We start from the raw sequence: 117,670 nt of genomic DNA, 5'->3' as shown, positions 1-117,670 counted from the left end.
AGCGCAGCCCTGGCGGAGGCCAATCCTCACCGGAAATGGGTCCGACTTACTGCCAAGGACCCGGACACAGCTCTCGCTTTGGGAGTACAGAGATTGGATGGCCCTGAGTAGAGACCCCCTCAACCCATACTCCCGCAGCACCTCCCACAGTAACTCCCTGGGAACTCGGTCATACGCCTTCTCCAAGTCTACAAAACACATGAAGACCGGATAAGCGTACTCCCAGGCCCCCTCCAGGATCCTCGCGAGAGTAAAAAGCTGATCCGTCGTTCCACAACCAGGACGGAATCCGCATTGTTCCTCCTCAATCTGAGGTTCGACAATCGGCCTGACCCTCCTTTCGAGTACCTTAGAGTAAACTTTCCCGGGGAGGCTGAGTAGTGTGATGCCTCTGTAATTGGCACACACCCTCTGATCCCCCTTTTTAAAAAGGGGAACCACCACCCCGGTCTGCCACTCCTTCGGTACTGTTTCCGACTTCCACGCAACGTTGATGAGACGTGTCAACCATGACAGTCCCTCAACACTCAGAGCCTTCAGCATTTCTGCTAAGTATAAAGTATTATCATCAAAATATAGTGAAAGTAGCGACAGTAAAAGTAGTCGTTGTGCAGATTGGTCCATTCCAGAATAATATATATGATATGTTTTATAATGATTGATCATGAAAGTGTTCTCAAAGCTGGTGAAGGTGCAGCTGGTTTGAATGACTTTGTATACTGCAGGGTAGCTTGTGGATTTACTCCAGGTGGAACTAAAGTCTGATTTAACACTTGATTATATTTCACATCATTCATCCACATCTGTGAAGTAACTAAAGGTATTAAATACATGTAGTGGAGCAAAAGTACACCATTTACCTCTGACTTATGTTCACTGCCAACCTAAAAGTACCTCAAAAATAGTAATCAATAATGTATTGACAAGTTATTTGGCTGATTGTTTTATATTGGCTCAGACAGGTTATATGGGAAGCCTAGTCTACGTACAGATCACTAATTTTTAAATATTAAAATATTTAATATTTAATTTGTCATCCTCGTGTAGAATGCTTTCACGAAACACACATTTGGTTGTTTATAGCATAAAGAACATCTGATTTAATGTGAGGTAGGGAAATAATCATTTGAGTATGTGTATATAAATATGTAATTTACAACAGCTGTAAGATGCTTGAAAATGCTTGAAAAGTGCTTGAATTTGACTTTGGAAAAGGTGTAAGAACCCTGAAAGTAGTGACGAGAAGGCAACTCATAACGTGGCTCCAAGTGCTCCATGAGATGGCGAAACCCCACTTTCTCCACCACAGATAACGGCTGGTCATCCAACGCGATGAATTCAGCTATCTTGGCTGTTATTTTGTTGGCCTTTTCACTGTTCTGGGGCAGTTTCTCTTTCCTTTTAAACGTCTCTGAAAGTGTTGGTTGTTTCAGTGCCGTTACCTGAGTGGCCGCTTTGTACTCGTCGTGTTCTTGGTGGTGTTTGTTTCTCAGGTGGCGTATTATATTGGTCGTGTTGAACGTAGCTCTGTTCTTTCCACCATGCGGAACCTCCGCCTTGCAAACATTGCATCTGGCTGTTACACTGCCTTCGCTTTCAATTTTATAATACTTCCAAACTCCTGACATATTCTCTGTCCCGACACCGGAGTCACCAGCTGAACGTAGCCTCTCGTTAGCTTACTGCTACTATTAGACACTGCGCCATGCCCACTCTGTTGCCAGATTTGAGAGAAATAAGCAACCAGGTCTTGGTTGCTTATTCCTCTCAAATCTGGCAACAGAGTGCCCAAAAGAAGCAACACATACATGATGTAGTGTAATTATAAACCAAAACTAAGGCCTCAGGATGACTTTAAGATGTGAACATGGTCATTTTTGTTTTGTAACATTAAATAAAATAATTAAAATAATTAATTTAAAAAAAAAATCCCGATCCCCGATCTTTTTCTCCCGATTCCGATCTTTTGAAAATTACGTGATCGGATCGGGACATCTCTACTTGTAATTTAATCATTATTTAATATACAGGGATGCAAACTTGTTACCTTTTGGCAAAATTCGCCGTTTTGAATCCAAAATAGGTCGTTTGTGTGATTCATGTAGATATGCAATAAAAATATTTTTGGGGTATGGGGGGGGTCTGGGACCCGGAGTAATCTGCGGCCGCGAGCTGTTATGTGCCATCATGACACGCATGGTGTTCTTTTTTTATATATTATAATGAAGCGCGAGCTGTGTGCTCGAGTCTTCCTGCCTGTCGGCTCTGCTCATGGATGTATACTAAGGCTCTGCTGCTCCGCGATGAGGGTCTAGCTTCAGCAGCTACATTACCTACGAGTGCGTTCGTTAATATTAACTGTGTGGTCCGGAGTCACTGTGGCACAGACTGGACCGTTGGTGAACAGCTGTTAGAACGGGCCGTTCAGGTGTTCAGAGCAGAGCTCCCTGTCGGAGCGGCAGAGCGTGATGTGCACTGAAACGTTTTTCTGTCGCAATATTATTTAAGGAATCGTTGAGCTAGCTTTAGCCTTCGTTTTCTAATAGTTTTTTTCATAGGCTATAAACGGAGGTGGTATAAGTATAGATATTGTGCTAGAGTAAAAGTAGAAGTACTCAGGTCTTGTACTCGAGTAAAAGTAGAAGTACTCAGGTCTTGTACTCGAGTAAAAGTAGAAGTACTCAGGTCTTGTACTCGAGTAAAAGTAGAAGTACTCAGGTCTTGTACTCGAGTAAAAGTAGAAGTACTCAGGTCTTGTACTTGAGTAAAAGTACTCAGATCTTGTACTTAGTAAAAGTAGAAGTACTCAGGTCTTGTACTCGAGTAAAAGTAGAAGTACTCAGGTCTTGTACTTGAGTAAAAGTAGAAGCACTCAGATCTTGTACTCGAGTAAAAGTAGAAGTACTCAGGTCTTGTACTTGAGTAAAAGTAGAAGTACTCAGGTCTTGTACTTGAGTAAAAGTAGAAGTACTCAGATCTTGTACTTAGTAAAAGTAGAAGTACTCAGGTCTTGTACTCGAGTAAAAGTAGTAGTACTCAGGTCTTGTACTTGAGTAAAAGTAGAAGTACTCAGATCTTGTACTTAGTAAAAGTAGAAGTACCAGAGTGAAGGAATACTCTGTTACAGTAAAAGTCCTTAATTCAAAAATGTTCCTCAAGTAGAAAAGTATTCTCATCAAAATATAGTGAAAGTAGCGACAGTAAAAGTAGTCTTTGTGCAGATTGGTCCATTTCAGAATAATATATATGATATGTTTTATAATTATTGATCATGAAAGTGTTCTCAAAGCTGGTAAAGGTGCAGCTGGTTTGAATGACTGTATACTGCAGGGTAGCTTGTGGATTTACTCCAGGTGGAACTAAAGTCTGATTTAACACTTGATTATATTTTACATCATTCATCCACATCTGTAGTAACTAAAGGCATTAAATACATGTAGTGGAGTAGAAGTACACCATGTACCTCTGATCTGTAGAGGAGTAGAAGTACAAAGTAGCAAAACATTGAAATACTTAAATAAAGTACAAGTAGCTCAAAATTGTACCCAAGTATAGTACTTGAGTTTATGAACTTAGTTACTTTACACCAGTGGCTATAAAGATAGAAAGACTAAGCCTTGCACAGTGGCATGACAATAAATGTTTTTATATATTTATATTAGATTTCTGTTATTATTAACTGCTTTAGTTCTGACTGCTAAAATCTTGTTATTCCTCATTTTGAAGCCAATATTCCGTGGGGTCGGGGGGCTCGGATCCTTGTCACCTTTTTCATACCTGATGAGTTTGCATCCCTGATATATATTAACAGCTCATGTTTAGTTATTGTTCTTAGAAAGATGTTTATTTTGGAGGCTGCTGATTGTGATGCTGCTTTTCCTTTATATTTGCACAACCATCATTGTTACCACTCCAGACCACTAGATGGCAGTACCAGGAATGTCAGTTGCCCGCCACCAGCAGCAAACAAAGAAAGAGGAAGTTTTTGAAATGTGAGTTGAGGGGGTGGGGGTTGTAAATGTGGGACATGTGATTTTTGCATTTTCTCTAAATTATAAACGTGAATAGAACAACTTTTCAATACAGTATTATATATTCTCAATTTATCTAAACTTACCGGTTGATTGTTTCTCAATTGTTGGAGTAAAATTGGTACAACTAGTGATTTTTAGTTGTCTTTCAATGTTGAAATGCAGCATTGCATCATGGGATATACCCCTGTTATATCCAAGTTAAATGTAAAGATCTTTGTCATCTTACGCACAAAAGACAGTATTTTGTGTTAAATTACCCGTAGATAATCCTCCCCTTTTTTACATGTCTTTGTTTTTGGTAGTCTCTATAATTGCAGCACCTTTATTCAGTGTATCATGTGTGTGAATGAGCTGCCTGTCTCCGATGTGTACAACTCATACTTACCTGGCAAGGGAGATACCATGATCAAGAAGGTGGTTCACCCAGGGCGAGGCTTGGCCATTGCACACCGGTCGAGCTGACCTCTGCGAATTCCTCAAATGTGGGAATCTCGATTGCATAATTTGTGGTAGTGGGGGACTGCGTTCGCGCTCTCCCCTGATAACTTGTAAAATGAAAAAAATATTCTTAAAAGTCTGCAACCCATTTTGAGAATCAATGTAACTGTAAGAGGTTTGAAGTTGACGTGTCAGTGAAAGGCATTTTTTGGGAATCCAAATTTGAAAAAGTCTGCACTACTATTTAAAAGACTTAAGAGTGCAGTTATAGTGTTATTAATATTCACTCCCACATAGGCCTGTCACGATAATTTTTTTGGACGACAAATGTTCCCGGAAATGATTGCTATAAACAATAATATTGTCGGCACCGTTGTAAGACCATTTTAGACCACTGACATAATGATAATATATAATAATAATGGAAGTACATCCTTTCAAACAAAAGTTTTTTATTGAACATTCAACATTGCAAATGAAATGTGAAATAATATTCAATTATATAAATGATATACACTGAACAAAAATATAAATGCTTCACTTTTGTTTTTGCTCCCATTTTTCATGAGATGAACTCAAAGATCTAAAACATTTTCTATATACACAAAATAACCATTTATCTCAAATATTGTTCACAAATCTGAAAAAATCTGTGATAGTGAGCACTTCTCCTTTGCCGAGATAATCCATCCCTCCTCACAGGTGTGGCATATCAAGATGCTGATTAGACAGCATGATTATTGCACAGGTGTGCCTTAGGCTGGCCACAATAAAAGGCCACTCTAAAAATGTTCAGCTGACTCGCTGACAGGGCTTGAATCAGAGCTTGCACACTAAAAAATGCTGGGTTAAAAACAACCCCATTTGGGTCGTTTTTTTAACCCAACACCAGGATCAATATTGGACCAACCCAGCAGTAGTTAATTTGACCCAACGAAATGGGTTGTCAGGGTTTCCCACACATAGACTATACCTGGGCGGGCCGCCCAGGTATATTAACGGCCGCCCAAGTATATTTCGCGACCCATTTAGTTATTTATTTATAAAAAAAATTTTTAATGTTTTTTTTTTTTTTATTCCTCCGTGACCACGACGCCATCTGCGATCGATTAATTTGTAGACAATGATCCCTCGCTCCCTTGCTCTGATCTCGCCTCCTTCTGGCCTGTTAAGTGGCTGTCCACATGATGTGGCCTGCCGACATGGCCACTGTCATACAGATCATAAATCAAAGCCCTTGATTGGTCTCTGTGTGTCATTCAAGCTCGGGATAACCTCAGCTCAGGTGAGGTAAAGGACTCTCTGAGTGTTTAGATAGTTAACTTAGTCTAAGTTCTCAGTGGGTCTCAAACGGTGTGGTCACCATTTATGTAAACACATATTTCCATTTGAGAGGGTAGTGATTGGTCTAATGGAGTGAGGTGGGCTGAAGATCGGAAGGCTGTGAGTTCAAATCCCGCCAGGAACACCACCACTAGTGTGCCCTTGAGTAAGGCACTTAGCCCTTAGTTACTCCAGGGAGAATGTCCCTGTAATCGGTCATTATAAGTCGCTTTGGATAAAAGCGTCAGCTAAATGAAATGTAATGTGATTAGTAAAATATGCATGAATAAATAAATAAAAAGTTAACTAGGTGAAAAAAGGTAAGATACACTTTTAAAACTTGTTGAGAGAAAACTAGTCTTTGCTGCTGCCTCAAAGAGGAGGGGGGAGAGGAGGGAGACAGGAGAGGCTGATTCAGGAGCACAGACACACTCCCAACTATAAATTAATAAGTTTCAGTGTTTTTTTCATATTGGAAATGGGATGTTGTTGGTTATGGCCTTGATTTTATGATTATTGAAATGTATACAGTTCTGTTTAATATAGGTGTTTCCATAGATCTAGTCTCTTTATTTTCCCCTCAAAATGCACCAGATTGATGCATTTAACTCCAAAATAAAAAATAAAATCTTACCGGGGGGGCATGCCCCTGGACCCCCCTAGAGGATTTGAGGTCGACCCCCACTAAAAATCACATGGATAGGTTCCTAAATACATTAATAAATACATTAATTTTTTAAAATAGTAACCCATTTCCATATGTTCATGTGTGGGTAGTAGATTTAAACTATAGGGCTATCATTATGGACCCTGCCTGTACCTGTACCTGTTCGCTCTGCCATCGCGTGAAGGGTCTGCTAACAAGCGACCAACAGAAAGGTTAATGTTGTTGCACGTCACCTCAACCCCCCCCGCTACCACCACCCCCCAAAGTATATTTCAGATCTGTGGGAAACACTGGCAGTTAATGGACCAGCACCAGAGGCATTCCCATACACACAGGCGTTGGAGCTGTTCTTCATGAAATCCCAGAAGGATGAAGTGCTCTGACAAACAGTGCCATCTTTGCGCAAAATGATTATACCGGAATGAAAAGTCAATAAATAATGTTGTTAAAACTTCTTTTTTTTTCGCGCAACCCCCCGCCCCCCCCTCCTTGCCACCACCCGCCCAAGTATATTTCATATCTGTGGGGAACACTGGGTTGTGTATTTTAACCCAGGAGATGGGTTATACATTTAATCCAAATGCTGGGTCAAATTAATTACAGCCCTGGGTAAATTCATTAGAACAAACACATCCTAACAGCATCCTAGCAGATCTACAAGTTCATAGCACGTCACTTTGTGCCACGCTATGAACTTGTAGATCTGCCATTTCTAAATCTCAAAATCTTTGCTTCTGGTAGCAAGATGAGTTTTTTCAGAAAACTGTTAGATTTAAAAGACATTTGTAGAATCGGGTACTCCCAAAAAGGCTTGATATTCCCAATAAGGGTATCCCACCCACACCACAGATTCCCTTTGTTTCCTTACATCGGCAATTAATAAAAATGTGCATCTAGTACTCGCCCTAACCAAAGCAGCATCTAAAGGGCATGTTTGTGTCAGACAAATTTGTCACCAACCATGATGAAAAACAGCAAATATGCCAGCCAGCATAGCAAATTACTGGTTCATATACTGGCTATGTAAACGTTACAAAGAAAATCCTCCAACATGATCACAAAAATGTACTGCTCCTTTAGGTGATCCGAACTACAGGAAACTAAGATGTGCAAATAAACATTTTAACAATTTATGCTTCCACCATTTAGCTCTTTTAACTCAGCACACAACTTGGTTATAAAATACTTTGAGCATGAGGTAGTATTTTGAACATCACACACACACACTTCACAAATCCAACACCATTCGATTTGACCAGATATAATATAACTCTACTCTGAGCCAAAGAGCAGCAGAAGAAAGAGGAAAGAAAAGGATCAAGTCCACAATATAGTATTATGAACATGAACACACTTCAGAAATCCAGCAATATTTGATTTAACCAGATAGAACCCTACTCTGAGCCAAGCAGCAGAAGAGAGAGAATAGAACAGGAGGACCAGCAGCAGAAAAGAAAAGGATCAAGACCACAAGTCTACTTGCAAGAAAGTATTGCTGCATGCAAGGACGTAGCAGGTTTTGACTCCTCTCCTCCCTTGATTTCGTACACTGCATTTGAGGAATTTCCATACAGCTTCACACTGCTTTGTGTAGTCGATGTCAAATATATAGAATACCTTGAAACAGACATCTACTGCCTGAAGCAATGTGTTTTGTTCCAACGCCTCCCCATCAAGAATAACGAACGCCTGAGAGGTGTGCCAAATATCGTTTCCCAGGGACAGGACATATGGGTAAGGTCTTGACACCTTCGCCTCATGGAGTATCCACCAAGTTTGTTCCAACCTGAGAAAGAAATAAAGAACAAAAGATAAATCAAACAAAGTAAAAGATTGTGGAAAAGCAAAGAGTAAGCAAGATTTGTTAGTGGCTGATACAATGCATATTCAGAAACAATGTTCTGAATTATTCTTGAGCCCAGGAATAACAGGCAGTCAGGCACATTCTTAACCACTTAAACTGGACCTGGGTTGGCTCTGTACTTTAGACCACTGTTTTCCATCTTCGCCAAAAATAGCCAATCTAGCTGCCATTTTTGGCTAATGTCCCCGCCACACCCCCAAGAATATGGATGCTGGGTTCAAGTGATTAAAAGAATAACATTTCCCTTTAGATATGCAGAGGGACTTACAGGCTTATGATCGATGAAGGCCAACTTAGACTCCTCGATAGTGTACCGGAACACTTTTCGGCCAACCCTGTAGACAGTTGGTGGAAGCAGTGTTGGTAACTGGCTCAGAGCAAGTTCCCCCAAACAATCTGTAGGAAGACAATTTTATAGGTATCAATATGTGGCATGGCATATCTGTGAATTGGTCATTTAGTAGCAAAATAAAGTCTGCTGTACAATATAACAATGTATTACCGGGTGTTAATCCATCAAGCGACGAGATAAGTTTCCCTTCCCGTCTCGCCAGGTGCAGGATCTTGTCTTTAAACAAAGGTAGCCAGGTTTCGAAGAGCTTAGGCGCAGCCTCTCCATGTAGGATCTGAAAGTCCTGTGCAATCTAAATGAAAAAAAGAAAATTCAATGTGGCAGCTGACATACTGATAAAAGATTGTTATAAACAATGCATCCACATCATATGTAAACATATACTCCTTCCTAACTTACCATGCCTGGAGTGAATAGATGTGGGAACTCTTGGCGGATCCCCTGAATGTCCCACCCATTTTCCCTAAAAGACTTGGCCCTGTTTGATAGTTTGCAGAAAGTACAGCAGTACAAGAATGTTAAAAGGATAACACAAAAAGCCCTGAGGACAGTTGCAGACAGGTGCTCTTTTATGGCAGCAGTTGCAGACAGGTGCTCTTTTATGGCAGCAGTTGCAGACAGGTGCTCTTGTATGGCAGTTTTGGAGGGTAAGGAGTTGCACTTTCTTGATGGCTGGTGGTAGGGTGTTCCACATTTTGGTAGCATAATAGTCAAATGAGAGGTCTAGTAGTAGTTTGTTTTGAGAAGTCTGTAGTTCAGATTTGAATGACTTGATGTGCTACAGTACCATGAGGTGCATGCATAGGCAAAATGACATTGAATGAGTGCTGCAGCTAGTGTCCTCAGTGCATTCCTACTGACCTGTACACTGCTGTATCCTGCATGTATTGCTCCACCTGGTTTAGGGGCTGCGAATTGTGTTTCAGCCATTCTTTACACTGTATGGCTCTTTCTTCCGATATGGTACATTCTATAAAAGTACACATTAGGATATTAACAATCTCAAAATTATATGTCTGTATTGCTTAAACAAATTATTCAGTTCCAACGATTAACTGGTATGAATGTCCTACGAGTGCCAGCTTCACTACTTTGTGGTGGTGTCTGCTGCGTGCTCTATGACCTGGCCGGTTTTCTCATCCTCTTTCTGACGTTCCGAAGCCTCTCTTCGAGGAATCCAGTGGCTGGGCGGCGGTTCTGTCCTGGGGTGAACCAGTATCCCTGTCAAGAAATGAAAGTCTTTGGTGAATAGAGATGAGGCACATTTTGATAGCGTGGCGACAACATGTGGCTGAGCCATCTAGAACAGGGTTTGTCTGTATGTCTGTCTGACAACACCAGGCATCAAATAGCACAGAAGTCCAGTACTCTGGTGCTGGGAGATGAGTTGTATTGTGTTCAACTGACTGTTTTAGCATCAATTCCTCAATAAAATGTTAATTACTTACGAAGCCACTGCTTGAGTCCGACTCGTCCTTCAAGGAGGGAAACCCATGAATCAAAGCTGCAGCCAGGGCTCGAAATTAACTTTTTTCCTCAGTGTCCCACAACTGTCCCGAATTCTACTTTGTATTGTCCCGGATATAACCAGCAGTGTCCCAAATTTTTATTTGTATCGTCTAGGGGTGTAACGGTTCACAAACATTTCGGTTCGGTACGTACCTCGGTTTTTTGGTCACGGTTCGGTTCGGTACGTTTTCGGTACAGCAGAATTTTTTTTCACAAAACAAAACATATATATATATTTTTTTTTTATTATTATTAAACTGTGGATAATGTATTCACTCAAATAAATACAAAATATAATAAAATAAACATTAAGGTGCAGCATTTCGATTAACTGAAATCATCTGTATTTGAACTGTACTGTACTAGCACCTAAGCAGCCAGTTTGACATTATGACTTGCTTGTCATTGTATTTTCATGTTTTTTTTAAAGAAAGATGAACTTGTCCACCTTAGGCGCATTCACACCGCAGTACTTTTCCCACAAAGGTTCATGAGAACTTAGTTCATGAGAACTCTTTAGTTCTCATGAACTAAGTACAGATCGCGTTCACACCGGAATAAGTCCCTGGGGGAGGATTAGGCAAATTAAGGCGCTGACGTCACTTCTTCTTCTTCTGCTTTGGGTTTACTGGCAGGCCGCAAACCAGTTCACGGTGTATACTGCCGCCCAAAGTCCCCGGCCGGAAGTCCCCGGAGTTGGGGACTGGCTTCAGTAGAAGCTGCTGGGACTCCCAGCAGCTTCTACTGAAGCCTTCCGAGTAAATCGCCAGAACGCCGACACCTCCTCATCTCCACCACTCCCATGTTTTATTTTGTGTTGCCATAAATTAGTCTCTCTGCGTTTCTGCGCTGGGCTAATGCTAATAATGCTAATGCAAGGATAATAAAATGGCGGCTTCACAAAACTTTTTGGGAGTTTTACGGGGCGTGGTTTGTAATCTGCCCAGCCAATCAGAAATATAGCTCTTTTCTCACAAAAGAGCCACTCGAAAGTCCCTGCTCTCTAGCAGGGACTTTCGAGGGGGTAAAAAGGTTCTCATGAACTAAGATCGCATGAACCTTTGTGGGAAAAGTACCGCGGTGTGAATGCGCCTATTGCTTGCCGAAAGGGCAGATCTGCTGGCACTAACAATGTCTCCTGCTGTGGAGAACACCCTCTCTAGGGACAGAGGTAGCAGAAACAGCCAGGTAGCGCTTTGCTAACATGGCAACATAAGGATATTTGGCGTTTGTAATAGCTTTGGCTCGGTCTGAACTTTTTGCGATTGGTGGAGGCTTAAATGCTAGCGGGAGTTGGGTTTGCACTTCAGTCATTTTTCTTTTGGTACCGGTGATATTCACGTTCGGGTGATGCCTTTTCAAGAGTGCAAGTTTGATGTATTGCCAGCCACGTAACCAATTTTAGTTGAACAATGCCGACAAACAGCTTTGGTTCGGTCCACCTGTCTTTGTCCGTCATCCTTGAACGTAACTGCGAAACCAAAATGTTCCCAAACCGGAGACTTCAATGATGCTGGAGGATTTTCGAGCTCAACTTTATCTGCGTTCGCCATTAATTTTCGACAGTTCCTCAAATTACTGACTAAATTTGAACGCATCCCTCTGACCAGCTCTCATAGTATGCCTCTCGTCCAATGAAATGACTTGCTCGCTCTATGACGCGTTGAACCCAATGTGAGCAAATTACTCTGAATGCTGCGACGCAGCACCTGAGATTACTTCCAAGAAGTTGTTCACGTTCTCAATTTTTTTACGTTTAACGTTATATTCGTTCGGTACACTTCGGTACACACGTGTACCGAACCGAAGGGCCCGTACCGAATAATTTCGGTACGGGTACGTGTACCGTTACACCCCTAGTATCGTCGCCCCCCCAATTATGCAGAATACATATAATTTGATACTTTTTTGTCACTTAATCATCACACCATAGACTCTGGTCCACCATGTAAGTTTAAAATACTTATTCTTTTAAACATATGAATATTAGTCTGATCTGTTGCCTCTCCTAGAGTAGAAGGGAAGAGAGTTGTTTTAAGACATGTTTTTCTATTGTTTCTCAATATCCAGACTAATTTATCATTGTCATGTCAACATTGAAGAATTCTGATTTGTATTTTTCAATTCAATATGGTATGGCTGTATGGTCTCTGTGTTTTATGATCGGAACCCTCTATCTGGCAATAAAAGTAGTATGAATGATAATAAAAAAACAGAAGTTCCATAATACAGTTTAATAAATGTATCTGTTTTCAGTTCTAATTACAAGTTATCCTCACAAGTCAGTAGTACTATAGGAATATAAATTGATCTTCTATCTTCATTCATGAATGTCAATCATCTTGCTCTCACTCATTCAACCCCAAGGCACAAAAACAACTGGAACATTACTCTCTTAACATGACACATTATTCTCATACCAGAGTTGATTGACAAACTAAAATTACCTTGCGACCCCCTTTCTAATCGTCACCCAATCTGACTGACGTTCTTGACCAAAAAAAACTAAAACACTAAAAAAAGATGAAAAGCTAAATGATTAGCTAAATGCCTTACGTTTTTGCAGCTAAAGATTCTAGCCTGGTCACTGACTGGCTGACAAAGAAAATACAAAAATGATAGGCTACACCTCTTATTCTGATCAACTGTATTTCACATAATTTTCACAAACTTCAAAAGAACATGACACTGCATTTTAGGACATTTGTATGCATTGTAAGGCACACTTCAGTTGCTAGCGTTAGTTAGCGCTAGCTAACATTGACACTTAAGACAACTAACTTACCACAGTGGAAGACGATGCATCATGACCAGGACTTGGGATGTTTTCGTTTCGGGAGTCGGCAGAATTGGGGCTTGCATCAGGGGGCTGTTTATTCAACCACCTCAGCATTTCTTTCTTCTTTTTTTAACTGTCGTGACCGTTGCATTGGCGCGAGTCTAGCAGCAGTCAGCAGCAGAGTGGATGGCGTAGAATGCATTCTATGATTTGACAGCCCAATTACTTTGCAAATAACACTCATTTTGAAGTTTACTTTTAATTTTCTTTTCACTGTCCCGAAATAGTCCCAGACAAAATAGATTTTTGTCCCAGTAGGAATTTTTATGGTCCCCGGGACATCGTTAATTGCGATAATTTTGTCTCACTGGTAGGACTGCAAACACAGAAAAACTAAATTACCAGCAGAGTCAAATTTAGATCTTAAGTATTTATAAAACATGTGTTGCACCCCAGTATAATGGCTGTAGCATATTCTGCAGCTAATAGGGATCCTAATAAATTAAAAACACTACTGAACGTGTGTTTTGGTACATGTGTTGTGCATGTTTATGTTGGTGGTCTAGGTAAATGTCAGACTTGAAAGTAGTGTCCAAAGGGGCAATAATAAGAATACACTTTATTTAATAGCACCTCTCATGACATGAATGCAGCTCAAAGTGCTTAAGGTATTGGGTAAATAAATAATATACATGTTGGGTACAAAAATAACCCAATACCATATAAATAACCCAGAATGAGTTAACCTCTTAAACCCTGAGCCTGTTTTTAAGGTTTCAGGCTCGAAAATGCTATGCCCAAAACAAATGACTATAACTTAACTTCTGAAAGGGTTATATGCAGGGGTGCACATAACTTTTTTGCCCTGTTACTCAAAGGAGCACCTGGAGATGTTGCTTGGTGCTCATCCTTAAAATGAAATAAACCGTAACTTTTGAGGGGGTCTTGACTTTATTTGCCAGACACACGGCACTGAACACACATGCAGAGGTGAACACAGAACACACGTGCAGAGGTGAACACAGAACACACATGCAGAGGTGAACACAAGACAACATTAGCACGACCAGTAATCCTACAAGCTGTCATCACTACCCTCCTGACTGTTCTCCTCACTGTCTTGCTCTCTGTCAGACATGGTAGCTGATGATGTAGGCCTACTACTTTCTCTCTGGTTGAGTCTGCGATTAGCTGCTTGCATCCACAAGTCAACAGCTGGGTTTGGGTCGAAAGTCTCTGTTGTCATCTTAGACAAATGGATGTGCATCAGGGATGAGAGGCGCGAGTCTGACAGGCAGGATCTGAACTTGCTTTTTATTATATTAAGATGTGAAAATCCCCTCTCACATGAAGCACTGCTCAAGGGCAGTGTAAGGGACAACAGCAGGACTTTCTGAATGTTGGAGTATCTTTCTGGATTGCTTGTCTTCACTATGTTGACCAAGTCATACACAGAGAACGCTGCCAAACGTTTTCCTGCTTGCTTTAAAAGCATCCATTCTCTTACAGTGGAGTCTCTGTCGATAGACAGGATGGCCTCATATTTCTGAAGAATGTCAGTCAGTGTTGTGTTGCCAAAACTGTGGAGATCTTTTTTTTCTTTAGGCCAAGTTGAAGGATCAAACATTAAAAATGGATCACATGACTTGAGGGATTCATATCTGCTTTCAAACTCCTGAATTAGACCTCTCAATACATCAACCTTGTCCCTGTCAGAATCAGCATTTGAAACAGTCTCTTTCCTGTACTTGCCTTCACTGTCAAGCAGAAGTGTCAGCTGTCCGATAGCTGCCATGAGCTCATCCTTGCATTCACCAATAGTCAAATTCTCTTGCTGGAACTTGAGGGAGGTGAACTGTAAAATGTTTCCAGTGTCAAGCATGTTGGCTAAGAAACACTTAAAACGCTCTGTGCAGACATGTTTTAGGTCACTGTCATCACTTGTAGCCACTTGAGATTGAATGGCAGGTAATAGCCTCCATATTTTCAAAAGAGTCTCTTGTCTCCATGCACACCATCTAATGTTGTGAAACTTTCCTAGTTTTACAAAGGCAATGCCATTCTCATCACATATCATCTTAAGTTGTTCTGTTCTTTTGGCGCCCCCTTTCTGTAAATAAAAGCGTAGCAGCTTGACAACGGAGCTATTAAATGTCTCACAGTATGGAACCATGCGATCAGCTGACTTGGCGCAGTTCTCGAGGGTGTGGGCGGTACAAAGAATATGCACAAGGGAATCCCCAATCGCCACCAGTTTACGCAGTTTGGGGACTACCCCGTTGTAAACTCCGACATTCACTGCAGCTCCGTGTGTGCATACAGACACCAACTTCGTCTTCCACTCATCTCCTAAGCCACAAGCATGGAAGAGTTACTCCAGCCCGTCTGTTATGTCCTGTGCCGTTCGTTTCACACCCAAATTAATTAACCCAATGAAATCTGAGCTAAACTCTCCCTCGCTACCCACAGACACAATGTACACAATTTCCTGCTCCACTTTTGTTATATCTTCTGATCCATCAAAAAGCACACCCCAAAATTCAGCTGCCTTCAATTTTTCATACAACTCTGAACTGATTGCCTGTGCGATGGTCTCCATGATGCGGGATCCCCCTTCTCTCGAATGATAAGCAGTCCCAACATTAACGTCAAGCCTCTTGAGAAGCGCAATGTCCTCCTCATATGAACGCATAGGACGTGCATGTTTGGCTTTGTGAAAGGCCAACAGAAACATATTACTCAGAGCTTGGCGCTGTTCTTCATTGAGTGTATCCTGCCACCTGTCGAGGGGACGATTGGGGTTCTTATCCTGGTTGTCAGCTATCTTCACATGCTCTTTGCTCTTCTCATGCTTTTCAAAAGCTGGATGACTAAAATTCGTACAACCTATATAAAAGCACCTGCGCACCAGTTATGTGCGCAGGTGCGCACATACATCTGTGAGTTGGATGTAGAAGTGTCAGAATCAATAGATATTACAGTCAGAGTAAATTCAGATGGAACATAGTAAAAAAAGGTAAATTCTTACCCCCGCCTAAAAAAAAAACATTACTTATAGTGAAAACTACCCTTGAATGATGGGATAGTAGACTAAAAGCTTTAGGAATCCAAAGTATAACATATAAGTACCCTGTATCAAGATTGAGGCAAAACAAGTTACATTTGACCTTTTTAGAGAGGTTTAGCAAAAAGTGACCTTTGGGCACATTTTGGCACATTTGGATACCATCAGTGCCATTTGACCTTTTTCAGGTACCATACTGTAAAAATAATTTTATTATCACTATAGGTAATCATTCCATCCAAATAGAAGTGTTTTAAAAAAAATGTAAAAAAAAATTTTTTCAATTACATTTTTTTTAATATGTAAATGGTGTGTGTGGAGTTTGCCACAGTCCTTACATGTTTATCACCCGACTAACACTTCTAGGAAGGTTTACTTACACAATAACAATTAGGAAACATAGGATACATTTGTCTCCAACAGGAGCAGATTTATTTTAAAAATAACACACTAAAAAAACGACACTAAAACCGAAATAACACCACAAGCATATTTTTTGTAAACACTGGCAAAAAAGAAAAAATGTACACAACCTGAATGTGTTTAGTGTTTTTGAATTGAGGCACCAGGCACTTAGTGCAGTAGATAGGTCTTCACCGTTGTGTTGCCAGCATCAGAGCACCTCCTGAGCGCGGTGGCATCTTCCCCATAATACTTGGGAATGCATACGAGTGATGATGGGGGGGGGGGAGTGGTGGTGCTGCTGCAGGGACTTCACCCCTCATGTCTGCAGCAAGCTGCTCCCTGAAGGACTTCTGGGTGTGTGGCTTCGTCCTGCCGGGGTCACCCCTCATCTTGTGCAGCTCCTTGTGGAGAAGGAAGCTGTTCACCACTGCAATGTCCAGAAAATGGTAAAAAAAAGGTCTTGTACCATTTCATGGTTTTGTGGTGAACGCTGTAGTACCCAATCAAAGCATCGGACACATCCACGCAGCCCATGCTTCTGTTGTAGTCCACCACAGCGTCAGGAACGGTAACAATCTTAGTCTGCCACACACCAGCCCGTTTCACTTTCCTCCTGACAGTCTGTCCACTGAATCAGAAGATGCAGAGGGAGGCTGAGTTAGTACTGGTGGAGACGTCCGGCGGCGTAGCTTGGATGTTGATGGCTCTGGGGCAACTGTATGCTGATCTGATGCACGTCGTAGCTCGGATGAGGCAGATGTTGATGGCTGTGATCCAGAAGCCATTTGATACTTGTCTTCATCACTGTGAAAACAAATGTGGAAAAAACAATTACTTTGATTACTTCACTGGCTTATTCTTTCAAAAATGTAACTCAAATCAGAAATAATTCCTCCATTAAGTGTGTGTGAAATAAAAGTATACATATATATATATATGTGTATACTGTTATTTCACACACGCTATAGTATATATGTATACTGTTATTTCACACACGCTATAGTATATATATATATATATATATATATATGTATACTGTTATTTCACACACGCTATAGTATATATATATATATATATATATATATGTATACTGTTATTTCACACACCATCCATCCATCCATCCATCTTCTTCCGCTTATCCGTGGTCGGGTCGCGGGGGTAGCAGTTCCAGCAGAGAGCCCCAAACTTTCTTTTCCCTGGCGACATCAACCAGCTCTGACTGGGGGATCCCAAGGCGCTCCCAGGCCAGCGAAGAGATATAATCCCTCCACCTGGTCCTAGGTCTACCCCTTGGTCTCTTCCCAGCTGGACGTGCCTGGAACACCTCCCTAGGGAGGCGCCCAGGTGGCATCCTAACTAGGTGCCCGAACCACCTCAACTGGCTCCTTTCGACGCGAAGGAGGAGCGGCTCAACTCCGAGTCCCTCCCTGATGACCGAACTTCTCACCTTATCCCTAAGGGAGACACCAGCCACCCTGCGGAGAAAACCCATCTCGGCCGCTTGTATCCGCGATCTCGTTCTTTCGGTCATGACCCATCCTTCATGACCATAGGTGAGGGTAGGAACGAAAATGGCCCGGTAGACAGAGAGCTTTGCCTTCTGGCTCAGCTCCCTTTTCGTCACAACGGTGCGGTAAAGCGACTGCAGTACCGCTCCCGCTGCTCCGATTCTCCGGCCCATCTCACGCTCCATTGTTCCCTCACTCGAGAACAAGACCCCGAGATACTTGAACTCCTTCACTTGGGGTAAGGACTCATTCCCTACTTGAAGTGGACAGTCCATCGGTTTCCTGCTGAGAACCATGGCCTCAGATTTGGAGGTGCTGATCCTCATCCCAGCCGCTTCACACTCGGTTGCGAACCGATCCAGTGAGTGCTGAAGGTCGCAGACCGATGAAGCCATTAGAACCACATCATCTGCAAAAAGCAGTGGTGCAATCCTTAGTCCACCGAACTGCAGACCCCCTCCCCCATGACTACGCCTCGAAATCCGATCCATGTATATTACAAACAGGATTGGTGACAAAGCGCAGCCCTGGCGGAGGCCAACCCTCACCGGAAATGGGTCCGACTTACTGCCGAGGACCCGGACACAGCTCTCGCTTTGGGAGTACAGAGATTGGATGGCCCTGAGTAGAGACCCCCTCACCCCATACTCCCGCAGCACCTCCCACAGTAACTCCCTGGGAACTCGGTCATACGCCTTCTCCAAGTCTACAAAACACATGTAGACCGGATAAGCGTATTCCCAGGCCCCCTCCAGGATCCTTGCGAGAGTAAAAAGCTGATCCGTCGTTCCACGACCAGGACGGAATCCGCATTGTTCCTCCTCAATCTGAGGTTCGACAATCGGCCTGACCCTCCTTTCGAGTACCTTAGAGTAAACTTTCCCGGGGAGGCTGAGTAGTGTGATGCCTCTGTAATTGGCACACACCCTCTGATCCCCCTTTTTAAAAAGGGGGACCACCACCCCGGTCTGCCACTCCTTCGGCACTGTTTCCGACTTCCACGCAACGTTGATGAGACGTGTCAACCATGACAGTCCCTCAACACCCAGAGCCTTCAGCATTTCCGGGCGGATCTCATCCACCCCCGGGGCTTTGCCACTGTGGAGTTGTTTGACGACCTCAGTGACCTCCCCCCGGGAGATTGGTGTTGATCCCCCGTCATACTCCAGCTCTGCCTCTAACATAGAGGGCGGAGTTGTCGGGTTCAGGAGTTCCTCAAAGTGTTCCTTCCAACGCCCTAACACTCCATCAGTTGAGGTCAACAACGTCCCATCCTTACTGTACACAGCTTGGATGGTTCCCTGCTTCCCCCTCCTGAGGTGTCGGACAGTTTTCCAGAACAACTTTGGTGCCGCCCGAAAGTCCTTCTCCATGTCTTCTCCGAACTTCTCCCACACCCGCTGCTTTGCCTCGGCCACGGATGAGGCTGCTGCCCTTCGGGCTTGTCGGTACCTTGCAACTGCCTCGGGAGTCCCCCGGGATAACAAATCCCTGAAGGCCTCCTTCTTCAGTCGGACGGCTTCCCTGACCACCGGTGTCCACCAGGAGGTTCGAGGGTTACCGCCCCTTGAGGCACCTAGGACCTTGAGACCACAGCTCCCCGCCGCGGCTTCGGCAATAGAGGCTTTGAACACCGACCACTCTGGTTCAATGTCCCCAACCTCCACAGGAATGCCCGAAAAGCTCCGCCGGAGGTGTGAGTTGAAGGCCTCCTGAACTTGGGCCTCCTCCAGACGTTCCCAGTTCACCCGAACTACACGTTTGGGCTTACCAGGTCTATCCAGAGGCTTCCCCCGCCACTCGACCCAACTCACCACCAGATGGTGATCAGTTGACAACTCCGCCCCTCTCTTTACCCGAGTGTCCAAAACATACGGCCTCAGGTCCGATGATACGATAACGAAATCGATCATGGACCTTCTGCCTAGGGTGCTCTGGTACCACGTACACTTATGAGCATCCTTATGTTCGAACATGGTGTTTGTTATGGCCAATCCATGACTAGCACAGAAGTCCAGTAACAAACCACCACTCCGGTTCAGATCAGGGGGGCCGTTCCTCCCAATCACGCCCCTCCAAGTGTCTCCATCATTGCCCACATGTGCGTTGAAGTCTCCCAGCAAGATTAAAGAGTCCCCTTCAGGAGCCCCATACAGGACTCTTTCCAGGGTCTCCAAGAAGGCCGTATACTCTGAACTGCTGTTGGGTGCATAAGCACACACAACAGTCAGAGTTTTCCCCCCCATAACCCGCAGGCGTAGGGAGGCGACCCTCTCGTCCACTGGGGTAAACTCCAACAACGAAGCACCTAACCGGGGACTTGTGAGTATCCCCACACCCGCCCGGCGCCTCACACATTGAGCAACTCCGGAGAAGAATGGAGTCCAACCCCTATCCAGAAGTAAGGTTCCAGAGCCGACGCTGTGCGTAGAGGTGAGCCCAACCAGATCCAACTGGTAACGCTCCACCTCCCGCACAAGCTCCGGCTCCTTCCCCCCCAGAGAGGTGACGTTCCACGTCCCCAAAGCCAGCTTCTGTCGCCCGGGTCTGGTCCGTCGAGACCCTCCGCTTTCACTGCCACCCTTCTGGCAGCGCACCCGACCCCATTGATGTTTCCCGTAGGTGGTGGGCCCGCGGGACGGAGAAGCGGAGGTGTTGCCCACGTTGCCTTTTCGGGCTGGGCCCGGCCGGGCTCCGTGGCAAGCCCGGCCACCAGACGCTCGCCGACGAGTCCTCCTTCTGGGCCTGGCTCCAGAAGGGGACCCCGGGCTTCCTCCGGGCCGGGTATCCTCACTTCTTAGTTTTTCTTTCATGAGGTCTTTTGAACCAATCTTAGTCTGGCCCCTTGCCTGAGACCAATTTGCCATGGGAGACCCTACCAGGAACACAAGGTTCCAGACAACACAGCCCCCAGGTTCATCAGGGCACACAAACCTCTCTACCACGGTAAGGTGCTGGTTCTTCAGAGAGAAGAACACACGCTATAGTATATATATATAGACTGATATACAATACAGCTTTATTTATAAACTGCTAATAGTCAATGTCTGTAGAACTACAAAACAGCATCCATTTGGCGTGTGTGGAATAACAATATATATATATATATATATATATATATATATACACTGGGTTGATATACAATACAGCTTTATTTATATACTGCCGTGTTATAGTCACGAAATACAATTAATCTATTTATACGTTCACCAACATGATGCCATTGTTTTAGTTTCTCACGGACGATAACGCTACAACAACAAAGTGGCGTCCATTTTGTATTTTGCGAGTGTGGAATTACTATAGATTACACAAAATACACAACTAATAGATACAAACAGAGTACACTGTAAAAATATCCACCATGAATTCACAATAATTACCTGGCAACTTGTTGCATGACTTTCACAGTAAGGTTCACAGCAATTTACTGTGAATGTCTTCACAGCAATGTATTGTAATTTCACATCCATGATATTACAATGCATTGTTGTAAAGGTACAACTGTATACTGTAACTTCACAGCTTCAATTACTGTGATATTACAGTATGTTACTGGGGAATTACATCATTTTGTTGTACATTAATTACAACAAGGGCCTGTACTTTTACATTTCTATTGTGAAAGTACTGCAGGAGTAGCCAGTAATCTACTGTGAATTTACAATGTGTACTGTGAAAGTACTGCAGGAGTAGCCAGTAATTTACAATGATACACGTGCATAACTGTAATCCCCAGCTCCAGTACTTCCTGGAGGAAGCTCATACAATGGTTTCCTGTCCAAGTTTAACAGGAAACCAAAGTGTGAGCTTCCTCCTGGAAGTACTGGAGCTGCACTATAAAAATGCACGTAATGTTATTGTACAATTTTTAAAAACAACACACCAAACACACAAATGAGGTAAAATCAATGGAAGCCCACTGGCATATTTATTGACAAAATAAACAACAGAGTAAACAAACAGGAACATGAACTAGTTCACCTCAACTATCCATAAAAAAAACAGATGAACCCTTAACGGATCCTTTAAACAAATAATCCCTCGCAGGTGAACTGACCGTAATGCTTCCCACTAAACTTGTCCCCGCACACCATGCAGTCTATGCAGACCATTCCAAGTCTATCAGCTTCCGGTGAAGGGTGCTCACGTGAGGGTTAATGGAGCTTCGCTTCTTTGCCTTGGAGCCTTTCTCCGGGTTGATGCCCAAGAAGCATCTGTTAATAAGCAAAGATAAGTTTCAGTTTTAAATACACTCATGTATTGCAGGCAGCATTTATCAAGGTGTTCACCTGTGTCTTTTCCCACACCGACTGTTACTAGTACAAACCTGTTGGATCATCCTCTCACAATAACATTATTTGTAGCCTAGCAGAGTGCCTCAGGTACCTCTAACATAAGGTTTACTTACTTATCTGAATTTTGAAGCCATACTATATTGTGAATTAAACCATTATGTCAATTTTTTAACAAGCTAGCCCAGCAACATCAAGTGATGGTGTGGTCCCAATTTGCATATTTGGTTCCAGGCTTCATACTCAAAGCATTTAATCTACTTTATAGCCTCTGTAGAAAGGCATGGACTTAATAGCAAGATAGTGAAACACAAATTTGCATGACAAGTCTTACTGATGACATTGATCATGTGTTTGAGTGTTACAATACCTTTGGATGAACTCCAGTGTGCATGATCCAACGGGATATTTGAGGTTGAAGACATAGTAGCTGCTGAATAAAGCAGCTACCCCATGCAAAAAAAATGGGTGTGGGCCCATTACCACTTGTCCCTCGATGGATAGCATCCACCCAGAAGGCTTCATTGTGTCACCTGAAATGAACAGATACCCCGTCATGCGTTATTGTGGATAGGTACATTCCTAGAATCAATCAAAAATAATACTTGAGCTAGAGATGTCAATACCAGATCCGAGTAACATTCATGATTGGCCAAGGACCAAAAAGCAGGAAAATATACAGTGCAGAGCATGCAAGGACATGACACAGAACCCTCCAGGTGGACAGCACTTTTCTACTCCACCATCAGTGAGGTAGGCTACTTAACAGTCACTGTAAAAGCATCAAAGGTCCCTGTGCAGATAGGAGAATCTGGCTGAACGACAAAGCAACTCCCTAGCCCTCCTCCCTCTGCCTTTATGGATAGACGGTTTAACCTCATTCCTCTATGGGTAGATGGTTACGAGCCCAGCTAGAACGAGAACATGTCAACTCGTCAGACCCCTGAATCATTGAAACAGGCTATAGATTTTAACTAACGCGAATCGCTGAAACAAATGGCGTCAGAGTATCGTAAGTGTCGTTTCACAGACTGGACTTGAATGGAGTGCAGGAGAGATGGAAGGCCTTCAGTCAGATTCTCCCCTCGATGCAAAGGAACACTTAAGCTCTTTAGAGTAACCATTCAGTATCCTATACCTCATCGATGGTGGAGCAGAACAGGGATGTCCTAAGAGAAATTATATAACTAGAATAAAAGCAGCAGTGAAGTCTAGCCATTCAGGTCAGAAAAGCAGGAAATCCTGTATAAACAGGAAAAATCCCATCCCTGACCATTACATTACCTTGAATGATCAAGCAGGGGGTGCTTGGGAGTGCTGCAGTATTCACTACATCAGCAGCAGTGGCACAGGTCTGTAACAAAGTAACACACAATAGCATAGATTTAACATTATGCAAGGATGAAGATCGTTCATTGGTCAGAGGTAAATCAGAACATAATAAATGGTCTAATAATAATAATTACTTGCATTTATATAGCGCTTTTCAAGACACCCAAAGCGCTTACAAATGGACGTCCGCAAACCAATGTGTAGCCCCCGCCTGGGTGATGCTAAGGCAACAGCTAATCCGCGCACTACAGCTCAACACAGATCAGCTCGGCCCATTTGGAGCAACTTGGGGGTTAAGTGTCTTGCTCAAGGACACTTCCGACATGCGGACAGTCAGAGCCAGGATTCGAACCACCAACCCTACGGTCGATGAACGACCAGCTCTACCAACTGAGCTTCAGTTGCCCCTAATGTAATCACTCGTTTAGCATTTTAAATATTTAAATAAATTAAAAAAAACTTACATCAACTTCGAGCATCAGTTTCTCCGTAGGCTCCTTAAAGTAGACCATAAGGAGCTGGAGGATGCAGGCAACCTTCTCCGAACCCTCTGGATCATAGCTGGCCAGAAATTCCCTGATCTTCGGGTTGTCCAGTTTCTGACAGAAATGCAGGATGGTCTGTCCTCTCTGACCCAGGGCCTCTTGGAGCTTCTGAAGTATGTTGACGTCCGTCAGGATGCCAAAGTGGGAGAAAAGGCCTCTCTGAGAAAAGAGAAAAGGCCATTCCTCTTTGACCTCCAACATCGCTGGTGCAGGCATTCTGTTGAGGTACCTCCGCAGGATGATATAGGTCCTCACCATCAGAGGTTCTGCTCTCTCTGCCCCACCCATCCCTTCCTCTGTGTACAGACATACAAATACATGTTTGAGAGTACCCAAGTAACAACAATTAAATTCAATGTCCCCACCTCTGGGACATTTTGAGTGTCAAACCTTTAATTTCATGCTCTCATCATTACTCATTCTGAATATTAAGGTGGCCTTTTTGCTTAATGTGGGATGTTTATTCAGGTGTCAATTCACCAAAAATAAAGTAGATTGCATGCCTGATTAGATCTTCCGCAGATCCCTTTTCGAATCCTCCAACGTTGCCTCGGTCTCCCCCTCTGGTAACTCTGCTGGGCACCACCTCACACACCTAGGGATAGGAATCATAGGTTAAATCAATACTATTGGGGCCGATCATTTGGACTGGTTTTGGAGTGGGAACATTTCAATTATCATAACAGTTACACTGACGGCGATTATACAAAATCTACACATAATTTAAACATTCAATTCAAATAACCTAAGTTAGTCTAGCATGGCGGTGCCCCTTTAACCCCTGTGCCTTGCATGGTTGCTGATCGCCGTGAGTGTGAATGGAGAGGACACTGGCACTGTATGTTCGCCGCTTCTCAGTGTGTGAATGAGAAGACCATTGTAAAGCACTGGGTGTCCTGAAAAGAGCTATGTAAATGCAAGGAATTATTATTACTGTAATCTTCAAAACCTTCAACGTACAATAATTGCAATATCTATATTTTGTCCACCCCTACACATACCCGTATTGGTCGACAGGACCTCTCGTCAGTCTGGACTCTCCTGCCACTCCAGTGTTCCTTCTTCCCTCTCGGCTTCGTCGGCGTCGAGCCAGAGTGTTGTTCCTAGTTTTATATTCCACTCTAGTTTTAACTTGTTGGAGAAGAGAGGGGCATCCATCTCCAACAACTTCACCTTGCCTGCTAATGTCAGCAAAGCTTTTTGGGTGGCTCCTGACTATTAATCGGACGATGCTGTGGCACATGGCTCTGGTTGGGTTGCGCTCGTGCTGCATCATTTGATCCACCAACGCGTTTACAAAGGCCCTTTTCTCATCTGGCATTGGTCTCACTTCTTTTTCCACCGCTTGCTGAATGGCTGTTGGCATCTGGTTCCAGTTGACACGAAAGTCTACATGCCATGGCATGCCAGGCTGTGGAGACTGTGAGGAGCTTGAAGTGCTTGGGGGGCTGGACAACAGGTGATGTGGAGGCCGGAATGCTTGTGGAGAGGCCAGAGTGTTTGCGGAGCTTGAAGCAATTGGATGAGGAGAGAGCACCTCCATATTAATCGTTACAAATCCTAGAAGGGACAAAAACAATTCATAAATGAAGGCAGGGAAAGATGTAGGGCTAAGGGCCCAATTGTCTACCAGTTCTGACAATGTTCCAAGGGCCTAGTTCTAACCCCTAGTTTCCACCGGGTCCGTCTGCGCCGCGTCACGGCGGTTTTGGTCCGACTTCCTCCAGCGTCATAACCCACCGGGCGCGTTTCAGAAGCGGAGCGTCTTGCGTGCCAGCTCGCAGTTTTTGTTGATATGGGCATATTACGCAGCCGTAACTCGGCGCAGACGGACCCGGTGGAAACTAGGGGTAAGTGTCATGCGAGTCAAAATATAAATGTACCTTGCTTAATACCATTCAGCAGCTTCCGACACTGGATTGGTTTAAGGTATCTGACCAGATCCTTCTCCTCCATTAAGGCCAGGTCTTCGACACTCTCCACTCCAAGCTCATCAATTAGGGTAGTCAGCAAGTCATCAGGGAGGCCCGGTAAATATGACCAAACTGCTCCCTTTATAGCTTCCATTACCTAGTTTCATGGGCATTAACAGTCAACTGTGCTCGCTATACTATCAACAATAACAAATTAAACTATCTTCAAGGTTACAACTAAAAACTGAGCTTTAGTTTGCCATGACTAAATAGCCTGCTCCAGTACTTACGCCTGTCCTCACGCCTGTCATGTCCTCTCTTTCCTCCCCGTCTCTCATGTCCTCTCTTTCCTCCCTGTTTAAACTGCTTCCAGAAAAGAATGGTGGAGAGCAATAAGCATCTGATCATACACGTTGTATGCTGGAAGAGGATAGTAGTCCAGTAGATCTTCGTGCTTAATGCACACATAATGCTCTTGAGCCACTCCTAAGTCACAGTACACACCTATGTCACTTAACTTGACAGAAGTGTGTTTCTCTGAGACAAAGTGTACAGAGTTATGGGCAACAATGACCAGCATAATCTTCCCCATGTGAAGTCCTTCATCACTGTTCCCAAGCAAGATGAACATCCCCTTTCTGTAGTCTGTGCCTTTGACAGTAACATTGTTACAAGCCACTGCAGACTGAGACTCGAATTTACAACAGGCTACAGATGCCCTGATCTTGTCGTTGTAATCATCCACATAAAAATCAGTCCCCTTCTCTACCTGTATAAGTGGAGGGAACAAGTTTCCCGCACTCAGGTAGGCCTGGAGAAGTTGGTGTCTCTCTGATAAAGTTTTGCACAGATTTTTGAAATTGTGCAATTTTCTGGCACACTGTTTGAAAAAAGTATGTTTGCTTTCAAACCGCAGAGTCCACAGGCGAATAAGTGGGCCAAAGTGGATGATTAGATCTGGATAATGGCCAAGATAGTGATGCTTTGGCCTCAGGGCGTCATTGGGGAATAGCCTTTTCCTGTTGTATATGTACTCCTCTGTGATGACTTTCAGATATGCTACCTGACCTTCTGTAATGACTGGTGCACAGATAAGCTCAACTATCTCGCTCAGCTGCAAAATGAGCTGCCACACCTCATTGTCACAGGGATCTTTAATCCTGCCACCCACGAAGAGAGGGAGTAATCTAAGGAAACACCAATTTTGAACTGCATGCCCACTTAGTTTGACACTGCCGGGAGAGAGGTCTGCTGGTTTATCCCTACCATCATTCCCTTCATATCTGAACTGGTTCTTGCACCGATTTAACTGCAGGTACGTAAAATTATTCTCCTCAACTAAATGGCGAATATATAAAGGAAGGTCATAAGCCATGACTCCCTCAAATAAGTCATGGCCTAGACATGGTGGGAGGCCAGGCTGGCAAACATGGAAATGAGAAAGCTGGTTGAAAGGAGAGTCAAACTTGATACCGCATACAGAGTCTGTGGCACTAGTTTCCAGGTATTGCAAATTACTTGTGTATGATTGGGCCGTTCTTGTGGTAGCACACAACACTGGATTCTTCACGAAATCATCTCTATGCACCTCACAGTAGCGACAAAAATATTTAGACCGACTGAAGTTTTCTAAGAATCTCCCAATAGAATGGGATCCCAAGTTGTCTCCTGCAATGGCAACCAAAGAGCCCTTTAGTACAGTGCCATCAGATATGACTACACCTCTCTCCTCCAGGATTTTGAGGTCCTTAATTAGAGGTGCAAAAACCTTATTTACCCCAAAATACTTAAAGTCCTGCTCCCTACATAAGAGGACAAGTTGCATCTGCTCTATAGAAGATCTATTGTGAGGCAAGATGTCAGTCAGGGTTAGGTAAACAGCTAAAACCTTGTGCTTTTTTTTTCCTGAGCCCAGTGGGTTCACAACCTCAAAGGCATCTTGGTACAGTATCAAACCAAGTGAGGAAGGGTCAGCTTTCAACATTGGATTACTTTGAAATCCTTCTCCATCCTTGACATCCTGATAGACAGCATCAGTAGATGGCTGCAAACGTGTCATGGTATACTGTTCTTGTAGAGACTCATTTTTTAACAGTGTCACCAATGTCTCATGTATAGGTACATACTGAGCAAAGCATTCTTTGTCATTTTCATCATTGCCCAAGAGCAAAGGCATGGGTGAACATAGTTGAAACACTCTTTAAAAGTAGCCTTCCTCTTTGCATCTGTACTGAGTCTTCCCCTGTTATAGAGTGTGAGTAGATCCTCTCTGTTCAGTTCATCGATGATGCTGCTTATAGTGGCCTGAGGGATTCCAAGTTTCTTCAATTTCTCACTCAGAATGTTAAGTGAATGAGACAGACCAAGTTCGTGAGCACTTTGAAAGCCATCAATAATGGTTTGTATGGTGCTTGCCGGTAAGAGTAGCTTAGATTGCAATTTCAAATACAAAAGTGTAAGGTTATGTAAAAAAAGGGTTTCGTCCACAACTAATGGCACTTCTGGTTCATCATCATGTTCACCAGCAGCTTCTGAAGATGACTGAATGGGTTCTGGCAATGACTCTGTAGTAATAGACTTGTCTAGTACCAAGTCATCTAAAACTGAATCCTCTGCACGCCTATGTTTCCTGTTAATATGTGAAGCAAAAGTCATCACGTTTGTGAACCTGCAATCACAACCTCTAAATGGGCATTTAGTTTCCATTCCTCCCCTTACGTGTGTCTTCAAATGCTTAATAAGAGAGGCTAAAGTGTCACACTTAAATGCACAAGCCTCAAGCACACATTTCAAGGATGTGTCAGGTGGTAGAGCTGATATGTCAGGCGGTATAGGCCGAGCAGCTTGCAGGTAGCACTTATGCAGCCTATATATATGCGATTTCAGTGCTGTGTGTTTTCTGTACCTCCGTGAGCAGTCAGACACCCCACACTGATAGTGAAAATTGGGGGCATTACTGTGCAGCTTTGTGTGCTGAACAAAGTTATGCACCTTCTCAGACACATGCTGACATCCAATATATTTACAGTGGAACATTGTTGTGCGTGGTAGCTAGTTACCTACCCAAACATAATTCAATCTGCCTGACACTGAACAGGACGGTTAGCCTGGCTGCCTGACAATGAAGAGGATGGTTGGCCTCTCTGATGACCTAGAAAAAAGGAGACCAGAGAAAGGAGAAATTACAAAGGCAACCAACAAAAGGAATTTTTCAGTTTGCATGCAGATTATGAACATGAGCATGTTGTAAAGGTGTTCAAGGTCAGGTAGTCGAGCATCCCATTTAGACGAGACAGCAGTCACACAATCATATCGAAATGTTAACTACCTTAGCTGCAACAACACTCGAACAGTCACTAGCAATTTCCTCGAGGATGGCGCACGCACACCAGGATCACGAGGATGTCAAATCTGGAATAGAGGCAGTAAAAAACCACCACAGGGAAGCAAGAGAGGTAAGCTCACATAAATGTACTGTCAAACAGTATTGGATGAAGTGATTAATCTCAGGTGTGCTGCACAGGTAACAAATGTCTGAGCTTCAGTACTTCATGGAGGGAAGCACTGGAGCTGGGGACTGCAGTTATGCACAGTCTATAAACTACGGTCTGTGTTGCATACTAGGCCTACCTCCAACTAGGAAGCAATCCGTGGATTGGATTTAGGCAATACACCTCGTCGCGTCGGTCAACACCAGGCAGGCAATCAGTAGGCCTAGAGCAAGATACAAGATCTGTTTATTCGCTATGTAATTTTACAACATACTAGAAATGTGTTGCTGGTAGGTACTGACATAAAGACAACATTGGACAGGGTGCAGGGACAAGACAGGACAAGTGCAAAACAGGACAGTGTACAAAATGCAGGTAAAAGTAGAAGCTAATTTAGGCTAGAATAGTATAGAAGTAAAATAAGATTTAAAAAATTGTGTTTTCAGAGAAATAACATTACGCATTGCAATAACCTATAAACATTTCAAACCTATAAACATTGCGAATCTGTAAACATTGTGAAGAGGCAAGAGAGTTTGGTAATCCTTTATCATCCAGAGTAGTGTTGATGAAAGTATTGAGTGATTGAAACTTTGCTCGCCACAGGATGGCGTCTGTAACGCACATATTAACATAGATACGCTCCTCTGAAATGATTGTCCCCTGCAATTATTATTATCCCTCAATCGAGATCGCTATTCAGCTAACTAACGTTAGCTTAAACAAACGTAACATGCAACGTTAGCCTAATCTAAAATGCTTTACTACGGCGTACCTTTCATGTGGCTCGTCAGCGCAGACTCTCGCATCGTTATTTTTGCAAACTTTGCAGGAGGCTACTCGTGGGCTTGACCCTCGTCTTAGCCATGGCTTGTATTTGTCTTCTGCTAGCCAACGCTCGTTGAAACTGCAACCTCCTGGCACACAGTCATCTATCACTCTCATCAGAATGCCCAGGTCACACGTGACGTAAAACAAACACTTGCAGGTCGCGGGCATAGCGCGGGAAGTCCGCAGCAGAGCTGTTTTATGTAGAAGCGAAGCAATTCTTTTCTTTTAATCTAAAAAGCGAACTATTCAGTCAGACAGCAATTTATTGTAAAAGTAAAGCATTTACATTTTCAAGCACTTTATCTCAATTTCAAGCACCATTTCCAAAATTCAAGCACTTTCCCAACCTTGAAAACACCACGTCAAATGTCAAGCATTTTCAAGGATTTCAAGCACCCGTACGAACCCTGAGTAGTACAGTTAAAACCTTAACGATCCGAATAATCGATTAATCGTTTCATTAATCGATAGATTAATCGATTATCAAATTAGTCGTTTGTTGCAGCCCTAGTGATGACACGTGGTGACACCAATGTGCAATAGGGTCTGTGACGAATTCATTAAGAACATTGTAAGAGCAACTAACGTTACCAACTTTGACACCGATTTAGATTAGGTCTAATTTGATTAGACAATGTCATGAAACCACCAAGCACCTAGCACAAGAAACATTCATTAGCTAGCTAACATCAGCTAACCTACTAGTAAGTTAGTTAGACCATGGCGTCAGAATACAAACTTAGCAGCAATGCTAAGCTAACTAGCTTATACCAATGGCAATTATGCCAGTCTTACCGGTTAAAGTATTCATTGTTCGCTCTTTCATTCGAATACAGCATAAGCCTTCTGCCAACAAATGGAACAGTCAGCAACAGTTGGCTGGCTAGCACCAGAGCCATCTACCATAGCCATATACGGCGCTGGCTAGTACTAGCTAGGCTAACGTTAAGGCCACCTGCTTGAAGGTGGACATGGCTGCTATCAAGCTAATGTTACTAGCTAACGCTAGCTATCTATTCGCTACCATGTACAAACCAAAACGACACTACTCCACTGGCGTTCACAATCGAAAGCACATAATATCCACCACTAATCCACATTATGGGCAGTACTTACTTGCTGCTTAACCGTAACCGCTTTGGAGAAACTCACAGATGTTCACCTTGACTGTTGCCTCCGTGCGAATTTTCGAAAGGATTGAGGCATCTCTGTTAGGAGGCTTTGGGTTCCTCAAAGCGCGATATGATTGGCCGTTCGAGCGATGACGTTCCGTTTCGTCCCTTCAAACGTGACACCTACGGTTAACAGGCAAACCAGTGGACAAATACCCAGAAATGACGTTTTTTCTGGCGTGTATGTCACGTGATCTTCAACTTTCTCAGCCGAATAAAATAAATATAAATATATCAGCAATTAAACAACATATTCCATTTCTTTTCACACAATACGTCTCCTTTCAGTATCAACACTAATTCGGCTGACTTATATATTTGATCCAATTGGTAAATAGGGACACCTAGTGGTTAAAGCACGTTATTGAAATGTTTTGTTGAATAATCTTTCATCTTTAATAACCTGACTTTGGAAAGGGCTGGAAAGATACTTTTTTCACCAGGGGCCTCTAAATAGGGCCCAGATAAGAAATATGAAATATGGGAACCCTAACTCACCCAGAATTTTTTTTTCAATCTAATGTCAAACTCTCACAAAATCCTGTCTAGAGCTAAGGATTGGACACCCTTTGGTGAGGGAGGGAGAGAAAATTGAAAAAAGGTGCTTGGCACTTCGAGACTTTGAGAGTGTGTTGCTTCACTTGTGTGGAACCCGCTTGCAAACTAAGGTTAAAGGTCATGTTTTCATGGCTCTCAGTACTCTAGACGGCACAAAGGAAGGTCCGACAGCTTTGAGCTTGGTGTCGTTGGAATCGCCTCGAAGAGTACATGCAGATTCATCCCTCTGCTGCTCCGAATGTCAAACGTTACGGCTTAAAACGGGACAAAGCCTTCCATTATGCCGCTTTCACTCTCGCTCTTGTGGTGACAGAGCACGCCAATTTCCCCGCATGCTAGGCAGACAAGAGTATTCTAGTTAGCTTTGGTTTGATGTGGATATGTGATTTGATGTGTCGTTTGTCCCCCAACTCCTCTCCAAAGTTGAGATATGTAATAAAATACTCAGGGGAGTTTCCTGAATTTTCATGCCGAAAGCCAAGCACTAGGCCCTGGGTAAATTAAGACGCTGATTTGGGGCACTTTTTCCACTTTCCCTGGTGCTAGAAACTCAAGTCAGGCATCCCTGGAATCGTTGTAAAAATACATTTCTAGCTAAACGTAATTGAGAATGCAGTTTAGTTCTGTGGGAACGTAATTTTTAGGAGACAGGGTTGCCAGGACACACGCCGATTAGAATAGTCTATTCTGCACATGTGCAATAGTGCACAATTCAAATGTTACAGTAATGAGTTGTGCTCTTTATATACAGTCTATCATGGTTGTGCTAAGATGATTTTGAGTACAGTGCGTTACTGTGAAATAATAGTTAAATAATGTGAAATCCAATTCTACTGTTTTATAGATATTTTGTTGTGATATTACAGGGGCTTTTGATTACAATATTTCTCTGTAATATGATACTCTTAAATGCTGTGAAATCCTTGCAATTTTTACAATGTTGTTGTGATATTACAACATTTGATGTGATATTACAGAGAATTTTGATTGCAGTGTTTTATTGTGAAATAATAGTTAAATGCTGTGAAATCCAAGGATACAGTCCTTTTTACATGAATTTGTTGGGATATTACAGGGGGCCTTGATTACAATATGTCACTGTAAAATAATACTGTTAAATGTTGTGAAATGCTGGTAATTGTTTACAGTGTACATACCTTTCCTGAAGTTCCTAATCAGGGTTGCCTGCTGTTGTCTCTGTGTTCTCTGTTCGCTGTGTTCTCTGTTCGCTGTGTTCTCTGTTAGCTGTGTTCGTTGCTGCTGTGCTGGAGCGGTTGTGCCGGCTGCTTCTGCTACGTCTGTGCGTAAAACAGCCGCTGCTGGCATTATTCATACTACGCAGGATCCTATCTCTGGAACCCATTGGTCGATTTGGGTGATTGACACCTTTTTTGAAACTTTGGAGCCAATAGAATCGAGAGGGAGTTAGTAAATCCCGCTTTACACTTACGTCAAGGAGAGAGAGGCTTGCGTAAACAGCACGTGAGAAAGCCTAAGCCCCAGACTGCAAAACTTTATACCTACTCTGCGGCCATGAATGTAATGATGGATTATCAGGAACAATTCTAAAGTGACTAAGAGACATTGGATTAACCTTGAGAAGCGTTTTTATTCCCTTGAACACGACTTTTGATCACAAAACAGCAACGGTAAGACATAATTATTTTTATGGTTTAGAACACTGTTGTTGTTTTCTTGCACTGTTCTGGCTGCTAGCTCAGTGAGTTTGTGTCCTACAGTGATGATACTTATATCAAAATAATCTGTGGAGTATCATCTTTCAGTGTGCAGAACATATTAAGTTTTAAAGATCGTTTTTGCTAGTTAGCACCGGAAGTAGAATTAGCCTGTTTTCACTAAGGGCTAATGCTAACGCTTCTTGTGAGACTTGTGTTTTGTTTCGGTAAAAATGGCTCATATCGTCAGGTAGCGGAGTTTTTTTCCCGTTATTTGAGTATAAGACATTCATAGGTTTTTAAATATTAAGAAGCCCTCAGACGCTGTCTCCTGCAGTGACGTGTTTTTCCCCCGGTATCGGGGGGGCCGGGCTTAAGAGGTTAAACATTTCATAACCAAATGGTTGGGTAGACAAAAATATTTTTACCCAGCACTTGGGTTGAACAAAAATAACCCAATACCATATTAATAACTCAGAATGGGTTAAACATTTCATAACCCATGATTGGGTAGATGAAATAACCCACTGTTTTTTAGAGTGTGGGCTTTCGCTCACACTCATAAAATTGCTCATTTTTATTCTCACTGTCAGAACTGTACTCACTCTCTACATCACTGTCAATGGTTAATCCCTTGATAAAAAATAAATAATCACTAACTCATGGTGGGGGTGCACCTGGTCTACCCCTGGCTCCGCCTCTGCCAAGGTGTTCCAAATTCCACTCAGTCGTGGAGATATAAAGAGAAGCTGCAGGAGAAGGATGTCTCTCCTATCCTAATGCCGAGAGACACTCTCCTTAAGATATCTCTTTGCTATTTTGAGCAGTAGGCCATATTTTTGCTGATGTGTTTATGTTTAGCCTGGAGGACCTGGTAGTCCAGTTTTCGCGGCTTTATTTTGTTTCCCATAGGGTTTATATTTTATTTCTGGTTGGGGGGGGAGCTCTGGGTCCTACGGCCCGTGGTGTGGCTGGCTCGGGTTCCCTCCTTCTGTTTGTTCCTTTTGGCCAGTCCTCCAGACCTCTTTTTGTTTCCCGTTTCCAGACCCCCCTGAGCCTCACTCGGGGGGTCTGGATATTCCGGAGTTGGTGAGAAGGACCCCGAGTTATTCTCAGAGGGTGAGTGGAGGGGGGTCCTGACTCGCTGACAGGGCTGGAATCAGAGCTTGGGCTTTCGCTCACACTCATAAAATTGCTCATTTTCATTCTCACTGTCAGAACTGTACTCACTCTCTACATCACTGTCAATGGTTAATCCCTCACCTGACCGGGATGGAGAGTCCCTCCTTCCCTTCAACAACATATAGTCCCTGCCGTGCTGTGTGTTGTTGCATACTGCATCAGGGGGTAGTCTGGTGGAGGGAGGACTGCTGGCTGGTGTGGGGCTGGAGGCAAGTCAGCAGAGGAAACAGAAGTGGTCTTGGAGAGCATCACTGGCTGATTGGTTGCACGCAGGTTGAGGAGGCATTCTTGAGCACAGATGAAGTCACGCACCGTCTTAATTGTAATCTTTGGCAGAGGAAAGCGTGCTTTACACAGGACTGGATCGTCCACCAAAACCCGGTGCTGAATTTGCTCGTAAGCCTTTAAGATGGTTGTCTTCTCTGGGCTTGTGCGAGAACGCTGTGGTGACTTCAACCACAGCAGTTTCACCAGCGTGTACATTAGCCTGTTGTTCATTGCACTAATGTCTAAGCTCCTGTCTAAGCTCCTGTCGCAGTTCCAGCGTGCGATGCCACTTATCAGGTAAACCTGATATGGCCGTGCTGCACAATGGGGACCTGAGGAGGGTAGAGTAACGGAAAGCTTTAATTGTTGTGTAAATGTTAGTGTTTTATTGTTTATACCAAATCCATCATTAGATGCAACAAAAAAGAAAAGAGATGGGCAGGCAACCTGTGACATCTACAGATCAGTCGGTTTTCCAAATTGTTTAAAAAAAGAAGGATCTTCTCGCCCTTCACATTTCTTTGCTGCTCTCTTGTAATGAGGACCCTTTTTTAAAAAGCTTGGATATTTTTGTTATTACTGAGCTTGGGAAATGCTTATCTGCAACCTGGAATAACATGTAGAACAATTTTGAAGTGTTGAAAAATCGTTTGAAGTTTGGGCTCGTCCATCCCCTTTCGCTTTTATAGCGTGGACCTTGCCCAGGATGAGGGAATGCACTCTAGATTAGGGGGGGGACAGACACATCGACAGACGGTAATGGCATTGAGGAGGGGCCAGCAATGGCTGGGGTTGGCTGACTGGCAGGCAGGATGGGGCCAGGGAAAAGGAAGGGCACAGGTCTGGCAGCAGGCAGTATGGGACGTCCAGGCACGATGGGCAGTATGGGACGTCCAGCAATGGCCCGGGTTGCTGTTGATTTAGAGGGGAGGGAAAAGGTTTGGTGGCTGGTGTCGGTGGCAATGGCCGTGGCAGTGACAGGTGGCAGCAGCAGCGATGTCTGAGGGTGTGATAGAGGCGCGATCGTGTCCCTCCTTCCCTTCAACAATTTTGTCCCTGCCAGGCGGACAACGTCCTCTTCCGACACGGACCTGAACGTGTCCGGGTCCTTGGCTTTGACGGCCTTGATCAGCAGCTCCATATCGGTGCGGTTGTAGGCCAACACTGCCCCGGCCAGAGCAGACTTGAACACGGCGTACTTGCTGTGCGAGTCTGTTCGGATGGCTGCGTCAAAGCGGTGGATCCAGTGAAAAATGTCCAGACGCACAACCATACCACCGTCGAACCACTCCTGGAACATTGTCTCCACGGCGGTAGGGCCCTGAGCACGACAACACCCACGGTCAATGTACAAGATCTTGGGGACCGGTTGATTGGCCAGCCGGAACCTTTCCATGACTCCACGGCACATGGGTAGCAGCTTCTGTGTTCTCTGATGTCCTTGTAGGTCTGTACGGGGGTATCCAGCCCTCTCTTTGTGTCCTCTTTCAGCCAGGATATGTCGGCAGATGGGATGCCACCAGGGTTCTCCCACAAACGCACCCAGCCCTCTATATCGACCTGTAACACGCATAACATGGAATACATTAGAGACTTATAGTGTAAGAAGTTATGGTATAACATAATTTAATTAAGCAATTTTCCACTAGTACAACTATCTTTACTTCTGCGTCACTCGGATGAGATGCCATCGGAAGGTCACAAGCCGTGGATGTCGAAGGGGACATGTCTGGGTCAGCAGGGGCCGCAGACTGCACAGGAGTGACTTCCGGGGGTTTTGGCCAGCAGAAGTTTTGTGCCTCGATGTTGGCTTCTTTGCCTTCACAGCAATATTAGCAGGCTGGACAGCAGTAGCAGGCCGGACAGTAGGAGCAGGCTGGACAGCAGCAGTAGCAACATCTTCAGGCCGAGTGACCTCTGTTTCTTTGGGATGGCCAGCAGAAGTTTTATGCCCAGATGTATGCTTTTTTGCAGCATGCCGGGCGGCATAAGTTGTCACATATCAATTTCTGACTCTACAAACAATTGTATTAAACTTACAATGTTATGTAGCCCACGTCATTCTCCACTAGCCAGTGAAAGGGTGCGTGGATATATTGGCCAAAAGGCAAGACCAGCTTTCCCAGGCACTGCTGGCGTGAGGGCTTATGTGTCCCTTTGGCTCGAAGGAGCTTCTCCGCTTTGGCCATGGCAGTGACCTTGCTGAGCAGCTCCACCGGAGGTGTGGGAAAAGCCTTTCTCTTTTCCCGGTACAAACGGGCCTCTTTTGATGGCACCACAACAGCCTGTTGTCGATCCCCTGGAGCTTGGGGATTTACGATGCGGAGGACAACACGTGTCGCCATCTCTGCTTCTCACTGTAATCAAAATCAACATACATAACTTGTATACCAAAAAATGTTAGTTTACAAGAGGTAATAGATACCCTAACATTGCTTTATACCAGATAGATACTTTAACTATCCCAAATTGGGAAATTCTTATGTTAGCTGTCACAATCTTATGAAGGACCCAAATGCATTACTCGAGAAACCAAGGAGTATTGGTAATGGGTAATAATACCAGAGCAGAGGGATACCAGCAGAACAGTATCAGCCGGATGATGTGCAGGCCAACGAACCAGAGGACAGCGGGCAGAAGTTGAGTCAGGGCCGGTCAGGGAGCAGGCGAGGCGGTCAACGTAGGTACAGGCAGGGTCAGGGAGCAGGCAAGGCAGGATAGTCCAAGGACAGGCAGGACCAGGGATCAGGGATCAGGCAGGGTCGGAACCAGGTAGGCAATCTGGTAACAAACGCGTGAAAGACTAGCATGAAGGCAAAGTACGATCTGGCAACGGGTGTGTGTGTGTCTGGTGAGGGTTTAAATACTGGCAGTAAAGCAACGGTGGAATACAGTATTGACACAATTACATTTGAATAAAAGAAACGGCAAATAATATAGGCTATAAACGTGCAGTATAAAACAAATCAACAGTAGAGAAGACATGTCACAAATAATACACGTTTATACTTGTACTTTCTATTATTATGTAAAGTATAGGTATCAATGTGTAGTATATGTATCAATGTGTGGTATATGTATGTATTTATACACGATATTCTGTTTTTGAATGCAAAATAGAAGGTCGAGGGACATGAATAACGTCAAGTTAATATCATTAAAACGATCAAAGTGATAACGTGACAGAAAGTGTGCCTTAAACTGTAGTGGGTAACGTTATAGCATATCAAATTAGAGTTTGATAGATATTTCACTGAAGGACGCTGTCCCCAAACTAGCGGCCGTTAGCAGTAACATGGCCGTGGGCCGTCGGGTCATTGCCAAGTGTATATATACAGTAATGAAAAACACAAGATAACAGAAATGTTGCCAAAGTATGTGTCGTGGAAAGTATACTTTACAGAAAAATAAAAGTATGAAACGTACCTGTCAACCCAAGTCTTCGCTAGCAGCGATGCCCGCAGCAAACGAGCAAAGTGGTGGGGTGGAGACGTGATAACTCAGTGTCTAATACTAGACACTAAATATAATATATATATATATATATCTAATTTGTAATCGATCGATCGCTGTTTAAACTTTCTCGTAACTCGATGATGGGGATTTGAATATCATATCACGTGGGGAACCCGCCCACTCAAAACACTGGAGACCCATCTCCACCAGCAGCGAACAGAACCTCTCCAACTGCACGCTGGTAATTTGGGTCACTAGTGTGCGCAACCACTTGCTCACAGACCTGTATGCTTTCCCTATCCTTTCCCTCTGGACACCACTGCCTTTCTCAGGGCTGTTCTTTTGGGATTGGTACTGGCCATAGAGTTCCCACATCTCCTGAAAGGTGCTGTTCTCAAAGCCCTTTTGGCCGTAGATCCACCTGTCCACATTGGCCTCGAGGAGACAGGAGACTTGTGGGAAGCTCTCTCCGTATTCTGTGAGAAAGTCTTTAACCCACCGGTTCCCCACATCTCCCTTCCAGTGTGGGTCTTCCACTTCTCGCTTGTGCTTATCAAGCAGACTGCAATAATAAACATACATTTAGTGTCATCGTCGTGAAAGCACTGCAATTGTGATGAGGAGAAAAGGAACCTTGTAAAGATGAATACTACACTTTTATAATAACCATAAACACAACTTGTATAAACGCTTAGCAAACAATTGTATTAAATATAATATACTTACAACGTTATGTAGCCCACGTCATTTTCTACTAGCCAGTGAAACGGTGCATTGACATACTGGCCAAATAGAAAGACCAGCTTTCCCAGGCTCTGCTGGCGTGAGGGCTTATGGCTACCTTTGGCTCGAAGGAGCTTCTCTGCTTTGGCCATGGCAGTGGCCTTGCTCAGCAGCTCCACCGGAGGTGATGGAAAAGCCTTTGTTTTTTCCCGATACAAACGGGCCTGTTTTGATGGCACCGCAACCGCCTGTTGTCGATCCCCTGGAGCCTGGGGGATTCAGGATGCGGAGAACTGGTGTCGCCATCTCCATGCTTCTCACTGTAATGCCTGACAGCATAGACAAAAACAACATACATAACTTGAATACCAACCTTTTTTAGTTTACAAGAGGTAATTGATAACCTAACATTGCTTTATACCAGATAGATGGATACTTTAACTATCCCAAATGTGTTCAGGCATTCAAACGGTGGAATAAAGTATTGACACAATTACATTTGAATAAAATATACAGCAAATAATATAGGCTATAAGTATAAACGTGCAGTATAAAACACATCAACAGTAGAGAAGACATATATCACAAATAATACCTATTTTGTACTGTTGTGTTTATACTACACATTTATACTTGTACTTTATATTATTATGTAAAGTATAGGTATCAACGTGTATGTATTTATACATGAGTAATAGTCTGTTTTTGAATGCAAAATAGAAAGTCGAGGGACATGCATAACGTCAAGTTAATATCATTAAAATGATCAATGTTAAGGCATGAGCTGGTTAACACGAAATTAGATAGATAATGACAAAGTGTGGCTTAAACTGTACACTGATAAAAGTATTTCGTTCAACCAATTTAAAAAATGTAGGGTAATGGTTCACATCTATACTCTATAGCTTGAGCCAATGAAAAATAAATAACTTGCCTCAAACAATATTTCTTATGTCCATGGAAACTATTATATAAGACTTGGCACAAAGTATATTTTCTTGTTGAAGGAAGTCAATTAATTTAAATTCTATATTTAATCCAAACAAACAAATATAGATTTTATCAAACAGTTTTTTCTCCTTAAAATTAACTAAATATTATTTGTTTTATCCAATCAAAAATGTATACATTTTGTTAAACTATAATTTTCTCATTTAATCTAATCCAAAAATATATAGATTACATCAATAATTCTCATTACACATTGTGATATTTAATAACGGGTTTATTACTTATAAAACAAACATATTTACAGGGTATCTGCATTGTTCAAATAAAATGTAACAATTTAAAATACATAGAAAAACTGCACCGCAGTTGTATGCCTAAAGGCATACAAATGAAAACTAATTCTTGCCAGAAAACAGTCAAGTTTCTCAAGGGTCAGATTGGAACTTTGAAGAGCTGGCAGCCAAACATATTGACCTTTGAAACCAAATGCGTACGCAACTTGCTCTACCAGCCAGAGCAGAGCCCATCAGTGCCACAGGGTAATTGCTATGACAGTTTTTATATTTTCAAACAGTTGAACTTCAGAATGACGAACCATAACTAGTCACACAACAGGTGTGTAACCTTTTCATTCTCCAGGACAGTCACATACGTTTTCTGTGACTTGTTATTGTCTTTATCATTTTCCATTACTGGAAAACTTGGACGTGTAGGAAACCTGAACTAAGCTCTATTGTAGAGCTGGTCATAGAGCTTCTTGACCTTGGTGGCCATGCCTTTCGAGTCCAGCTCCATGAAGACTTTCTGGATATATTCAAATGTCAATTTTAATGTCTTGGGATATTCCAGATTGAGAGCATAAAGGAAGCCCAGGAGAATGGCGACAGCATTTGCAACAGATGCCAACTTATTCACAACCTCTTGTCCCTCAAGAATGATGCCAATGTCTTCGGTTGCGGCTTGTGCATCTCTGATGACGAAGATTGCGATGGTTTCCCGCTGAAGAATTTGTCCAGCCTCATCCTTCTCCGACACCTGGAAAATAATTTAGGAAAAAAGAATCTGAAATCAATATAGCTCGGGTTTCCCCCCAGATGAATAGCCTAACTGTTAAGACATATCGTGGACGTCCTGGAAGGCCATAATTGGCTGTAAGAAGGAATTGTATCGTGATGCATAGCTTTGGCTCTTGTCTGTAGCTATTGTCTGAGCCAACACATCCTCACTCCCAGGTCGGCCTATGTTGACGTTATGTCAAGTCCCCTGTCGGCTTTTTCCAACGCAAGGGGGGGGCCTTAGAGTCCATTTTCAACGCAAGGGTGGGGCCCTTAGCGTCCATTTTCAACTTTCCGGGATGTCCATATGCTTCTATGGACGCTCATGGAAGCACGGCATTCGTTTGTGTCGACTGCCCTTAAAGGCAATGAGAGCGTCCATTCTCATTGGATAACGGAGAATTGTACACCCGGAAGTAAGTATTCCCCTTACTGACGATTGATTTTACAGTGATATCTGCACTACTCGTCGACTAAAAAACACCAGATTATCCTTGTTAATTACACAACATTGATTGGTTTAAATTGTGTGCAATGCTTTTGTATTTTTCCCCTTTGATTCGGAGAAACAAATCTTTTTTCGGAGTAAAGGATGGCAGAAGACACTACACTACCCAGAATCCCCAGCTATCGTTTGGACCCACGCCATGTGCTCTGTTTGACAAACCCCGTGATAGTCCTCAAGCTCTGTGATTGGAGAGTGTGCTCCGAGGGTTACCGAGCCTCGAACAGCACTTGAAATGGGATGGAACCACGGCAGACTGTTCAAAACTGGATTTGAACGGGTCCACCGCGTCCCCCCCTCCCCCACCCCGTCCCCAGAACTACACATGCTGGCTATTCTGTTTCTCAACATGTTCTCTATATGGCACGTCTCTACTGGGAGTTGTAGTTTTAAAAGACGTTTTCGTATTTCCCATAATAAGAAGTTTCCACAAATGGCAGGAGCTTTGTCTTCTCCCGGATAGCTCCACCCTTCTTTCTGACGACTTGAATTAGTTCACTGCACTTCTCGTCAAGTTTCTGCATGAACCTTGCTTCAAGGGGTATTGTGGTTACTCTGATGAATTCTTCATTCACCTAGGGAATATAGGTAGTATAGGTATATATATCAAAAACAGACAAAGGATATGTGCCTCATGCAAAAGCATGTAATTTAGCTTTACGTACATTTGATTACACACACATATACATACATACTATGAGTAAAGTTAGTGTACCTCTTGAACTTCGAAGAGTGCTGGCCATCTCTCGATCATTTCGTGCAAAGATGTTTTCTTGTCGACAATTTCTTGCCTCCGAAATGCGAACGTCCGAGCCATCTTCTGTCTTATTGTTTGGACATTGTTCCTTTTCTTTACCTCAGACAAGAGGGCCACTCTCTCTTGCTCCATGGACTCTGGTGTCTCGTTGAAAGGCAGAGATGGGTAATGGTTAGACTCAGCTCGCCTAGGTTTCTTTATGTTCTTTTCTGGGTGGGCATCCGTCAGCAACTTTCTTTTCAGAGTATTCACAGTCAGCTCGTCAGATGATGAACTGTGTGATTTCAGGTATGTGCGATAGTTGTACATCTTCGTCTTGAGTCTCTGTTTCCATCCGTAACTGTGGTTGAAGGACCCAGGTTCTTTCAGACAGGGGTGTGTCTGTGTGAGTGCCTCTGCCACTTCATTGAAGTCTGCATCGCTAGGATAGGATTTGTATGAATAGACTTTGTCAGCAAGCGTTTCCAGTATGTTGGAAAGCATTTTAGAGCTGGGAGTGAGTATAACCTGGCTTCTCTGGTACTCTGCATTTCCATCCCTAAGTTGTGTTTCTGTTGAATGAGAGAAAGTAGGGATGAGGAACACCTTGGGCCACTGCTCCTTTCTGTAGGTGTTCCCGAAGAAGGGCTGCTTACGGGTAATGTGTCACCCGAGCATGCAGATGAAGACATACTGGAATCATCTTGGCGTTGAAAATTAGCCTTATCCACAGAGTATTCCACTGGCTCTAAGAATAAAGTCACACTGGGTACTACATTAATAACTTTCAAAGTGGCAAGATCCTTGAGTTCTGAAGTTGAAGTTAAGTTAACCCAAGTGCCGAAATCAGGGTCATTGTATTGAAGCCGTATTTCATTAGTTAGACCACAGGAATTCGTTATTTCTTGGATGACTTCGTCAACCGAGGAGGGGATGCCATTAGGACAGTGGTTCTCAAACTTTTTCTGTCGGGCCCCCCCTTTGGAGAAAACAAAATCCCGGGCCCCCCCAACACAAATAGTCACTTAATGGTCCAGGTTAACATTTATTAAAATACAACAATATGAACGTGAGCATTCCTTTCAAAACAATAAAAAAATCACTTTGCTAGAACAGTGATAATAAAACAATGCTCTGTGTTGTCAAAACAACATAATACAATTGTGAACAATAAATTATAATGGTTTGCCACTTTGCAATCTGTTCAAAACAATGAAAAGAAAAGAAAGACGGATATTTGGCAAAAAAGTGTGTCTTATCACCGCATTAGTGGCTGCAATGAGCCTGTTTTGCACTGCACATTTTTTGAAAACGTGGTTGCAGGCTTGATACTGCCACTCTCAAGTCATGCTCAATGTTGAGCTTTGATCTGTACTTCGTTTTCAGAGAAGCAACAGCTGAAAAGCCAATCTCACAGAGATAGGATGTAGCGAAGGGGAGAAGGATGCCCACAGCCCTCTGCCCTATGAGTGGATGCTCCTTCTCCACACCAAACCAGAATTCAGTCAGTGTCTGAGCTCTAAACCTCAGCCTTAGGGTGGAGTCAGATGTAATGTCGATGAGTTGGTCCTCTTCTGCAGAGCTGAAATCGGCAGGTGCTGCAGATAGATAATGTATTTGTAATTGCATATTAAATACAACACATTTCAGTTTTACAACAATCCATACCAGTTAGTAAGTAGCTTACAGACAACATAAATGAAATGAATGTACAGCACAAATAGTCAGTCATAATTGAAATTGAAAGTCAATAAAATAAAACACCAACCTGCTGCATTGAATGGATCCATCACCCAGTCATACTGAGCACTGTTGTTTGGGAAGTATTTTTTGAACAATACCATCAGGGAAGAGATGTGTTGCTTGAGACAGGGGATCACTGTGGTGGCTTCAGAATCACTGATTTCTGCAAATTCAGTCAGATTCTCAAAAGCATCAGTATTTCCTTGATCAAGGCGCCTGCCCCACATCTCCAGCTTTCGGGTGAATGCACTGATCTTGTCTGCCAGGTGAGGTATGTGCTTGTCTCTGCCTTGAAGTTGAATATTTAATTCATTCAGCTTTCCAAATACATCACTGAGATAGGCCAATTTCATCAGAAATTGTTCATCACTGAACTTGCTTGCAGCTTCATGCATCCTCTCCTCCTCCAAGAACACCCGAATCTCCTCTCTGAGCTCAAAGACTCGCGACAACACTTTCCCTCGCGACAGCCACCTGGCCTCGCTGTGAAACAGAACAGCGGTATGTTCAGCTCCCATCTCATCACAAAGTGCAGAGAACAGGCGCGCTTTCAGGGGTCGGGTTTTTATAAAATTGACCACGCTAACAACTTCAGTCAAAACCTCGTTTAGCTCGGGGCTAAGCTGCCTTGATGCTAGAGCCTCTCTGTGAATGACACAGTGCGTCCATTGTGCGTTGGGAGAGACCCTCTTGATAAGTGCCTGCAGTCCCTTTCTGTTCCCTGACATGGTCTGTGCGCCATCCGAGCAAAAGCCCACACAGTTCTCCCATTTCAGTCCGTGTTCTGTCAGGTAACTGTCAAGAATCCCGAAGAGCTCATCAGCTGTTGCTCTGCGTTTGACATACTTGCAAAACAGCAAATCTTCACTCAGTGACTCGGAATTGAGAAAGCGAACATAGCAAATAAACAAACAGTCTTTATTACTGTCAGTAGCCTCGTCCACTTGTAATGCAAAACGTTTGTCTTTTAGTTTCTCTGCGAGTTGTTCTTCAAGATCATCTGAAATGTCGCATATACGTCTCGACACTGTGTCATTGGACAGGGGGATATCCTTCAATTTTGCAGCGGTTGTCTCATCAATCATAGTTGACACCATATAAAGAGCAGCGGGGAGTATGAGATCCTCGGCTATTGTGTGTGGTTTCTTGCACTTTGCAATTCTGTATGCAACTAAGTATGACGCCAATTGTGCTTTGCTGTTCACTGATGCAGCTTTTACCATGCGATTTCCCTGCTTATGGTATTCGCTTAATTTTTCCTTGAAGAAGTCGAGTGGCTTCTTGACGTGACTGGGGTGTGATGTCTCTATGTGTCTTCTTAATTTGTTTGGTTTCATACTGTCCGCTGCGAGGGTTTTCAGACATAAAACACACAGGGGTCTCTCCTCACCTCCCACCACATTCGTTGTGAAGCCAAGAGCAAGATAAGATTCGTCATATTTTCTCGACTTGGTTTTGGGTTGAGTAACGTTACCGTCACACGTGTTTGTCTCTGAAGCATCGCCAGTTTTTCTTCTCGTCCCTGTCAAATATTTCTCCATTCTGTAGGTTCCTTTACATTTCACTTTATTCTTCTTTTACCTTCACCTTCCACCCTCAGCATGTACCTATGTCCTACAGCGCCCTCATGCGTTTCGAAGTGTAACTACACTTTTTATTTTTTTCATAACAATTGTTCCTCCTAGTCTCTCGCGCCCCCCCCTGTCATGCCATGACAGGGGGGGCGCGAGATGCGACTGTCCTATTCTAAAATCACCAGGAGCCGCGTGACGCCCGCCATGTTTGGAGATCCTCTGAGTGGGAGGGAAAGAAAGCAGGGTGGGGTTTGGAGAGAGAGAAAGAGATATTAGAGATGTGCTTTGTTCATGGTTGACTAATGATTGTGTGCTATGAACAAATAGTTTTACGTGCAACATTAGCTTTGTTGAATTTAAATGATATGATCATTCATGTTAATTACAATGAAAACAAAATTAATCTGCATAATTCATCACATCCACTTTGCTTCTGACCCACCCCAAACAGATATTACTTTATGCTAACCTTAACCTTGAATATATCGCTTGAGTGTAATAAGCCGCATGGCCCCAACTGTGTAGTCTGCCAGGGGGTAAGGATCGGTCAGTTGAGATGCCTCAAAAACTTCAATCTCCTTTGAAGGCGAGATTTCGAGTTGATAGGCTCTGTAGTGTTCCATGTACCAAGAGCTTAGTTTCCGAACAATGAAGACCAATTCCTTTTTGAGAACCACCATCTGGATGATTTCCGTGAATGCAGGCATCCCTCTGATTGATCCACGAGCAAGGATCATTCCAAGTCTGTAGTTAAATCCGTTATAGATGACATTTTCGGCCAAAGAAACTTCCTTCACATTTGGGTTCTTGTGTTTGACAGCCTGTGCAATATCATCTTTCAGGACGTCAATGCTAACAGTTGAGAACTTTTTCACTTCCAGTAGAGGCTTAGGAAATCTACATGAGTAGAGCTGGTGTGCCATGGATAACTGGTGTCTCTCTGCCAAGGACAACAAGTTTTTAAAGCAGCTAGTGTGTCGTACAACTCTCTTAAAAAAGCTATGCTTGGCTTCAAATCTTAAAGTCCAGAGAGAAACTAGAGGACCAAACTGATAGATTAGCTGTGGGTAGTGTTCCAAGAAGTGATGCTTAGGAAGCAAGTTGGAGTCTGGGAAAACCTCCTTAAACCGTACTCTATGCTCAGAGATTTTGAAATTCAAATAAGCTATCGTTTCGTCAGTGTGCACCGGTGTGACAACAAGGTCAACTATGTCCTTCAAGTCAGTGAGGAGATTCCAGGCAGGTTCATCAGCAGGCACTTTCTGTCCCAGGAGGAGCGGCAAACACCTGATCAAACTCCAATTCTCGTGAGAAAGATTGCCTAAAATCCAGTATATGGCACAGATTTTATGTATTTTGCGCGAAGTCCCAAGGGGATTACAAACCTCAAAATCATCTATGTACAGAATTAATGAAACTGCACACTCATTTGATAAAAGACTGTTTTCTTTAAAGTTCGCACCATCCCAGAGACATCTGTATACCTGCCTCTCACTTGACACCGTTTGAAGTTTCTCTTTTAAATTAACTGCATTGCTGAGGATAGTCTGACAATTCAAAACCTGCTGCAACGTTTTTAGTACAGGAATATATTGAAAATACCTTCTGTTCTTTCGGTCAATTACATATTCTACTGGTTCCACTACACAGAACTTACTTTTATAATATTTGTTGCGCCTCCATGCAGTAGATAATGGGCCTTCTTTTCCAATAACAAGTTGAAATAGGATGTGAGGTACAGAGTTCTGTCGCTAACTCTTGGACAAGTGATTCATCTACCCGACAGTTATGATCCACAAAAAACTGTGTGATAGTCTCCTGAGTGACCGGAACAGACACAGTCCCAATGAGATATTGCAGTTCCTCAAGGAGTATATTTACAGCTGCACTTGACACCAGGTATCTATGTTCCAATTTCAGTAAAACTGAGGCTAATTTTAGCTCAACATCTTTTCTCAAATCTCTAGGTTCTTCAAAAGTTGGTTCTTCAAATTGTAAATCCTCATTTAACTCAGTGTCACTGTTAACTGACTCCAAAGCAGAAGGATTGAAGAGTGATCTGTGAACTATTCCAGGTTTTAAATCTCTAACTGTACACACTTTGTGTTTTCTCCATTTACATGTATGAGTGTGGAAACTTCCATATATGTTGGTTTGATATAATCAACATAAATACAAGGAACTAATTTATTATTTTTCAAATGTTGGCCAATGTGGTGAAAAAAGTCTGTTTCAGTAGTAAGTTGATTTTCGTCACAAAGATGGCACTTAAAATGTGAGATATCTGCTCTTGAGGATTGCTGAGAAGGGTGTTGTGTACAAAGATGCTTCAGTAGTGCATTCCATGTTTTACATGAAAATGGGCAGTTTTCATATAGGCAGGGATAAGAATGGTGCCTTCCATAATGTTGATGATCTAGTCTATAAAAAAAATGAAATCCCCAAAAAAGCAAAAATCCCCAAAAAGTTTCTACTGTATGTCCAACCGTAACAGCAGCGATGAGAGGGTTGAGGCTGAAGATATAGATGTTTCCACTCGAGGAAATCAATATCCTAGATAGGAGTGAGAGGAGTCTGAAAGAGGGAGAAAAAAAGAGAGATTAACTCATAGTCTTCAAAAACATCACCAATATAAATGATCAAATCAATGGCAGAATATGATTTAACTTTAATGCAATCAATATAGTTGTTGAAGACCTTTGTGTGCGTTCATCTAGCTATATTTTTTATCTACGATTGTACACACCTATAGTAAGGTTAACTTAACAGTGTTTTTCGATTGGAAATTTCATATCTTGTTTGTCAAATTGACATTACATTACAAATTGCTGGGTGCGCCATTGTCTTTATCATTTTGAGATGCTCAGATCAGAGCAGACTCTTCTCACCTCCCATCTTAGTTGTTAATATTATTAGCAGGGTGGGCAATTATTTTTCCTGGGGGGCAAAATGAGAAACCCAGATTGTTGCAGGGTGCCAAACAAATGAAACTCAGGAGTAACCGCTAAGTTTATCACTAAATTAAATTAATAAAACATACTGTGCACTTATTTTTCAGGATGTATTATATTGGAAATCACACCACCCAGCATCTTATTAAGATAATTACATTATATGCAGGAGTCTTTGAACCAACTGCAAAACATTTTCCATTAACAAAACAAAAAATCTCTCAGCATGCCAAAAGATAAAAACATGCACTGCAGGTCCAAAAAGCGAGGTTGAAAAATAAAACTTGAAGTTGAATTAGAACCACCATGCGGGCCGGGCCGGGACCGCATGGTGGTATGCTAGCTGCTTGCTTGCTAGCTAGCTAATAACTAGCTAATTAACGTTGCCACTGTAAAATAAGTCACGGATAAAATGAGTTAATTTATGTAACGATTTACCAACGTCGACATCACATATTGTTTCCAAGTGTATAGTTAAACTAAACTAAGTTTAAGACTTACCAACATGGACATCACGTAATGTTAGCAAGTGTAACGTTAAACTAAAATAAGTTTAACATTTACCAATGTCGACATCAAATAATGTTACCAAGTACGTTTGCAGAGAAATGGCAAAATATATAGCACGGAAAAATAAAACTTGAAGTTGAATTAGAACCACCATGCGGGCGGGACGCATGGTATGCTAGCTAGCCAGCTAATAACATGGTGGTATGCTAGCTGCTTGCTAGCTAGCTAATTAACGTTACCGCTGTAAAATAAGTTACGGATAAAATGAGTTAATTCATGTAACATTTACCAACGTCGACATCACGTATTGTTACCAAGTGTAAAGTTAAACTAAACTAAGTTTAAGACTTACCAACGTGGACATCATGTAATGTTAGCAAGTGTAATGTTAAACTAAACTAAGTTTAACATTTAACAACCTCGACATCAAATAATGTTACCAAGTACGTTTGCAGAGAAATGGCAAAATATATAGCATGGAAATAACAGTATGCTACGAAATACAGCAGCATAATTAAATTGTTGTTTTCACTTACCACAATGTAATGGTTGCTCTCTGTCTCTCCGGTGTAGGAAAAGATCTGTCGTGCTGAGAAATGGCTCTCTTCCTGGGCGGCCCGGGTTGTGTGAAGACGGTCCTGTTTTATAGTTTTCTGTTTAATGCGCATGTGCGGGCCTATGCGTAACCTTAAAATTGTATATTGGTCAAAACGGATATTTCTTAGTTGAGCTCTGAATTAAAAATATTTTCATTCAAAAAATATATTGAAAAACAAATTATTATTTGAAAAAATAACACAAATAATGTTAAATTGAATGAAAGGAGAATTATAAATTGGATGGAGTACAGCTCGAAAACCTTTTTTCAGTGTAGTAGGTTACGTCATTGAGCGATGCTAACCTTTAGCTAGCGTCAACGCTAACGGGACACAGTGCCTGTCACTTTTAACAGTAATTTCATGATATACTGTATACAAGATAACACGGATAATGACAGAAAGTGTGCCTTAAACTGTAGTGGGTAACGTTATAGCATATCAAACTAGAGTTTGATAGATATTTCACTGAAGGACGCTGTCCCCAAACTAGCGGCCGTTAGCAGTATCATGGCCGTGGCCCGTCGGGTCATTGCCAAGGTATATACAGTAATGAAAAACACAGATAACAGAAATGTTGCCAAAGTACCATGGCAGTGACACAGGTGGCAGTGATGTCTGAGGGTGAGAGAGAGGCGCGATCATGTCCCTCCTTCCCTTCAATAACTTGGTCCCTGCCGTGCTGGGTGTCGGCACGTACTGCATCAGCGGGTAGTCTGGTGAGGGAGGACTGCTGGCTGGTGTGGCGCTGGAGGCAAGTGGGCAGAGGAAACAGAAGTGGTCTTTGAGAGCATCGCTGGCTGGTTGGTCGCACGCAGGTTGAGGAGGCGTTCTTGAGCGCGGATAAGGTCACTTACCGTCTTAATGTTTATCTTTGGCTGAGGAAAGCCTGCTTTAGACAAGACTGGATCGTCCACCAAAAACCGGTGCTGAATTTGCTCGTAAGCCTTTAAGATGGTGGTCTTCTCTGGGCTTGTGGGAGAACCCTCTGGTGACTTCAACCACAGCAGTTTCACCACCATGTACATTAGCCTGTTGTTCATTGCACTAATGTCTAAGCTTCTGTCGCAGTTCCAGCGTGCGATGCCACTTATCAGGTAAACCTGATATGGCCGTGCTGCACAATGGGGACCTGAGGAGGGTAGAGTACCGGAAAGCTTTAATTGTTGTGTAAATGTTAGTGTTTTATTGTTTATACCAAATCCATTATTAGATGCAACAAAAAAGAAAAGAGATGGGCATGCATAGGCCAATTGAAATGATTAATTTTCTCCTATTTTACATGTTCTATTTCAAGAGGATTCATTTGCTGCTTTCCTTTTCCTAGGCTTTCGGAATTGTACTTTTATTGCTTTTTATTATTAGACGTATATTATTATTATTAATTAAAGCGACTACACTTGTGTACCTGGGATCATGTGAGGCAGAGACTTGTGGAATCCCTCCAGGCTATTGCTTCCACCCAGACTTTTGTAATAGGGCAGGTCCACATTGTTGATGGTTGTGCGTATGGCTGCGTCAAACCAGTGGATCCAGTGGAAGATGTCCAGACGCACAACCATACCACCGTCAAACCAAGCATTACATTACATTGCATTTAGCTGACGCTTTTTTCCAAAGCGACTTACAATAAGTGCGTTCGACCAACAAGATACAAACTTGAAGAAAACAGAATCATATAAGTACATCAGGTTTCATAGAGCCAAACATTTCAAGTGCTACTCAACTGGTTTTAGATAAGCCAGTCCTTTATTAGTATAAAAGTGCTTTGTTAGCAATTCTTTGTTAGTAATTCTATCGATCGAAGTGGAGTCGAAAGAGATGAGTTTTCACTCTCACCCGGAAGATGTGCAAGCTATCTGCTGTCCTGATTTCAATGGGGAGCTCATTCCACCATAGTCTTGCTTCAGAAGCGAGGCAAGAATACTTCCTGGCATTCGGAAAACAAAGAGTGGAACAGGCTAGCAAGTGTGCAGGTGTGCGTCATATGAGAGGCCCCGCCTTACATTTTCCGCCACAGATTTGGGGAAATTGGTCCGTGTGCAAAGCATTGTGTGGATTTTAAGACCGGAGTCTACACATGTGCAGCCTCGAAATTTCTCCAAAGGAAGTACGCCGGGCTCGGTAGATTTCCAAGTATGCTGGACATTGGAACAGTACTTCGGCGGCACTCGATGACGTAGTATGCTTGAAATAGTGGCTCTGGAGCAGATTTACTTGCGATTGAGAAACACCCTCTGTCTCCACAGATGTAGGGCCCTGAGCACGACAACACCCACGGTCAATGTAGAGGGTTTTAGGAACCGGTTGATTGGCCAGCCGGAACTTTTCCATGACTCCACGGCACATGGGTTGCAGCTTCTGTGTGGACTCCTCGCAAGTCAGCACAAAATAAACTATTTGGGAGTACTCATTTCCAATGCTGGTAAAAACTCTCTGTGTGGGGCCTGAGTGGTCGTAAAAGACAAACGTAGTCGTGAGCGCGTCTGTCGACTCAAAGTTGATTGTTGTGATTGTTTCTGTTTGAAAAAAAAATCACTAACTCATGGTGGGGGTGCACCTGGTCTGCCCCTGGCTCCGCCTCTGCCCAGGTGTTCCAAATTCCACTCATGGAGATATAAAGAGAATCTGGAGGAGAAGGATGTCTCGCCTATCCGGGAGACACTCTCCTTAAGATATCTCTTTGCTATTTTGAGCTGTAGGCCATATTTTTGCTGATGTGTTTATGTTTAGCCTGGAGGACCTGGTAGTCCAGTTTTCGCGGCTTTATTTTGTTTCCCATAGGGTTTATATTTTATTTCTGGTTAGGGGGGGAGCTCTGGGTCCTACGGCCCATGGTGTGGCTGGCTCGGGTTCCCTCCTTCTGTTTGTTCCTTTTGGCCGGTCCTCCAGACCTCTTTTTGTTTCCCGTTTCGCTTGTGTGAGCAAACGGCTGATTATCAATAAATGCTCGTTACCAAGTACCGGTTATTGCGTGTATTCTTTCATGTTGCGGGTCTCAGCACGAGCCACTACCGCGGAGTAGAGGCTGGGGCCGTAACTTATGGGGGCTCATTCAAAAGCTGTCTCGGGCAGGTGCCAGTTTGGTGAGTAGTGCCAAGCTCAAAATACCCAGATTTGCAGCATTAATTACTATGGTATAACATTAAAACTGATTTTCATTGTTATTTCCACAGATCATGTTGAAGCTGGCGGAAAGGCGGATGTCGTGTGTTATTTGGACACATCCCAGATCCGACATAAGCGTGACGTATGCGGTGCTTGCTTTCTAGACCGACAACTTTTTGGTGCTTCAAACGATCCGGATTCCGGAGCTTAGAGGCGGCTCCGCTGCGGTGTGAACAAGAAAAACCGGTGCTTTTCAAGCTCCAGCGCCGAAACCGGCCCTGGAACTGCATTGGTGTGAAAGGGGCATGAGTGACAATTACACTGCAATAAGAGGGGCTTTACAAATGTTGGCGGCTGATGACGAAGAGCGTCAGGAAACACGGCGAGAGGCCTGTGCGCTGTGTGGCAAACTTGGGAAACTAGAGACTGCTCTGCTGACAACATTTTTGGACACTGTACTGCACCAATTCAAGCTTTACGAGCACTGGCTTGTAAAATAAAGACATTGACCTAATGACCGCTGTATGACTTTTGGAATCGCTGCGCACTTATGTTGCATCACTACGAGGGACATTTTCTGACTTTGAGACATCTGCCCGGGCTGTCACCGGCGTGACACAGACATACCAGCACGAGACTCACCGTGTTGGTAAAAGACAAGTATTTGATGACGAGACAGTGGAGCACGAGGTGGCACTGACTGGCAGTAAAACATTCCAGGTTGAGACATTCAATGTAATTATTGACAGTTTGCTTTCAGGACTGAGCAAACGCCTGGATGCATACAAAGAGATAAATTATCACTTTGGAGTCCTATTTGACATCTCCGCAGACTGGCCAATATTCTCTCCTCGTTATATCCTACTGACTTGGATAAGTCATTAGCAGATGAGCTGATCCAGTTTAGGGCTTTTGTCAGCACACAGCCAGATGCAACTCCTGCAAACAGACTGCAGGTGGTGCTTAAACATGGACTACAGACAACATTCCCCAATGTTTTTGTTGCGCTCAGGATTTTTCTCACACTGCCTGTAACCAAATGCGAGGGTGAGAGGTCCTTTTCACAGCTTAAACGCATCAAAAATTAACTTAGGACAACCATGGCTCAGAAGAGACTTTCAGCCCTTTCTTTGATGGCCATCGAGTCTGATCTTGTGAGGGATCTGGATTTTGATGACCTAATCACAGACTTTTCAAAGAGAAAGGCAAGGAAGAAACACTTCTAAAAGGTAAGATCCACTGTCTCTCACACACTCATTCTCTCTCTCACACACACACTCACTCTCTCTTAGGGCTGCACGATATTAGAAAAAACTGACATTGCGATATTTTCTTTCCCCTGCGATATGACAAAATACAGGAATTTAAGAAAAGACAGTTTTTTTTGTCCGCAAACCATCCTTTCTTGAACTTTAATGCTATACAATTGGTATTTTTCTAACTATATTTAACCGGATGAAGGATTTTAGTCACGGACGTCTGGATCTTAAGTTATCAGAGCAACAAGCTGAGCTAGCTTGGTTAGCAGCGCCGAACTGCCTTGGAGAAACACATGAAACTACTTTATTCAGTGTTTTTACCTTTAATCACCGGGTCAGTTTGCTTTGGAGATTTGATTGTGATTGGTGGTTTGCTGTGCATGCAGAGCCTGCATGTCACTCACTCAAGTACCCCTGACATGAGAGCCGTGCGAGTTTTCCTTTTGTAGCAAGCAGCAAAATAATTGTAACATGACGTGTTTGAGCTAATTCGCCTACTTAATATCGCACGTCCTAAAAAAAAAAATATATATATATATATTAGGGCTGTCAAGTTAACGCGTTAATAACGCCCCCGGGAAGATTTTTTTTTTTAAATATTGAAGTTAAAAGCATCAATCTGGTCACTTTGAGAGTAAAATTAAGAGATCTATGGATACATCTCTCAACACCCATATGAAACAGAACTGTAAGCAGATTTATTTTTCTTTGTGGATATTTTACAAATCACTCTCCTTTCAAACTGTTTTCTTGTTTATTAATAACAACTTTTTTTTTTACTGTCATATAGTCTTTTATACCTGTTAGACAGGAATTGTATTTAAGAGCACATTTCAACAGCATTCAACTCAAAGAGCTTGACACAAATGCTTTAAAAGCATTGGGACGTAGTGCAAAAGGAACCATATATATTACACTTAATTTAAATAAATTTTGGGAAATTAATTAAAAAGCCAGGAGAACACTCACTAAAACAATCCAAAATAGGACAATACGGGTTAGAAATACAAGGATAAGATATAAATAGTTTTGTTAAAAAGCAATGGCAATTAAACAAGTCCTCCCCATGGGTTTAAAAGAAAAGAGAGTTCCAGCTAACCTGCAGTGTTCTGGTAGTGTGTTCCAGATATATGGAGCATAATACCTGAACGCTGCTTCTCCATGTTTAATTGTGACTCTGACTGACCAGAGTAAGGCCAGTGTAAAGATTTCAAATGGCAGTGATGTGATCCACTCTCTTGTTAGTGAGGACTCGAGCAGCAGCAGCGTCCTGAATCAGCTGCAGCTGTTGAGCAATTTTCTTTCTAAGACCTGCGATAAACAATCATTAGTAATCAAGTCTACTTCAGTTAAATGCATCGACTAGTATTTCCAAATCCTCATTCGGACTTTATACATTATTAAGATGGTCGGAAGCTGACTTTGTTTTTACCTTAATGTGGCTGTTAAAATGCAGGTCCAAGTCCATGACTGCATCCAGGTGTCTGGCTTTTATTCATTATTTATAATATTACTGATTAAAACTGAGCGCTGTCTTTAGTTCATTACTTCTTGGCCTCAATAACTAATTATCTCGTTTTTATCTTTGTTAAATTGAAGAAAGCTCTTACGCATCAAATTATTGATTTGTGAATGCATTTACTCAGTGCTTGTAATTGAATCATCATTTCATGTATATTAACACATCATGTTTAGTTATTGTTAGAAAGATGGGTTTATTTTGGAGGCTGCTGTTTGTGTTAATGCATTGCCTTTTATATTTCCAGAACCAGCATTGTTACCACTCCAGACCACTAGATGGCAGTACCAGGAATGTCAGTTGCCTGCCACCAGCAGCAAACAAAGAAAGAGGAAGTGTTTGAAATGTGAGTTGAGGGGGGGGGGGGGGGGGAGAGAGACATGTGTTTTTTGCATTTTCTCTAAATTATAACAGTGAATAGAACAACTTTTCAATACAGTATTATATATTCTCGATTTATCTAAACTTACCGGTTGATTGTTTCTCAATTGTTGGAGTAAAATTGATACAACTAGTGATTTGTAGTTGTCTTTCGATGTTGAAATGCAGCATTGCATCATGGGATATATATCCAAGTTAAATTGAAAGATCTTTGTCATCTTACGTACAAAAGACAGTATTTTGTGTTAAATTACCCGTAGATAATCCTCCCCTTTTTATATGTCTTAGTTTTTGGTAGTCTCTATATTTGCAGCACCTTTATTCAGTGTATCATGTGTGTGAATGAGATGCCTGACTCCGATGTGTACAACTCATACTTACCTGGCAAGGGAGATACCATGATCAAGAAGGTGGTTCACCCAGGGCGAGGCTTGGCCATTGCACACCGGTCGAGCTGACCTCTGCGAATTCCTCAAATGTGGGAATCTCGATTGCATAATTTGTGGTAGTGGGGGACTGCGTTCGCGCTCTCCCCTGATAACTTGTAAAATGACAAAATAATTCTTAAAAGTCTACAACCCATTTTGAGAAGCAGTGTAACTGTAAGAGGGTTGTGAGTTTTAAATTGAATCGTCAGTAAAAGTGGGAATACAAATTGTAAAAATTCTGAGCTGCCAGTAGTACCTTCAGTTATAATCTTGTTAATATTCACTTACACATATATCATTTAAACACAAATATATTTTAAATTCTGAGAAGAGTTCCTGCTCTCGTAAAAATAATTATCCAAAATATTTTTAAATATAAACGTTTTCAGAAAAATACTCACTTGGCATTTACGCATGCTCTGACCGTTTAATATGTAGATTTTCAGAACCTAGAGTTGTATGGGGACTTGTTCTGTCCAATCACATCTAACTGTTATTGCAGTACTTCCAGGAAATATCCCTACATCTTTATTGTGGGTAAATAATCATATTCTTTCCACGAGTGTATCAACATGTTTTTTTTAACTTTATTACAATGTGTATAAATCTTGTTTTCGGAGCTGGAAAGTATTGTCCCAGAAAAAGCTGCAAGAAGTTGTTTATTTTATGGCAGGAAGTGTATTTAAGAGCACATTTCAACAGCATTCAACTCAAAGAGCTTGACACAAATACTTTAAAAGCATTGGGACGTAGTGCAAAAGGAACCATATATATTACACTTAATTTAAATACATTTTGGGAAATTAATTAAAAAGCCAGGAGAACACTCACTAAAACAATCCAAAATAGGACAAGACGGGTTAGAAATACAAGGATAAGATATAAATAGTGTTGTTAAAAAGCAATGGCAATTAAACAAGTCCTCCACATGGGTTTAAAAGAAAAGAGACTTCCAGCTAACCTGCAGTGTTCTGGTAGTGTGTTCCAGATATATGGAGCATAATACCTGAACGCTGCTTCTCCATGTTTAATTGTGACTCTGACTGACCAGAGTAAGGCCAGTGTAAAGATTTCAAATGGCAGTGATGTGATCCACTCTCTTGTTAGTGAGGACTCGAGCAGCAGCAGCGTCCTGAATCAGCTGCAGCTGTTGAGCAATTTTCTTTCTAAGACCTGCGATAAACAATCATTAGTAATCAAGTCTACTTCAGTTAAATGCATCGACTAGTATTTCCAAATCCTCATTCGGACTTTATACATTATTAAGATGGTCGGAAGCTGACTTTGTTTTTACCTTAATGTGGCTGTTGAAATGCAGGTCCAAGTCCATGACTGCATCCAGGTGTCTGGCTTTTATTCATTATTTATAATATTACTGATTAAAACTGAGCGCTGTCTTTAGTTCATTACTTCTTGGCCTCAATAACTAATGATCTCGTTTTTATCTTTGTTAAATTGAAGAAAGCTCTTACGCATCAAATTATTGATTTGTGAATGCATTTACTCAGTGCTTGTAATTGAATCATCATTTCATGTATATTAACACATCATGTTTAGTTATTGTTAGAAAGATGGGTTTATTTTGGAGGCTGCTGTTTGTGTTAATGCATTGCCTTTTATATTTCCAGAACCAGCATTGTTACCACTCCAGACCACTAGGTGACAGTACCAGAAATGTCAGTTGCCTGCCACCAGCAGCAAACAGAGAGGAAGTGTTTGAAATGTGAGTTGAGGGGGGGGGGAGAGAGACATGTGTTTTTTTGCATTTTCTCTAAATTATAACAGTGAATAGAACAACTTTTCAATACAGTATTATATATTCTCGATTATCTAAACTTACCGGTTGATTGTTTCTCAATTGTTGGAGTAAGATTGATACAACTAGTGATTTGTAGTTGTCTTTCGATGTTGAAATGCAGCATTGCATCATGGGATATATATCCAAGTTAAATGTAAAGATCTTTGTCATCTTACGCACAAAAGACAGTATTTTGTGTTAAATTACCCGTAGATAATCCTCCCTTTTTTATATGTCTTAGTTTTTGGTAGTCTCTATATTTGCAGCACCTTAATTTAGTGTATCATGTGTGTGAATGAGATGCGTGACTCCGATGTGTACAACTCATACTTACCTGGCAAGGGAGATACCATGATCAAGAAGGTGGTTCACCCAGGGCGAGGCTTGGCCATTGCACACCGGTCGAGCTGACCTCTGCGAATTCCTCAAATGTGGGAATCTCGATTGCATAATTTGTGGTAGTGGGGGACTGCGTTCGCGCTCTCCCCTGATAACTTGTAAAATGACAAAATAATTCTTAAAAGTCTACAACCCATTTTGAGAAGCAGTGTAACTGTAAGAGGGTTGTGAGTTTTAAATTGAATCGTCAGTAAAAGTGGGAATACAAATTGTAAAAATTCTGAGCTGCCAGTAGTACCTTCAGTTATAATCTTGTTAATATTCACTCACACATATATCATTTAAACACAAATATATTTTAAATTCTGAGAAGAGTTCCTGCTCTCGTAAAAATAATTATCCAAAATATTTTTAAATATAAACGTTTTCAGAAAAATACTCACTTGGCATTTACGCATGCTCTGACCGTTTAATATGTAGATTTTCCGAACCTAGAGTTGTATGGGGACTTGTTCTGTCCAATCACATCTAACTGTTATTGCAGTACTTCCAGGAAATATCCCTACATCTTTATTGTGGGTAAATAATCATATTCTTTCCACGAGTGTATCAACATGTTTTTTTTAACTTTATTACAATGTGTATAAATCTTGTTTTCGGAGCTGGAAAGTATTGTCCCAGAAAAAGCTGCAAGAAGTTGTTTATTTTATGGCAGGAAGTGTATTTAAGAGCACATTTCAACAGCATTCAACTCAAAGAGCTTGACACAAATACTTTAAAAGCATTGGGACGTAGTGCAAAAGGAACCATATATATTACACTTAATTTAAATACATTTTGGGAAATTAATTAAAAAGCCAGGAGAACACTCACTAAAACAATCCAAAATAGGACAAGACGGGTTAGAAATACAAGGATAAGATATAAATAGTGTTGTTAAAAAGCAATGGCAATTAAACAAGTCCTCCACATGGGTTTAAAAGAAAAGAGACTTCCAGCTAACCTGCAGTGTTCTGGTAGTGTGTTCCAGATATATGGAGCATAATACCTGAACGCTGCTTCTCCATGTTTAATTGTGACTCTGACTGACCAGAGTAAGGCCAGTGTAAAGATTTCAAATGGCAGTGATGTGATCCACTCTCTTGTTAGTGAGGACTCGAGCAGCAGCAGCGTCCTGAATCAGCTGCAGCTGTTGAGCAATTTTCTTTCTAAGACCTGCGATAAACAATCATTAGTAATCAAGTCTACTTCAGTTAAATGCATCGACTAGTATTTCCAAATCCTCATTCGGACTTTATACATTATTAAGATGGTCGGAAGCTGACTTTGTTTTTACCTTAATGTGGCTGTTGAAATGCAGGTCCAAGTCCATGACTGCATCCAGGTGTCTGGCTTTTATTCATTATTTATAATATTACTGATTAAAACTGAGCGCTGTCTTTAGTTCATTACTTCTTGGCCTCAATAACTAATGATCTCGTTTTTATCTTTGTTAAATTGAAGAAAGCTCTTACGCATCAAATTATTGATTTGTGAATGCATTTACTCAGTGCTTGTAATTGAATCATCATTTCATGTATATTAACACATCATGTTTAGTTATTGTTAGAAAGATGGGTTTATTTTGGAGGCTGCTGTTTGTGTTAATGCATTGCCTTTTATATTTCCAGAACCAGCATTGTTACCACTCCAGACCACTAGGTGACAGTACCAGAAATGTCAGTTGCCTGCCACCAGCAGCAAACAGAGAGGAAGTGTTTGAAATGTGAGTTGAGGGGGGGGGGAGAGAGACATGTGTTTTTTGCATTTTCTCTAAATTATAACAGTGAATAGAACAACTTTTCAATACAGTATTATATATTCTCGATTTATCTAAACTTACCGGTTGATTGTTTCTCAATTGTTGGAGTAAGATTGATACAACTAGTGATTTGTAGTTGTCTTTCGATGTTGAAATGCAGCATTGCATCATGGGATATATATCCAAGTTAAATGTAAAGATCTTTGTCATCTTACGCACAAAAGACAGTATTTTGTGTTAAATTACCCGTAGATAATCCTCCCTTTTTTATATGTCTTAGTTTTTGGTAGTCTCTATATTTGCAGCACCTTAATTTAGTGTATCATGTGTGTGAATGAGATGCGTGACTCCGATGTGTACAACTCATACTTACCTGGCAAGGGAGATACCATGATCAAGAAGGTGGTTCACCCAGGGCGAGGCTTGGCCATTGCACACCGGTCGAGCTGACCTCTGCGAATTCCTCAAATGTGGGAATCTCGATTGCATAATTTGTGGTAGTGGGGGACTGCGTTCGCGCTCTCCCCTGATAACTTGTAAAATGACAAAATAATTCTTAAAAGTCTACAACCCATTTTGAGAAGCAGTGTAACTGTAAGAGGGTTGTGAGTTTTAAATTGAATCGTCAGTAAAAGTGGGAATACAAATTGTAAAAATTCTGAGCTGCCAGTAGTACCTTCAGTTATAATCTTGTTAATATTCACTCACACATATATCATTTAAACACAAATATATTTTAAATTCTGAGAAGAGTTCCTGCTCTCGTAAAAATAATTATCCAAAATATTTTTAAATATAAACGTTTTCAGAAAAATACTCACTTGGCATTTACGCATGCTCTGACCGTTTAATATGTAGATTTTCCGAACCTAGAGTTGTATGGGGACTTGTTCTGTCCAATCACATCTAACTGTTATTGCAGTACTTCCAGGAAATATCCCTACATCTTTATTGTGGGTAAATAATCATATTCTTTCCACGAGTGTATCAACATGTTTTTTTTAACTTTATTACAATGTGTATAAATCTTGTTTTCGGAGCTGGAAAGTATTGTCCCAGAAAAAGCTGCAAGAAGTTGTTTATTTTATGGCAGGAAGTGTATTTAAGAGCACATTTCAACAGCATTCAACTCAAAGAGCTTGACACAAATACTTTAAAAGCATTGGGACGTAGTGCAAAAGGAACCATATATATTACACTTAATTTAAATACATTTTGGGAAATTAATTAAAAAGCCAGGAGAACACTCACTAAAACAATCCAAAATAGGACAAGACGGGTTAGAAATACAAGGATAAGATATAAATAGTGTTGTTAAAAAGCAATGGCAATTAAACAAGTCCTCCACATGGGTTTAAAAGAAAAGAGACTTCCAGCTAACCTGCAGTGTTCTGGTAGTGTGTTCCAGATATATGGAGCATAATACCTGAACGCTGCTTCTCCATGTTTAATTGTGACTCTGACTGACCAGAGTAAGGCCAGTGTAAAGATTTCAAATGGCAGTGATGTGATCCACTCTCTTGTTAGTGAGGACTCGAGCAGCAGCAGCGTCCTGAATCAGCTGCAGCTGTTGAGCAATTTTCTTTCTAAGACCTGCGATAAACAATCATTAGTAATCAAGTCTACTTCAGTTAAATGCATCGACTAGTATTTCCAAATCCTCATTCGGACTTTATACATTATTAAGATGGTCGGAAGCTGACTTTGTTTTTACCTTAATGTGGCTGTTGAAATGCAGGTCCAAGTCCATGACTGCATCCAGGTGTCTGGCTTTTATTCATTATTTATAATATTACTGATTAAAACTGAGCGCTGTCTTTAGTTCATTACTTCTTGGCCTCAATAACTAATGATCTCGTTTTTATCTTTGTTAAATTGAAGAAAGCTCTTACGCATCAAATTATTGATTTGTGAATGCATTTACTCAGTGCTTGTAATTGAATCATCATTTCATGTATATTAACACATCATGTTTAGTTATTGTTAGAAAGATGGGTTTATTTTGGAGGCTGCTGTTTGTGTTAATGCATTGCCTTTTATATTTCCAGAACCAGCATTGTTACCACTCCAGACCACTAGGTGACAGTACCAGAAATGTCAGTTGCCTGCCACCAGCAGCAAACAGAGAGGAAGTGTTTGAAATGTGAGTTGAGGGGGGGGGGGGGTTGTTGCAATGCAGCCTTGCATCATGGGATATATATCCAAGTTAAATGGAAAGATCTTTGTCATCTTACGCACAAAAGACAGTATTTTCTGTTAAATTCCCTGTAGATAATCCTCCCCTTTTTATATATCTTAGTTTTTGGTAGTCTCTATATTTGCAGCACCTTTATTCAGTGTATCATGTGTGTGAATGAGATGCGTGACTCCGATGTGTACAACTCATACTTACCTGGCAAGGGAGATACCATGATCAAGAAGGTGGTTCACCCAGGGCGAGGCTTGGCCATTGCACACCGGTCGAGCTGACCTCTGCGAATTCCTCAAATGTGGGAATCTCGATTGCATAATTTGTGGTAGTGGGGGACTGCGTTCGCGCTCTCCCCTGATAACTTGTAAAATGACAAAATAATTCTTAAAAGTCTACAACCCATTTTGAGAAGCAATGTAACTGTAAGAGGGTTGTGAGTTTTAAATTGAATCGTCAGTAAAAGTGGGAATACAAATTGTAAAAATTCTGAGCTGCCAGTAGTAGCTTCAGTTATAATGTTATAAATATTCACTCACACATCTATCATTTAAACAAAAATATATTTTAAATTCTGAGGAGAGTTCCTGCTCTCGTAAAAATAATTATCCAAAATATTTTTTAATATAAACCTTTTCAGAAAAATACTCACTTGGCATTTACGCATGCTCTGACCGTTTAATATGTAGATTTTCAGAACCTAGAGTTGTATGGGGACTTGTTCTGTCCAATCACATCTAACTGTTATTGCAGTACTTCCAGGAAATATCCCTACATCTTTATTGTGAGTAAATAGTCATATTCTTTCCACGAGTGTATCAACATGTTTTTTTTTACTTTATTACAATGTGTATAAATCTTGTTTTCGGAGCTGGAAAGTATTGTCCCAGAAAAAGTGGCAAGAAGTTGTTTATTTTATGGCAGGAAGTGTATTTAAGAGCACATTTCAACAGCATGCAACTCAAAGAGCTTGACACAAATACTTTAAAAGCATTGAGACGTAGTGCAAAAGGAACCATATATATTACACTTAATTTAAATACATTTTGGGAAATTAATTAAAAAGCCAGAACACTCACTAAAACAATCCAAAATAGGACAAGACGGGTTAGAAATACAAGGATAAGATATAAATAGTGTTGTTAAAAAGCAATGGCAATTAAACAAGTCCTCCACATGGGTTTAAAAGAAAAGAGACTTCCAGCTAACCTGCAGTGTTCTGGTAGTGTGTTCCAGATATATGGAGCATAATACCTGAACGCTGCTTCTCCATGTTTAATTGTGACTCTGACTGACCAGAGTAAGGCCAGTGTAAAGATTTCAAACGGCAGTGATGTGATCCACTCTCTTGTTAGTGAGGACTCGAGCAGCAGCGCCCTGAATCAGCAATTTTCTTTCTAAGACCTGCGATAAACAATTATTAGTAATCAAGTCTACTTCAGTTAAATAAATCGACCAGTATTTCCAAATCCTCATTCTGACTTTATACATTATTAAGATGGTAGGAGGCTGACTTTGTTTTTACCTCAATGTGGCTGTTGAAATGCAGGTCCAAGTCCATGACTACATCCAGGTGTCTGGCTTTTATTCATTATTTATAATATTACTGATTAAAACTGAGCGCTGTCTTTAGTTCATTACTTCTTGGCCTCAATAACTAATGATCTCGTTTTTATCTTTGTTAAATTGAAGAAAGCTCTTACGCATCAAATTATTGATTTGTGAATGCATTTACTCAGTGCTTGTAATTGAATCATCATTTCATGTATATTAACACATCATGTTTAGTTATTGTTTAAACTGTTAGAAAGATGGGTTTATTTTGGAGGCTGCTGTTTGTGTTAATGCATTGCCTTTATATTTACAGAACCAGCATTGTTACCACTCCAGACCACTAGGTGGCAGTACCAGGAATGTCAGTTGCCTGCCACCAGCAGCAAACAGAGAGGAAGTGTTTGAAATGTGAGTTGAGGGGGGGGGGGGGGTTCTTGCAATGCAGCCTTGCATCATGGGATATATATCCAAGTTAAATGGAAAGATCTTTGTCATCTTACGTACAAAAGACAGTATTTTGTGTTAAATTCCCTGTAGATAATCCTCCCCTTTTTATATGTCTTAGTTTTCGGTAGTCTCTATATTTGCAGCACCTTTATTCAGTGTATCATGTGTGTGAATGAGATGCGTGACTCCGATGTGTACAACTCATACTTACCTGGCAAGGGAGATACCATGATCAAGAAGGTGGTTCACCCAGGGCGAGGCTTGGCCATTGCACACCGGTCGAGCTGACCTCTGCGAATTCCTCAAATGTGGGAATCTCGATTGCATAATTTGTGGTAGTGGGGGACTGCGTTCGCGCTCTCCCCTGATAACTTGTAAAATGACAAAATAATTCTTAAAAGTCTACAACCCATTTTGAGAAGCAGTGTAACTGTAAGAGGGTTGTGAGTTTTAAATTGAATCGTCAGTAAAAGTGGGAATACAAATTGTAAAAATTCTGAGCTGCCAGTAGTAGCTTCAGTTATAATGTTGTTAATATTCACTTACACATCTATCATTTAAACAAAAATATATTTTAAATTCTGAGGAGAGTTCCTGCTCTCGTAAAAATAATTATCCAAAATATTTTTTAATATAAACCTTTTCAGAAAAATACTCACTTGGCATTTACGCATGCTCTGACCGTTTAATATGTAGATTTTCAGAACCTAGAGTTGTATGGGGACTTGTTCTGTCCAATCGCATCTAACTGTTATTGCAGTACTTCCAGGAAATATCCCTACATCTTTATTGTGTGCAAATAGTCATATTCTTTCCACGAGTGTATCAACATGTTTTTTTTTACTTTATTACAATGTGTATAAATCTTGTTTTCGGAGCTGGAAAGTATTGTCCCAGAAAAAGCTGCAAGAAGTTGTTTATTTTATGGCAGGAAGTGTATTTAAGAGCACATTTCAACAGCATGCAACTCAAAGAGCTTGACACAAATACTTTAAAAGCATTGGGACGTAGTGCAAAAGGAACCATATATATTACACTTAATTTAAATACATTTTGGGAAATTAATAAAAAAGCCAGGAGAACACTCACTAAAACAATCCAAAATAGGACAAGACGGGTTAGAAATACAAGGATAAGATATAAATAGTGTTGTTAAAAAGCAATGGCAATTAAACAAGTCCTCCACATGGGTTTAAAAGAAAAGAGACTTCCAGCTAACCTGCAGTGTTCTGGTAGTGTGTTCCAGATATATGGAGCATAATACCTGAACGCTGCTTCTCCATGTTTAATTGTGACTGACTGACCAGAGTAAGGCCAGTGTAAAGATTTCAAACGGCAGTGATGTGATCCACTCTCTTGTTAGTGAGGACTCGAGCAGCAGCGCCCTGAATCAGCAATTTTCTTTCTAAGACCTGCGATAAACAATTATTAGTAATCAAGTCTACTTCAGTTAAATAAATCGACTAGTATTTCCAAATCCTCATTCTGACTTTATACATTAAGATGGTAGGAGGCTGACTTTGTTTTTACCTCAATGTGGCTGTTAAAATGCAGGTCCAAGTCCATGACTGCATCCAGGTGTCAGGCTTTTATTCATTATTTATAATATTACTGATTAAAACTGAGCGCTGTCTTTAGTTCATTACTTCTTGGCCTCAATAACTAATTATCTCGTTTTTATCTTTGTTAAATTGAAGAAAGCTCTTACGCATCAAATTATTGATTTGTGAATGCATTTACTCAGTGCTTGTAATTGAATCATCATTTCATGTATATTAACACATCATGTTTAGTTATTGTTTAAACTGTTAGAAAGATGGGTTTATTTTGGAGGCTGCTGTTTGTGTTAATGCATTGCCTTTATATTTACAGAACCAGCATTGTTACCACTCCAGACCACTAGGTGGCAGTACCAGAAATGTCAGTTGCCTGCCACCAGCAGCAAACAGAGAGGAAGTGTTTGAAACGTGAGTTGAGGGGGGGGGGGGGGGGGGGGGGGGGGGGGGGTTGTTGCAATGCAGCATTGCATCATTGGATATATATCCAAGTTAAATGGAAAGATCTTTGTCATCTTACGTACAAAAGACAGTATTTTGTGTTAAATTACCCGTAGATAATCCTCCCCTTTTTATATGTCTTAGTTTTTGGTAGTCTCTATAATTGCAGCACCTTTATTCAGTGTATCATGTGTGTGAATGAGATGCGTGACTCCGATGTGTACAACTCATACTTACCTGGCAAGGGAGATACCATGATCAACAAGGTGGTTCACCCAGGGCGAGGCTTGGCCATTGCACACCGGTCGAGCTGACCTCTGCGAATTCCTCAAATGTGGGAATCTCGATTGCATAATTTGTGGTAGTGGGGGACTGCGTTCGCGCTCTCCCCTGATAACTTGTAAAATAACAAAAATAATTCTTAAAAGTCTGCAACACATTTCGATAATCAATATACAGGGTGTCCGCGGGGTCTTAAAAAGTATTAAAAGTTGATAAATCAATTTAGCGAAAATTAAGGCTATTAAAAAGTATTTTTAACGGCATTTTCCAAGGTATTAAGAAGGTCCACAGCAACGACAACATGAAACACCCTTTAATTTACTGAAACAACATGTCGGGAAACCCCCTCAAGGTGGCCCCATGCATAGCGTGCCATAAAATGCTGCTTCTTATTTTAAATTTCGTTGCCTTGCTCCGCTCTGTGGGGGGGGGGGGGGGGTTTATCTGCTGGTGGACTACCTGAGAGATATACAGCAGGAAAACACGCCGTCCACCGCGGAGAATAAACAGAAGGGCAACCATGACAACCATGCTCCGGGGTCTTCTTCGCTGCTTTTGGTGTATTTTGTGGCGGCAGCAGCGCCACTTACAGGCCTGGCATATGTACTACAGCGTTTCCAGCATTTCCAGCGGTCTAGTGTGAACGGACACGTTAATGAATCGAATGCGTGTGAACAGAAGACTTTTTTGCGTTTGCGTATGTGTTTTACTGTATGCGTCCTCGTGGGGCCGGGGTCTAAGCCAAACTGTATCCGGTCACAGAGATCTGCTATTTTAAAGTAAGGTCAACACATATCGACCCTAAATATAGTCTATATTAAGAACGAGAAAAGTCTTAACATATATATCGTTTTTTGTAAACATATGACAAATGTGTGAGGGTGATGACGTCAGAGCATCGTCCTATGTGCCGGGCTTTTCCCCGGACAGCCCCAGCCCAATTTAACCCCTGGGTATTTGTGAGGGAGCTCCTATATGGCATTACCCCGCTGAAGCTCACCAAAGTTTCATATATTTCATAGTTCAATGTTTTGTCAATAGTTTTGTTTATTGGTCAAATACTGGTTTCTAATGGTTTCTCAGGAGTTTTACTGGAATGAAAGAGCACAGAGTTCAGAAGCAACAAAGCAGCATACTGCATTAAACCTGACCTTCACAGGTTGAAGTTCATGTGGAGAGGAGGCTTCAGTAGTCTGTCTGCACTCTGTTTAGTTGTGCTATCTTACAATCAATATAGTAAATGTGAGGTAAAGTGTGTCGCCAATGTAACCGGTTAGCACTCGAAGTTGCGATGAGGTCTTAAAAAAGGTCTTAAAAGGTATTAAATTTGACTTCAGGATTCCTGCATATACCCTGATATAACTGTAAGAGGGTTGTGAGTTTTACTAAATCGAAGTTGACTTGTCAGTGAAAGTGGGAATCCAAATTTGAAAAAGTCTGCCCTACTATTTAAAAGACTTGGGAAGTTCAGTTATAGTGTTATTAATATTCACTCACACATATATAATTTAAATAAAATGTGATTTTTTTATTCTGAGCCGAGATCATGCTCTTGTACAAAACATTTACAAAAATATTGTTTAATATAAACCTTTGCAGAAAAATATTCACTATTGGCATTTACACGTGCTCTTACCGTTTAATATGTATATTTTTGGAACCTAGAGTTGTATGGGGACTTGTTCTGTCCAATCGCATCTAGCTGTTATTGCAGTACTTCCAGGAACAGTGCATCCCCTAATAATTTAAACAAGTCCGATGATTAATATCACTGCATCTTTATTGTGGGTAAATAGTAATATTCTTTCCACAAGTGTATCTACATGTTTGTGTACATTTTAACTAATGCTTAACTAACAATAATGCTTAATTTATTATATCAAAACAATGCCTGTCTATCTAGCATAAAATCCCAATAAGCTGCTAGCAACTGGGGGGGGGGGGGGAGGAAGTCAAACTTTTATTTTGAAGGCCCGATTTTCTAACGCTGTGCATTCAGTAGGCGTTGGACCGGAAGACCATAAACGGTTTTGAAAACTTCTGTCACGTAGTGATCATCTTCTCAATAAAACATCTTTGCTGATGTTTTTTCGAGTCTTCTGGCCAATCAGAATCAAGATTGTTGCCGGAAGTCCCCACGGAAAATAACTTTGCGGTAGAACTATTCTTTTTACATCTATGGGTACAACTTCAGATACAAATAAACTAGGGCCGGGACTTTAACGCGTTAATTAAGATTAATTAATTACACAAAAATTAACGCGTTAAAAAAATTATCGCATTTTAATCGCACTTATTTTTGCACCGCGGAACGTTTCTCACTGGATGAGTTTCAGGCGTACCGATTATACTGGAGCACCAACTAACGTTCATGACTTCAGACAACAACAAACCACAGTGAACAACAGTGGGAAATGTTGTTTTAAAAAACGGACGGATGGAAGCGTCGATAAGAGCACGGTTGTGTGCAAATTATGCAAAAAGGAATTCGCATATCACCGCAGCACATCAAGCCTCAATGCAAAACATATAGCAGCTAGCGTGGAAGCTAGCGTGGACGTTAGCCTCTTTTATCGCGTTCACACCAAAAAGAGCCGGTACTAAAATTAGTTCATGAGAACCTTTTTACCCCCACGAAAGTCCCTGCTAGAGAGCAGAGAGCTGCTAGAGAGCAGGGACTTTCGTACGGCTCTCTTGTGAGAAAAGAGCTATATGTCTGATTGGCTGGGCGGATTGCAAACCACGCCCCGTAAAACTCCCAAAAAGTGTTGTGAAGCCGCCATTTTATTATCCTCGCATTAGCATTATTAGCATTAGCCCAGCGCAGAAACGCAGAGAGACTAATTTATGGCAACACAAAATAAAACATGGGAGCGGTGGAGATGAGGAGGTGTCGGCGTTCTGGCGATTTACTCGGAAGGCTGCAGGGACTCCCAGCAGCTTCTACTGAAGCAGAAGAAGAAGAAGTGACGTCAGCGGCTTCATTTGCGTAATCCTCCCCCAGGTTCAAAGAGTTCTCATGAACTAAATTCCCATGAACCTTTGTGGGGAAAGTACTGCGGTGTGAATGTGCCTAATGGTATACTAAAATCCATGCGAAAAAAATTGCTTCTCACTGTTCTCAGGTCAAATATTTATATGTGATTAAAAATGCGATTAATTTCGATTAATTAATTACAAAGCCTCTAATTAATTAGATTAATTTTTTTAATCGAGTCCCGGCCCTAAAATAAACACAATAAAATATGACCCCGGTTTGATGATTGACAGGTCACAAAACAATGGGAGCTATCTACCCTTACCCACAATTTAAAGTAATTCACACAGACTATCTCCTCTTTGCTCTTCTCTCTGTGTGGAGCAGCAAGTTCAGCTGTCAGAACAAAGTGAAAAACAAACAATGGCATAAAATAATATTAATATGTTTGGTAGTAATAGTGTCAATACTTTATTCCACCGTTTTAATGCCTGACACAGTGCTACATAAGCATTTCCCAATTTGGGATAGTTAAAGTATCCATCTATCTGGTATAGAGCAATGTTAGGGTATCAATTACCTCTTGTAAACTACAGTGATGCAAATTAGTCGCTTTTCGGCGCCTCCCGCTTTTTTAACGCTGATTTGGGTGACTTGTGTAATTCGTGGAGAACCAAAGAGTTTTCGTTTTGGGGGGGGGGTCCGACTGACGGACAATTTCTCACTTCAAAAAAGAAGAAGAAATCTAGATCGCAAAATAATTAAACAAGGGAGTTCCTGTTTTTCCTGGCCAATAACAGGTTCCTTGAACACAACACGAGCGTAACGTGTCTTCGCGTGGTTATGTCTCGTCTGAAAGGAGTGTAGACTAGAGTGCTGACGGAGAGCACCGGAACGTCGCTCCAGCTCTTCAAATATTGCAGTACCCATAAGGAGCCGTACACATGCCGCAGTGTTTGCGTGGCTGTGTCTTTAGTTGTAAGCACAGTGGCGATCTGTTGTTATTAGCATCTGGTTAGCTAGCTATGCTAACGAATTTAAAGAGCTTTTCTACAACCAGGTGGAAGAGAGCTCTCTCCTGAGAGGCTCAAATAACCTCAGCTCAGTGAGGTTAAGGCACACCTTGATATGATCATTATAGTTATTAATGAGACATTAAAGACTAAATTAAAAACAGGTATAAAATACTATGACAGTGACAAAAAAGTTGTTAAAAATAACAAGAATAGAGTTTAAAAGGGGAGTGATTTCTAAAATATCCAAAAAGAAAAATCTGCTTACAGTTCTGTTTCAAATGGGTGTTGAAAGATGTACCCATATATCTCCTCATGTTGCTCTCAAAGTGCACCAGATTGATGCTTTTATCTTCAATATTTAAAAAAAAATCTTCCCGGAGGAGCATGCCCTCGGACCCCCCTAGAGGAGGTTAGGTCCCCCCCACTTAAATCATGTTCACATGGACACTAAATACATTTGCACACATCTTGTGTCCATATCTTTCTGTTTTGGTGGTCATACCACAACCGTGCACGTGCATGCATGCGTGAGTCATGGTAAGATATCTGGATTAAGAGGTTGCTTTTTCTTTGCACAGAATGAAAGAAAGGCGAAATGAATGGGCTGTGATTTTAGTTTTTTTCAAGCAGAGGTTGAGTTCAATAACGTGTACGGCCCTCGGAGGATGTTGTAAAAATTGAAAGGAAAAAGGTTCCCCACCCCTGCTGTAAATAATAATAAAAACCCTTGATTTATAACTTAACATCTCCGTCCCCTATTGATCTGAGTATATTATAAAGAATAGCCAGTTAATTGAAGCATTATAGCACAGGCCTTTGTCAGATGGTATATTACGCTGTTTTTGTTCTGCTTCGAATAGTTCTCTCTTTTTTCACCATACCTGTGTTTGCATCACTGAAACTGAACATTTTTGGTATACAAGTTACAGTGTTCGTACAGGTGCTTGAAATCCTTGAAAATGCTTGAAATTTGACGTGGTGTTTTCAAGGTTGGGAAAGTGCTTGAATTTTGGGAATGGTGCTTGAAATTGAGATAAAGTGCTTGAAAATGTAAATGCTTTACTTTTACAATAGATTGCTGTCTGACTGAATAGTTAGCTGTTTAGATTAACAGAAAAGAATTGCTTCGCTTCTACATAAAACATCTCTGCTCCGGCCTTCCCGCGCTATGCGCGCGACCTGCAAGTGTTTGTGTTGCGTGTGACCTGGGCATTATGATGAGAGTGATAGATGACTGTGTGCCAGGAGGTTGCCGTTTCAACGAGCGTTGGCTAGCAGAAGACAAATACAAGCCATGGCTAAGACGAGGGTCAAGCCCACGAGTAGCCTCCTGCAAAGTTTGCAAAAATAACGATGCGAGAGTCTGCGCTGACGAGCCACATGAAAGGTACGCCGTAGTAGAGCATTTTAGATTAGGCTAACGTTGCATGTTACGTTTGTTTAAGCTAACGTTAGCTAGCTGAATAGCGAACTCGATGAGGGATAATAATTGCAGGGGATAATCATTTCAGAGGAGCGTTACAGTCGCCATCGTGTGGTGTTCAGAGGATGAAGCACTCACGGCATTTCGTGTTATAGTCACGAAATATAATCTATTGATTCGACACAGAGCGATTTTGAAAGCAATGTATTTCTACTGGTAGTATGTTTCGTGCCTAAACCAAATGTGACTTGCTCTATCGAAATCAGTCACATTGACCCGAAGACACATTTTCGTTTGTATTACTGGTCTGGGGGAAGCTCGCGAGTGTGTTTGTGTATTTTTGCGTTTGTGTACTGGGGAAACACTCACAAGAAACACCGGCTGTTGTTATGCTTGCTGTGATGTTACATTAGTCCGTTCTCCGCTTGTAATTATGCCGTTACAAGCTTCAAAGTTGTATTTATCATCTGAATTTGCCGAAACAAGTTTAATATTCTGAAAGCCAAGACTTTGTTTATTTGAAAACAGATGAAAACAAACTGTCTTTTATATAAAATTGAAGTATTATACAAGTAAAACTACATTTTGCTTTAATCCCATGTAATTGTAGAATGAACACAGTCTTCCTTTGAAGATGTATAAGTCAGGTGTCTTGAGTAGTCAGCATTACCTACAAATCATTGTACACATTTGTAAATATTATTTTCCACTTGTTACCATTGTGAGTCTATTTCTATGCAGCTCTGCATGATTTTGTGGCTACAATTCAGACTAATACACTACCAGAGGTGGAATAAGTACTCAGATCTTGTACTTAGTAAAAGTAGAAGTACCAGAGTGTAGGAATACTCTGTTACAGTAAAAGTCCTGCATTCAAAATGTTCCTCAAGTGAAAGTAGAAAAGTATTCTCATCAAAATATAGTGAAAGTAGCGACAGTAAAAGTAGTCGTTGTGCAGATTGGTCCATTTCAGAATAATATATATGATGTTTTATAATGATTGATCATGAAAGTGTTCTCAAAGCTGGTAAAGGTGCAGCTGGTTTGAATGACTTTGTATACTGCAGGGTAGCTTGTGGATTTACTCCAGGTGGAACTAAAGTCTGATTTAACACTTGATTAGATTTCACATCATTCATCCACATCTGTGAAGTAACTAAAGGTATTAAATACATGTAGTGGAATAAAAGTACACCATTTACCTCTGACTTGTGTTCACTGCCAACCTAAAAGTACCTCAAAAATAGTAATCAATAATGTATTGAAAAGTTATTTGGCTGATTGTTTTATATCGGCTCAGACAGGTTATATGGGAGGCCTAGTCTACGTACAGATCACTAATTTTTAAATATTAAACTTAGTTTTCTTTTCTTTAATTGTTCATCCTCGTGTAGAAGGCTATCACGAAACACACATTTGGTTGTTAATAGCATAAAGAACATCTGATTTAATGTGAGGTAGGGAAATAATCATTTGAGTATGTGTATATAAATATGTAATTTACAACAGCTGTAAGATGCTTGAAAAGCTGGAAAATGCACCTTGAAAATGCTTGAAAAGTGCTTGAATTTGACTTTGGAAAAGGTGTAAGAACCCTGAAGTTATGTATGTTGTTTTTGTCTATGCTGTCAGGCATTACAGTGAGAAGCAGAGATGGCGACCAGTTCTCCGCATCGTAAATCCCCAAGCTCCAGGGGATCGACAACAGGCTGTTGTGGTGCCATCAAAACAGGCCCGTTTGTATCGGGAAAAGAGAAAGGCTTTTCCACACCTCCGGTGGAGCTGCTCAGCAAGGCCACTGCCATGGCCAAAGCAGAGAAGCTCCTTCGAGCCAAACACAAGCCTTCACGCCAGCAGTGCCTGGGAAAGCTGGTCTTGCCATTTGGCCAGTCTGTCAACGCACCCTTTCACTGGCTAGTGGAAAATGACGTGGGCTACATAACGTTGTAAGTATATTATATTTAATACAATGTTTTTGCTAAGCATTTATATAAGTTGTGTTTATGGCTATTATAAAAGTGTAGTATTCATCTTTACAAAGTTCCTTTTCTCCTCATCACAATTGCAGTGCTTTTACGACGATGACACTAAATGTATGTTTATTATTGCAGACTGCTTGATAAGCACAAAGTAGAAGTGGAAGACCCACACCGGAAGGGAGATGTGGGGAACCGGTGGGTAAAAGACCTCCTCACAGAATACGCAGAGAGCTTCCCACAAGTCTCCGGTCTCCTCGAGGCCAATGTGGACAGGTGGATCTACGGCCAAAAGGGCTTTGAGAACAGCACCTTTCAGGAGATGTGGGAACTCTGGCCAGTACCAATCCCAAAAGGACAGCCCTGAGAAAGGCAGTGGTGTCCAGAGGGAAAGGATGGGGAAAGCCTACAGGTCTGTGAGCAAGTGGTTGCACACACCAGTGACCCAAATTACCAGCGTGCAGTTGAAGAGGTTCTGTAAGTACATCACGGACAAGGAACAAGTAAGTGTTTAATTGATTATTCCTGTGTTATCACACAGGAAGAGTTGCAAATCATGGTCACATCATACTGTCATATCAATATCAGCACTCCTGCTAAATGTGTTGTTTTATTTTGGTCATTAAAAACTGGCATTAAATTATCATTAGATTTGTTTTCACTAACCTCAGACGAGCACGCTGGACTCATCCTCGTTGCCAGGGGATGATGCTGAACTGGTAGCTGCGAGCCAGGCTGTGGAAGAAGGCAAGTGAGACACAGTTAATATATGAAGGAAAACATGTTCAAAAATAATAATCCTAATTCAAATGTGCTTTGTTTGGTACATTTTTAGATAGGATCAAGAAAAGGCCCAAAGCAACTGCTTACCGACCTGGAGGCACTGCTGTCGGGCCCGAAGCTGCTGCTCATTTTCCTGATGTGTCTGTCCAGCCTGAAACTGCTGCCGCCGCCCGGCCTGCTGCTGCTGCTGCCGCCGCCGCCCGGCCTGCTGCTGCTGCCGCCGCCGCCCGGCCTGCTGCAAAAAAGCATACATCTGGGCATAAAAACTCTGCTGGCCATTCCAAAGAAACAGAGGTCACTCGGCCTGAAGATGTTGCTACTGCTGCTGTCCAGCCTGCTCCTACTGTCCGGCCTGCTACTGCTGCTGTGAAGGCAAAGAAGCCAACATCGAGGCACAAAACCTCTGCTGGCCATCCAAAAACCCCGGAAGTCACTAAGTCCTGCACAGTCCTGCTGATCCAGATATGTCCCCTTCATATGTCCCCTTCGACATCCACGGCTTTTGACCTTCCGATGGCATCTCACCCGAAGGACGCAGAAGTAAAGATAGTTGTACTAGTGGAAAATTGCTTAATTACTTCATTGAATAATGTTATACCATAACTTCTTACCCTATAAGTCTCTAATGTATTCCATGTTATGCGTGTTACAGGTGGGTCTAGAGGGCTGGGTGCGTTTGTGGGAGAACCCTGGTGGCATCCCATCTGCCGACATATCCTGGTTGAAAGAGGGCTGTTTACCCCCGTTCAGACATACAAGGACATCAGAGGTCAGATCAAGTGATGAAGTCTGACCGGATGTGGATTTATCCCCCGGGACCTCCTGGCTTTGTCGGGGCGGTCTGCCTACTCCGCAACCATTTTTTAGGAGCCGGGTCTTTGTGTGGCGCCCCGTTGGAGTGTGGAGGTACTCGCTCAAGTGTCCGCGGGGAGATAACTGTGTCGGCAGTGGGAGAAATGTGCACCTCTCCAAGTCTGACTACCACTCAAAGGTATACATTCTCTCTGACATTACAGTTGAAAATGTGTTTCTATGTATGAAATGGGCACTGAAAGTTTTATGCTGGCCTTCATTTTGATTTCCCTGTCTATTTTATAGGTACGTCTCATCTTTGATGTGTCCGGCTGGTACACGGTGATCACAGAGGTGCTGTCCCGCGGACCCTGTACAAAGGCAGCCAGTAGCAAAGAGGGTGTCTCAGTGGGCCGGTGGCTTGCGTGGGATAACGCCATCCTATCCCAGCTCAGCGAGGCTCACCAAGCCATCTTTCCTGCCGTCCTTACCACCATGTGTGTTTATTTCACATTATATACCAAACTATACATTAACATGCTATAATGTGTGTGCATTTCAATTTTTTTTTAAATTGATCATATATCAATTGTGACTCTACTTACAGGCGTGGCGTAGACAGGAATGTCGTGCACCTTCTGAGGGACAGGACCGAAGGGAACACAATGGAGAAGGTGTGGCAGCAGGTACAGGAGAATCACCTCCATCACAAGGACCTGTAAACCACACTCCTCGTGACCATAGCTGCACCCGGAGGGATTGTCTCTGCAATGAGGCAGACATTCCAGGCTCCACCTGCCCAAAAACAGCTCCCCACAGCGCGGCTCTTGCGCCATGCCTTCCTGCTGGCAGAGGCGAACAATGTGCAGGATTACCGGAGCCAGATCCTCTCCACTTTTGGCACCGTCATGAAGATGGATTCCACCAAGAAAGTATGTAAATCAAAACATCGTTCTTTACCGTACGATGCAAATCACATACAATTATCACACAAATGATGATGTTACATATAATTACAATATACCACATTGTGCTTCCTTTAAATAATAATAATTTATTTATTTTAAATAAATTTCAGGTGGTGAAGAAGCTGTCTGGGCAGGGACGTGGCTCGGCCGAGTGGTTTACCAGCATCGGCAACGAGTACTCCCAGATTGTTTCTTTTGTGCTGACTTGTGAGGAGTCTGCACAGAAGCTGCAACCCATGTGCCGTGGAGTCATGGACAGGTTCCAGCTGGCCTATCAACCGGTCCCTAAGATCCTGTACATTGACCGCGGGTGTTGTCGTGATCAGGGCCCTACCGCCGCAGAGACAATGTTCCAGGAGTGGTTCGACGGTGCTATGGTTGTGCGTCTGGACATCTTTCACTGGATCCACCGGTTTGACGCAGCCGTACGCACAGACTCGCACAGCAAATACGGCGTGTTCAAGTCTGCACTAGCCGGGGCAGTGTTGGCCTACAACCGCACCGATCTCGAGCTGCTGATCAAGGCCATCAGAGCAAAGGACCCGGACACATTCAAGTCTGTGTTGGAACAGGATGTCGTCCGCCTGTACGTCACCAGAGGTCAGCTGCAACACCACGTGCGGAGGGTCACACTCGGAGCTCAGGAAACGTTCCGGCTCATCCACCTGGCCATCGAGGAGCTGAAGGGCTTGGCTGGACCAGAGTGGAGTGAGCCTCTTTAAAACACCTGATATGATCTCATACAAAAACATTATTTCAGCTTCAATACAGATGATGTAGCATATAAAGTGAGAATAACAAACTGTATGTATGTATATGTGCCTTTACAGGAGCCATTAATGAGATGTGGGTAGGGCAGCAGAGACACCTGGAGTGCATCCAGGATCCACCAGGGATGAATATGTATAGGGTGGCCCGTACCACAACTATCAACGGTGTGGACCTGCCCTACTACAAAAGTCTGCGTGGATGCAACAGCCTGGAATTAAAAGCAAATGAATCCTCTTGAAATAGAACATGTCAAATAGGAGAACATTAAACATTTCAATTGGCCTATGCATACAAATATGGTACGCTTCAAAATTGTTCTACGTGTTATTCTAGGTTGCAGATAAGCATTTCCCAAGCTCAGTAATAACCAAAATATCTAAGCTGATCTGCAGATGTCACGCCTGCCCATCTCTTTTCTTTTTTGTTGTATCTAATGATGGATTTGGTGTAAACAATAAAACACTAACATTTACACAACAATAAAAGCTTTCCGTTACTCTGCGGCCCTCCTCTGCTCAGGTCCCCATTGTGCAGCACGGCCATATCAGGTTTATCTGATAAGTGCCATCGCACGGTGGAACTGTGACAGGAGCACCGACGCAGTGTTTGGTGGCAAGGGACGGCGTCACAGGACATACTCGGCGCCTCTCATCCACCGCCTCAACACCCGCTGTTTGGAGAGACTGGAGGAGAATTTCCGGGCCCCCGCTGAGGTGGATTCCCACGAGCTGCTGGGGTTGGAGTACCTCTTCAGCCAGAGCACCTGCGTGCGACCAACCAGCTAGCGATGCTCTCCAAGACGACTTCCGTTTCCTCTGCCCACTTGCCTCAAGCGCCACACCAGCCAGCAGTCCTCCCTCCACCAGACTCCCCGCTGATGCAGTACGTGCCGACACCCAGCACGGCAGGGACCAAGTCGTTGAAGGGAAGGAGGGACATGATCGCGCCTCTCTCACACCCTCAGACATCACTGCCACCTGTGTCACTGCCACAGCCCCCAGACCTTTGCCCTCCCCCTCTCCATCCACAGCAACCCGGGCGATTGCTGGCCCCTCCACGAGGCCCATCGTGCCTGCCATTGCTGGACATCCCATACTGCCTGCCACCAGTACCATCGCCAGACCTGTGCCCTCCCTTTTCCCTGGCCCCATCCTGTCTGCCAGTCAGCCAACCCCAGCCATTGCTGGCCCCTCCTCAATGCCCTTACTGCCTGCCATTCAGGCAACCCCGTCTGCTGATGTGTCTGTCCCCCCTACTCTCGAGTGCATTCCCTCATCCTGGGCAAGGTCCACGCTGTACAAGCGCAAGGGGATGGACGAGCCCTTGGGAGTAGGAGCCAAAGTGTCCCGGGTTCAAAAGCTGCCGACGTGCACGTGCTGTGGCCAACCAACCCACCCAGGGGCACAAAAAGTACAGGCGCAAAGTCTTCTGCCCTGTGAAGAGGATGTCTCCATCAAAGGGTCTGGAGAACACAGTCTACAACAGTTACCAACATTTTACAGCTGTTGTTGACGTGTTGGAGCAATGACCTGTTGCTATGTAAATATTGTAAATAGTCATTTAAATGTTTTTCAACTTGCTGTGTTATCATTTTTATTTTTCATGTTGAGTTTTATATTTATTATGTATATTGTAAATATATGTACGTCATTAATGTAAATAGTTTTATGTACATTACACGCTTTTATCCAAAGCGACTTACATACTCAATCCTGTGGGCAATCCCCACAGGAGCAATTTGGGGTGAAGTTTATTTTTCATGTCGACTTTTATATTTGATGTATATTGTAAATAGTTTTCATTCATATGTACGTCATTAATGTAAAAGGTGTAAATACTTTTTATGTACATTACATGTTACTTGTTAGACGCTTTTATCCAAAGCGACTTACATACTCAATACTGTGGGGTGAAGTGTCTTGCCCAGGGACACAACGACATGCTGACTAGATCAGGGGAGCACAGGTTCAAACCCCACTGCAAACACCAACGCACTGTGCCACAGCCTCCCTGTACATAATTGTACATCTAATTTGTATCCACTTCAGCTTTTTTACCTGTGTTTACCTTAGTTTATGTTGCTGTTGCCATCCTTTATACTGAATCAATGAAGGTGAATGGTTGCTCAGAAAAGGTCCTAAAGAATCCAACTGGGTTCAATAGCTGTATCATTCCTGTTCTTCTTCTGCAGTGGAGTGAGATCTCGTTGTCGTTGACTTGCATAACAACAAATGTTAGTTTACAAGAAGTCATTGATACCCTAACATTTGATTCATACTAGCTGATAACAAATAAATCCTGGGATCTACAAAAATGAATGTGTTCCATGCATCTGATTTGTATCCAGTTCAGATTTTTTACCTGTGAATGTATGGTAATGATAAACGTTATGTATATAAGAAATTCCAAAGCAAGGCTGATAAAGACAGCCATTGCTGCAAAAAGTAAACTGTGTTGATTATCTATTCCAACTGGCATCAGATAATTAATATAAGTTCAAAAAATAAATATTAAAATGCTTCAAATTGTTTATCCTATCAACACTAAGCTATTGTGATTACAATGAGCAGTTGGTAATTTGGACTCCTTAGACATTCCATTTGTTAATTATAATTATCTGCTTTAACTATACTTCTAATCTGAAACCAAGTTTATGAACAAAGGAACACAAACGACCTTTTAGCCTGTACCTAACTCCATTTTTCTGAGAAACATGAGAGGTCAGTAGACACAGACGACTTCCTCCCCCGTACAACCCTCCTGTGTCTCTGTGGAATCTGAGTTGGCGATAGGCCTACAACAAACAAAAACCTGCCCTACACTTCACTCTCCCACGGTGCCAACCTCTACCCACAATCTACCGCCGCCTTTCCTCTCTTCCCTCCACTCTGCTGCAAATGCCCAAAGCCCCAGTGCTCACCAACCCCCAAAGGCAAACAGAAGACCACCTGGGGAACCATGCCAGCAGTACGTCATCGGGTAGGCAATTCAGATCGGTTAATAATCATATTAAAAAGAGATAATGTCAAATCATTTCTGCTAAGAATGACACTAATGTTCCTTATGCAAAAAGTCACGGAATGTACACAGAGATTAGGTGAAACTGGTGCAATATTTTGCTCGTTTTAAGGGTTGTGTTTTGATGCAAACAGTGATAATACCCAAAACAAGGACGAGGCATCACCATATTCTCAACAGCAACAAATGCCTTTTTGAACGGCCCACATGGTCCAACTTCAGTTTGTCCAGAAACATCAAGTAAGATGGCAGACGGCTAGACTTTGACATCCTATGCTGTGCATGCAGCAATAACTACAGGACAAGAACATTTGAGATAAGAAGAAAGCAGGGTAATACATAATAATGGAAATGTTATGATCACCACACGTCTAACACATTTTCTGCTCAACTGTTCTTTTCTGTGGTGAACAGAGAGAGACTGGCGCGAGCGGAGCCGTGGAGGATGGAAAAAGGGGAGAGGAGGCACACTGGAGGGAGCAGGCTTCATATGGCAAAAAAGGACATTAAAACAAGTGACTGCAGGCTGAAGAGAGACACAGAGGAGCGTGGAGGAGGACAGTCAAGCAACTAGAATCTGCCACTTAATCAGGTCATGTACACCCACACAAACACGCCACACACGGAGGGAGTACATTAAATGATCGTTTCAGACTGACGACCTTTAACACCGGAACATTAGACAAAGAATTTGAGATTTTGGAACTAAAGTAGATAGGATACTATCACAATCAGAAACAACATTTGTAACTTAGGAAGTACAAGGAGAAGAGATTATTTTCTTATGTGATCCAGGCATGTCAAACTGACATTTTGACACACACATTGATCAAGAGAGGGACATGCAAGCAAATGCACCTGAGGGACAGAAATCCTAATGGAAACACATCTATGCACACATGTAAGCCTATGGGAAAGACCAGAAGCCTATTTCGATATCTAGCTATATTGAGCCATATATGTCTCAACAGGAGGGAGATGTTGAATGTTATTCAAAAGGTGTTAGTAGCATTAGCTTTACAAACAAAGAAAACACTTTTATTTTATTATAATTATTATATAAATCCTCAGGGACAGTTTAGACCAAAAAGAGTCAAAACACCTGAGCCGAAATATCCGTATTATCTGCCAGAGCCAAAATAATTTGTAAGAGAGGATAACAACATTGGAGAAAACACAGCAGAAAATATTGCTAAAATGTTGAGAAGAAAAGAGATCACAGGTGTTGTTGTTCCCCCTACACAGGAAACAACTGACCCCACACAGCCAGTGAGACCAGGACAGTGGGTCTTCATCTGAGTGATGAAGAGGAAAACCTGGCACTCGCCCAAGTGGGAGGGTCCCTACCAAGTGCTCCTGTCTACACCGACTGCAGTTGGAGGAGCAGAGACACTATCCTGGATTCACCTGACTGGAGCTGTTCAGGACTAAACACAGAAACTCAACTCTGCTGTGGGGAATTCTGGCTACAAAGGGAGGTGTCACCAATAGGGCCACTTGTCTCAAACCAGTGAAGAAATCAACAGAACCCAGCCGAACTAGAGAGTGACTGTTAGCAGGAGAACAGTGACAAGTCTGAGCGACAGAAACTGGCACACCATGTACCAGCCAGCACATGATAGACCATGGCACCCCTTCAGGAGACCGGGGCTGTGGTTTAAGGGCAACTTCATGCATCTTTTGAACTATAGCCCTCTTGATAGTAAAACCATTATTATTGGGGGAGACTGAGAACCTAAGACAGCGAAAACTTACATTTGAAACCAATGCTACCGAGACCTCATCCATTGTAACTAACAAATCAGATTCACAAATCAGAGTCAAGAGAAGAATGGTTAAATTGCCCAGACAAGATCACAACATGATGGACATCAAACTTTAAGGCTAGAAGACCCGAGGAAAGGGACCCCAGGGGTCCCTAACATAACATGCACCCTATCCTTAACAATACAGCCCCAGATTGCACAGTTACAAGGCCTTATATCCCTTTCAGAAGAATTGACTGACGAAGCAGAAAACATTGGACTATAACGACATGAGGACTCACATGAAAAAGTTAACAATCCGATTGAAATTGAAACATTTAAATTGTTATGCCTTACATTTATGCTGAGCTAATTGATTGAACTTTATTTTTGGCTTTTATCTTACATTTGAACATTTTGTATTTTCAATTAAGTTGTATACTGAGTATAAACAGGAGGGTTATGTTGGAAAAATACTGAATGTACTCTTCTAATATTAGAGTAGCACATGATAACAAAGGCCCTACGTAGCTGTGTACTGTACGTAACCAGATGTATGATTACCTAGAAGATGACCAGGACACACTGTTTTAGGCATATGATAGCTATGTTACCACGATTAACATGATGATTCAGCCTCTAAGGAGATAGACATATGACTGTCATGTTTATTGTTTACGCAGGCCCTAGCTAATCTGAACTAAACATTGAATACTGCTTTGAACCGGTATTCTGCATCTTGTGACTGTAACACTCTCTTGTATATAAGCATGTCAAGGACACTGTTCTGGGAACTATTTGTCCCACGCAGTCCTGTGTGTGATGACTACTTCCATTTTTGCAAGAATAATAAATACATGTATCCTGATTTTAAAGACCAAGCTGGTGACGAGTGATATTTTTCTAACAATACGTTACATAAATACAGTGTAGTTTTGTGTATGTTATGACAATACACTTTTAATCTTGAATTCCATGGGAAAGTCACAAGCCGTGGATGTGGAGGGGGACATATCCCGGGACAGCAGGGGCTGCATGCTGCACAGGAGGGACCTCAGGGGGTTTGGGACAGCCAGCAGTGGTTTTCTGCCAGGTAGAAGAAGCTGAATGCTTTTTTTGGCCGGACATCAGCAGCAGCTTCGGGCCGAACAAACGTAGCAGCAGCCGCCACAGGCTGGAAAGACACATGGGCAGGATGGACAGCAGTGAGTACAGGTTGATAAGCAGTTGCTTTGGGATGTTTCTTGATCATGTCTAAAAATGTAACATTTAAGACATTGTTTTTTAACATGTTTTCATTTATTAACTCTGTCTTACTTGCCTTCCTGGCTTGCAGCAACCAGTTCAGCATCATCACCTGGCCATGATGAAGGGTCCAACGTGCTCCTAATGATATATTATTAAAATAATGTATGATGTGCCTGTTTTTAATTACCACAAGCAAACAAACACATTTAGCAGTGGTGAGAACTGCCACAGGTCAAATCACAGAGAATGCAGCTTAACAGGTGGTGTTGAAGGTGAATGGTTGCTCAGAAAAAGTCCCAAAGAATCCAACTGTTCAATAGCTAGATCATTCCTGTTCTTCTTCTGCAGTTGAGTGAGATCTCGTTGTTGTTGACTTGTATAACAATAAATGTTAGTTTACAAGAAGTAATTGATACCCTAACATTTGATTCATACTAGCTGATAACAAATAAATCCTGGGATATACAAAAGTGAATGTGTTCCATGCATCTGGTTTGTATCCAGTTCAGCTTTTTTAACTGTGTTTACCTTAGTTTATGTTGTTACTGTTGCCATAATTTATACTGAATCAATTAAATATTTTGCCAGAAAGGTCAAACTTTAGGAATACAGAGCAGTTCTTATCATGCCATAGCCGTGGAGGCAGTGCTAACTCAAATATAATATTGGTGACAAAAAACACACAGAGCAATCATTGCAATTGTTATATTCTAATTCCTCTGATATTATAGGTGTTAATTACCTATTGATTCACGAGTAATGAGTTGTTTTTGGTTGCAAAATCGAAGATCAAGGGGCATAAGTAGGACTACAGTATCTCTATAATTGTAGGTTAATATAATTAACATGCCAATGAAGAATTTGAAAGGTTTGTAGGCCTATTGATTAAATAAATAACAATGGATCTTGACAGAAGTTTTACCGCAATGGGTATAACAAATATAATCTAAATATTAATAGGGTAATAATACATTAATAGAGTTTTCAACTATCGCTAGCGTTAACTACTGGTTACCTGACAACGTTGTACTGTCTAATTTACCGACAATTAAATAGTGAACACAAGCAGAAATTAAATGGTTAACACTAGATTAAACATAATAATGACAAAGTGTACCTTAAAGTACTGTAGTGGGTAACATCAAAGCATATAAAACATTGTTTATGGAGGTTTCATTGAGCGATGCTGACAATTAACTAGCGGCAACCAGCAGTAATATGGCCTGGTCCGTATGGCTATTGCCAAGGTTTAAAAAGTTATAAATAACACAAGATAACATGTGTGTGTGACGGGTAAAGTAAGAACATATACAAAAATATACTTTAATGAAGACAGATAAAAACAAGAAACCTCATGTCAACCCAAGTTTGTGCTAGCAATAAACCAGCAAGTCAACGATGAAGTCAGTGTAAAAAAAGTCACTTGACAACAAGGGATACTGTTATGCAGTATTAAAAGACAAATTGCACAGTATAAAACACAAAGTGTGAATATAAAGTGCGTATTTTCTCTCGTAATTACTGCAAGTTAACAGTCTCTGGCTGCTGTTTGTCTCAATAGTACTGCTGCAGCTTCATGCTACTCGTTTGTCTACGCTCGATGGGAATTTTCATACTGACATGACATGTGATTGGAAGTCTACAGTCGTACTGTCCAATAGAGTTTGGAGTTACGTGTCCGACTGTAGACGTTTGTCAAATCAGAAAGCTTAACTTTCCACAGTCACTGTAGACTCGATCCATATGTCCTTGTGATTGGAAGTCTACAGACATTTGTCAAATCAGAATGCTTAACTTTCTAAAGTCCCCGTAGACAATGCACCATCAAGGTCTGATGAAATTCCCCAAATCTGGCAGCGAGGTAAGAAGTAGGCTACTTGGGCTAGCAGAGCTGCATCTTGCCACCAATTGATTCAACTCACAGCAGGTAATAGCTAAATGTTTGGATTATATTGATGTGAATGGTTATTTTGAATAGTTTAATGCTACGATCCACGTTTGAGTTACAGCTTATGGAACTGTTTGTTGAATCAAGATGTATTGTTTTCTACAAGGCATACAGCATAGGCTACTTGTGACTGTTTATTTTTTATAAGAAGTTTTTTGTTTATGCCTTTTTATTTGATTTTAGTTCATGTTCTATTCTATATGAATATCTTCATGATAAAGTCTGCATTTAAAAAACAAAAAAGTCTAACTATCTGATGTTTTCAATAGCTTCCATATGATGTGACCGAAATAATCCAAATTAAAGCAGATTCATTTGATGTAACAGTACATGGAAGGTATGGGAACACATTGAAACTTCCCACTGCTGAATTTGAATAAATCATATGAAATGGACTGGGCTAAAAATCCGGGGTAGTAATACAATGCTGTATTGATGTGTAGTCACTGGGTCACATGACATGAAAGCTATTGAAACTGAAATTATCTTTAATTAAAATGTTTGATAAACGTTCTTGTTATTATTTTCACTGATATGGACAAGTGAGCTCAGAAATATTGAAAATAAGGTTGGTTAAGTCCCGCTTATGTTCTTCAGGGTCATCAAAAAAATATGTATGATGTTTGACATTTCAGAATGCTAACAAATGTGTTTTTTTAATCAGAAAATAAATGCATTCTTTACAAAGCCAACACTGTAAAGCATTTTTACTTCACATTATTGTAACAAAAAAGAGCAATTGCTCCATTTCCGTCTGCAGTTAAAACATTGCAAACCCTGTTCATTTAGAGACAAACTGTCTTACAGCCCCAAGTCCAAGAAGCTAGACTGCTTTGAAAGGTTGATTGTTATTGCTGCTTGAAAGGGAATGAATTTTGGTCCATTAACTCGCCGACTCTCTCCTGCAGGGTCTTCACCACCTCTTCTAGGATGAACAAGTGTGTGTCATCAAGGTCCTTGAGGATGAACTTCTTCCCCAGGGCCATTTTTTCATCCAGGAACAGGAGGAATTGTTTCATGGCGGGATCACTGGTCCGGCGAGCAGGATGGGAGCAAGGGGAATATTTTGTAAGTCAATATACCCTTTACAAATGTCAAAAAATAACCTGCAGACATGGTTTTCTGTTTGTGTAGATCAGAATTACTTTGTCAAGATGCAAATGTCTCTGGACAGATTTACTTACCATTCAACAAGGACACCTTTGTGTACGTTGACCATGTTGACAGGTGCAGAGGAATAAGCAGTCGATGCTAAACAAAACGCTCGAAACCTGTAACACAAACATATTTTTATTTGCGACCGTAAACAAGAGAGGCTAACGAGAGTAATGGGTAAACTCAAGACAGTTTGTCAGTCAAGAAATATGAACGAACAATGTAAAAAAAGGTGTCATGTCCAGGTCTGACTTGTCAAATGAAAATAGTAACTTTAACATAAGATGCCGTTAACTTAGAGGGGGAAAAGGTTAGGTAACGTTGGTGCCTCAAACACAAATGCTAACGTTAGCTTTAGGTTTTAACCTGGTTAGTTTGTTAGCCTTTTTAGTCCCGCAACAAATATTAAGAAGAACAAACTATCGTTAAACCTTAAGATACATAGTAATATTTAGGCAAAGGAGTTGAAAAGGACGAGAGACTCAAACCAACCTGAGAGCTGTGTCTGTTGTCTATGCTAATGTCTCATAGCATTGTAGATGTACTGTCTGCACCGAGGGACAATCTTCTGCGATGCAAAGAACGCGAAGGCGGAATAAATGGCAATATATAGTATCGCAAGTTAATTCAAGTGATGAAAGGAATATTGCGATTTTATTTTAGGTTCTAAAACTACAATATACAAATATTCCACTTAAAGTAAAAGTACTGCATTTCAGTTTTAAAGTGACCTTAAATTAGTATTGTCTGTAAGATCTAATAACAGTAAAAGTTCTACTTAAAACTAAAATGAATTTGATTTAATAATAAATCAAAGCCCATATTACCATAAAGCAGTCGTGCCTAGTGACTCACAACTTCTCCCTTAGTAGTTGAAAGATAGAAGAATAGACAAAGTCCAACTTGATACATTTATTCATAGTCAGCATTGCTTGTGGCAATTTGGACAATAAACACATGGAGATTGAAAACCAATTGCCTGATTAGTCCTGTACAAATGAATAAAGCAACCTGAAATTATAACAACAGGTCCATTTGAGGTAAAGTTCAGGAAGGAACATGTTTTGGCCAACAATATGACACACATACTTGAATAAGAGTTAAATAAAACAATTTAAAAAATAGAATCTAATACCACTCGTCAAAAATACTGATTGGCATGAGTGGCAAAGACAAGTCAGTGCATCTTAATGTACATTTTGAATGACCATAATGTGCCATATGTCAAACTGGTAAGTAAAAGTGCCATTAAAATATATTATACATTTGAATGATCTGAAACTCGTAATTTGGATCTTTCAAAAATGTCAATGATTTTAAAAATACTCTATGTGAGAGAGACCAATCTAAAAGGATGACTAGAAAACTAAATAGCACCCAATATTTCACAACTGACTACTCTTTACAATTTGATGTGTAAGTTATAATTAATTTCACTATTTATACTATGATCACATTAGTGGTTGTTTATGTAAATGTACAACAAGGAAAGGCAGTTATGTTTCCATTTGGTTTAAAGGGGATGGGTGTCTGGCTCTACCCCATTTCAAGTAAAAAGTTTATCGGTGTGTTTATGTTCATATATTTTAGTCAGTGGCTGATGTAGCTCTGCAGAGCTTCCAGGATGAACTGGAGGCTGCGCTTGTACAGAAAGGAGTCCTTCTTCTCTGGCTTGCAGATGTTGAGATGATCTACGTCCACCTCGATGAGCTCCCCGATGCCGAGATCTGAAACCAAACCAGAGCCTGATCAAGGTATGTGCTAAAATAACAATATTACATCCTTATTGTTTTCAAGATCTATGCATTCATATTTAGGCTATATCCAGGGGTGCACATAACTTTTTTGCCCTGGTTCTCAAAGGAGCACCTGGAGATGTTGCTTGGTGGTCATCCTTAAAATGAAATAAACTGTAACTTTTGAGGGGGTCTTGACTTTATTTGCCAGACACACGGCACTGAACACACGTGCAGAGGTGAACACAGAACACACATGCAGAGGTGAACACAAGACAACATTAGCACGACCAGTAATCCTACAAGCTGTCATCACTACCCTCCTGACTGTTCTCCTCACTGTCTTCCTCTCTGTCAGACATGGTAGCTGATGATGTAGGCCTACTTCTTTCTCTCTGGTTGAGTCTGTGATTAGCTGCTTGCATCCACAAGTCAGCAGCTGGTTTTGGGTCGAAAGTCTCTGTTGTCATCTTAGAAAAGTGGATGTAATCAAATAAGTATGTGAACATAACCAATAACCTACCATAGCCAATAACAAATTAATGTAATTTATTTTATTTTTGTTGTTCATATCTTATCTTAACATTTTTTTTTATCTCCAGTTTTAAAGGATATTTTTGGTTACTGTCCTATAGTATACATTGGAATGATTTCAAACCTGTTTATCCCAATAATTATAAAGGAGAGCCTTGGAAATATGTGCTTACATAAATTGTGACCAAACCGTTTGAACTTAGACTAAAGTGAACCATCTAAACACTCAGAGTCCTTACCTCACTGAGCTGTAGTATCAGCCTCTCAGTCTGACTGGAGAGGACTCTCCCTCCACATTATTGTAGAAACATCTTCTTCTTATATCCGTTAAAGCAGCTAGCACCAGATTCTAATAACAACAGCGCGTACCGGTGCACCCTCCCTCTCTCTCTCGCTCACTCGCATTTTGGCTGTGAGCTGCAGGGCGCCAGATAAGCCAACATCCCCCATTTTCATCACTCACAGCGCCCATCGTACAGGGCAAATGCAACGTGTAACCGGGGTGAAAAGGGTGTACATTTACTTAATTGTGAATATTGTTACATCAAGGCCGAAAATTAGGATGAGCCCCAACGGTCAAAAATGTTTTTTTTCCTCCCAGAGCTGTCAGCGCAGCGCCTCCACAGATCTGGCGCCCTAGGCGAACATCTATTACGCCAGTGCTACGGGCCGGCCCTGAGTTCATATCATAGGTTCATATGCAACTCGCAAATATATTTCTCTCTCTCTTCTCTCTCCTATCTTCTCTCTTTTCTCTTCTCCCTTCTCTCTCTTCTCTCTCTCTCCCTTCTCTCTCTTCTCTCTCTGCCTCTCTCTCTCTCAATGTTGGTACGCAAATGCGCCTTTTTTCAAATGACACGGTGCTCTTTTTTTGGCGGAGGTGCGCATGCGCACCTGCGCACCAGTTATGTGCAGCCCTGGCTATATCGTTTGTGACAGGATTGCACTACAAAATCTCATTGTATATTTTGTGTATAATGACAATAAAGGCCTTCTATTCTATTCTACATCAAAACTACATTTCCCATGTTCATTAATGTTACATACTTGCTGACTGTGTTGGCACCACTAGGATCTTGATCATTGGACCGATGTTGGTTGGCAGCGTCTCTGCAAAGCTCAGCACCTTAAATTCCTTTTCTTTTGCCATATCCAGGAAGTTCTCATTCAGATTGCGCAGTGCTGGTGAGTCTTGAAAACACATAGAAAATTTAAATAATTATTTAAACATTTCTATGAAACATTTACAGTCTTGTACCTCAGAATGTATTTGTTTATCTTACCTTTACAAAGTTCTCTGACTTCTACAGAGGGAAAGAGGAGATATCTGACATTGACCGAGTACTCTGCCATAAAGGTGCCATGGTGAGGAACACTATAGAACATAATGCCCTTGGTGTTGTTTAACAGTGCCTGCATTTCTGGGTCCTCAGAGGCATCCAGCAGCATTTTCTTCACAAGCAATCCTATTGGATGAGAGGATACAGACCGACAGTAAGCACAACCTTTAAATCAGCCAATTGCAATGTTGTGAAATATTATGTTTGTTATATATGTTTGGATAACACAAGGCAGATCTAATTCTCCAAATAGTATAATACTCAATATTAATGTAGCCTAATCTTGATCTGCTACTGTGCAGAGATTTGATTTACACAGACTGACTAGACCTGCAATACACAGAAGCTGCACAACATTCAAATGTTCTTCTGGAATTCAAATTCCAATGTTTATAATAAAGCTTCAAACTATTCAGTACAGCCCTAGTTTGAGCTATTTGTGCCAAATTCTGACATGTTTGTGGAAGGAAAGTTCTGACAGACTACCTCCCATACTGTGGGCTACCCAGACCACAGGTCTCTCTCCGACTCCAGCCAGCTTTAACTTCTTTAGCAGCTCTCGACTTCTGTAGGCCAAGGACTTTCTGGAAAAGTTAATGAATACTGGAGAATTCAGGATAATAAAACATTTAATTTCAATAAAATAAATCTTAAATATACGTAATGTTGGATGACTTTTGCAAAATATGAAAGTCATTATTATTGATAAGTAAGTTTCACAGCCCCTAATATGTTATGGAAACATGAAGAAACTACATATTCCTCACCTCTGATTCTCAACAGGACACTTGGCCATCCAGTCACTGAGGTGACTGTCATACTCCACTGATAGCACTCTCAGATTGGGACAGTCAGCAGCCAACCATGACTGTCAATAAAAAAGGACAAAACAAAGATTTGGGTAATGATTCATTTTCTCAAGATGAAGTCAAATCTTCATTAGACCTCACATTGAATTGAGCAAACACTACTAATTCTCCCCAATCGCAACAAAGGCCAATCCATGGTTGTAACAAAGATGTATTTTTTATCGTAGGAGGGAGAACCTGGAAAGAGACTTAATGTTGATCCATATGTGGATTTTTCACCTTCGGCCAGCACTCAGTGTAGTCATCCTTGCTTTCTGTCTCTTCCTCTAACCCATTACGGTCCTTTTGCCTCCAAGTCTTAAAAGCTGCCCCGAGAATCCCATGGATGAAGAGCACGTCAGCTTTGATTGGCTGGCTGGAAATGAACACATTGTTAGGGACAACTGTTGGTTTAAATAGTAAATCAAATGAAACGTATACTTTATGAACAATTATGTGGCAATAGAAATAAGTGTTTACCTACTTGTCACGTGTTTGAGGGTGGAGGATATAGATGCCGTCTTGGTATTTCTCTTTCACCGTCTCCCTATCCAGGTTGGCGAGAGCGCGAGCTGCATGAGACGCCTGCATGACATGAGGAGACTGCATCATCTCAGCCAGCACAGATATCCAGCCTGAGGTAGTGATACAGGTAAGGAAGAAAAAAAGAAAATATTGGATTTATTTCTATACAGAAAACAAACATACATACAAGTCTTAACAATACGTATATTGTAAAGCAATTTGATACAAGTTGAATGATGATCCTAGTGATAACATTATGTAATCCATAGATGAAATAGGAACATTTCCTCCAAAGATCATCCTATAATAATCAGATGAGTGTCCGACTTACCAGACTGGGAAATGGCCTGGTAAGCACTTTCATTGAGCGCCAAATTTCCTATGATTCGAACAATGTTCCTCTGGATCTTCAGGGAGTCTTTACGAAGCTGATAAACCCTCTGGAGGAGCTGCAGACCCCCGTTGGAAACTATGTGTTCACAGTGGCTCTCTACCTGCAGGCAGGATGCGTTTCAGTAAGTTCCACACATTTTGTTATGATTAGTATGTAATTATAACAAATGTATTGGCTTTAAAAACCACAAGCTGCCATCTAATTCTATTACATTTAAAAGAAGAAATATATCTCTATGGTCAATATATCTAAACCCTCTGCACCTGAAAATAAACCAATGTCAGTATATAAATAGCATTGCAAGTAAGAGGAAAAAATATATGATTCAGTTCAACCCACCTGGCCAACAAGATGTGCTATTGAATGCACTTCTGTGTTGCGTTTAACTGATTGTTACTATGATCAGTTCCATTAAAGGAACCAGAAAACTTCCACCAAGACTAGATCAAATGGTTTAAATGTGTAATGGCCATCATTACCTTTGAGTGCTGTACCAGTGCCTGTAGGCAAAAGGATTCCACCTTCTCAGAGGGAACGGAGGTGAGGCTCTGTGCGTAAGGCAGTCCATTCCCTCCAAAACACCACAGACCGCCCTGCAACGTAGGAGGGCAAGTGTTAGAAAGAGGCTGGAGAAATCATATGTAGCCTTTTTTGGACAAACAATTTATTTTCCTGCCAGTTTGAGTTCTAGATAAGTCTGAAAAAGGCAGTATATAGAGTGCATTCCGTCACAATTACCCGTTGTGCTGCCAGGGACTGGGTGCTCTCTCTGAGGGCCAGGGATGTGAAGTACTGAACACATTTATCCACCTCAGACTGAGGCAGAGACGCCAGTAGCTGTCTCAGTCCGTCCTCTGCCGACAAATTCTGTGAAGAATTCAACACACCATAGTTTTCATCTTATATTACTCTGTGATTTGAAGCTAAGGTAACCGAACTCTATTTTTTCTAACTACATCTTACTTTAGTCTTTTCTTAAACAATATTGCAGTCAGTCAGTTAATGTCCATTCAAGTCAATGTCATTGTTGTGTCTTAGTCATGAAAAAAAAGGGTAATTGACAAACATATTGTGTCATAGTTTTAATTAATGAAATGAACAATGTCCGTATTACAGATATTGAAGGATTCTAAACTTTAGATTATTTATCAGAGCTACTTACGTTCTTCAGTTCAGGCAGTGCAGGTGAACGCAGGAAGAATCGAAGGTCTACCTTAGGGGTCCGGGCCAGACCCACTGCTGTCCGCTGGTCTATAATCTGGGCTGCTGTCTGGTACTGGTAGTCTGCATTTTGAATAACAGTTCACTTCACTTGTTGTATACACGGTAAACCTTGAGTGATATGCAACAGTTTTAGAGTATTTTACCCTGCCAGTGGTGATTCTCTGCCAGCTCCTGAACAGCCTGCACTCTGATGGCTTTATTGGGTGACATTGTCCTCTTCAGTAAGGCCCATAATGCCACCTCATGGGGGTCTGCATCTAGATGGCTGAAGTGCTCTAAGATATACAGATAGAGAGCACAGTGACAGGCTCAACATTTATACAACAAAGTGATCACAACAAGGCACTACTCATATTTCTAAAGGCACGGTGAAATTGAACTCTGACTGTATCTACTATGACCAACTACCAGTATATACTGTACCACTGCTAGGATGTTACAAACCTTGTGGAGTCAAACCTTGTGTCATCAACATGGCCGCTTTTTATTTTTCAAAAGTTAATTTATGATATGTCTTCCTGGAAAAGAAGGTCACATGTTTCAAAAATCTAAAAACAGATTGTGCATTTATGATTAAAAGTCATAAGTGAGAGGTAATATAAAGTCAGTAAAACAACCATTCATGTATGTTACAGCTGATTGCACAATATGCATGGACTGTGAGACATTCAAAACAGGATGTTCATGTACAAGGCAGGTGTTTCCTTTAGTCTTAACGTCAACACTCCACATACCAATGAGTACAACTGTAGTTTCATGAGAATACATATTTGGTTTCCACTTGCAGCTACATCTGCTTTGCAATCTTAGAAATGTTTTGGGAAATACTTTGGTCTTAAACTTTTGCACTTTAAATAAAATGTCAGGTGATCTGGATCAGTATAACAACTTTGTATTTCTTACCGTCTAGTGATTGCAGCAAAACCCTCGAGGATAATTCCAGAAACCGCCTTGCTGCTTTGTGAAGTTCCCTCCTTGCTTTGTGTGTGAGCCCTGAACACAGTGTAAAAAATGACTACAATGACCTAGAAAATCTAAATTGTATTTCTATCAAAACAGAAAGGAATAAAGATTGCTAGTTGGTATGAGTATTGGTTTGTAGGTGATTGTTTTCACCAAATGAGAAAACCTTGACCAGTGGGAGTGAGATCAGTTAACACCCGAATATTTAGGAAGGAAAGATTATATGGAGGGGAAGGAAGGAATCACAGGAAGTAATGATAACAGACGTCACTGGACACCTGGACATGGCAAACTCAGTAGGACTTTGTGCTGAGGCAAGACATAAATAAAGCCTAAAAAAAATCTAATCCAAACCAAAATGTAAAATGGTCAAATTATTATTTGCAGTTTTATAAGGCGTTTATAACAAAGGGACATCATTTCCAGCTTAGTCATAAAGTCTGGGTGGATGATTTTCAGTACCTGCAGTAAGGTTGTCCTTCTCATCTGAAGGAGTGGCTCTCAGATAGATGTAAGACTTGTACTTTTCCTGAAGAATTGCACTAGTATCAATGGTCACAGCCTTGTCCAAGGCCACCACTTCATAAGTGATAAAAAGACAGCCCCTGTAGAAAGTTAATGGATAAGCTGTGGTTGAAAGCTCTTTTCACACAAGTTTGCAATTGATTACAAATGATTACATGTTTGCAAATAGTGTAACTTACCCAGAGACAACTGCAGCAGTTACTTTAGCAACCTTTCCTATATGTCAGCAAAAAATGATTAACCTTTATTGATATACATTAGATACATGTTTCAAACTGTACTCACAAACGCATACAGGTTAAATCCATGTATTACGAGTAGTTAGTTATGTGAGTTTGCTAACAATAATCGGTATACACGTATGAGAATTGTGTGCCATCATAACTTACTTAAATCTTTCCACAGAGGCACTTTCCTTACTCCAGGCGACCCAGCTGTGCTCAGTCTCCGACAGCGGATCAAACGGAGAGCAGCTGCAGACATCCTCCGCCTGCATGTCACCAAGTGTGTTGGGGATAAATGAATAAAACCGTAGGAATCTCAGGCAAGAAACGAATACAGCTGTGCATAGCACGGTCATGCGTGACACCTGATAATGCCAAGTGGTAAATGTAACGCCAATCAAATCCGTCACAAGTTCTCTAGCTAACGTTAGCTAACTTAGCTGCAGTTTAGAAGCACCTCCTCAGCTGTCTGTCAGTCTCAGCTCATCTTCCAGCTGTATGTTACCCTAAAGTTAAACTAAGATATGAGATACTCGTTGGCATAAAAAACGTAACTGTTACAACGGCCTAAGCTAAATTAACAGTTAGTTAACACTAACCTGCACTAAGAACTAGCTTCAAAGCTAACGTTTTGATGTAATAGCTTCCGCGCCAGCTAACTGTGAGCTACCCAGCTGGGGGGTTGGTTAACCGGTTCGTGCGGGGTTTATTTTCCTTATTGAAATGTAACATTACCTTATTTATCGACTGCTGTCAATGCACTATCGTGATGTTCTCTGCAGCGCCCGGTGTTCATAAACACCACGGAAAGTTGTCTCACAAATAATACGTCATCCACAGCAACTAACCCTAACGCGATCAGGTACAACGAAAATAAGTGTTTATTATTTGTAACATTTAACACTAAACGTTTGCAGTGCAGTGAGTGTTAATTTGTGTTTTTGTTATGATATTTGTTCAAAATACAATCAAATATCTGACAATATGTTTTGCTGTCGACAGGAGAGGAACAGGTCAGGTGTATGAAACGTTTTGCTGAAAGTCGCCAGGTAACAATGACTATTTATTTAACTATAACACTGGTCTTCCTTTTAAGGACAAAACAACAATAATTTACTGGTTTGGGCATCGACATGCAGTAACAGTATCATTTAAGTGCAAGAAAAACCAAGGCGAACTTTGTTGTTGTGGAGTGTGGATGATGAGTTTCAAGTATCAGTCTGAGGATAAAATCTTGTCTGTTGTCTAGTGGTAAGACAGATATTACTACTATTTCTCTTAATACATGGCAGGAAGGTGGATATACTTTGGGCTCTTTGCAGGCACATCTTCTCCCCAATATCACTGATGCCCAGTAGACAGGTAACAATGATGTTAAGTCAGTTTTAATTACCTATGTCCTGTGCAAAACTTTTATTGTGATAGTCAAGATGGACATAAAATGAATCTGCCTTCTTAATGTGGTGGACCTCATACCTATACTAATTTAAGAACACACATGCAGTCTAATACAATAGTCATGAAACAAATACAAACTATTTTCAAAGTTTATAATGTTCAGAGAAAGACATGTTGATGTTGGTGATACCGACTGACATGAGGCCGTAACATTTGTCTGGCACGGTCAACTAAAATCAAACTTCAAAACTATACAACTTAATACTTTTATTTTTAATACTTTATTGTGGTGCAATATTTTCACGACATAATTTCCATATCTTGTGTTCCCTTATGCAAGTTAAGGGCAGTGCTTTGTTTGTATTGGAAAACAGACTAGAAACCACAGTTTTTGCATAAAAAACTCATCATACTTTTTGATTCTAGCATTTAATTAATTAACTTATGAGCAAAATTCAGTAATGTAATTTCAAACATAAAACACAAAACTGTTGACACCTAATGCCCAATCTCTCTCCAGCTCACACATACTGTTCTTGCAATCGCAGACATACTTAATTACTTTGAATGCCACACAATCCCATAAACCAAAAGTCAATAAAAAACATGTGTGAGACAGCAATAAAAACATTAAACATCAGAGTTTTACATACGTTCATGACTCAACGTATACAAGTTAACACACAAACATTTACTTTCTTTTGGGATACACATACATCATTTTTTTTGCTGTGACAAAGAAGAAGTCTTCCCCTGCGTCGTACTTGCCTAATGACCAGTACGTTTTTGTATTTTTATATATTTGTCGGTTTTTGCCTTGTCTAAAACAAACAAAGATTCTGTTTAGGTATACACGAGTGTCAATCACCACTGAATACAGACTGAATTTCATTAGCAACCATTGTCACTCTGCTGAGAGTGAAGATAAGATAAGATGGACCTTTATTTATCCCCGTGGGGAAATTCAGGAGTTAAAGCAGCAACAGTGAGGGTGAAATACAGGACAGTACAGAATCACACAAGGTAAAAAAACTGTCTGTTATTTTATGATAGAAGTATGCCTAATCAATACCAGATATATATTAAGAAACTAAAATACACACAGAACCTTTTGTAGTTTAAACAACGTTGATGTCCTTGTTGGCTCCACTCTGCATCATCTTGTCATATAAATCCTCATCATCATCATCGATACATGTTCAGTCTGAAATCATTTGTAAATCCATTTACCACTCTGGGCTCATTTAGTAAAGAGTCATGTGGGTGCACTTACTCCTTCAGGTGCATGTTTCCTGATATGCTCTAATAATGCTCTCATAGGCTGGAGGTGGGGTCTGTGTAGCATTGAAACCCCTCAGGCCATTGTTCCCCCAAAATGACTCGGGTCTGGGTGGGGTGGCAGCCGGCTGAGCTGCTGTTTGAGCTGATCCAGTGGACATGGTCAGAGTTGGTGTACGAGGCAGAGTGGTCTGGCTCCCTTCCTCTGCCTCCCTTGCAATTTGGCTGCACTGCAGGAGCGGGTGGAAGGTAGAGGCCCTGAAGCTGGATTTGTGCCCCAGTGGGTCGAGGTGGTCCGGGGAGGAAGTCTGGCGGTGGAAGCTGAAAGCAGCACTGACCAAACTGTTGTTGCTGCGCCGGTCGTAGCTGCTGTTGCGGTTAAAACCTGGACGGCTACGGGAAGACGTGCGTGATTGGCGAGGAGTGCGGCGGGTGATGCTGGCAGAACCGGCTCTGCGTCGGGACATCCAGGTCAAAATCACATAAACCAAGGCCCCCAACACCAGGCCCACAGCAATGGACACACAGAAAGCTATGATCAGAGGGACTGTGAAGAGAGAAACACATGTCAAAAAGGATATTTTAGGATTTATGCTTCAGTATAAAACTTAATTTCCTTTTTCAATTCCTCTACCCAATCAACTTATACACTCTTCAGCTTCACTTTTGGGGACAAGAGCTTAATAATAGCTATGCAATATATCAAAATGCACTGAATCGGTAATAACAGTCTTTTTTATTATCCCCTCGGAATGGAAGGAATCTTAACTAGAATCTATGCGTTTACCAAGATTACAAAAAGCATCTGTTTGTTTAAAAATGGAGGATTGCCAACAGTGTCTTGCAAGATGGTGCCCCCTTGACTAAATAACAGGCTTTCCTCCTTTATGTTTACCAGAGCACCGGAAAACAAACCAGTTGCATTTTATTGCAACAAAAAAAGGACAGATTTTTTTGTTCATTGCTTCTCTGCCTTAGAAGCAGTCGTACCAACATAAGTGTGCTTGAGAGAAGAGAGAGAATGCAGCAGCTAAGAAATATCCTTTGGATCGCTGCCAGAAAAAACAAATCAATTTCCTCTGAATACAGTTAAGCATTCAAAAGCTGAACCCGCTTTGCTATCATTCCATATTTCCACAGTCGTTTTTTTCTCTAACTTTTGGAAAAGGGGAAGGAGACACTGGTGAAAAGTCATCTGGAAATGACATTTCGGGGGAAAAACACTGAAAAAACATGTCGGGAGGACCTTATAGATTTAGAGTGAGTTGAAAAAAAGTTTCAATTAAGTGATCTTCAAAGGAAATCAGGCCCACATATTGAATCTATTTCAGAGATAATTAAAGCTTGAATTCCCGAGAGAACAACAATGCCAATTATGCAGACCACATCAGAAAGTCCAGCCTAAAGAGAAGGGAAGTTAGAAAAAACTCACAGGCATCAAAGGACTGAAGTATTTCCAGAAAGAGATTTGTGTTGTTCTCAGCCATGACTTCGTGAAGAAAAAGAGAGACTGGTTCTCAATTCAGTCCGTCTGTTACTCTCCCTTCTCCTCTTCCTCTGTCAATTCCTGCCTGTCTCTCTAACTTCTGATGGGTATTCCTGTCTTTCTGGCTCCCCTCTTTCCTGTTCTCTAACTTTCTCCCTCTCTCGTACTACGCTCACTTTCTCTGTCAGTATGTCTGTCTCCCTCAGAGGGAGACTCAGCCCAGAGGCACACAGGACTGGTGGCTAACCCTGGCAGTCGTCTTGTTTATGGAAGCGGAAAACGACACTGTCACATTTCCTGCTTTTCTGCTTGAAATTAGCAACAGGAGTGGCTTATCTCTCCAGGGCAGAGATCCTGGAGGTGGGGAGACGGGGTGTTGCTATAATCACTTCCTCTCCCATCATTTCCTTCAGGTTGATTAATGTAGAAGGGTAGCAGCCCAGCGCCATTAGACTAATAGTACTTCAGCTTTCACCATAGGAAACTAAGTCCACCACAATCCCCAATATTTGTGTTTCTTTCAGAAATGATAAATATTTCGCTCTAATATTTTTTCCTTCCACCACAGAGACCACAGGCGACAGTTTGGCAGTAACAGGCCTGCAACCACAGCTGGATTTGATGGTGGCAATACTGTAAGTGCTTTTAAAACTGAGTTGTAATTATGCAAAAAATGACACTACTGCCTGCCCCTCCAGCGTCTTTGTTATGAAGCTCAGTCTTTCCATACTGTCTGCCAGGTCAGCGGTGCCTGCATTGGACGTCTGGTCTTTTCTCAGTGCAAGAGATCCAGTAAAAACATTGTAGTTTGATAAGACAGAAAAGCTTATGTTACACATTCTTGATCCCACAGTCAGCATTGTTTTAATCCCCTCTGAACTAAATCTGCTAAGTCATCAGTACAGTCAGAGGGAAGGATGCAAGCAGTCATATTGGTTTGCATTTAATGTACACCAGCCCCACTTTTCCATCAGCTTTGGGTTTGCTTCCCATAGGTGATAAATAATCAATTATTTACTGGAAACCTGTTAATGTTGTCCAGTAAGATGAATAATTCTTAGATGTTGAGACACATTTTGTGAGTTCCTTATGAGTCAAGTAAAAGTTCATTATAGGCCAATATAACAAAGCATGCCTCAAAGGGCTAAACATATAATAAAAACAGCATTAAGCAAAGTTAGCAAAACACAGTAAAAGTTATGCAAAGTGCGTACAATTTTGATTAAGAAGTTGACATTCGTCAGCCTTCTCATTGGCCAAAGGAGAGAGAGAGAGAATGCCTGACCAACTCTTGAACTTCCTTTAATTGTTGACTGTCGTAAAACCTGTCCTAAATATAAAAAAAACACCCATAACACTGAATGGTATTTGTAGCCATTGTGTTCTGCAATAGAGTAATTGGAGAGGTATGTGCTGGTGGGAGAGACATTCTTTGAGCTTTATAGCTGAAGTTCACGACCTTATCAAAATGCCATTGGCCAGAATGGAGGGGAAATGACAGTGTGCAGCCCTAAAATGTACTTTCTGTAAGGGTTTCAAGCAGTAACACAATAGGCAGTGACAAAGTATTTACTACATTATTGCAGTGTTTAAAATCAAACAGAAAAATAATGAAATTAATAAAATGAATGATAAAGACCTTATCAATCCCAACAGTAGCTTTTATAATTCTGCCATTCCGATGCATAAGATATCATAGTAGCGATAAGTGATATGTTATGCGATAATTTTTACGATGAGGATTCTACAATAGTCTAATACCAGTCTCCACCATGCGTTCCTCTCATCCCCTCCTTGACCAGTAGATGGAGTAGTACTCCAGGATAACTTCCCAACATATCTAACCGTCATGTTTCCTGAACACCTCAGAGGGCAGGTGAACGCCCATATAAACATGCAGCTTGTTTTAAATAATCCATATATTAACCAGGTGAATCTCGTACTTAAAATGCAAACTGCTCATATTATTGTGAAATATAGGGTGTTTGTTCGGCTACACACTTTACATCATCCTCAACGTATTCATCAAACAGTTTTGAAATCACATATTTTGTAACATTGCAATGAAAATCAGTCTCTGATATTTTAAGGCATCCTGGCTGGAGCCAGGATGGTGGAATGAGCTCCCCATTGACATCAGGACATCAGAAAGCCTACACATCTTCCGGCGCAGACTGAAAACTCATCTCTTTCGACTCCACTTCGAGCAATACAATGAAAAATAAAAAACAAAACAAAAAAACAAAATAAAAAGCACTTATATACTAACAAAGCACTTATATACTAACAAAGGACTGGCTTATCTAAAGCCAGTTGAGTAGCACTTAAAATGGTTTGGCTCTATGAAACCTAGGCAAGGCAAGGCAAGTTTATTTATATAGCACTTTTCTGTACGCGACAATTCAAAGTGCTTTACAAAACAAATTAAAAGACTTTTTAGGAATAAATACAGTAAAAACACATTATATAATGGCATTTTACAACAGGCATTACAAAGCAAAGATATTCAAATAATAAAAATAAACACCACAGGTATACAATACATGTTTAAACGGCATACTGTAGTTCGAATATGATCATTTCAATTAAAAGCAGCGGCAAAGAGATATGTTTTTAGTCTCGATTTAAAAATAGTAAGCGTTTCTGCGGACGTGCATGATTTGGGTAGTTTGTTCCAGAGTGTCGGGGCATAACAGCTAAATGCTGCCTCTCCATGTTTTGTTGTTACTCTCGGAACCGATAGCAGACCCGTCCCAGAAGACCTGAGGCACCTCGATGGCTCGTAATTATGCAGGAGTTCAACAATATACTTTGGTCCTAAACCATGTAATGATTTAAAACCTAGCAATAGTACTTTCAAATCAATTCTTTGGCCGACTGGAAGCCAATGTAGAGATTTCAGAACCGGACTGATGTGATCCACTCTTTTAGTGTTAGTGAGGACACGTGCAGCAGCGTTCTGAATCAGCTGCAGTTTTCTGATGGATTTTTTTGTCAGCCCTGTGAATACACTATTGCAGTAGTCGAGTCTACTGAAAATAAAAGCATGGACAAGCTTTTCTAAGTCCTGTTGTGACATTAGTTTTTTAATCCTCGATATATTCTTCAGGTGATACTAAGCAGACCTAATGACTGTTGATGTAATGTGGCTGTTGAAATTCAGGTCTGAGTCCATCACTACACCTAGATTTCTGGCTTTATTAGTGGTTTTGTAGTCTGCTGACTGAAGCTCTGCGATTACTTTTAATCGGTCCTTCTTTGCTCCAAAAACAATGATCTCTGTTTTTTGTTTGTTCAGTTGGAGAAAGTTCTGAGTCATCCAGTCAGTGATGTGCTCAATGCACTTGCTCAGTGTTCTAATCGGAGAATAGTCTCCTGGTGTGAAATAAATAAATCTGGATGTCGTCTGCATAGATGTGATAGCTTAGATCGCTCTTTTTAATAATTTCAGCCAGAGGTAGCATATAAATATTAAAAAGCAAAGGTCCTAAGATGGAGCCTTGAGGAACCCCGCATAACATATGATATTTGTCAAAGTTGATGTGTAGTTGCCTATTGAGACAACGTTTTTTCTGTCCTTTAAGTAGGTACTAAACCAATTTAGAGCTGTTGCTGAAACTCCCATCCAGTTTTCAATCAATCAATGTTTATTTATATAGCCCAATATCACAAATGTTACATTTGTCTCAGTGGACTTTACAGTTTGTACAAAATATCAGTATGACAATACGACACCCTCTGTCCTTAGACCCTCACATCGTACAAGGAAAAGCTTCCGGAGAAAACCCACAGTTTAAAGGGAAAAATGGGAGAAACCTCAGGGAGAGCAACAGAGGAGGGATCCCTCTCCCAGGACGGACAGACGTGCAATAGATGCCGTGTGTAAATTGAAAAGATAATACATTTGCAACATAGGTAGTCCAAATGTTTGGAAATGCATGTGTGTATAATAGGAAGATGAATCCACGAGGATATCCATCCAGGACCTATGATCCAGGACCACAGCCACGACTCAAGATCCAGGGCTCGCGATCCAGGACAGAGGAGCGCAGGATCATCCATGACTCCGGATCCCGGCGTATATAGACACCAAAAAGAAAGACATTTGGGGAAGCTGGGTTAATCGGAACATGAGAGTACACAGGTATAGACAGAGAGAAGGAAGAAGTAAGATGTCCCCCGACAAACTAAGCCTATATCAGCAAAACTAGGGGCTGGATCTAATCAGCCCTAACTATAAGCTTTATCAAAAAGGAAGGTCTTAAGCGCACTCTTAAAAACGGATAGGGTGTCTGCCGCCCGAACACAAACTGGAAGCTGATTCCACAAATGTGGAGCTTGATAAGAAAAGGCTCTGGCTCCCATTGTACTTTTAGAGACTCTAGGAACAACCAACAACCCTGCATTCTTGGAACGCAATGCCCTAGTAGGACAGTAGGGTATAATGAGTTCTTTAAGGTAAGATGGCGCCTGCCCATTAAGGGCTTTGTAGGCGAGAAGAAGAATTTTAAATTCTATCCTGTGTTCTATAGGGAGCCAGTGTAAGGCAGCCAGAACAGGAGTAATGTGGTCCCTTTTCCTAACTCTGGTTAGTACACGAGCCGCAGCATTTTGAATCAGCTGAAGCGACTTGACTGACTTCTTGGTACACCCTGATAATAAAGAGTTACAATAATCCAGCCTTGAAGTAACAAATGCATGGACTAGTTTCTCTGCATCGTTTTGAGGCAAGATATGCCTGATTTTTGCAATGTTACGTAGATGGAAGTAGGCGGTCCTTGAAATTGATTTGATGTGGGCGTTAAAGGATAAATCCTGATCAAATATAACACCAAGATTCCTTACAGTCTCACTGGAGGCCAAATGAATGCCATCCATAGTTAGTATATCCTTAGATAATTTGTTTCGTAGATTCTTCGGGCCAAGTACAATAACTTCAGTTTTGGTCGTGTTTAACATCAAAAAGTTTAAGGTCATCCACGTTTTTAAGTCCTTAAGGCAGTCTTGAATTGTATTTAGATGATTAATTTCATCAGGCTTGATTGATAAATATAGTTGAGTATCATCCGCATAACAATGAAAGTTTACAGAATGATTCCTTATAATATTGCCTAACGGAAGCATATATAATGTGGTCCTAGTTTTCTAGACGGTCTAGCAATATGTTGTGGTCAACAGTATCAAAGGCAGCGCTGAGATCTAATAATACTAAAACTGATATTCTGCTACTGTCTGTGTTTAAATGAATGTCATTTAAGACCTTTACAAGTGCAGTTTCAGTGCTGTGGTTAGGTCTAAAGCCTGACTGAAACACATCAAAACCGTCATTTAAAAACATGAAATGACTCAACTGTTGAAAAACAACTTTTTCAATCAATTTGCTTAAAAAAGGAAGGTTTGATATTGGCCTGTAATTATTCATTACGGTTGTGTCTAAGTTATGCTTTTTTAGGAGCGGTTTAATAATACCTAATGTACTTATATGATTCTGTTTTCTTCAAGTTTGTTTCTTCTTGGTCGAATGCACTTATTGTAAGTCGCTTTGGATAAAAGCGTCAGCTAAATGAAATGTAATGTAATGGCAGGGATTTGACAACTTTTTTCCAATATAAAACTATAAAAAGGGGTTGTAAGTTAAATCCACATGTTTTTTTATGTCTTATAAACTTTGTAAATCATTGGGTTACAAACATCAGTATAACTTATTTTATGTCACTTGTAACTATAGAGACATGTTACCTTTTTGTTAACACATCTGTCATTTTGCAGTACATGAAATCGAGTTGCAGAACAGTATTTCTCTCTTTTGAATTATTTTGATTTTGACGTGCAGGCAACAACAAACTTTGTAATGACATTTTAGAAGACCGCTGACTATGCATGCAAGAGATTACCACACGGGCTGTCTTGGTTCCAGCTCTCTGCCTGTGCAATGATTAGATAAGAAAATGGATCTTAATGGGGAAATGCCTGGCTACTGCAGGAAGAATTCCCATTGACCCCTCCGCTCTCAGCTCCCTCCTCTGCAGCAGCGTCTGCTCTCTCTTCTGCTGAATCTCTTTGGTCCTGACGGTAGAGGTCACCTCCAGCCGAGCTGCGTAAAAATGCAGGAATCAGCAGTCCGTGCCTGCTGCAGTGGACTCGGCCAATCCAACTAAATCCTACACTTTATCACAGTGGCAAGTCAAGCAGCTGGTTCAGACTTCGTAACTACAAAATGGTTTGTTTTCTATTTCTATTTGTCAGGATGAAATACTGATTTAGTTCTTACTGAGGGTTTTAAAGTTACACTCCCAATGTAGTTGATTTGTCTCTGGTTTTACAATGACCTTAGGATAGGAAGGCAATTTAGAATGAATGATATTTATATTCAAGCAGTAGGCCTATATGGCATATTCTGGCCATAACAAGTTGTCATGTTTATTGTGTCAAATTTTTATTTTGCGGTAAGGTTTTCAAACAAACCCGTTCGATTAACCCAGTTGCCTGCTTTTGAATTGAGAGTTCTTTCACATTCAATAATTCCTAAACGTAACCCACTCCTTATTACACAAGATTTTGGCTTGAAGGTTTTTCCCCAGTAAACATCATGTTTTCTCAGTCACTAAAGACAAATGAGAAACAACAGAGCTTAAAAAAAGAGGCTAGACGGAGATCAGGAAATCAGAACTCACAAATATTTAGTGGAGAGCATCTCTGTTGTCCTAAAGATTCACAGCCATAAAGTCACCCTTATTCACCTGCTGCTAATGCATGCTAATGCTAATGGTGTCATTAACATAAAGCCATTCCATAAATGAATCCCAGAATCATATTGGACTACACTGTCTTCACAACAGACTGAATTCTACATGCATTACTTCTGTGCATTTTCCTTGTCCTTCATTCACCATAATTGAGCTGAGGATGTGCAATCAATAATAATGTATCAGCTTTTATGTTTGTCATGCCCACTCCTCTGTCTCACTTTGTTGGATGAGGCTGAGTCCGGATCAGTGCAGCTCCCCTCTCTGCTCCACTAAGAGCTCTCCCGAGATGATGATGAAAGGACTTGTCTAATGGGATTACACATCGCGATAAGTGCTCGGATTCCGGTGGTTCATCACACCTCCCTTCTGCTTTTCAAAGGGTGGCATTGATCTGCTTTGTAGTTGCATATATCGGATATAGTTTTGGATAGATGTTTTATTGGCAGGGTTTTGTTTAATCAATTGCTACTTGTATCATAGTTGTGTCTTCAAATGCAATTTTAAAGATAAAATCCACTTGAAGAGTTGTTGCTCAGTTTTTGTGTGTGAATTTGAACAAATCCCACTTTAACCCAAAGAGCAGCAATAGGCCAGATTGATTTTTTTAAGGCAGGACATAGACTAGTAAAACTTCTTAAACCATCCCTTTCAATGAACAATGAATAAAGGAGAAACTCATTGTTAATTTAAAACACAAGCACATTTTCTGAGTGACAGCTGGAAGCCCTACTTTCAAAAACAACAATTTATTTTACTTTATACTTTAGAACTTCATGATTGGGTCCAAGGAACCAAAGTCATCCTAATTGTACAGTTTTAAGATTTAAAATAATTTTTAAAAATGTACTAATGTTCTGATTTAGTCACAAGAAATTGTTATTGTGATTTCTGTTTTAAGGTGGATTTTATCTTCTCAGTGCAGTTGGGTGCCTTCTCCTCTGCCAAAGCCCCTCTTACCTGTGGGGTTCCCCAAGGCTCGATTCTGGGCCCCATCCTTTTTCTATTGTACATACTGCCCCTAGGTTTAATTATCATAAAACATAATATCCCCTTCCATTGTTACGCTGATGATGTACAGATCTATCTGCCTCTCAATCAAAATGCCAACTCACTACAGCAGTTGATGGACTGCTTAACAGAGATTAAATCCTGGCTGAGCCAAAACTTCCTCACCCTCAACGAGAGCAAGACCGAGGTCATCTTTTTTGGACCCCGACCTCCAATCTCCCCGGTTGATATTCTGGGCTCCCTCAATAAAAACATCCTCCCCTCTGTCATGAACCTTGGAGTGACCTTCAATAGCGCTTTTAAATTTGATAAGCAGGTCAGCACCGTAGTCAAGACCTGCTTTTTTAAAATACGACTATTGGCTAAGACCAAGTCATTTTTATCTTTTAAAGACCTAGAAAGGGTTATTAACGCCTTTGTTACCTCGAGAATGGATTACTGCAACGCTCTGTATGTGGGTATGGACCAGGCCTCAATTAGACGCCTCCAGTTAGTTCAGAACGCAGCTGCACGTCTTCTAACTGGCCATAAAAAGCGTGACCACATCACCCCAATTCTGGCCTCATTGCACTGGCTTCCAGTTCGGTTCAGAATATATTTTAAACTCCTTTTATTTGTTTTCAAAGCCCTAAATGGGCTGGCTCCGGCCTATATAGCCGAACTCCTCCATCGCTACACCCTAGGCAGAGCCTTAAGGTCGGCTGATCAGCTGCTGTTGATAGTGCCTAAGACCAGGCTCAAAACCCGAGGGCACCGAGCATTCGCAGCAGCTGGCCCTAGGCTCTGGAATACCTCCATGTGAGGTCGGCCCAGACCCTGGGGGTTTTTAAATCAACACTTAAAACTCACATTTTCTCTCTGGCCTTCTAGGCTTCTCTTATCAAGAATAACTTTTATCCAAGATCTTTTCCCTCTCTAACCTCTCAAGGTTTTATTAGAGGGAAACAGGTTTGCAGAGTGGCTTAGACAGGCCGGGGAGTGTTACGATTCGTAGACACAGCGTACCTCCCTATCTCTCATCAATTTCCAGCTAAGGCTCCAGTGGGGACCTTGTTCCCTGAGTGTGCCTCTCCACCTATGTTTCTTACTCTCTTACTTGCTACCCTTTGCCCTCAACCTATTCTATGGGAGTGCTTGTTCTTCCGTCTGTCTGTCTGTCTGTCTGTCTGTCTGTCTGTCTGTCTGTCTGTCTGTCTGTCTGTGTCTGTGTATTCTCTTGTTCCGATTAACCCAGCCAATATTTTTTTTCTTGTTTTGTGTCTATATCTACGCCGGGATCCGGAGTCGAGGCTGATCCTCTTGCTGTGGTCCTGGATCCTCTATCCTGAGTTCTGGATTAAGTCGTGGACTTCGGGTCGTGGTTAAACCTGTCTCTGCGGTCCTGCCTGGGTCTCGTCATGCTGCCTCCCTGAAGGCTCCCACAGGATTGTAGTTGACATCTTCGTAGATTCATCTTCTTATTACAGACACATGCATTTCCTAACATTCGGTCCACCTACCTATGCTGGAAAATGTATTTTCTCTTCGATTTACACACGGTATCTATTGCACGTCTGTCCGTCCTGGGAGAGGGATCCCTCCTCTGTTGCTCTCCCTGAGGTTTCTCCCATTTTTCCCCCCTTAAACTGTGGGTTTTCTCTGGAAGTTTTTCCTTGTACGATGTGAGGGTCAAAGGATAGAGGGTGTCGTTTTTCTCATACTGATATTCTGAACAAACTGTGCTGTTGTATTAGCTGTAAAGTGTCTCTACTGTAGGCTATTTTTATTATATGTACAGCACTTTGGCTCGACCAAAAATCGTTTATAAATGTGCTATATAAATACAACTTGATTTGATTTGATTATCTTAAACATAGTAAGGATGATTACTTTTTCTGAATTTAAATCAATTAAAAAACGTCTTGCTGCCATCAGAAGCGAGGTTCTTGCTGCAGCACATGCTGTCCTCTCTTCTTCCGTTGTTGTGTCTCTCACTTGCTGACAAACACTTTTTCTCCCTTTCACACAGACAACACAAATCTCTTTCAGTGGCACTGGTTGGCACCAGAAGATACCTGCCACGCTATTGGTCCTGATGTCCCAGGGAAAAGGAAGAGCCATGCCTTTTGATTGGACAGCAGGTGGCAGTGCATGCAGACCAGGAAGCTGTCTTGTCTGCAGAAGTAAGAGGCTCAGGCTTACTGTACGGGACTGCTGGCATATACATACTGTATGCGCTTACATCATCATCGGGGGAGGAGCTTCTCTGAGTGTGAGGATTGCAGACTGCAACAAGGATGACTTGGAAATAAAAACACAGCAGCATGGACAGGATTCAGCCCTGATATACTGCAGTAAGTGTGAAAACACAAAACTCAGCCCTCAGCATGAGAGCATTACCAGGTTGACGCACAAGAGTTTGGACGTGACCTCGGGACAGCAGCATGGCATCACCCAGGCACTACGGACACTCTGCTCGGGACATTACCAATGTGATGCAGAGGCTGCAAGGTAGGTGTAAAATGCTTACTCACTCATACTGCTCCATCTCAGTTTGCAGCGTTATTAGAGGTGACCTAGTGCTTGGCATGACACAGCAAATCAGTGTGAGCTAGAGACGCTCACTGTTACTGTAATAAATCAGTAAAAATTCTTTCTGCTAATGGACCTGTATATCTTATCTGTTAAGTGATGTTTTTGAAGATCATATGGCTTATAAATGTGTGGTATGAGAAGGACATACCTGATTAATGCACAATCCCAGCATGCAGTATTTAAGTACATTGGACATTTTTAGGTTATAATCAGTTGTGTTTTTTTTTTTTAAATGAAGTTGCTGTCAATGCTTTAGTTGGCTTTACTTTTTGTTGAGGCTTTTCCTCATGATTAACAATAGAGTTAAAGATGCATGCAGCTGGAAATATGTGCTAAACACTATGCAGTATTGGAGATTTAGTGCCATCAAATTATTTTTTTTGTGGGAACGGGAAAACAATCAGAGCAAATGAGCCACTGTGTGAGAGATTGTATTATTGCATTGATCCTGTTTGTATTAATTGCTGTGTTTGTGTGTGTGTATGCTTGCTGCGTGTTTGTTGTGTGTACAAGCTCCTGCAGGCTCACGCACAGTGCAGTGTGTGTGTGCCTGTGTGTGTGTATCTGTACGTGCACAGCATAGTGGATAGACTAAGCGGCAGAAAATAGAAAAGCTAATCCCCAAGCTGACAAGATGAAGTCTATTCCTTGATGTGGACAGTCAATTCCTCAGCCTGCTATACATTTGTGGCAATACAACTGGCATTAATTACAACCATATATATATATGTTTTTAACATTTGGCAAATTAAAATGTGCAATAATTGTTTTCTTATCTTATCACTGCTCTCACTTTGCAGCAGACATCAACATTTATCCAGTCTTTTCCCCTTCCTAGAAGTCAAATCATGTGGGTGTATTTTATTTCTAGTGTTTCATAAGCTGTTAAACAGTGTATCACTGTGTGGCAAAGTCACACGTCCCTGACTGACAGGATAAGATTAATGATACTTGCAAAGTAGCAGGAAAGTCAGGTGACACCAGAGCTTGGATCCAATATGGCTGCTCCCTGTGTGGCTTCTGAGGTGGCAGTTTCTGTGGAGGCAGAGAACAGCATCACCGGCCACGTGGCTCCACTGCATCACTGTGTGTGCAGGTGTGTGTGGGGGCACACTTTGAATCACAATTGAACTCTGAGTTATCTAATTTTAGAAGCTTCCTCTTTAGTCTCTCCAGTGCAGGGACCTGTGATGTATTAATAGATATTTAAAAAACAGAATTGCTGCATTGTGTATGTTTAAGGAAACAATTAATTTCTCAAATAAATACTTGTTTTTGGAAGATGACTAATATTGTATTTATCTACACTAAAGAATTGGCACTTTAAAAATATGTAGCTATTAGGGACTTGTTGCTGTAGCTACATTCAGGACTCTCATTTAACACTTCAAGGCAGTAATGACATGAGCTGTAAATAATGCAGCTTTGTCCAAAGTGTGGCTTGCTCCAAAAATAGTCTTCTGACAGGATCCTGGGGTTGGGGGTGTACTGTATCTACATTATCTAATTACACCAAACAGTCATTTTACCAACAATACTTTATTGTTGATGTATCGTTGCTTGCAATCATCTCAGATAAGATGGGTGTGTGGTTATCCCTTTAAATAGACTGAGGCTTTGTGGAAACAATACTACCTTAACCTTGGTCCTAACCACAGAAACACACATATTGTGAATGGATCCTGAACTACCCAGTGTGTCTACTGGAACTGGAAAGATTAATCCATCAGTTGTCAACTAATGAATTGATTTTTGATTATTCTGTTTGAGTAATTGTTGAAGAATGATAAGTCACATTTCTTTGAATCTTTAATCTTACCCATTGTGGAAATTGTACTCCAAATTGAGTTGAAGATGCCATCTTTGGGAGATTTGCATTTGTATCATTGGTTGACGCCCTTGTGTCTTCAACAAAATGATATGCTATACATGTTCTCTCCTCATGAGTATACAACCATAATAGCTTATTTAAAGGGGGCACGTGGAATCTCATTTGACGCAACATTTTATTTGATGTTTTCTGGATGGGATCAATCTCCTGGGAGACAAGAGCTGAATCTGTGATGATATCATCAAGAGGTTTTGAAAGAATCAAAGAGGAGCACTTACTGTTTTTATTAGTCTGAACTCTGAACATAAAACAGCTCAACCCATAAGCATGGGTTCATTGTCTTTGGTATTATGCAGTTTTTCTATAGGTAGAGTCCCAAATTACAGGTCTAAATGAAATCAATGTAGCCTTGGTTCAGGCCTTTCTTTTCATTTCTCAAGGTTGCAGCAATTGTGTCTCTTCAGTGGGATAAGTGTTCACATATTGGCTTTATTGATATGTGATGTTCTCATGTTACTGGCAAAAACTTGATTGATGTGTTTACCACCTGAGAGTTAAATATAGGTAATCCAATACAATGTGTATGCCTTTTTAATCATAGTTAAATTAACACATTTTATTTCTCCTCTCAAGAGAAGACAATGTTCTAAAATTAGCCCGTTCCCCAATCACCAGATACCATGAAATGAACTATAGTCCCTTTAGGCTCAATTTGGAAACTTTTGCCCCAGTTTTAGGTCTGTGTTTTCCTTCTTTCAACCGTCTCTTTTGGTGTACCTCTCTGTCACAGTGAAAAATCAGCAATTAGTGACACCATATGGCAGCAAACGGTGAGTCCGCTTTGAACACCTCCCAGCCTGAACTCCTCCATATGCTGTGGAATTTGCCTGTTTGTTGTCTCTCGTTAATGAGAAAAGCGATGCATTGTTTTTCCTATTTGAATTTCTCACCTGTTTCCTCCGTCGTGGGTGGCAGAGGCCGGCATTCCTGCCTACGCCTCCGGGTTTTACCGTCTGCTAGATTATCAAGCGGACAAGTTTGCGAAGTCTCTTTGTGCTGGGAGCACCTGGAGTTTTCTGTGCGTGGGCTGTGTGTTATCCTCAACTGGCAATTTGTTTGTGATCAGATAATACAGAAGGAGATGGCGCAGATTAGGTTTCTCAATCAGTTGTTCTTATGTTGTTTTTTTAAACGCCTGCTAATGTCATTTTATAGAGGACAATGTGAGCTAGAAGAAAAATGAAGATTGGGGTAAAGGTCAAAGGCAACAGAGGTCAGCATGTGTGGAAGACACTACACCACACTAAGCCACACTAAGCGTGTCTGACGGATGAAATAAGGTCGAGAAAGGCAGCGGGGAAAACAAGAAAATGAGGCTGGACAAGCAGTAGGGAAGAGAGAGAGAGACGCACACACACCAGTTTTTAAGCTCCTGATGGCTGGTGGGACTGGCACAGATCCTCCGGTTGGCACAGGGCCATGGTGACATCCTGTTGCCAGGGGCGACATTATGGCTTGGCCGCAGCCAAGGAAGGAGCAAGCAGACGGTCACCTTGAGCCATGCCAGCCTCCTGTTTAGTTCTGACACCAACATTTATCGTCTGCACGCTCTGGATACCACGGCTTCACACACACATGTGCCCACGCTCCCACACAGAGTCCGAAACACACACTTGCTGTTAAAAATAGCTGTGGTGCATCTTTTTTTCACACCACTGACAGTCAGCAGTTTAGAGTGGTAAGACAGACACAGAATGAATCTTCAAGGCCATGAACCATTACTCTGTAGTGGCCTGCATACTGTGGCAGTAAGGCCAGTGTGGGATAAGGCTGCAGCGTGAGTTGTTATTTATTCGGCTGCTTCTTCTACTTGTCTTTCCAGATTGTATTTATGACTCCTTGCCATAGAAGCAGTCACATGACAGCCAGCACAGGGTTTTATGCCCTGTGGGCTTATTGGCCATGTCTTGTTCAGCTTCTGCTTCTGTAACAAGACATTATGTTTGACAAAATGGAAATGTGTGTGTTTGGTCTGTGTTTGGGTGTCTGTTTACTAAGAGGTATTTAGCGTGTCAAGTCCATGCTGGTTTCTCAGTGACAGGTTATATTGCAGATCAGATTATAATCTATTTTGACCTGACAGTCAACGAGGGTTTGAGTGACATATCACAAGATTAGGTCACTGGGAGTCACACCCATACAATATGAAGGGGCCCTCTTTCATCTACTCTAAAACCTCTTGAGGGTCGAAGTGTATTACATTACATAAGTTAATAAGTTCAAACCAGGAGGGAAGAAACTGATAAAATCTCTGGTAGTATTGATACAAAAAATTCTACACATGCTTTTGGCATTTCTGTGTCAGCGTTAGCAAACAAAGCAGCATTTAACAAAGATGACCATACAAGACTCTCCACAGATGTTATGAAAAGAACATTGACTTGCATTCCACACTGATTCACTGATATAATTCCTTTAGCATTTCTAAAACATCTCTGATTCAGTCAGATTGAGGAATCAGATAGCTTTGATGGACGTACAGAACAATGTCCTTACAGATAAAATCCTGGGGCCTCAGCTTGTGCCCTCAAGACACATTCGGCCACTTTCATACTTTGAGTCTCCTGCATGCTCTTATCTTTTACCCACAGACTTCTCTGTCCCTTTTTTTCACCTGTCACAATGTGATTGGATAGTGAAAAATGTGGCCTCTGGCAGTCCATTTAGCACTCAAAGGTGTTAAAACTGAGGTCAGATAGTGATGTCCTGACCTCTAAAAGGTCAAATGCCCAGATAATGTGATGATTCCCGCTTACCCAAGTTAATAGTGAAATAACTAAATCCAAGCTTTTATTCTAATCTGCTTGGAGCACCGGATGTTTCTATCACAGCAGTAGATATTTCAAATATTCCAATCTTTATTCCAGACTCAAGGTCCATATCACACAAAAAGACAAAACACACATCAATAAATAAGATAAAAAGCTAAACACAAAACAGATAAAAATAAACAGAAATAGCCTTTCTACTGCAGTAAAGGGCATCAACATTCAAAACCAAAGCTAACCTGAAGCTTTAAACACATATTCTATTATTGTGTTTACCAAGTCTATTTCTGCTAAATTATTATGTTGTCATATTGTTTACTCCTCCTGGATTCAATTTCCATGTTCCTATGTTTCTGAAGGGAAGGGGAGCCTGTGATCCATTTTATTTGCTGTATATTGAACACAAAGCGACTGAGGTGCTGTATCTATGAAATACTATTTCCTGTTGCATGCTGACATCTGTCCTCTTGAGCTGTATCTCGCTCTGAGACATCCCGCTGCAGACACAAACACAACCTGCCACCTGACACAACAAACCCTGTTTCCCTGCTTTTAATAATTCAGGAATGCTAATTGAGAATTCAGGCAATGTTAAGGGAATTTGAAGGTAAAGAATAATACCTGAACAGAATGACATTACTAGCTGGACAGAGAGTTGTAAAACAAAAGGAATACATCTGCTGCATTCACTTTCAATAAGAAAGAAAACGGCTAATAATTACGCTCAAGTGGTTGTTTGTGACAGGATTTTGTCGATGATTCTGTCTCTGTTCCAGTTAATGTTTTTATTTCACAGCAAAGACGGGACTTATAACTGAATTTACTGCTCTGGCCACAGAGATTTATTTAGTGTGCTGACGCCAGTGCTTTCACTTTACTCGTCCATGTAATGTGTGGCGGGGCACTGAACCTGGATAAAGAGCTTAGACTGTCTGACCCACTCCTGCACATCCACACACCCAAAGAAACACACACACACACACACACACACACACACACACACACACACACACACACACACACACACACACACACACACACACACACACACACACACACACACACACACACACACACACACACACACACACACACACACACGCATTCATAGAGCGCCACATAGTAACATCAAGCAGAAATATTTTTTTCAAAGCCAAATTGAGTCTTTCTAATGCTCTTAGTGCCACTGAGTGGCTTTTCAATATGACCCCTGGAGCCTCCAGTGGAAAAGATTCTTTGAATCAGCTGTGTGTTCATTCTGTTTGTGTATAGTGTTAAAATGTGGTTTTGTTCAGCTGAATGCATTTGCCTTATTTAAGAGCCCCTGAAAAATTGGAGAACATTTGTAGCGCAAATCAATTACAGTAAGGCACAGTGTCACACATACACAATGCATAGTATTTGATTTTCTGCAGAATCCCTGTAAAAAATAAATCGATATGACTCATTTCTTCATTTATTGGTTTCAACTTTACATTATATTTTTGTAAGAATTTTAACTTACAATTTTGAAATACCTTTACTTTTCCACTTGATTCTTTGGCATGCTAATTTGTTTCGTGTGTGTGTGTGTGTGTGTGTGTGTGTGTGTGTGTGTGTGTGTGTGTGTGTGTGTGTGTGTGTGTGTGTGTGTGTGTGTGTGTGTGTGTGTGTGTGTGTGTGTGTGTGTGTGTGTGTGTGTGTGTGTGTGTGTGTGTGTGTGTGTGTGTGTGTGTGTGTGTGTGTGTGTGTGTGTGTGTGTGTGTGTTGTGTGTGTGTGTGTGTGTGTGTGTGTGTGTGTGTGTGTGTGTGTGTGTGTGTGTGTGTGTGTGTGTGTGTGTGTGTGTGTGTGTGTGTGATGCAGGTGCAGTAATTACTGTATCAATGGCCTGGCTTTAATGAACACTGTGATATTTGGACTTTTTTGTTAGCGACAAAGTGCCTTTTCTGCGCATCTGGTGCTGAAAAGGGAGTGATGGTGCTTGAAAGAGGAAAGGGGTTGTTTTGATAATCACTTTGACTTGTTCCCCCCTTCTTTCTCTCTTTAATGTGGTGTCATTATTGCTGAAACGTAATTAGCTATGCTAATAGTGGCATTTGGACTTCCGTCTCAGCACTTATGTTGTGGCTGGTAAAAATGTGCTATAAATGAAGTGGGATGGCGAATGGAGAGGCTGAATGGGCATGTGAGGGTTGAGTGGATGTGTTGAGGGTGTGATCGAGGGTGTTATTGAATGTGAGGGCGAAAGTACTCTGGCGGAAGTGAAGAGAAGGTTTTTTTTAATTAGGAATTGTTGGGTTGAAAGAGAAGAACTGGATCAGGAAGTGGATAAAGAAGCTGTTGGGAGGGGGAAGAAAAACCACCAAAAACTATTAAATCACTTAGTGTGGTGGATTATAAATGTGTGTGTTTTAGCATGTGTGTGTGGGTAGTAATGAGCAATTACAGGCTCCTCTCGTATTACACCACAAAGCCATCCTTTTAGCACATGATAGCTTTAACAGGCATATTCCATTAATGTGCACTGCTGAAGAAAATGCATTATCTCTATAGAATTCAAACAGACTCCTGTACGGCAGCATGGTATCAACAATGTCATTGTGACTATCACTAGAGCTTTTCATGCTCCATTGCTTCATTCAAAGTCCACCAGCTTGAATGATATTAGGATATTATAATTAAATGAATGCATTACTTGATTAATACATGACAGCAGAGTGTGTAACCTTTTACAGTGAGTGTGGAGCGCCTGTCCATATCTGACAGACCATAATCCCTGCTGGTGAGTTGTGGAGTCATTAAGAGAGATCAGAGATGCTCAGAGCAGGGTCATCCCGGAGGCTGCATTTAAAACGCTGAGCTCATGCCGACACTTTTCTTCTTTTTCCTATACTGTCTTTTCTTTGTACTGCACTTCTTCAGACCAGACAAGTACAAAGAGAACTTCGAGCTTCAATGGTCCACTAGGTGGCGCTGTGTCTCTTTAATACTCCTGATACGGCTAAACAAGAAGCCTTGGCTGCTTAGAGAGGAAACCCAAATATCCCTGGGGTGAATAGATTACAATATGAGCAGAATCAGAAAATCCCCCCCCCCCCCCCGCGGGAGGATGTTTGTTTTTCCTGTAATGGCTGAAAAGAGGCTGTTCCTTCTCTCCTCAGGAAGCCTTGCAGCCCACAGACATACCTGTGTGAGCGCCGGGCGATGACCCACGCCCGATCTCCACAACCTCAGAGTGGGATCTGGTGTTTCTGTATAGGGCTGCCAGGGGCAACGTCAGGGATGCAGACCAGCTGAGG

At 41.5% G+C, this 117,670-nt stretch overlaps 6 protein-coding genes, 2 long non-coding RNA genes and 7 other non-coding genes across 23 annotated transcripts; 9 read left to right on the top strand and 6 right to left on the bottom strand.

Moving 5' to 3' along the window:
* Nucleotides 1-3,804: 3,804 nt before the first annotated feature.
* LOC117555841 lies at nucleotides 3,805-80,130 on the top strand. Of its 8 annotated transcripts, none has more exons than XR_004570453.1 (16): nucleotides 3,805-3,981; nucleotides 7,568-7,569; nucleotides 53,182-54,342; nucleotides 56,139-56,237; nucleotides 58,329-58,423; nucleotides 60,508-60,602; nucleotides 62,687-62,781; nucleotides 64,694-64,788; nucleotides 66,700-66,794; nucleotides 74,155-74,468; nucleotides 74,634-75,001; nucleotides 75,170-75,245; nucleotides 75,334-75,821; nucleotides 75,934-76,272; nucleotides 76,380-76,570; nucleotides 76,681-76,838. XR_004570453.1 is itself a non-coding variant. In XM_034230876.1 (6 exons), exons 4-6 carry the CDS (start codon nucleotides 76,844-76,846, stop codon nucleotides 78,048-78,050), a joined length of 939 nt encoding a protein of 312 aa, XP_034086767.1. In that variant the 5' UTR covers nucleotides 75,338-75,821; nucleotides 75,934-76,272; nucleotides 76,380-76,570; nucleotides 76,681-76,843; the 3' UTR covers nucleotides 78,051-80,130. The 8 variants fall into 8 exon arrangements, 1 of the variants encoding a protein (XP_034086767.1); XR_004570463.1 differs by lacking the exons at nucleotides 3,805-3,981; nucleotides 7,568-7,569 and adding an exon at nucleotides 52,907-53,091 and having other exon boundaries at nucleotides 75,334-75,443; nucleotides 75,474-75,821; XR_004570452.1 differs by lacking the exons at nucleotides 3,805-3,981; nucleotides 7,568-7,569 and adding an exon at nucleotides 52,905-53,091.
* On the top strand, nucleotides 4,412-4,575 carry LOC117556416. Its single transcript, XR_004570553.1, has one exon. It is a non-coding gene; the product is annotated as a U1 spliceosomal RNA (small nuclear RNA).
* On the bottom strand, nucleotides 8,219-14,848 carry LOC117555811. The gene is made up of 6 exons (XM_034230796.1): nucleotides 14,719-14,848; nucleotides 9,770-9,899; nucleotides 9,078-9,156; nucleotides 8,829-8,970; nucleotides 8,595-8,722; nucleotides 8,219-8,248 (listed from the first exon to the last, which is right to left on the bottom strand). The coding sequence occupies exons 1-6, from the start codon at nucleotides 14,846-14,848 to the stop codon at nucleotides 8,219-8,221; spliced, it is 639 nt and encodes a 212-aa protein (XP_034086687.1).
* On the bottom strand, nucleotides 21,965-26,182 carry si:dkey-15h8.17 (uncharacterized protein LOC100034454 homolog). The gene is made up of 7 exons (XM_034230849.1): nucleotides 25,999-26,182; nucleotides 25,117-25,675; nucleotides 24,634-24,710; nucleotides 24,035-24,426; nucleotides 23,523-23,592; nucleotides 22,609-22,771; nucleotides 21,965-22,160 (listed from the first exon to the last, which is right to left on the bottom strand). Exons 1-7 carry the CDS (start codon nucleotides 26,180-26,182, stop codon nucleotides 22,046-22,048), a joined length of 1,560 nt encoding a protein of 519 aa, XP_034086740.1. The 3' UTR covers nucleotides 21,965-22,045.
* On the bottom strand, nucleotides 29,162-31,255 carry LOC117555875. Of its 2 annotated transcripts, XR_004570468.1 has the most exons (4): nucleotides 31,146-31,255; nucleotides 29,659-29,742; nucleotides 29,357-29,439; nucleotides 29,162-29,179 (listed from the first exon to the last, which is right to left on the bottom strand). It is a non-coding gene; the product is annotated as an uncharacterized LOC117555875 (long non-coding RNA). The 2 variants fall into 2 exon arrangements; XR_004570467.1 differs by lacking the exon at nucleotides 31,146-31,255 and having other exon boundaries at nucleotides 29,659-29,772.
* On the top strand, nucleotides 56,646-56,809 carry LOC117556492. The gene has a single exon (XR_004570585.1). It is a non-coding gene; the product is annotated as a U1 spliceosomal RNA (small nuclear RNA).
* LOC117556486 lies at nucleotides 58,825-58,988 on the top strand. Its single transcript, XR_004570584.1, has one exon. It is a non-coding gene; the product is annotated as a U1 spliceosomal RNA (small nuclear RNA).
* On the top strand, nucleotides 61,004-61,167 carry LOC117556480. The gene has a single exon (XR_004570583.1). It is a non-coding gene; the product is annotated as a U1 spliceosomal RNA (small nuclear RNA).
* LOC117556474 lies at nucleotides 63,023-63,186 on the top strand. Its single transcript, XR_004570582.1, has one exon. It is a non-coding gene; the product is annotated as a U1 spliceosomal RNA (small nuclear RNA).
* On the top strand, nucleotides 65,031-65,194 carry LOC117556410. Its single transcript, XR_004570552.1, has one exon. It is a non-coding gene; the product is annotated as a U1 spliceosomal RNA (small nuclear RNA).
* On the top strand, nucleotides 67,054-67,217 carry LOC117556430. Its single transcript, XR_004570561.1, has one exon. It is a non-coding gene; the product is annotated as a U1 spliceosomal RNA (small nuclear RNA).
* A 6,158-nt stretch (nucleotides 80,131-86,288) lies between the features above and the next one.
* Nucleotides 86,289-87,507, bottom strand: gtf2h5 (general transcription factor IIH, polypeptide 5). The gene is made up of 3 exons (XM_034231565.1): nucleotides 87,419-87,507; nucleotides 86,956-87,042; nucleotides 86,289-86,800 (listed from the first exon to the last, which is right to left on the bottom strand). Exons 2-3 carry the CDS (start codon nucleotides 86,988-86,990, stop codon nucleotides 86,620-86,622), a joined length of 216 nt encoding a protein of 71 aa, XP_034087456.1. The 5' UTR covers nucleotides 86,991-87,042; nucleotides 87,419-87,507; the 3' UTR covers nucleotides 86,289-86,619.
* A 316-nt stretch (nucleotides 87,508-87,823) lies between these two features.
* serac1 (serine active site containing 1) lies at nucleotides 87,824-96,066 on the bottom strand. The gene is made up of 17 exons (XM_034231533.1): nucleotides 95,975-96,066; nucleotides 95,405-95,505; nucleotides 95,195-95,231; nucleotides 94,953-95,095; nucleotides 94,431-94,520; nucleotides 93,671-93,802; nucleotides 93,466-93,587; nucleotides 93,042-93,170; nucleotides 92,783-92,896; nucleotides 92,241-92,403; nucleotides 91,869-92,019; nucleotides 91,625-91,760; nucleotides 91,304-91,404; nucleotides 91,023-91,120; nucleotides 90,480-90,662; nucleotides 90,244-90,387; nucleotides 87,824-88,653 (listed from the first exon to the last, which is right to left on the bottom strand). The coding sequence occupies exons 2-17, from the start codon at nucleotides 95,496-95,498 to the stop codon at nucleotides 88,517-88,519; spliced, it is 1,974 nt and encodes a 657-aa protein (XP_034087424.1). The 5' UTR covers nucleotides 95,499-95,505; nucleotides 95,975-96,066; the 3' UTR covers nucleotides 87,824-88,516.
* Nucleotides 96,008-100,063, top strand: LOC117556248. Its single transcript, XR_004570515.1, has 3 exons — nucleotides 96,008-96,101; nucleotides 96,242-96,288; nucleotides 99,970-100,063. It is a non-coding gene; the product is annotated as an uncharacterized LOC117556248 (long non-coding RNA).
* Nucleotides 96,900-99,676, bottom strand: myct1a (myc target 1a). Its single transcript, XM_034231545.1, has 2 exons — nucleotides 99,348-99,676; nucleotides 96,900-98,462 (listed from the first exon to the last, which is right to left on the bottom strand). Exons 1-2 carry the CDS (start codon nucleotides 99,400-99,402, stop codon nucleotides 97,915-97,917), a joined length of 603 nt encoding a protein of 200 aa, XP_034087436.1. The 5' UTR covers nucleotides 99,403-99,676; the 3' UTR covers nucleotides 96,900-97,914.
* Nucleotides 100,064-117,670: the final 17,607 nt, after the last annotated feature.

Source organism: Gymnodraco acuticeps, unplaced genomic scaffold, assembly GCF_902827175.1.
Source record: "Gymnodraco acuticeps unplaced genomic scaffold, fGymAcu1.1, whole genome shotgun sequence".
In the NCBI taxonomy this organism is placed as follows: domain Eukaryota; kingdom Metazoa; phylum Chordata; class Actinopteri; order Perciformes; family Bathydraconidae; genus Gymnodraco; species Gymnodraco acuticeps.
The sequence above is the reverse complement of the archived record's forward strand: the minus strand, read 5'-3'. Positions and strand labels throughout refer to the sequence as shown.

Coding starts and splice junctions, on each gene's coding strand:
- LOC117555841 (XM_034230876.1), top strand. CDS start 76,844: ATGAGGCAGACATTCCAGGCTCCACCTGCCCAAAAACAGCTCCCCACA. Junction 77,006..77,151: donor AGATGGATTCCACCAAGAAA/GTATGTAAATCA, acceptor AATAAATTTCAG/GTGGTGAAGAAGCTGTCTGG. Junction 77,750..77,871: donor CTTGGCTGGACCAGAGTGGA/GTGAGCCTCTTT, acceptor GTGCCTTTACAG/GAGCCATTAATGAGATGTGG.
- LOC117555811 (XM_034230796.1), bottom strand. CDS start 14,848: ATGCTTGACACTGGAAACATTTTACAGTTCACCTCCCTCAAGTTCCAG. Junction 9,157..9,769: donor GCAGCAGACACCACCACAAA/GTAGTGAAGCTG, acceptor ACTATCAAACAG/GGCCAAGTCTTTTAGGGAAA. Junction 8,249..8,594: donor CCTTCATCGATCATAAGCCT/GTAAGTCCCTCT, acceptor TTTCTTTCTCAG/GTTGGAACAAACTTGGTGGA.
- myct1a (XM_034231545.1), bottom strand. CDS start 99,402: ATGGCTGAGAACAACACAAATCTCTTTCTGGAAATACTTCAGTCCTTT. Junction 98,463..99,347: donor ACTTCAGTCCTTTGATGCCT/GTGAGTTTTTTC, acceptor CTCTCTTCACAG/TCCCTCTGATCATAGCTTTC.
- serac1 (XM_034231533.1), bottom strand. CDS start 95,498: ATGTCTGCAGCTGCTCTCCGTTTGATCCGCTGTCGGAGACTGAGCACA. Junction 93,803..94,430: donor TTTGCTGCAATCACTAGACG/GTAAGAAATACA, acceptor TGTATATCTTAG/AGCACTTCAGCCATCTAGAT. Junction 91,761..91,868: donor CACCCTCAAACACGTGACAA/GTAGGTAAACAC, acceptor GTTCATTTCCAG/CCAGCCAATCAAAGCTGACG.
- si:dkey-15h8.17 (XM_034230849.1), bottom strand. CDS start 26,182: ATGGAAGCTATAAAGGGAGCAGTTTGGTCATATTTACCGGGCCTCCCT. Junction 24,427..24,633: donor GGATTCGAAAAGGGATCTGC/GGAAGATCTAAT, acceptor AACATGTATTTG/TATGTCTGTACACAGAGGAA. Junction 22,161..22,608: donor ACACTGGAGTTCATCCAAAG/GTATTGTAACAC, acceptor GCTTATTAACAG/ATGCTTCTTGGGCATCAACC.
- gtf2h5 (XM_034231565.1), bottom strand. CDS start 86,990: ATGGTCAACGTACACAAAGGTGTCCTTGTTGAATG. Junction 86,801..86,955: donor AAAGGTGTCCTTGTTGAATG/GTAAGTAAATCT, acceptor TCGCCGGACCAG/TGATCCCGCCATGAAACAAT.